At 35.2% G+C, this 133,427-nt stretch overlaps 5 protein-coding genes and 1 pseudogene across 5 annotated transcripts; 5 read left to right on the top strand and 1 right to left on the bottom strand.

Moving 5' to 3' along the window:
* Positions 1-974: 974 nt before the first annotated feature.
* Positions 975-2,238, top strand: LOC120278897 (annotated as a pseudogene).
* A 12,520-nt stretch (positions 2,239-14,758) lies between these two features.
* LOC120279364 (RNA pseudouridine synthase 4, mitochondrial) lies at positions 14,759-27,401 on the top strand. Its single transcript, XM_039286290.1, has 10 exons — positions 14,759-15,201; positions 21,595-21,666; positions 21,802-21,939; positions 22,012-22,059; positions 22,146-22,226; positions 23,396-23,509; positions 23,637-23,738; positions 24,776-24,896; positions 26,657-26,703; positions 26,822-27,401. The coding sequence occupies exons 1-10, from the start codon at positions 14,875-14,877 to the stop codon at positions 27,182-27,184; spliced, it is 1,413 nt and encodes a 470-aa protein (XP_039142224.1). The 5' UTR covers positions 14,759-14,874; the 3' UTR covers positions 27,185-27,401.
* Positions 27,402-39,124: 11,723 nt separating this feature from the next.
* On the top strand, positions 39,125-45,943 carry LOC120278457. The gene is made up of 4 exons (XM_039285250.1): positions 39,125-39,135; positions 40,541-40,780; positions 42,805-42,882; positions 45,232-45,943. Exons 1-4 carry the CDS (start codon positions 39,125-39,127, stop codon positions 45,386-45,388), a joined length of 486 nt encoding a protein of 161 aa, XP_039141184.1. The 3' UTR covers positions 45,389-45,943.
* Positions 45,944-48,488: 2,545 nt separating this feature from the next.
* On the top strand, positions 48,489-49,771 carry LOC120278456 (glycine-rich protein 23-like). The gene is made up of 2 exons (XM_039285249.1): positions 48,489-48,624; positions 49,575-49,771. Exons 1-2 carry the CDS (start codon positions 48,489-48,491, stop codon positions 49,769-49,771), a joined length of 333 nt encoding a protein of 110 aa, XP_039141183.1.
* A 1,640-nt stretch (positions 49,772-51,411) lies between these two features.
* On the top strand, positions 51,412-89,365 carry LOC120279028 (protein MRG1). Its single transcript, XM_039285863.1, has 10 exons — positions 51,412-51,636; positions 53,136-53,189; positions 53,300-53,313; positions 55,384-55,529; positions 57,870-57,910; positions 58,066-58,170; positions 59,269-59,348; positions 61,693-61,862; positions 81,776-81,860; positions 88,944-89,365. Exons 1-10 carry the CDS (start codon positions 51,472-51,474, stop codon positions 89,026-89,028), a joined length of 945 nt encoding a protein of 314 aa, XP_039141797.1. The 5' UTR covers positions 51,412-51,471; the 3' UTR covers positions 89,029-89,365.
* Positions 89,366-132,440: 43,075 nt separating this feature from the next.
* Positions 132,441-133,419, bottom strand: LOC120279348 (transcription factor MYB73-like). The gene has a single exon (XM_039286275.1). The coding sequence runs from the start codon at positions 133,384-133,386 to the stop codon at positions 132,538-132,540; it is 849 nt and encodes a 282-aa protein (XP_039142209.1). The 5' UTR covers positions 133,387-133,419; the 3' UTR covers positions 132,441-132,537.
* Between the last annotated feature and the right edge of the window lie 8 nt (positions 133,420-133,427).

Genomic DNA, 133,427 nt, shown 5'->3' with positions numbered 1-133,427 from the left:
TCTCTTCTTATTCTCAACACTCACAAGACATTGAGTTCTTCCCTTTCTCTTGGTGTAAAATTATATAAAAAGATCATTATAAGGTCTCTTGTTCTTTAGATGGAAAGCAAAAATTCACACAAGATGGTTCGGTTGATCTTCGCGGCCGCCCTGTCATCGCCTCCGGCACCGGAGATGGAGAGCTTGTGCCTTCTTAGTAGGTAATGTACTTAAAAATTCATGAAATAAATTATAAAGTTACTAGTGTTGTTTGAAGCTTCTTTCTATTCAATTCATTCCTATGTATTGCATTTGCATGTGTAATTAATTAGGATATGAAGCATTTGAAAGGATGGCCTTCTATAGGGTAGCCTCAAATCTTGTAGTGTATCTCACAACTCAACTACATGAGACACGGTTTCATCAGTGAGGAGTGTGAACAACTGGTCTGGTTCAGTGTGGATCACTCCAGATCATCGGCGCATACATTGCCGATACATATATTGGTCGCTTCTGGACCTTCACCATCGCATCTCTCATCTATGTCATGGTATATATTTTTCATATATATATATATATATATATGCTCTAATTATTCAAGAAATTGTGATGATAATCGTTGTTAATACTTAATACAACTGAATTTCTCATAGGGTATGGTCTTACTAACAATGGCTGTGTCCCTTGAGTCCTTGAGGCCAACCTGCAACAATGGCATATGTAACAAAGCATCACATTCTCAGATAGCCTTCTTCTATTCATCTCTTTACATAATTGCCATCGGTGCTGGAGGGACGAAGCCGAACATATCGACCTTTGGGGCAGATCAGTTCGATGATTTTGATCCAAAGAGAAGCAGCTCAAGGGATCATTCTTCAATTGGTGGATGTTCAGCTCGTTCTTGGGTGGTCTAATGGCAACACTAGGCCTTGTGTACATACAGGAGAACTTAGGGGTGGGGGGTTAGGGTTATGGAATCCCCACAGCAGGGGTTGATGATCTCATTGGTGATATTCTATATCGGCACACCGAATTATCGACACAAGGTCAAGAAGACGAAAAGCCCGGCGAGGGAGATGATCAGAGTATGGTTAACCGCTTTCGCTAACCGGAAACTCAATTTGCCGCAAAACCCATCTGAGCTCTATGAGCTTGAGCATCAGCATTATGTGGTCACTGGCAAGAGGAGAGTGCATCACACCATGGCCTTCCGGTGAGTGATCTCTTCGTTGACTGACTTTGACCAAAAGTCAAACTTTAGTCAAACCTCTGAAAAACTCTTTTGACTGTAGGTTTCCTAGACAAAGCAGCAGTGAAAGCAGAAGGTGGCACAACTACAACACCACCATGCACAGTAACACAAGTAGAAGAAACCAAGCTTTTGGTAGCCATGGGACTCATTTGGTTGGCAACCCTAATTCCCAGCACCATTTGGGCACAAGTGAACACTCTATTCGTCAAGCAAGGGACAACCTTGGATCGCGACATCGGCAATGGCTTTCGTCTTCCTGCCGCCTCCCTCGGAAGCTTCATCACAATCTCAATGCTTCTCTCCGTCCCTCTCTACGACCGTTACTTCGTCCCCTTCATGCAACGCCGCACCGATAACCCTAGAGGCATCACTCTCCTCCAACGCCTCGGCACCGGCTTCGGCTTCCATATCATCGTCACCATGGTGGCCTACATCGTTGAACTCAAACGAATGCACGAGATAAAATCTCACAATGTTAATGGTCCTAAAGACATTGTTCCAATGAGCATCTTCTGGTTATTACCACAATATGTGCTATTAGGTGTCGGAGATGTGTTCCATGCCATTGGATTACTAGAGTTCTTTTATGACCAATCACCAGAGGACATGCAAAGCCTTGGAACAACCTTCTTCACAAGTGGGATTGGAGTAGGGAACTTCCTCAATAGCTTGCTAGTGACACTGGTTGATAATGTGACAAGAAAAAGGTGGTGGAAAGAGTTGGATAGGGAACAACTTGAATGACTCACACTTGGACTATTATTATGGATTCCTCATGACATTATCAGCAGTCAATCTAGGCTTGTTTTGTTTGGATATCTAGTAAGTATGTTTTACAAGAAGGAGAGCTTGGAGGTGGATGGTGGGAAGTTGGCCATGAGTAATAGTAGTAATAGACAAATGGAAGGAAAGGCTATTATTCCATTGGATACATCCTCTTTAGGGTTGCAAGTGTGAAGATTTACTTCACAGAGATGAGTCTTGTTTATGTACTTCTTGTTGGGTTGTAGATGCTATGTGTGTGAGCATAATAATGCGTAAGCATTGGTTCCTTTGAGAAAAATGGGATATAAATAAATATATGGCCTCTCTTGTAGATAAGCTTGTTTTTAGCTTTCCTATTGGACCACTTAGATATTCTTCAATGTCACTTGTAATATATATAACTTTATAAAAATCAGTATTTGTATAAAAATTTATAATATATATAATGTTTGAAATTATTTTTTTGGCAGAAATATTGAACCAAAAAATGTTCAAATATGAGTGGATTAATGTTAATAAGAATAAATATTTATAATTAAATTTATGGTGTGCATACTTTATATCCATAACAAAATAGTAATGTTCTTTTTATCATTAATAAAAAAAGGAATTTAATTCGATCTTTCCTCTAGCAACCTTAAGCATCACCTTTTGATCTAATGAATAAAATTATAGTTTATGGTTTATTTTTTTAATATATCCCTAAAAATATCCTCCTCCACTCAGTAATACCCTTCGTATAGGTTCCCAATCATTGGTACTTTTTTTTTTTCATTCTCCATTCCTTTCCATCATGCACCTCCCACTCTGTTGGGTGAACCAAGGGTTGTATACAAAAAACCTCTAAGGCCTTATATGCCCCCTAAAACCTATATGTAAAAATTGTCGGTGACTTATTTAAAAAAATATATATACCATCATTATCTTTTATATGCATATTTTTGACTGTATGTGTATTTGTCCTGTTTCAATAAAAACTTATTTATAAAAATTTATGTGCTTATTAAAGATTTGCTAAGCCAATAGTTTAGTCTATTTGGCGTCGGTCCCTTTACATGGGGCTGTCGCTCAAGTGTCGAGCGTGCGCCTCGAGCTCGATCCCGCTCTCATGTGAGCATGGGGCAGACAGTTCGGTGGTGGCTGCTACGCGTGTTCGCTCACGGGTCCCATGACATCACCTCTCAAAGATTTTTGTTAATTTTCGTTGTAATTTTTAAAATTAATATCTTGAACATATTTTTTTAAATTTTAACATGTTTTATTATTTTTTAGGTACTTTATATAAGCTATTATAAACACAAACGTTCATATGCAACACGCACTGATACTATGTTTTAGGTAAATCTCATTATCAGCACTTTACATTAAAGAAATATACACCACTATAGAAGATAACTTAGGAGTGATATTATATTAATTTTTAAATTTCAATAATTTCACAACTTGACTTATCCATGGGCTAGGCCAGGTTGGGGCCAAGCTAAGTCTATAATTACTAAATTTTAAGTTTGTCCAAACTAGGCCAGAAAAAATGGATCTTAATTTTTACCATACAAATTTAATGATTTCTAACAAGGCACTCTCAAGCTCACCCAAATAGGTTTTTCGTCAAATAATATATAAGTTATAAAAAAATAACAATAATATTAATCTATAAACATGACCAAATAGTATTCTACAAAACACTTTAAAATTAAAATACCAACTATACATCTTTATTCAATTACAACAACTAAAATTCAAACCATTATAATCAATGACAATTAATAATAAATATATATTATATATGTATATTTAAAACTAATTAATAAATAATTAATGGCAATTCAAACCATTATATATAAGTATATATAAAACTAATTAATAAATATATTTTATAATTTGGGGTCAGGTATGATTTTTAACAATAAAAACCAAATCCGGTCAATTTTTAAAATAGTCTCTATTTTTGTTCAAGACACGGTCATTGGTATTTGTCAAAGCCTTTTTAATTTTTGAGTGGGTTTTCGGAATTGGATGGGTAACCCGGCACTTGGACAAGTCTAATGACTCTAATCACAACTTGCCCATAGTTATAGCCTTCTAGGGATTAGGGGACCTACAGGAATTCCCCAATCTACAAAAAATCAGTAACTAGATGGGACGTGAAAGGAAGGCCAGTCACCATATGTCTCCATCCCCCATGCTAAATAACACTAAAATTATAAAAAAGCATATCTTTCCTCCAGTTTTTAAAATACGTATGATTTATTAAAATAATCGTTGTTTTACTGATATCGAGTCGAGATCTATCGATTTCTCTATCTTGATTTCACCAAATTATATAAAATGAAGAGTAATATTTATAATTCAAAAAAAAATACATAAATTCAAGAGAAGGATAGTTTAATAATTTGGTTTATTTTTATGTTAATTTTTAGATAATTTAATCTGATCTTTAATTAAGTATGCTGACGTCGCTTAAAGCAACGTGTATTTAGAAATGGAGGGAGGCGGTTAATAATATTTTTGTGAAAATTAACTACGGATCCCTCATATTGCTTCCCAATTCATAACCATAGGGAGCTTTTGTTACTAGTGATATAGTTCCACTATAAAAATACTTTATAAAAATTTTTATTGCTCAAGGTTCAAAATACGTTTAGATATAATTGTTTTTAAAAAAATAAATTGATGGTAGATGTAAGTTTGTAAGCTAATACTTCCACCCGTTGATTGAGTCCATATAAACCGAACAATCAATTTTTCGATAATACGTACAACCCTCATCCATGCTTTGTCTATTTTATTAAAAAAAAAATGAATTACAGAAGTGGGAATTCATTGGCTCGTTTAAGGTGAGTCCGTAACCCTCCTCTAACTAAATTTTGATAAAAATGTGAATATGTAAGTTTTTTTTAATGATTGTTATTTATCTTAATATTATAAAAATTAAAAATATAAAATATATAAAAATCCAAAATTAGGGACTGGAAATTATAAAAAGACTGTTGGATTTATTAGAAAAAAATTGTAAACAATGGTTACATTTACATTAATATCAAGAGAAATAATAATAATTAGTGGAAATTGCCACCCTAAGTTTGCAATATTGCCAAAAACCCACATTGGTTTTGCATACTCGCAAAAAGCTAGGCACTAAAAGCTACATGTTTTTCGAACCACAGCGTATAACGGATGTCAGCGGGTGATTTTCAAATTTTACGGGCGAAAATGCCCTGCATGAGGGAGTCGTGCTGCGACCAGTTTCGTGATTTGAGAGGAAGTGGGGGTGGGGGGTGGGGGAGTTGTCTCTACAAGCCACGTCCTCTGTAATTTCAGCTTTTCCACTCCCACGGTACTCTCGAATGAGAAGTCACTGAAGTAGTTGGCGTTTCAGTGAGTTTGCAATCTAAGGTATTGAGTATGGTTTTATGTTAATTATTTTTGATTTACAAAGAAAGATTCTTGGTTTTTGTTTGTGTACATGTTTTTGTTGGAGGATATTGAAGTCTACGGGAGTTTCTCGGTGAGGGTTTTTGTTGATGACTGCTAGGCGATTTCTCGGCTAGGGTTTGTTTTGTTTTGTATTTTAGATGCACGTATACACTATCAAAATAGTTTTTCGATTGTTATGATTTGTGTAATATTGATAATGTATGTTTCCCCTTTTCATTTGATATGGTTGCGGTTTTCTAGAATGAGGGTTTACGTTTAAGAAATGAGATGTTACTGGTTTGAATTTTTGTTATCTTTGTTTAAGTATTGTTGTCTACATTTAGAAACTAGGTCTTTGTTTAACAAGTGATATCTCTGTTTAAGAATTGAGAGGTTCTTGTTTAAAAACCTTATATTTCAGCTTAAACATTTATGAATCTTTGACTTGTTAAATGTGTTGTTATTGTCGTGAGGATTGTGATTATGGCGGTCGACCTAGTTAATGGGTGATGCTATTTGAGCCGGTGAGTGGAGACCTTAGTGAATTGAAAGATAACATGACCCCTCGACAGCACTGGGAGATCATCAGAAGGACATAGTTTTTGACAGCGTTTGAGATGTGGAAGCTATATTCGAGAGGGCCCTTCTTTATTCTCTATTGCAAAGAGTGCGATGGCCGCTGATAAATTCGGGATCGGGGAAAAGTCTGGCGGGTTTCGGGGCCTCGAGATGTGGCCCTCGTTCTGGAGTACGCGTTGCGATGACGGCCTTGATCGTGTTTCGGAAAGAAGAAAACACTGCTCGGCGTTGAGGTATTTATCAAAACCTACGAGAGGCGGAGACTCCGTCAGAGCGCTCTTGTCGCGACTTGTTCGACGAGAGGGAGAAGAAGAAAATTTTGTCAAACTCACGATGGTGTACCTTGTGGAGTGCAGTCCTCTTTCGATACATCATGCTCGGTTACGAACTAGATGGGTTGATTATGTCGATTATCTACCGCTCGTGGGGGCGATACGACATAGGCGCGAGCGGCGCACAAGTGGCTTATGGAGGACGTTCCACTGACGACACTTTCGAGTGCAAGATAGATCGCTGGAAGAAGACCAGACACGGGTATATTAAGGGTTTGCTCGGTCGCGCTTAACATCGGGGTTTCTGGTGACCCAGAAGCCAGAAAAGAAAGTGCATTTGGCGAGATCCCAGGATCTTTGTGCTACGGTGAAAGTACTTTCAGGAAGCAAGCGGCGATAGAAACCGACTTGTAATCGCTCGAAGGAAAAATAGGTAATAAATCATGACATGATGTTTAGCAAGTCTTTAATGATTAAACATATTATTTAGCGTTTAACTTTATTATTCTCAGTTTAAAATTTATTCAGTAAAAGGTTTAAAATATTTTGTTCTCCGTTTAAATATATTCTATAATATTTAAATATATAAATATTCTATTTAAATATAGTTTTTTTATAGTTTAAAAGCTGAATGATTTATTTGAAAATTTGTTGGTTTACATATGTTAGTTTCTCGAGTGGTTCCAGCGAATCTTTGAAGAAGAAATATTTGTTGGGGAATCGGCCAAGCGGATGGATGCTATTGCTCTGAACCACTTGCTCGAAGGAAGGATGAGAGGCGACCTCTATCGTGCGGCGCTCGGCGCCATTCTCTATTTCCGACCCACCATGCGCATGTCGTTCCTCGGCCGAGGAGCCCTCTCGCCCGCCCTTGATTGCAGCAACCCACCCGGCGGCGACAGCGCCAGGTCCCCGATTGTGGCGGCCCACAGACCATGGCGGCCCACCAGCGGCACTAGGCGAAGATGTGACTATAACTCTTATGCAGGCGTACCAGATATTGATGATCGAGTTTCCCCGGCTTATCGCTCGGGTTGGCCTGGAAGGACGTTACGATCCCGATGCGTCGTCCCTCGAAAATGAAGCACCGGGGACCCGAGCAGGTGTCTGGAATTTGCAGCGAGCGACATCATCGGGGTGGTCGTTCCAAAGGCGACCACATTCGAAGAGACTTGCGAAAAAGAGGAGAGCAATCATGCCTCTGTCTCCACCGTCGGTGACGATGAAACAATACTAACACCATCGTGGTGGTGATCTTGTATTCTTGAGTCATCACGTTGATGACATGGTCGTGGCGATGGAGGAGATCGTAGATGATGTTGCCGCTTGCAGTGATTGAGAAGATCGTTTACTCTCTTGTTAACGAAATCCCGACCGGTGGAGATCGGTGACGGCGTCTGGCGTCGAAAGATGGACACAATCCCTGAAGAACAAGAACAAGCTAAGGGTGTGTCTCCCGTTGATGCTGTTGCCGTGGCCACGGTTGAGAAGATCGTTGAATCACATTGCTGCGTGGCCGGCGATCTGCGCATCGAAGCGAGACAGCGATCCGCAACAAGCAAGAAGCGTGTAAGGATATATGCGGGTTAATCTTTAGTCGTCCCAGCATCGAGCCGGACACGATCCCACAACAACAACAACCATGTAAGGATATGTCTGCGGTTGATCTTTGTCGTCATCCCGCGTCAGAGGAAGATCTGCTGGTGTTGAACACCGTCGAGGCTCAACAGCGATTGCCGCGTAGATGACCCCGACCAAAGCAGCGAGAGATATGATCGAGGCCCGATCAAAAATTAGACAAAGCGGCTCGGGAAAAGTCTTTGTTCAGAAGAATAAAAATGGGTTGGTCGATCGCGTCTTAACAAATATGAGCGAGGGAGTTGATGAGGATCTTCCCTCAACTCACCCCATGGATAGGTAAGTTTAAAGTTTTTATGATAGTGTTTAAATGTTTATATATTATCACTTTAATTTATCTATTTAACGTTTAATTATTTATAATATCATTTGAAAAATTGTCTATATCATTTAAATAGTTACAATATGGTATAATTATATACGTTATCGTTTAACCTCGACGCATCGTGTGGAAGAATAGACATCGTCGCCATCAGCAGGGATAAACTATACACTCGCTTGAGGGAAAGGAGATAGTCAGTAGAGCGATGTGATGGGACGCTTTCATTGTCATAATACAAAAAGTCGTTGAAGCAGAGTCATATCCTTACAAGAAGCGCGCCTCCATCACCATGACCCGTGGCGTTGTTTATGTGTCAAAGCGAGACGACGTGTACATGAAACCACTATGGTTATGATCGGAGATCTTTGTGCCTTGACTTGCATGAAAGTTCAAAGTGTCATCCTCCAGATAATCATGAATGAGCCACTTCCATATATAGTCGTCCCTTGACAATGATAAACAAGAATAATAAGCATTATTCTTCATGCTGCGAGATGCGATAAAGACTCGTTTTGACATGGTAAGTTCTTTAATAAATTATGTCCGATTAATAGTGTTTAGTATTTAATCGGGTATTCTAATCTCAACTTGTATATCTCGATGACGGAATCTATTCGACATTTGTGTCGATATGGAGTTCGGTGAGTCGGCGACCTCAAAGTACCCACTAGTTCACGACATGGAAACCCCGACTGACAAAAACAAGGAGAGTGTTGATTGCGCCATCTATGTCATGCGGTTTATCGAGCAATTACTCGCCGATGAGAAGCTACGACTACCATGAGCAGAGCGTCCCTTACTGAGATTAAAGTATGTTTCCCGCATACTTAAGGGAGGGAGGGCGTCCATGAAAAGGAAGCGGGTTGATAAATCCTAGTTTCTGGGTTTGATATTTCAAATGTAAACCGGGTCAAATGTAATTCATTGTTTTTGTTTTTCGAAGAACATTCATATATATCTCAATGTAAATTTTTTTGTTTGTTTTCAATTGTAAAGTAGGTTAAATTTCAATTCGGGTTTTCATTTCATTGTTTAACTTACGATGTCATTGTTTACCTTTCGGTTTCATTGTTTAAATTTACCAATCATCGTTTTAAATATCGATTGTGAAATGTTTAAAATTATAGTTTCTCTTTTTAAAAATGACACATCTCTGTTTAAATAAATCGTTCATCTGTAAAGAATAAGAGTTTATCTGTTTAAATATGAAAAGTTGCCACTCAATTCGAGTTTGTTTCACTTTAGAAAATCGGCTTATTTACAATGCTTAGTCGGCGATAGTTTCATTGCAAGATCTCACGATTGTGGCAGGATCCGTGGCGTGATGATGTAACTTCGTGGACATCAAACAGCTTGTGACTCGATCCTTCTTTCGTCTAGGGGACGCCTAGGTCGCCTTTCTGACATCGCGGTCGATCTGAAGCGAAAGCTCACGATTTCCGTCGAAGGCTTGTCAGTCGTCGGGTATGGGGAATATAACTTCCTTATATGCCGGGTTTGTAATTGTCGACGGTGAAGTAGCCGCTAATAAATCGATGAACGTTGGTGGTCATGCTGCATTATTTGCGAGTCATAGCGTGTTTGCGATGGATACTATAAACTTGCCACCTTCGACATGAACAAATTACGATGGCAAGATCTCTGAGTTCTCTGCAGCTGGTCGATCACTTCGTAACGATCATCGACATAACGACCAACACGAAGATTTCGGCTATCCTCGACAATTATCTCTACCTTCGAATGTATATGCGGGCGTAAGTAGGGTCTCCCATTTGTTAAGCTTGCTCACGGCGGTTTCACATAACATACGCATCAACTTGAATCATCAAAGCCAAGGTTAAACAAAGGCGAGTGATTGTTAAATAATTGGTAATTGTTTTAAATAGTGGGATAAATATTTAAATGATGACAATAATATTTAAAAGTCAGACGATAATATTTAAACAATTATGAAATGTTTTTAAAGGGATAACACCAAATGTTAAGTGTAAATCAACATTCGAAGACCTTATGGAGTCGACCATTTTTGTCACGATCAAAATGGCGAGCTTCTTTGATCCAAAGCATTGAGCGACTACGCAACATTTGAATACATCTCACCCCAACGATCACCTCCGAGCAGATAATTCGACGATGTGCCATATCCGATTTATTAATGAACGATGATGGGCTTGGGTGATGTGGCTGCGAGTTCATTCACGGTATCATCGAATTCTTTAGCGGTGGATGCCCACCCAATGCGAAAACATATAGACCCGACACTCCTTCCTCGATGCCTTCCCAAGTCGACATTGGCTTTCATAAAATTGGCCTCCAAAATGTCGAAAGATAGTATGCGTGTGGCGAACAAGGGAAGACTCTCGCAGTGCGTTCACAAGGCCCTTGGACTCATCCGACACGAAGGTAATTATCTCATGATAATCTCCTCCATCGTATAAAAGCATCGTCTAACTTGGATATGAACCAAGTCCAATTGGCGTCGGTCTCGTTGTCGACTATACCCGAAGGCGGCGTGGAAAAAACCATTATTTCTATCTTTCCCTGTGGCACCTAGTAGAGTACCCCGATACTTTCCAAGGAGATGGGTACCATCGAGAAAGCATGATGACTTGCAAGCTCTCTTGAATCCCATGATACCTGGTCGAAAAAGAAAAAGAATGCACGTTTAAAAGCGATCAGCGTCTCTTTCCACGATCACAATGTTCTGCGGGGTTTTGTCTCGACCACCTTATCCACATACCAAAGCAACAAATTGTAGTGAAGATGTCGCCGCGTCGAGGACCACCCGGGCATGACTCTTTTCCCAACCAAGCACGCTTGTATGGTATATGGACACCATGTTCCCTGAACACGTCCTTACGAATGTCGATGGCCTTGTCTGAGGGCGGTCCGTTGAGCTTACGAATCACTCGATGCGCTTACCCATTTTTGGGCGCTTTTCGGATGTGACGCCGAACCTATTCCACCACCACAAGTGTGTGACGGGTTGATTGTCTTGATTTTAAAAGTATTTTTATTATATTCTTTTGATGCATGAAGGCGCCAATGACAACCATCGGCAGCGCATTCCACAGTCACCTGATGTTTTTCGTTCTTTATGAATTTGAAGTCAAAATTCCGTTTGATTGCAAAATTTCGAAGTACGTCCCTGAAATATTCAACACTGTCAAAATGTTGTCCGATATCCAACGATAGCACTTCAGAATGATCTGACGAGGAAGGAAGACATCCCACACCGTCAGGGTCACCATGGGGTTGAACGGGAGCACTCGCGGAATTTGAATTCCTACCAACACTTCAGTTAAATGAAAAGATCAAAATTTTAAGCAGAGAATAAACTGTTTAAGTGATAAATTAAAAATTTAAACGTTAAATTACATAGTTAAATAGTGAATAATTAACTTAAACGAATAATATAAGATTTTAACCAGTGACTGACATACTTAAACAATAATGAACATATACAACTGGATCAAATAAAAGAGAAGGAATTTACAACGAGAAAAACTCGTTTTCAGTAGAATTCGACAATGGCACAATGTTTGTCTCGACAACAAGATCAACTACGGCGCATTTGAAGATGGAGTGCACGTGACACATCCGCTGGAAGTCAACATCGTTTTCTATTGGACAAACCGTTTTATATCCATCGGGTGTGATAAACTTCCTCGTTGTATCTAGTAATATCACAAAAACTCTCCATAATATATCGGCCGAAAACCAAATCGTACAAACCAAATGAAGAGAAGAAGAACAAAAAGAAGAAGAAGAAGAAGAAGAAGAAGAGGATGTAAAGAACAAACAACAATCAGAAAAGCAAACAAAAAAGTGCACAGTTGTATGCATAAAGGTTAGACTAGACATGATGTGATTGGGCGGTATTTTTCCCTCTATCGCAAGGGCAAAATAGAAAATAACTAGTGTGGACCCACTTGAACTGACAGACAAGGGGTAATCCCTAGAGACAAATATTATTTGATCCATTATACTTTTCGGCGGGGCATCCTTGTTTGGAAGTTGGCCTCCGCTTTCCACCATTGTCGCGAGGAAGTCATATTGTCATCGCTCGAAGAAAAGTTCTCACCTTATCATGAGTCTCTATTTAAACGTCAAGCTTTTTATGTTTAAACCATTACATATAGTGTTTAAACTAACGGTTAACTGTTTAAATAATTTCTATATCATTTAAAAAAAATATGTAAACCGTTTAAATATAGTGATTTAACTGTTTTAAAATATATGTTATTGTTTAAATTGAATGCTTTCACTGACATCGCGTTAAAGATGGATATTTTTCCAAAACCTACAATATATGTTATTGTTTAAATTGAATGCTTTCACTGACATTCACTGTTTAAACATCTTTATGTATTTGCTTAAACACCGTTGTCACTGTTTAAAGAGTAAATCGATTTTGTTTAACATTTTGTTTTGCTTACAATGCCGTTTTTTGTTTCTCAAATTGTTTTTACTATATCTCTGTTTAAATATCACAAGTTATCACAAGTTGACACTCAAATAAGTTTGTTTGATTTAAAATATTTAAACATTTACAATGGCCTCTGATTAAATATCAGAAGTTCACACTCAAATAAGTTTGTTTCATTTAAAATAAAACATTTACAACATTTACAACAATTACAACGTCTTCTCGGACCTCGGACACTCGCGAGTCGACCCTCGTTCATCTATTAAGATTTCGGTTTGACTCACGAAGTATCTGTACCTTCGAATTCTCACGGCGGTTGCATAACATACGCATCAACTTGAACCTGCACAACGTAGAACACAACACGTTAAAAAAGGTTAAGCAAGCACATTGATAAAAACGTCTATTAATCAATGTGTCATGGTTTGACTTAAGCGAAGATCCTGAGAGTTAAACACAGAAAATAATATTTGTACATTGACGAAAAGTTTTTAAAGGGTGAGAACAATTCTCAAGTGATAAATATCAACTCCGTCTTAAAGGGTGTTTCATGATCTTCCTCCTTTGGAGAATCCTCCGCAATCAAGCAATAAATGAAAACTTTCTTTTCTTGCCCAAGTCGAAATGGCCGCTTAATTGGTTGCCCGTCATCCACCGCTGGAGAATCCTCCGCATTTAAGCAATTATGCGGGAATTTTGACTTGGGCAAGAAAAGATAGTTTAACTTGTTGCGTGATTACGGCTGATTGATTCTCAAGATGAGGAGGATCATGAGACATCCTTTAAGATAGAGATGATCTTCAAATTTTGGTCTGACTCCAACGAATATCATAGGCAAGAAGTAGAGGAGGAGGAGGAGGAGGATGAGGACGACGAGGAGGGGTTGTCCAGGGGAAGGGTTCTTCATTCTCATTTATGGTGTGAAGTCCACAAGCAGGTTGACACTTCAGATCCGAGAAAAAAAGGGAAACGCACGGTGGACCGAGCTTGATTGATCACAACGAACGGGTCTTCCGATATTTATGTTACCGTGCAAAAGAATTAATGCCGTCATTAATTCTTCTGCACGGGATACCATATACTTGCCATCTGCCACATGCCAACACTTCAGTTCAAACGAAAAGATCAATATTTTACGCAGAGACTTTGAGAGTTTACACGTTAGGTCAATATTTATACGTTAATATGAATAGTTAAACAGATAAAGACAAATTTAAACGGAGACGACAATTCTTAAACAAATATGTAATATATTTAAACATAGAATAGCATAGTTAAACAATATTTAACGTATACAACTAGATAACCATAAACGAGAAGAACTTTACAACGAAATGAACTCGTTTTCAGTAGGATTCGACAAATGATACATCGTCTGTCTCGACAACAAGATCGACTACAACTCATTTGAAGATGGAGCGCACTTGACCAATCCGCTCGAAGTCAACTTCATTTTCTGTTGGACAAACCGATTTATATCTCTCGGGTATGATAAACTTCACCCTGACTTGTTTTCTGAAACATATTTACATCTATCATTACCACAAAAACTCTCTATAATAAACATCCGTTGTTTATAAATTCTGTTACTCCCTCCCTCCAGCAGAATGGTCAAAGTGATAGCAACGAAGAGATTCTCACCGTATTATGAAACCGGCAGAACTGAAATCGAACAAACCAAATGAGGAGAAGAACAAGAAGATGTAATGCAACTTCTAAACATTGCCTAACAGAAAGCAAGCAGAAAGCCCCACATAAAGATTGGACATGATGTGATTTGACGCTTTTTTCCCACCATTTTCAAGGGCAAAAATGAGATTTCACAACATGGACCCATTTGAAGTGAACGGTAGGGGTAAAAGGGAAGTTAAGCAATAACGGAAGGGCTATCCGGGTTTGCCAAACTTGGAGGGGCTGTTTGGAAATATTTGAAATTCACGATGGGTAAACAGTGATTTTTCCTAATAATTATTACACACAAATATTCATATTTTAAAACTATTAAAATTGCAAAACCTCCTAAGCAGACGTGAAAATTATTCTAGATCATGGAAAGCAATTGAAAAATAATGCTCACATTGAAATTCACTGCCAACTCAAAAAATTTACACAAGAACACTTTGGCAGCATGAATTTAAATACGAATATTTGCAGGGTTGCATCCGAAACTGGCCGCCATTGAAATCCTCCCACGAAGCTCCGAGCAATCGAAACCCTAATCATGGCCGAGCTCCTCCACCTCCTTCCTAATCGCCATCTCTCTACCAAGCCATGGAATTTCACCGCCTTGTTCTCTATCCTCCTTCGCTCCTCTTACTGTAGCGCGACGGCTCAAAACAAACGAGAAGATTTACAGGGAGAAAGAGCGGCGAAATGGCTCTCTTTGCCTCCGTTTTCTCCTCCCATTGACTCATCTTTGATTGCCAAAGAGATTGCTGGCCATCCTTGTCTTGAGAAGCGCGAACCCTTTACTGCTCTGAAATGGGTCCGCCGGTGCTGCCCCGAGATTCCCATGTCTCTAGTTCAGAAGCTCTTCCGTTTGCGCCAGGTCCTTTGCTTCTCTGAAACTATTCCTATGTTTTTCTTTTGTTCTTTTTTATTGATCACATTGCTTACGTATGACATGGCCTTCTTTTGTAATGATGTGATGGTGTGGGAATGACATTTTGGATCTTGGGACGTTCTTTGAAATCTTGAGTCTGCTTTCATGAAGTATGATTCGTGCCGTGTGCTGATTAATTTCAATGATTTACGGAATGTTGTGCTATTTCCATGTGCCATACGCAGGGGGGAGAAAATCAGGAACTTCATTGTGCAGTAGAAGCTAGCTTGGACTAGAATTGTGCAAGTTATGATCTTTTTGGCTGTGATTCCTATGTTTTTATTTGTTTCATTGATCATATTGCTTAGATTAGATGAGGGCCTGTTTGACAATGATTTGAAGATATAGAATGGAAGTGTTGGATCTTGGCATGCTCTTTTGAATTCTTGAGTTTTCCCTTCATGTAACATAATTCTTGTTGGGTGCATATTTACTTGACATGCAACTTCCAATATAGGGAAGCAAATTAGGAATTTTGTTTTGCGATTTAGGATTTCATTTGGAGCATAATTGTGCCAGTTATGATCTTCAAGATGCATGCAGTATTTCTTAGGTGCTAATTTACAATGTTTAGGAATATATAGAATGGAAATGTTGGAAATTGGGACATTCTTGCAAAATCTGGAGTTTGTTTCAAGAAACATAATTAATTCAATGTGCTTATTAATGTCTAGGTTAATGGCTTTCCAAGATTTATGCATTTACCAGAATTTGATGTATTCTGAAGAATTGCATGCGGACTGTTATGATGTGCACACTCTGGAAAGGATTTTAGGAATTTTTTGCTATGTAAGATTTTACTTGGGCTAGAGTTCTGATCATAGTTAGGATCTTCTTGCCGTAACCAAGTTTTTTCCAGATTATTTAAATGCTTCAATCAACAAATGTTAGAGAGGAGCAGCGTTTGCTTTAAGGCATAATGACTGTCATCTATTGTAGTGTGCAGTATGAACCCAAAGAAGGTTTTTTAGCAGTATTTAAAGTTAGGGTTGATGGCTTGTGCTTTTCTTTTATGTTGTACTTAAATCAAATTGTTTCTCATTTTACCATAATAGGATGTTCCTATTAATGTTTTGGTATGGGCTAATTTTTTACTGTTATAGTTTGGACCAACAGTTTGGTCCTCAAATTTCATTTTTTGAAATCTGCCCCTCTTTCCCTTAAAGTTTCACTTAGGTCATAGTTTTGATGAAATCTTTAAGTCAACGGATATTTGGGTGGTCAAATTTGACTAGACTTCCATTTGAAGCAATCTGGTTGCTAATGTGGCATTATTCAATGCCGCAATGGCCATTTTGTTGACATAGCAATTGCCACTTGGTAGAAGGTGTTGATATGGAAAAGGTCACACCAATAAGTATTATGCGAAAAAAAGAGTCATAAACACAATTGAATAAGGGTGTGATTTGATAACACTTTCACAAAGTTGAGGGACTAAAATGAATACAATATATAAGTTGAGAGTTGTCAAATGATGGTAATACATAAATATTGGAAGGTAAAATGAAAGTATCATTCATTTTAGTCCCTATAGTTATAAAATATTATCATTTTACTCCCCTCTATTCTATAGCGTATTTATTTTTGTTTTTCAATTTTATGATAGGTGCCAAATAACACCTTTGTTCACGTGTTTATTCCCATGATATTTGTTCACGTGGCACTTGCCACATCAGCATCTTTTGCCATGTGGAAGTTGTTGACATGGAAATCCTCACACTAACAAAATGGTCAATGGTGGGTTGTTGACATGGAATAATGCTCAACAATCAAATTGTCTCATGTGGGAACCAAGTCGGCTTTGACCATTCACATTGCATTGACTTGACCTTTTCATTAACAAGGTGATATCATTTAGCCCAAACTATGAATGTCCAAGATGACTTTATTTTAATTTTATCATCTATAGATGATATAGCTGGTATATGTTTTTTGAATGTTCAGCTTTTTGGTTATTTTCTATTATTATTTCATACTTTACTTTTTATTCTTATTTGTGTTTAATAGGTCTTGTATGTCCTCATTAATAACCATCACTACTGCCTGATATACGGTCTGCTTAGTCACTACATCATATAATACCCAACTTACACAAAAATGATAGAGTTCCTTCTTTCCATGTTAATATACTTCTATTGTTTGTTTGAAATAAAACCTACTTACCACAGTAAAATGCTCACAGTTACGTACTTTCCATTAAATATTTCTATCTGTGAAATTCATGGCCCAAGAGATATCATATAAACTTCTATAGAGCCCCATTTTATGTTTGTGACAAATAATGGAATGGATACTGTGGGACCCAAAGATGTGAGTCACAGTGCCTTTCAAAAGGGATCAAGAAATTTGGGGTTTCTCATCTTCAAAAGCCAAATTTATCTCTTTAAAAGCCATCAAACACTTTACAAAGGCGGCCATTCCTTTTCTTCAAGTGTTCAAACCAAGCTTTTGCTCATATTTGCGCCAACATCCACCTCTCATCTTATTTCCCCATGATGACCACCGGAATCCCCATGGAAGTGAGAGCTTGAAGGTACAAACACCTTGCTAAGTATTCTTGAAATTCCTTATTTTTGTAGCACATTTTGGATATCAAGTATTGGATGCATGCTTAGGAAGTAAAAGTTGGAGAAAAATTTAAATTTCGGTGGAGATTTGGTGTTTATACAGGAGAAAGCATTTTGTTGATCTCATTAATGAATAGTGTTTTTGGATAATCCACGAGTAGAAAAAAATTTTGGTGAGATTTTAGAAATATTTGTGATTGAAAAAAAAAAACTTCCCTCGTTCCTTGACATTGTAGAAAAAAAATTTGGACAGAGAAATGTAATGCCTGAGTTATTTAAATTGGTGATGTTGCTGTTGAATATTATTTTACAATGATCAAGAAGGCTTATGGAAGTTAAAAGAGGGTAAATGAAAATTTGAAGACTTATTTATGAGGGTTCTTATGGTTTTAAAGACCTTACAACAGTTTTTGAGGACTAAATTGTGATGAATTGAGAAATGAAGGATTTACAGAGGATTTTATGTGTTTTTTTTTAATTTTTAATTTATGATGGGTGAGGTCCCCAAGTGATGGCTGCCATCTCATAAAAAATCATAAGGTTTTGCTTAAATCCAGAAAGGGATAGCAAATTAGAGAGAATACTAGAGGCTTCATAAGCTAGAGATAGGTTACAATTATTTTACACTCCCAGTCTGCTTATGATGTACCACCAGGTGGATCTTTAACTAGTGTGTATCATCTAACGAGAATACAATATGGTATAGATAAAATGGAAGAGTTATGCTTGAAGAATCCATTTGCTGATGGTACATCAAAATAGTCGGGCCACTGGTATTTCCAACTTGGTTGGGAATCATTGGATCTTTGTTTTGGAAAGGAGAAAAAGAAAATACCTGCCTAATGGTTGCTAGGCGGCGTGGAGTAATAAAGATATGGGGTGGGCGAATGAGGGAGAAGATGAGGGGATATGAGTTGGTGACTAGGTTATAGCCTTATAGGTAAAGGTGTAAAGGATCAAGTGAAAGGTATGCTTGATTTAGAGGTTGATGGTGACAATAGTTAGAGAAAGATGATGTTTATGACAATGGTTAGATGGTTGCTCATGTATATGATGATGAAAGGTTGTGATATGATGACGGAGTATTTGTATTCCTCGGTCAATTTCATGGATTTAAGAGGCTGGGGACTTTGTCAAATGTACTTCTTCAATTTTTCTTAAAGCAGTTGAGGTGACCCTAAAGTTAAAATTTTTGTTTGTGTAATAGCCGAATCTTCCAACTACCCTCTTGGCAATTCTCCATTTTACCTTTTTGAAAATACCTTCTTCAATGTTAGTGATTATAATGCTGCCACTGCATGCCCCCCTAATGTTGAATCATCTAGTAGTGGCACTGCAAATGCAAGTTCAAGGAAACAACCCTCATAAGTTTGGAAAATTTTTGATATCATTGATATTAAATATGAAAGTATTTGTGCCAATTGCAAAAAATGTAAAAAAAATGGGTAAGACCGGTCATTTTAAAAGACATGTTGACATATGATTTCCCAAGCACAAATTGCTTCTAGTTGTTTGGGTTTTGGACATTTTCAATTTTTCAATGTAGATGCAAGAAAAGTTATTGCAAAATTTATTGTTCACAATAAATCATATTTTTATCTTTCCGAAAAATCCCAAGTTTAAAGAAATGTTTCTCGAAGGTTGTAACCTGGTTTATAAAAAAGTTTCAAAGAATACTATGAGAAAATATTGTCTTGCTATTTGTTTTTAATATAAAGAGCAATTAATTTCTAAATTATCTAATATTTCTTCTAAAAATTGTTTTTATGTTTGATATTTGGACTTCAAACCCTGGACAAGTTACGTTTGTGTTACCGGTCATTTTATTAATAATTCTTGTAAAATTGTATTTTAAGTTTTATTGAATTAGAACACTGTGATACTGCAAACAATGTTGCGGCTACGTTATGAATATCATTAATGAATATAAAACCCAAAACTTGGTTTTTTCCATTGCTTTTGATAATGCATGCTGCCATGTGCAAATACTGGTGGGCTTGAAATTTTGAAAATGCAATTAGAATATATTTTTTTTTGGCAATTATTTCATATTTAGTGCGATTTAAATTTTATACTCATTAATGGCTTTAAGCCTTACTTCCTTCTCGGAGATCTTTCTCCCTTCCAATGTTTAAAAAAGCGGACGAGGCATACGCCTCGAGGCGCGCCTCAAGACGAGGCGGTGACCAGTTGCCTCGAGGCATACGCCTCCATGGCCGGTGGTGAGGCTTGCGCCTCAACCGGGTAAGGCGCTCCGTCTCGAGGCTCACTGCCTCGAGGCGGAAGAGGCGTGCGTTCATGAATAAAGATAAAAGAAAACGTGCCGGTTGTTGCGATCCTTGCAAAGGCCGGAGACGGTTGTAGCGATCCTTGTAGAGGCCGGAGATTATACGGAGGCCGGAGATCATGCGGAGAGGATGTCATCATGCTAGTGGTGGATTTGATTGTGGTGGGCCTGGTGGCTTCATACGGGGGGAGGCTAGGGTTTTTAACACTCAAATAACACTCAAATCATTGATTCATTGATCAATGGATGAGATTATTTTAAAATAAAAATGTATTATATATATTTTAATAATATATCAAAGATGGTAATAAAAATATTAAAAATATTTAAATTAATATTTATAATTTAAATATTAACTTAACACTAATAATTAATATAAATTAACTTTTATTCATTAGCTACAAATTATCTATAATAATAATCATCTCAAATCCAATTAAATCAAAGATATGAAATTAAAAACAATGAATCATTTTATTATGAATTTTATGATTATTTAGTCTATTATATCAATTATTATTTACAATTTTTTGTTTTTTTGTTGAGGCTTACGCCTCAGATCGCCTCGGGGCTTACGCCTCTCCTCATAAGAGCAAAACGCCTCAAGTACGCCTTTCGCCTTTTTAAACCTTGCTCCCTTTTTGAATGAATGACTCTTTTCTTGCTTCTTGAACTCTCCTAAGTCATCCTCATTTCTTCAAATTGTCCCCCAAAGCTATTTATACCAGCCACTAGAACAACCTAAAAATTCTGTTCCTGCCTCAGCACTGCTGCCATGTTTTTCCGGCACTGCAGCACTGAGCATTCAGTCAATTTCCAAAAGCATCTCCAGTTCGAGTGCTGTGGCACCCACCCTTGGGCGTGTAGCATCCTATCTTCTGCCATTTTAATTGCTTGCTTCCTGGCGCTGCAGCTCAGTTTCTCTGGGCTCCAGTCTCAAGGCAACTGGCTTGGCTCCTTGAGTAGCTTCTTTTCGTGTCTCCATGGATATTTATAGAGAGAAGTGTGACAACACTACATTAGTGACTCTAATTTATAAAATAAAGAGATAGAAATGTTTTAATTCTAAAACATCACAAAACTACACTGCGAAAATTGAACAATCTATTGTAGACAAGAACTACTTGACTACACACTATGGACCCAATATTAGCATCAAAGCCCTAAACCTCACCACATTTGATGCACAAAACAGGAAAGTTATCACTCCACTTCCCACGGTTATCAGTGAACTTAGTATAACAAGCAACTGAGGTAAATATTGCATTTGGCTTTTCAGGTGGGTTTAATTTCATCTTATGTCTAGAATTGCTTCAGTCACAGCATACAAATCTTAGCCATAGGTTTCTATGATAATTGAGTGAAGAGGGATAGTTTCACGCACGCTTGCATTAGTCCCGACTGAAGTAGAATTCATTTACATTATACCATGAAATTATTATCATGTTCGTGTTTAATCATTAATGGCAATTTACCCTGTGGCAGGTACGAAAGCAATCAACCATTCCAAAAGGCACCATCATCGAGAACAATGCTGGGGAGAAGCAAATTAGAAGGGTAATTTGTCCAACTTATGGATTTCTAGTGACTTGAATTAGAATATATATTATACAAATGTTAAAGTTCGTTTTGATTTTTGTACTGTACAGTTCCTCATGTGAGCTTTTCTTGTGATATGTATGTGGCTGAAAGGTATCTGCAAAAAGTGCCATTAGCTTGGGAGACGTGATTCTTCTACCTGTTAGTTCTGAAAAATCCACCAATCAGAGGGGTGGTTGCTCTTGTAGTGATGATGAAATTAACTTTATTCGTAGTCTTGAATTATACAAGGTTTGGAACTCATGTTTCTTTATTTTTTCTTTTTAATATTGTCACTATATGAATGACTGTACTGGTTTGCAGGATTCAGCTATGATTGTGATTAACAAACCACCTGGTATGTCAGTTCAGGTAAATATGATGTAATATTATGAAATTACCGGCTTTCTTCTTCCTCTAGCTCTGTGAGCATCATTTCATAGGATATATTCCAACAGGGAGGTGTTGGCATCAAATACAGCTTGGATACGTTGGCTACCACATCTTTGAAATACAGCAACCCTGAACCACCTCGACTGGTGAGTGCTAAGCACACTGAATATCTGATATCCAATTTTGTATAATATATTTTCTGTTCTGACTGATTTAGTCAATGTAATATTACCTACTTCTTGGTGAACATCTGATGTTCTTATTCAAATATACGCTTAATGCAATAGTAAAGCTTTGCGCCTTATATCAGTAATAATGGATGCTATTCTGCTCTGCAGTGAAAACAACTCTGATTCCTGCAAATTATCATTGAAAATTTGGGTTTAGTGTAGCCTGTAGGTTCTGAGGAAGCCTTTAAGTCAGTGAATGAATAACATTGGAAAGGCTGAATAAGAAATCTAAAGAACTCAAGTCGTTGGCCTCCTTTAAATCAAATTTATATTTCTTCATGTTTGATTCAATCAAATTGAAACTCATTTGAATTTCTCTCAATTAAATTTATGTACAGGCCAAAATTCAAATTTTGATCTCATTCTCAAATATATGGTCAGTCAAGTCCAAGACAAAGAAAAGGTGGTTTTCCTTTTTGTGTCAGCCAATTATTAGAAATAGGATCTATATTACTAGTAGATTTCAATGCATGACTACCTGAATCCAGCTGCCCTTTCATGTATAATACAATCTACCTATTAATGCAATTTTATTCCAACAGAGTTGAAATTCTAATCTGCAGGTAGCCTAATCAAAGACAGAAAACATGATCTAGTGTGGCCAAATATGCATCACTTTACATGGAAAGCAAACATGAGACAACACATACTGCATTGATTTATATCAAGTACACCAAACCAAAATTTAAGAAATTATTGGCCTTTTATGTGCAATATTTCCTGCCTACTAAATTCTGACCTGACTATTTAATTCCAAGTCAAGTTCTCCACTTGTCGAACATAAGTCATATGAGTCATGATCTTAAATGTGTTATTGATAAAAATTGATAATGACTGAATCAAATTGAACAATGAAGAAATGCATCATCAAATTTCTTATTCAATAACTTAGCGCTAAAAATGGTGATACCCCTACTTAAGGTATCCATATGATAAAAATCAATGAAATAAAAATGTTGTCATGTGTGGTGTTGATTTTTCTATGAATACATTGCCAAATCCAGTGTTACATGACACGTGATGCATGGCCACATTTTCTGGTCAGCTAAATTTACAAAATTTTAAATGTCACCCAATTATATCAGGTACACAGGCTTGACCGAGATAGTAGTGGTGTGCTGGTTCTTGGTAGGACACGACTTAGTACATCTATTTTGCATTCTATCTTCCGTGAAAGAACTTCTGGAGCTGTCTCCCATGTAAGTGAGATATCATGACTGATTTTCAAAGAATTGAAGCTTTATAAGCAAGTATTACAAAATTTTATTTTATTTTATTTTTATTTATTTATTTATTATTTTTTTTGGGCATGCTTAAACTATAAAGAACCTGAAGATCAGGAGTCGGCCATTGCAAAGGAAGTATTGGGCACTTGTCATTGGAACTCCTAGAGATCCAAATGGATTGATATCTGCTCCACTCGCAAAGGTCTGTGCTATGTTCTTTTTCATTTCATGAAGGATATGTTCTCTAGGTTTGAGTTGATTGGATAAACTTTGAGAAAAAAAACTTGCATTCAGCTGATTTCACTAAAGTTAGAGAACTAATTCTGGATTGATTTTGTGTTCTTTATTTGTATCATAGAATCTAAATCACGATATGTTGGTTAATATGCTATTTTAAGTGGCTAGCATAGGTATTGAACTTCATTTAAGGAGGGAAATGTGCTATTCTAATGTGCCCAAGCTTGCATTTAGAAACCATATAAATGAATTAGAAAATGAAATATTGCAGAAGCCACTAATATTGTGTATGCTATATGTTAGAGTGAGAAATAACAATACTGTAGCATTTCCAATTATCTGAAAATAGCAATGTCAATTCTATGTCTAATGCTTTTCAAGACTCTTTTCAAGTGAAGCAAACACAAATTAGAAGTTACAGGATAAATAGCAATATGCCAATTTTTCTTTAGAGAGCAACAACCTAAGGCCCTGGAAATTGTGTGTAGGCATAATATCTCTAATTAAAAAGAAGGAAGAAGATGTTTTTATGAGAAGTTAGTAAAATTACCATGTTCAGTGATAAATCACCATGACCAATGATAATTTTGGCATCATTCTGGAAATTGAGATGTGAAGCAAAAATTATTCTAAAAGCATTGTACTAAAACATCTGGCGATCATACACTGTGTAAGCGCATGTACTGTGTAAGTCAGGGTTAGGATTTCTGACAAAGAAGGAATGTTATAGCAATGTTTGAATATCCATATATTGTGTTGTTTTCAACAATAATGGTGATGGTACAATGATTTTTGTTGAGAAGGAACTTAATTCTTTCCTCTGCATATGATTAGTATAATAGTGATGGAGGGAGTAAGGGATTAAGTAATAACTGATCAATTTCCATTATCCCATTGTTTATAGTTGAAGCAACTTCAAACAGATAATCCTATTGTATTGATTTTGTAATGGGTGAAAATAGTATTTGGTCTAAAGATTCTTTATTTGTGTAACTATTTCAGTTTGTATTGGACAATGGGAAATCTGAGAGGATCACAATTGTCAATGATGCAAACATTGAAAAATCCACATCATCAAATCATGCTTTGACAGAATATAGAGTGATTAGGACGTCTATTCAAGGTCAGCCAGTAGCTTTTATTTGTCAAGTGCATTTCAATAAGATTTACACTGCTATGTTGCAATTGTTTATGGGAAATAGCCATCCATCTCCACATTTCTCTACATTTCTTAATTACCTGAGGAAATAGTTGATGATCAAGAAATACAAGCTGGGGCGTTGTCTGAAATTTAATATCATCATGCAGCACATCTAGCTCACACACATTGATGATGAGCAAATGAGTTCTATTTTTCTGAAGTCTGTTTGCAGTTTATTTCTGAAAATTGTTACAAGACCAAATAAAACTACTTGGCTAAATATGATTATTAATTTCTGATTTTTTTTGTTTATTGTTTTGTTTTGTTTTTGTTTTTGTTTTTTTGTTTTTTTGTTTTTTTCTGTGCTAAGCTCAAAGCCCCCTGTATGATTTGAAAACGCGTATAATATTAATATAAGTTCAGTCCTCATATAATTTTTATGTTTATATCTTCAGCATAAGTAAATACCCTATAAATTTCCTGCTATTTTAAAAGTTTTCTCAAACATTTATACTCATTCCACTCAAAAAAGTTTTATGGATATTTATATGTATGCTTGGCCATAAAACTTTGTCCACCGATATATTCATACAATTCATGAATTAAGGTTTTTATCAAACCAAATGAAAGTGTAATTGTGCAAATGTTTAAAAGTTTTCATTTTTATTCAACCTAAGCATATTTATGACAATACTGTGTAACCTGATATATGCTTGATCAAAGCAGAAAACATCCTACATGGAGTCGACCAGATCATTATGTTCCATGTGTAAGAATAAATATATTGGACAAAGAGATGATCATGTTACAAAAAAGAAGCTATATAAATAATTTTTTTTTTATTGGAATATTGGACAGTCATTGAGGCATATCAGATGAAAAATTCAAAGGCACAATTTTGATTTTTTGATGTGTGCTCAAAGTGTCTGACCACTACCAGCGCAGGGACATTTTTGTCTTAAAACAGGGCACACTTTGGTTTAAGGCCCGAGTATTTTAATAAGCATGGCCAAGATTTCCTCTTAGACAAAAATGATTGGAGTCTTCAGCTTAGAATGGTAATGAAAAGATTTTTAAACTTCAATCCAGTTGAGAATAATAAATTGAATTAATCTTCTATAGGTTTCGTTTTGTTTTTGTCAATTGTTTTATTTTGGGTATAGTTCCTGCAAAAATTTATAATTTGGGAATCACCACATTAGCATCGTGCTTTTTTTTCTTGGGTTTGCAATGGCTATTACATCAAATGCTTGGTAATTATTATCTATTGTGTTTTTTTTTCCTATTTTTGATTGGGTTCTATTTTTAGTGTTAATTGGTTAATAGCTACTTCATTACATTTGTTGGAAATATCAAATAATTTGATCATAGATTCATACTAACTTGATCAGTATTTTAGTTCCCATTTATTGCACCTGTTTATCATTTATCACTGCTGGGTCTTAAGTTCTGTAATATCTCCTTGGTATTTATAACAAATCTATCCTTCATTCACGCTGATACTATGGTAGCAGCAAAAAAAATTTAAAAAATAAAAATAAATAGAAATTATAAAAATTATAACAAAAGGTAATTTTTGTCGAACAGATTCCTGTCTTAGGAAAATTTGTATGTTAGAGATATTGTTTTAAGATTTCAGTTCCACATGAGAGAGATGTCCTCAAATTTTTTAGTTGGTGAACTTATGATACTTCAATACTTGATTCATATGATCATATCATCATTTATGCTTTGTTGAATAGGGTACACATGGCTAGAACTCTTACCACTTACTGGTAGAAAGCATCAGGTATGTCTTATTAAAAGTAAACAAATATTTGCCTGAAGTTCATACCATATTCTCAAGTGAAAGAGTGGTTCATAGTTCTCATTTACTCTTGTTTTTTTCTTTTTTCCCCCAATTGAAGCTCCGTGTTCATTGTGCCGAAATTTTGGGAACACCAATCGTCGGCGACTACAAGTATGGTTGGCAATCACATAAAAAGTGGCAACCCATCACATGTTCAACTCGAAGCACCAAATACGAAAATATTCCAATCAAGAGGCTTCCTTTTGGCCTTGAATCAGAAGGCGGCAGCATCGACGAGAAACAGCCTCGCTTGCATCTTCACTGTAGGCAGATGGTTTTGCCAGATATTTCTGTTGCTTTGAAGCATCTGCAGTCAGAATTTTCAAATTACAACCTCTCAAAATGTGAAAAGATTAATTTGGTTGCTCCACTGCCTTTGCATATGCAGATAAGTTGGGACATTCTGGGGTATGACTCTTGATAGAATTCTGTTGTTATTTAATTCTTGTTTATTACTGTGGGCTTATTTTGCAATTTCTTCTCTTATTATTATTGAAAAATTTATGGCATGTAATTCCAAGATTTCTGATTTTCACTTTTAAAGTGAAAAACATGTATACCATATGTCACACTTGCAGACAGGTTTCTTGGTGTATTTGACTGATTCTTCTGCTTGGAATAAACAAGCCAAAATTGGCTTGTTAAGTTTGTGTTTGCAAAAATGGACTATAGCTTGATTTGTTGCAGACTCGATAAATATTTATATTTGCATTTATGATCTAGAGTATTTTGTATTTTCATGTTTGATGCAGCCAGCGTTAGTAGCTCTTTCTCAATCCAAGTATTGCTCATAGGTGGGTGGAAAAAGTAAGTTTGATTGCTTCAGTATGACGAAATCAGTTTACATGGTCATAATCCATGTTCCATCTACGCAACTCTTTCAGAGTCATCTATTGTTTGCTATGATTTATTTTATGCCACTGTGGCTCTGATTTATTAACTAAGATTGGCAGCTAGTTTGTTATGGGTTTCTCTCCTCTTGGCTGCTGGTTCTTGGTTTTGTTACTTATTTTAAGTATTTTTTAATTTCAGAGTTTGTTTGATTGTTTTGTGTATGTTTTTCCTTGAGCTTTGAGGATATCTTGTTTCATATTTTTAAATTAAATGTGCTTTTTATTTATTTACAATACTATTTTTATTTATTAGTTTTCATGGCTATTTATTGTTGTATTTATGTTTGTGATAAATTATTTCTTAGCTTTTGGATACCTTGCTTTTCATTAAGTAGTCCCTTCTTAAGCGGTAACAATATGCACTACACGAATTCACTAGTATCATCATAATGGCCACAGTAGTTCTTGGTTTCAATGAGTCAATTTGTAGCAACTGGCAACAATCTGTTACCTTTAACTTTTGGCTCTTCTCTTTTTTCTCTCTTTGTCTCTTCTTCGTCCCACTCACATGTTCTTCTCTTCTCTTGTTTCCTCCTACATAATTTCTACTCTTAACAAACATTCCAAAATTCAAAGCAAATACCTTTGGTTCTAGTTATTCATAACGGCATATAGGAAATATTGATATTTCTAACTGAAGAAGGTGTGGTTACTCTGGCTACCAGGCATGTTGCCCGTTGTATTAATCAATGCCTTCATCTTTATGGTATGCTTAATGGTCAGCGTCCCAATTTTTCCAAGTCACAAATTTTCTTCCCTTCCTGGTGTAATAATCACATCTCTTCCCGAATTTGCTCTATTTTGAATCTCACCCAGGCTTCCTTCCCATTTAAATATCTTGGTATTTTAATTTCTCCCAAAAGACTCGCGGTCTCGACTTTTCAACCCATGGTTGATCTCGTCCGTCAGATTTGTAAACGTTGGAGCAATTTCAATTTTTCTTTAGCTGCTAAAACCATCTTGATAAACTCTTCAATTCTTTCCCTCCCTATCTATATCATGTCTGTCTGCCATGTCCCTGAGTCAATTATTTCCGAGATTACCAAAGTTGTAAGGAGGTTTTTTTAGAGTAGAAACGACAATGGAAAGGGCATCCATAATGTGAATTGGAGAACAATTAATGAAGGTAAGCCTGAGGGGGGTATTGGTATTCGGAATTTGTCTCTTGCTAAATACTCTTTAATGGCCAAGCATTTTTTCAAGTTCTTAAATGGCGCGAATGATTTTTGGGTCAATATTATGTATTTAAAGTATGGTGCTTTTAATTTTTGGAAGTACTCGGCCCCTGTTAATTGTTCTGGGATTTTCAGATGTTTAGTTAATACTGCCACTCGCATTAAGCATTTTTGCCGCATTAACTGTATTAATCCCATCAAAACCTCTTTCTTATGGGACCCTTGGTGCTTCGATATTCCGATCGCCCGTAAGCCTACGTTTATCAATATGAGTGAAGACCTTGATAATACCTCTATTTTAGATTTTGTGCACGGGCATAGATGGAATATTGTTAAGCTCCAGCAATTTTTTGGTTCCATTCTTGATCCCCTAGACTTGCCTCCCTGTTCTATTGATGATAATTGCCGTAGCCACTGGATTTGGAGCCCCACTTCTAAGCACTTAACCATTTCCTCATCAGTATACAGTCATCTGAACATTAGCCTTTCTCATTCGGACTCTTGGCTTGGTTGGCACTTAATTTGGAGACTTTGCATTGCCCCTCGTGTGAAGCATTTCCTCTGGACCTTGTTTCATGGTCGCATTACCACTTCCAACTTCCTTTTTCAAATGAATATGGGCCCTAATAGTCCTTGCATTATGTGTGGCAATTCTTGCGAAACTATTCAACATCTTTTTGATGTTTGTCAGATTGCTAGGCAAGTCTGGTCCCACCTCAGTTTGAGAATCAATACTTATGTCTATTTTCCCACCGGTTTTACCTCTGGGCTCTGGCTCACTGATGGCAGCTACTCTAAACGTGCTATTTCTATCATTGCTTCAACGTCATGGTTTCTTTGGAAAAATCGGTGTGATGTTATTTTCCACAATGCCAACATTAATATCCTTGCCTCTGTTTGTAAAGCAATTGCTCATGTGCAGGAACATATCAATTGTAATTCTGGTCTTCTTGGGCAAAAACTCATACTGAATAACTTTTCTTGCCGAGATGAACTATTCTTATTCGCACATGTCAGCACCAACGCGAGCGCCAAGGTATGTTCTGTTGGCTTCTTTCTCTCCAATGCTAACTATTCTGTCATTCTTGCAGGGTGCGTCGCTCTTGCTTTGGATGATCACTCGCAAGATGACCTGTTTGCCTTGGAAATTGCACTTCGTGCAGCTATGCAGTGCCACTCTCCTGTCAAGCATATTTTTGTTGATATCTACTCTACCATTCGCGCGCTTCAAGTTTCTGACGATGTCCTCAACTGGAGATATTCTTCTCAACTCACGTCCATCAGATCTCTCTTAAACACGCACGGCTTACCTTCTGTCCATTACATCCCCGGTACTTGGATGGTCCCTGCCATCTCTTTGGCTACACTTGGTTTCAACTACTCAACACTTAATCTCTTCTTGTTTGGAAGAGATCTCCCTCGCTGGATCATGAAACGCTTCATCGACTCTGGATTTATTTTTTAGTTCTTTAGCTATGTTCTTTAGCTCTTCTTGACTTGTTAACTCAGCTTTTTCTTGTTTGTGTTGTCCAGTTCTTTTTCAATAAATTAGCCCCTTTGGGGTTCTTCTTCAAAAACATTCCCAAATTCCTGATATTCCAGAGAAAAAAGAATTCGAGACTACAATGATCCGTGTTCTACAACACCACATGCTATAGTATTATAGGCAAATCCGGTGCTATAATGCACGAGCATATATCAACTATAGTGGTGTGTCAAAATCTATGTATATTCTGGCTACAAATATATGTCCACATGTGTGCATATATGTATATATGTATGTATGTATACTTAAATATTACTTCTATCATACCAGGGGCCAAAACTTTTAATTTATGCAAATACCTTCCTAATTCAAAGCATGTTTTTCTTATGTATGCACCTCTTTGAATCAAAGCTTTTGCTCCAAGGCAAATGTACTAGTAAATACCATTGCTACAAATACATATGTGTACTCATGCTTCAAATTACAGTTGTCCCAAGATTCTGGACTAATAGCATATAGGAAATATTGATATTTCTAACTGAAGATAATTAAGAAGTAGAGGTAGATCATAAAACCCAACAAAGCTAGTAACAATAATAATTTGAACAATAGTGGCAATAACACCAACATTAGCCTAGCGACTACTTCCCACATACTTCAAAGTTCCCACTAACCTCACCTGGCTACTAAGCGCACTTGGAGATGGTAGCTCCTAAATAGGTGGGCCATTTGTCACCATGGCCGAGTAGTAGCACCATCCCTGTTGATACGAACCTCAAAGGTAAAGCATTAGAACCCACACACTTAATGAAATTAAACCCCCAAGATAACTAAAGAATAGATTTGAGAAGAAACTTGATCCAATTATTATCAAGAATCACGAACCAAAGGTATAGAGGAATCTTGACTTGCCGTTATGAAGAACTAGAACCGAGATTATAAGATGATTTGACACCTTAAAAAAATAACTTGTTTACGTTTGAAAGTTTTTTAAAAAAAACCAAAAGGGAAAAAAAAACTTACAATTCTTCTCTATTTTCCAAAGTCCTTACAAGAAGACCTATTTATAGGCTACATAAAAGACTATGCTGTAATAATATTCCAAGCAATAGAAATACCAAAATAATTCTCTAAGAAAAATAGGAAACAAATATATAAGAAGACAAGAAAATAGGAAACATATATCCTATTTGTAGAAAGAGAACATTATAATGTAATATTCTCAACAAAACAGGTAACTTGTCAAAATTCAAATTAATAGCTTTAATCAAATTGTCGTGTGGGGCCGTTGTATGATGGATTCGCTAAATTAAGTTAACCAATACTCGCACAACTCTGTTAAGCGCCTGAAGCCTTTTCTTCCATACTCGAGTAATCGACCCGCTTGGCAAACTCAATGAATCAAGGCACCTTGGCTCTTATCACCTATAAGCATGCAATTGGCCTCCTTTTTTTCACCTCTTCTCCTTTCTCCCTCTCACTTTGGTTCCCCTCATATAACTCCAAATTCCTCTTCTTAAATGACATAATAGGACTAGAGAATCTACGGCTATAGTGACCGTAAACTATATTCTAGTATAGTACAATACCATATATTATGCCAACGAATAAATGGTCTATTAGTATACAGGTCACCGATAGAGCTCTTCACCGAGTGGTGAGAGTTCGATTCTCGGTTGAGGGTACATTTCTGGGAGATGTGAGCGGTGGTTGTCTGCGGGTGGTCTCAGCGCCCATGTGTACGCGGCCCCCGTCCTCACTTTCTCCACCGAGGCTTGTGCACGCCCCTGACGATTTAGCAGGGCCTTCGGGTTGTCTGTTCTTCTTGTCAAAAAAAAAATACCATATATTATAGTTCCATATAGTATAATACCCTGTATAGTAGTTTACTACATACATGGGCCGAATCAAATCCATAGTTTGATCCACAGCAACTAGCTGTAATGGCAAAGTATTGGGCCAATTCAAAACACAATACAAAATACAATAGTTACTACAGTAGTACAGTGATGGGCCAAACCAAAACAACAATTCTCAATACCATAGTTGCTATAGGCAGTATTAGTTACAATGGTTGATTTACAGAGGTACGGTAATGGACTAGATCAAAATTATAGTATAACACACAATATCTAAATACCATGAAGAAGTACATATCAATTATAATTATGGTGCCAAAGTCTACATATTGTTTACAAATACAATCATGTATATATATAACACATTTTCTAATCATTATTTGTTATACATACTAAACATTTTTAAATACATCCACTCTTCTAAAATACACTTGCTTCTTCCCAAACTCACTAAGCCTCTTCCAAGTCTTCAAGTATAAATAACATTGAATATGTCACAAATATTCAAGCTTCCTACCTCACATAAATTACTTGAATGTTCTTCCTCACAAAGATCATACAACACAACTCATTTATCACATATGGAAGGTTTAAGCACATTGCATACTTCCTCTCTCAATATATGAACATATAAGCTAAAAATTCATGTCCTTTTGACCAACAAAAGCAACTTAATGAGTGAATCTCTCATATCTATACAAGCAAGCATGGATAGAAGCTTAGTAAGCAAGATCATTATCAAATCAAGGGAACAAGAAATGAACCTCACCTTGTATCTCCCAATTCTTCGTCAATGCTCCCTTATACCTGGATCTCTCCCCATTCCTCCTTGTCTCCCTTTTCTCCCCCAAGATCTCTCTCCTTCACTACCTTGTCCACCAAAAAACACCTTTATTTCTAAGCCCTAACTCTCTATCATTGGGAAAATCCCCCTTTACTATAGAAACTAGAGAAGATAAGTAAATCTCTCTTAGGTCTATAGTGGCATCGCTACAGTAGAAGAACATTAGTAGTACAGTGATGGATCAAACTCAACAACGGCAATAAGCTACAACAAGAATAATTACCAGTAATAGGATTTAAACTAATATGAAAATCATCATCTAATGCAAGATAAATATTAAATTTATAAATAAATGTTTTAGAAAAACAAGGTTCATTCCACCATTTGTTCGCTATAATTTAAAAAAAAAAAAGTTATATAAACTTTATACTTCATAATATGAACACAAGTGAAAAAAAAATTCACAAGATATAAAGCTAGTTTTATTTATAATTCCACATATCATTTATGGTTGCTTCTCGTATTATTAACCATTCGCTTCCTTCTTCGTAAACTTGGGATTGTGATTATGTTCCATCTTCAAGATTTGATTTGTACATATCATAACTTTTTGTAAAATATAATTAAATAGAATACAACATGTGATGATTATTTCTACTTGTGTTTTAAATGAAAATGATAATCTAGAGGTCAAAATTTGCAAGGAATTTTCAAAGCTCCAAATGCTTATTCCACCGAAGAACGCAAAGAAAAATTTCTATGAATAAGCAATTCTTTACTTTTTTTTTTTTTTTATGGTGGCCATGTGTTAAATTTTTTGAGATATCATCAACACCACAACAATTAGTGAGATAAAATCCACTCATGTAGAGTATCTGGCATCTACAAGGTAATATTTACTTACTAGATGATAGATAAAAGTTATTACAAAATTATATTAGATTAAATATTTAAATTTTCATAAAATAATATGCTACCTTCGAGCACTAATGTTCCAAAACATTTAGAAGAATGAGTATATCATGTGTTGAACCCTCCCAACTAGTCTATACATATATAAATTGTCATTCACAGTCAACTATCAAATACATGAATAAAGTTTTCTTCCACGAAAACATATTACACTATCACTTGGAATATATGTGTGAATATGTGTACCATCAATTGCCCTAATACAATCCTATGTAATTAACACAATAATTACTAATATCATGTAAGTTTTGGTTGAGAGTTTAAGTATAAGTTAATCCTCAATTACCTACCTTAAAAAATGACATAAATCTTAAATCTTGTGTGATGATTGGACTCTCAGTTGTGTTATTTGGTTGATTTTTCACCATGAAGTTCTCTAATACATATAATATACGATTGAAATATTTGCTAACGATCTTTCTGGCGCATAAAAAATTAACTCTAATAGCCCTATTACTCACATTAAGGGCAACAATGTGAAGAAGAATAACCACTTGCTCTTCAACACTTACATATAAAGTGTTTCATATTTATCCTTTTTTTTTAGTAGATCACATAATCCGATTAATGATGCTCTTTTTATTCTCAACAAAATCAATATATTAGCATCATCATAGCCTTTTATCATTCTTGAAATATAATTTATATGTATTGTTCATCTCTATCTTAGTAAGTCTTCCATGGCAAATTAAGCCATCTTCTTTTTCTATACCTTATTAAAGAAAAAATAGTGATAGCAAAAACAGGGGCAGCCATAGCATATGCATCCATAAAACTTGATCCCATCTATAAGTCATTTTACGATAGTCATTAAATAAGAAAAACAAGAATTCATGAAAAAAAAAAAGTAAACATAAATATCTCCATACTTTGAGATATTAAACAAGATAAGGCTTTAACAAATATATTATTCAGACCATGCAAGTGGAAATAAATAAATATTGTTGGCTTGAACACATACTAAAGGCATGCTTCTAAATAATGCATTAAATCTTTCAACGATTTCATCTTCAAATCCTATTTAAAATTGTAACCAATAAACTTATCAATTAGTTGCAAAACATAAATTATAACCAGTAAACATATATTTATAATTAGTCAATTATCAATTTATAACATTATCCATATTTAGTCTTTGTTGAACAAACAAAAGAGAATCATAGCCATCAACCTAATAGAAACATTAAGAAGAAAATAAAGAATTTAAGCAAATATCAACTTGTAGCAAGACTTTTACAAATAACATATGCACGCTATCCTAACAAAAATATTAAGCAAAAGAGTTTTCTTGGTATAGTAAGATACATATACAATTGTTACGTAAAGAAGTTTGGTTTATAGACATTTATGAAAAAGCATATACAAGTAGTAGTAATAGTTTCTTTTACAATATTGATATAATTCTGATACACTTTTTCATGACTACAACATACATTCACTATTACTTGATCAGGAGCAAGCATGGTTATTAGAGAAAAAAGTTTCTTTTTTCTTTTAGAAAAGAGATATCACCACACACACAAAACACATTTCTTAGCAATTTCACAATCTAATAGGTCAACACGTACTATATGCCCGCTAAGAACCTAATGCCAGCTTCCAAAACAAGAGTAAACCTAAATTCACTAACACATGGTAGAAAGTATAAGTGTCATCTTATTTCAAGATAATATCAAAAAGCATCAACCCATCCAAAAATTTTGAATGAAAAAAACATTCTTGTTGTATGTCTTGCACAAGATGGAGCATTTAGAAGTCAATTAGTAGCAAAATATACTCCATAACACTAACCCAAGTGGATTAATAATCTCTCTTACCTCCCAATTCTTGTATATTCTACATAACAATGAAGAAAAAAAGGATCTCCAAATCACAATCCACACTAGCTTCAAACCTAAATGCACTCAAAATTTCAGCCTTTACTTGTCACACAATTATCATCAACAATCAAAAGCCTTTTTCAAGCAATTATCCTTGAATAAACTCAACATCCCAATATTAATTCATGAGTTTCCAACATGGATTCTGACAAATGAATTAAAGATTAAATCCAAAACAAGGGTAAAACTGCTAAACACACACACATGCTTGAACACATAGTTAAAAATATCCACACATTTTCAATAATAAAACCAAATTTTGAAAAACGAAAAGGGAAATGCAAAAACACAATATCCAAATGTAATTTATGCTTGCAATAAAGCTTGGTAATGGATACCCTTGAGATCATGCAGGAGGTCTAAGAAAATGGAGCTTTTCAGTTTTTTCAAAGGCTTAGGGCTATAAGTGTCACACCCTGACCCGCGGGTCTGACTTACGACAACTGACGTGACAACCTGAGGAGGGATACACACGCCACTCAACCCTCGAGTCGCTGCAAGGCTAACAAAACCCTAGATTTTGACAATTCTGATCACAAATATCAAGAATACATAATATTCAAGGAATAAATCACAGTTACAACATAGGGGAAGCAACATCATAAGACACGAGACAATAGAGTGCAAAGAGGTTTACTAGCACTAATACAACCAAAGGTTTCCACGTAAATTATGTGTTTACACTCAAAGGATAACATACATAATACTAGCAATAAATAAAGATAAAAAGAGAATGCCTAGTACTCCGCCTCACCGCAATGCTACTAATATCCAAAGCCTAGAAGGGAGGGAGAGGGAGAGCAACCAAAGTCACTTAGTGAATGGATTAGTACTAAAAGAATACACAAAATAAACCAATGAATATCTATAAACAAACTCTTGCATTAAAACATCAAGTCTTTGACATTCAACATAAGTATATATAAACATAATATGCTTGTATAAAATCATAATTTCATAAAAGACCCACTTTTGCTCAATTCAACAATTTTAAATCTAAGAATTTACATAAAACAAGTTTTAATAACCTTAACACGTAAAACTCATCATCAAAACAATATTTTAAAAGATATACAAGAGATCATATCTCAAAAGTTCATTTGCATGAAAACATCATGTTTCTCAAAATATAAAATTTAACATTTCTTTCACCAAGTAGTGGTTTAAAAATCGCTCTAAACTCTAACTGTGGCCGCAGCTCAGCTCAGAGCTGTCAAGGTCCTTATGCTCTTGGTATTGACAAAATAGGAATCCATGTGGTGACTCCGGGTTTCCAATGTACATCCAATCAGGGCTCTACACGCCACCTAAAGTGGATAATAAATCCGGGTCTAGATCTTCACGCCACCTTTACAGGGTGCCCGTGAAGACCGCTCATTGCAGCATGGAAGGGATCCACCTGGTCACCATCAAAATCTGTGGAAGCTCAATAATACAAAATATGCATATCACACCTAAAGTCCAGATCCATGACAGTATCCCTATGCCGGAAATGAAAATTGTTTCCATAAGTGTCGATGGCAAAAATACATTACTATATAAACATGATTTCATAAATCATTTCCAATCTCAAAATACAACTATGGTCATTGACATTTTCACTCAAATGCCAAAAATTTCATACATACATAAATAACATGGAAAAATCTTTCCAAATCGATCAAAACCTCGGTTCAATATGATAAAACCATGAATTATTTTCATTCATACGATTAAGATACTCAAACAATGTATTCTACTAGAATTATGCAATCACATAACCCACTCACCTAACCAACCAAACACACACACACACACACACAAGAAACAAAGTAAGCAAAAGAAATACCAAGAAACCTAGAATTTAAACATGCAATGCAACCTCAAACGAGGCCTAGAGTTGTCTTAAAACTGGGTTCTAGGGGTTCCAATGAATTCCTAAGGGTATGGGCTTCATTTAAACCAAAGAAGCCAAAGAAACAACCATAGTTTACCAGTGCTACAGTACTATAACAATACCATGATTTTCCTGCAAAAAAGAATATGGTTCAAGGTTTACATTTATTCTAGGAGAAAAAAAGGATTACAAACTCCAATCAAGCTTCCAATGCAATCTAGTAAGAAGGAGATCAAACTACAAGCTTTCAAGCCAACCAACACAACCCTAATCCATCATTCCCATCCAAATAAACAAGTAGAAGAACAAGGCTTAGAAGCGCTTACCTCTAGTACCCAAGCTAGAAGAATGAATGATGGATCTAGGAGTTTTCAAGCTGGCAAGAGCAAAGCATCATATATAAGATTTTTTCTCTCCAAAGGAACAATAAGGGAGACAAGGAATGTTAGAAAGCTTGCCTCTAAAGCAAGAAGGAGGATGAAGGATCCAAGGCCTTAACTTAGCAACAAGGAGGAAGATCATCCAAAGCTCTTCTTTTTCTTCTTCTTCAAGAGGATACCGAGGATGAGAGGAAGAAGAGAGAATGAAAAAAAAAAACTATGAGAAAAAAGGGCTGAAGTTTGCAAAGAAATCCTTGGTTTGCTACAATATCAAAGCTACGGCACGCATAAAAGCTACAATACTAGTTGAAAGTGTTATAGTAACAAGCTTGGAAAGCTAGGTTATAACAATAAGCCTTTGTTTAATGGCTCTTGAATGGAAAAGAAGAGATAAGAAAGCCTCCAGATGTGGTGAGTATATGCAATTGGTTTACATATAAAATAACATTTTACAACAAACCAAACAAGGGAAAGTCACTTTTATATGTAAACCTTTATGCAGGAATGTTTGATTTCCAGTAAACAGCTAAAATGTAAATGGTTTTATTGTAAAATGTTATTTGGTTTGCTGTAGATAACAATTTACATGTAAAATATTTTACACCAAAAAACTGGTTTTACTATAATTTCACTTAAAGATAATTTGGTTGTAAGTGGAATTGCAATTAAAGTTGGCCTTTTAAATTCGCCACTCCTTCATCCTTTCAACATTGCATTCCCAAAGACACCTACGCCGCTCATGCTTCACAAAGACACATATGAAGCCTCCACTCTAACAACAACTTTAGCAACTTTAACATCTTCCACCACTTCCAGATCTCAACTTTCGCAAAGAAATAACACACATATACCCATTTTGTGAATGCACTTGTAGGAAGGAAAAAGAGATTTTTCTTTAGTTTTTTCTAGTTTGATATTTGTTAGTTAGTTGTAATTGTTGATGGATTTTTTGCAATCGAAAGCTTCTAGGGTTGGGAATTGATTTGAGTGAAGTTATGAACTTAATTTGTGGGAGTCTCTTGTTTTTTGTTCTGTTGATATGATTTTTTAGGAGTAATGAAGAAAAGGTTTATTGTTAAATGAAAGCTTGAAGCATACATCATTGTTTGATTTTGTTGTTTTATTGTTCTAATTATTTTTTGTTAATTCATTGTTAATATGCAAATATGTGCATGTCAATATATTCTAATGAAATGTATAATGAATGTTCACTTGTATTGCCATAAGATTTCAGATAATGCAATTGCATTTTAAGATCTCTTGGCTTTCACTTGAAATATGTTAACTGATAGTTTGTAGAATTGAGAAAAAGCATGCATAGATTCATAAAAGCAACTTAGGAATGGTTTAAGGCACATGAATTAAAGAATGTGAAAGATATATACTCCATCAGTATAGGCATAATTCATATTTGTGCAAATGGAAACAATTTCAAGTCAAACACATATGGAATGTGATCATCACAAATATGACATGATATTGCCTGATATATTAGCTTAATATACTCCCTAAAAACAAAAGGTGATCATCACATCAAGATCTTGGCTTCCCTTAACTTAAATTAGTCAATCTACTCTAATTGTTTGTTGGGGATATATATATATATATATATATATATATATATATATATATATATATATATATATATATATATATGTACAAATCAAACAAAAACAAACTCTTGATCCACAAATAATAGATAACAAAATGACAAACAAGAGGGTGACCTTATGAATCTAAAGAATGATGTAAAACACACACACACACACACACAATATTTCAACTAATGTAATTAAATTTAGTGATTAAATAAACAAGAGAACTCTAGTGGTTGAATAATCATAGAATCCTTAGTCTTATGAAGCATTGTTCTATTTCTTGTACAAGCATTGTTTACTTTTTTTTCTTTTTAAAATTTACCTTTTTTAGCGCTGTGGATTATAAGACAATTTTCAGTGTGACTTGTGTGCTTGATTTAAAATGAAGAGTTTGTGAATAATGAACAAATGTGAGATTTATATGCTTTTGATATTAATGGCTTGAACATACCTATTTTGAAGAAAAAATAGTGCCATTTTGATATGTTTATTTAGCTATTTATATCTATTTAATGGCACATGCAACATGACTTATAGATGGAATAAAATTTGAAAGATGAATATGTCATGGTTGCATCAGTTGTCACCATGACTATTTTTGCTTGAATGTAGTATAGAAGAAGAGGACATAATTTGCCATGGGAGCCTTACTATAATAGAGATGAACACACACAAACTATATATATCATGAATAATATATGGCTCTAATGAGGGTAATATATCCATATTGAAAATTAATTTTTTGGATTGTATGATATACTAAAACCTAAAGGATTATTATACAACAATTTTGTGAGCCCCACACCAATCAAAGTATGGTCAACAATGTTTATTTTCTTCTCCCTACCTTGCCCTGTGTCCATGTGAAGTAAAGTACCCATTTGTCCAGCAAACTTGACTGTATCAGATCCTCCCACTCCGCAAGCCATGCTCCCCTTTCTGGTGGCCACACCTCCGGCTATGCCCTGGCAAGGAGATGTCAGAGGCTTGGGTTTCAAAAAAGTCTCAACCTTCTCCTTCTTGCATTCTTTCTATTATCTTGGAAGAGCTTGGTTGGTTGGAGGCTAGAGAGAAAACTCAAGGGTGGAGTTGTCTTAATCTCTTTAGCTAATTGGTAAGCAAGCTCTTACCTTAATTTGAGCCAAATCTTGGTCTGTCATGCCTTGTTGTGTTGTCTTGTGATGATCCTTGTCTTGGTTGTTGATCTAGTGTGGTTATAGAAGTGGTAGACTTTGGAACCCCTTGCTTGTCCAATATCTTTTCGATCTTTTCCTTATTTGTTATATGGAATGCTTGTATCATTCTTAGCATGTTGTTTGCCAAAGTGATGCAACCACTTAGTCTATGGTCATGCATACAAGGCGCTTGTTGAAATGTCCTTTGAGACTTTGTTGTGAGGCATACCTTAACTCTTGATGTCCATGCTATGTTTTCTCCATTGGCTTGCCAAGTCTAGTTGCTTTAAACTTTTGTAAACCATAAATGCATATGCCTAGATTTATATTCATGCATGGTTAATTACTCCTTGTCCCACGACATTATGCTTTGCCTAGTACTTACTAGTTGCATTGCTTTGAGTAAATGATGTTTGGGATCCTCTCATTAGTTCGTGCTATTGTTGGTGTTTGTCAAATGCTTAGTTGGGTTTAATTTAATAATTGAGCTAGTAGATTTGGATTATGTTATTATAGAGCTTCTTAAGAAAGATTGTCTTAGCTTTTGGGAGTGAGTTGGAGTGGAGCTATTCTAAGTAAATAATTCCACATATAGAGCTTTTTAACTTTATTTTTTGGATATATATCTATATATAAAATTTTCAACATGTGTATTTCTTTTACATTTCACTTGTGTATTATTTGTTAGTTAGGTGAACATAAATTTGTTAATGCTTTGACAAGTAGGACCATTGAAACCTTGGGATTTTATCTCTCACTTCCCAAATGAGAGCTTAGAAATCTATATGTTTGGATTATTTTATTTCATTAAAGTTAGAATGAAAATCCTGCATGGTTGGTTCAATTTTGGCTTGTAGTAAGTAATAGATCCACTAATATTATGATGTAAAATGTTGATTTCTCTTCTTTTGTTTTTTTATTATTACTTAATCATTCATGTTACTATATGTATACATGTGTTCCTCCCATTACCAACACTTTACCCCTCCGCTTTTCTCCAAGCTTTTGTTTTTAGCTTGAGTTAATGGTTTGTCTTATTAAACTAATTATGTTAGTTTCCTCTAAATCTTAAAGATATCAAGGGAATTATTTTATTGAGGGCTCTGATTGAATCTTTCATTAGTGTGGATTCAACATGTTTCATCTCAAGGCACTATTCTAATTGATTGTTTTAATTTAATTCTGCTCATTAGTTAAGTTATTTTTTTATCAAACTATTTATGTTAGTGCTCTTAACTTACAAGTATCAGCTAATACTTTATAAAAGCATATCATGTGGGTTTGTAAGCATCAGTTGAAAACTGTATTAAAGCATTAGTGGGTTGATGTTTTATTATAGCATACTCTTAATTATTTACACATCAAAAGCATTGTTTTAGTTAATTGTTTTTTTGTTAAACTATTTAAGTGTGTATATGATTAAGTGTTTACACAACTGTACACGTATTACGATCTACTATACAATTTTCTATGTTTTATTTATTTCAGAATTTATGTTTTAATTCTTTTGAAAAGTGGGATGTTGTAAAACTCTTGTTATGACTAGACTAGTCTCCAATTAAACTACGTTCTAACCCAGTCAATAAGGGTCAATGTTGACCATGTCGACATAAATTTTGTAATTGAGACTATAGTTTCACATTGCACAGTCGACAAAATAATTGAGGCTTTGAATTTCTGATTCGGGCCACTAATGTAAAATAAATTGATTCTGCTATTTCTGACTCGAGTGCCTCCGAGGTAAAATAAATAGCCGTAGTAAATTGGAGACACATAAATATTGGAAAACCACTTTTCTTTGTTTTTGTATTTTGTTAAATGTTTATGGATGCCAGAATTGGATTTTCTTGATGTTTTGAACTTGATATTCAGTTTTCTACACATATATGTACCTTGTATTGGCTTTTGCAAAGTGATGTTATCTTAAATTTTTGAACTTTGTTAACTCGTGTTTTATTTTTAGTGGATTACTTACTAGGCCTTTTAAAGCTCATCAAGTTGTTGATTATCTCTTTCAAATCAGGAGTAAGGTCTTGCAAAGGTAAGCTTAGCTGGGTCGTTAACCAGCGTGTATTCATTTTGGGTAGTGAGTGCTTTAGCACTTGTTGTTATTGTTGGTGTTTGTTTGTTTGTTTATGTACTAAACCCTGGCTTGTATCAAATTTAAAATTCTTAGTTGTCAAGACTTTGTGGTTTTGCTATCTGCATGTTCTATATGTTGTGTTTTCTACTATGTTTAGGTTGTGAGTCCTTGTATGTCCACTGGGGTCTTGACTGGGTGAGTGTACGGCCATTTGTTGGCAATCCTGTCTCATCGTGCCAGGTTCAGGGCGTAACAATTTTACATGTAAGTGTTGAAAAGCAAGTGGCTACGTTTCTTCACATTGTTGACCATAATGTCAGAAATAGAGTAATTGGTGTTAATTTTTCATGATTTTGAGAAATTGTTAGATGATATTTCAATCATGGTTTACATGCTATCGGAGAACTCCAAGGTGAATTGATTCTACCACCTAACGTAACTACTTGTCCATTCATCACACAAGATGATATTTCAACCATGGTTTACATGCTACGTTAGTAGTTACGTTAGGTGTTAATTTTTCATGATTTTGAGAAATTGTTAGATGATATTTCAACCATGGTTTACATGCTATCGGAGAACTCCAAGGTGAATTAATTCTACCACCTAACGTAACTACTTGTCCATTCATCACACAAGATCCAATATTTGTGTCATATTTTAAGGTAAGTGATCGAGAATTAATTATAGCCATAATTAATAAAACTTGACATTAATCATTATTTTGCTAATTATGCAGGATTGCATTAGAGCGTTTGATGGTACACATATCCGTGAATTTATTCCAAAGGATATTATTGAATGTTTTCATGGAAGAAAACCTTATCTTACTCAAAATGTGTTGGCCATGATTGATTTTGAATTAGTATTTACATATGTATTAGGTGGTTGCAAAGGTTCAACACATGATACACTTGTCCTTTGGGTTGCTTGAGAAAGAGAAGATAGACTTGTAGTGCCTGATGGTGTTATGTCATTCTATAAAAATTAAAATACTTAATCTAATACAATTATGTAATACCTTGTAATTATTTTCTCATAGACATTACCTGGTAGATACTGGACACTACACATGACCTTGTTTTATATCACTATTTCATTGTGTTCGATATCATCTCAAAGAATTTAGTGTGTGTACACCATCAAATAGCAAAGAATTATTTAATTATAGGCATTCATTTTTGCATATCTCAATGGAACAAACATTTAGAGCTTTGAAAATTTGTTTGAAAATTATGACATCTAGATCATTTTATTTCTTTTGAAACATAGGAAGATATTGTCATTGTGTGTTGTATTCTTCATAATCACATTTTATAAAGAGGAAATGATATCTTACTTACGAAACCTTAATGATTGGGAACCAAATGTGCTCAAGGTGTTAATACAATCCCAAGTCCAGGAAAGCGAGGAAGGGAATGGTTAATAATATGAAATGCAATCATGAATGACATGTGGAATAATATATAAAAGTAGTTTTGAATGGTATGCTCTTTATTTTTTGTACCATTTGTGCTTGTACCATTAACTAGTAGGTTTGTAAATTTTGTTGTTTGATTATACTTTCACAAATAGCGGAATGAAACTTGTTTTTGTAACATATTTATTTATAAATTTATTCTCTAGCTTGTATTTGAAGATAAGGTTGTTGTATTTTGTAATTTATAGAATATTACCAAGTATGAAATACTTACTTCTATGCTAATTACATAATGAAATACATGAAGTATGGAGAAAGCAAAGATTTTATTAGAAAAAAGACGTCAACAAATTTCTGATGGACAATTATCATGACATCATTCATGCTAAGTTGTTTAGTTGAGCAAGCAAACCTTTGGTTTATATCCGATAAATGATTTAAGAGTGTTACTATTACTGCCATGGCTAGAGCTATTAGTGCAAGTTTTAATATAGCCGTGAATGGCATACATGTCAACAATCATCTTCTACACATAAGGAAGATATGGTTGATAATAAAACAATTTAAGAGTTTCAACGGTGCGTTGTGGGATGATTTGACATTTGTACATTGGGCCTAATTATAGAATGTATGTCTTATGTTTGAAGGCAAATCTGGGGGAGAAGGCCTATATCAATAAACTAATTCAAGACTATGGAAAGAAGGCTATTGTATGTGGAAATAATCAAACCACTAGATCTTTTGCAAGAATAGCTTTGAAAATCTAAGAAATTAAGTTTTCTTTCTAAAAGTAGCTAATTTTATGATGGCTCACTTGTTGAGGATTAAAAAAATATAATTTTACATGATCTTCTTTCTTTTTTATCTAATAATACTTGTCTTCGCAGTTGTCCCAGCAGGAGAGTCAGTTCCAACCACCACAGCTACTCCACCCCTCACAGCGGCAGAGCAGCGGATTGTAGATTCGCTATGCCACTTGGTGGCACATGTAGGGGTGGAGCTCTCACCTCTATTTCCTGTGTTCACTTTAGCTTCCACATCTAGAGAGAAGGTAGAGAAGGAGGAGGACGCACCAACACCAGCTCTAGCCACCATAGCTATTCTACCCTTCACCGCGATCGAGCGGTCGCTTGTAGATTCGCTATGCCACTTGGCGGCGCATGTTAGGGTGGAGCTCCCACCTCTATCTCCCGTGTTCTCTTCAGCTTCTACATTGATAGCCGAGGTAGAGAAGGAGAAGGATAACTCTGGCAGCTCTAAGAGCCAGATTGTGACCGAGCCAAAGGACGACACTGACTTATCTTTATTGTCTTTCATTTCATGATATTTGTACACTTATTTTTGTTTGATTAGCAAGGGTTTAGTCCCTGCTACTTTTGTATTTTTATTTTTTATTTGTATTTTTCATATTTCAGTTTTTGTATTTTGTTTTTAGTATTTCGTATTTTATTTTTCTCTTCCTCCACTAAACCCTCTCTCATACACAAGATGATGTAAGCCACATCCTTCGATTTGGTCCAATCTTTTTCTCAACCGCAATTATTGTGCAAAAAGAATAACACACTCGATGACATTGTCAAGACTTACCAAATTTTATTGGGGAAGTATCATTTCTTTTTACACTCTCTCGCCCACTTAGTACTCCTATTGTGTTCCTCTTGTTAGCTAGATTTTTGTTACATTGAGGCCAATGTATATCTTTGTGTGCGGAAAGGGGGGTTGTTAATTTTGGGCTTTAATTGTTAAGTGCATGTTCTATGATAGTTTAAGTAGTACTTCTTAAAGTGTCTTTCTATAGGAGTTTGACAACTTGTATAATGCTACATTTTTCATGCTTAACCGGTAACGTGCCATATTTAGGAGTTAGTAAGATTTTTAATTGCACATGATTCTCTTTGCTCATCATTTTGAACACTTAGAGAGGTTAGTTTATTTTGTTAGTCCTAAAAAAAAAATAAAAAATAAAAAATAAAAACAAAAAAAAGAGCTACCACTTCTAAAGCATGAAGCTACTGTCGAAAAGTCGGATATTAATATGCCATAATGAGAGAAAGAGTTACCTTCTAAGAATGTGTGAAAGCTACCATTTCTGTATAGTTTAGTGTTGACCTAAGTGGTAAAACCACATTTGTAAAACTTATTGTTTGTAAATAACCAATTCTTTGTTAGTAGGTGAGTAATGTGAGTCAAATCTCACACACACACATATATATAACACTTTGAATATGGCATATTTATACTTGTTGCAAACAATTATGAATGCACTATACTTTTTGTGCACTAGAGACTTTAAGTGCAAGCTTAAGAATGAGCACTTTGGTACTTAGTTTGTTCCATTAATACTTACAGGTCATGATAAGCACAACTGGAGTCAAATGAATGAAATCAGGAGCAAAACGGGATTGAGAACATCAAATAGAAAACTATACGGGCAAGGTATATGCCTGTATATCTGCTGTGTATCTTATAGAGTATCGGCAAGTTAAGCATCCAGAGAAATACACAGACAATGTATACAATCGTGCACTCCCCAACCTAAAGTTCTTTGGGGGTTCTTCTTCCATGGATAGTGTTTTAGGGCTTTATTTTGATTGCTTTGTTTTGAAAATTGACCCCATTGAGAACTAACTTCCTTGGGTGTATGGATTGATGTAGCTTGGGATATTAACTCTTTATTCTTGCTTTTAATATAGATTTTCTTTGGTTTGTTGGGTTCATCTGTGTCTCTATATTGTTAATTTAGCGTAAAGAGAGGCTATTTCATTTTGATTGCGCAATTGAGATCGAGAGATTCATCGCGTGAGATCACCTATTGATGAAGAGAATCAAGGGTGTGCGTTAGAGTTAGGCCACTTGTAATTCTTTCTACTAGGGTCATGTAGCGAAAGCTCTGGTTTCTAATTAGGGATTTCTTAGATCTTTATGCAATCGTGGAAAAGTAGGATTAGAAAAAATTGAATCATATCGTAGCATGGGATTAGATTTTGGTGAGTCTTGAAAGAGCACCCGATATAAATTTGAAACCTCTTAGTCTAATCTACTAGGGTTCAATCTGTATTAAGTGCAACTAGTTTAATCTTTAATTCTCAAGTGAAATTATATTAGGGCACCATATTCTCCCATTGTCTATTAGTTCTTGCTTTCCTTGATTTTAGTTTTTTTCATCATTGATTGCTATTTTACTGTTCACTTTTTATCAATTGATTGTTTTAAGGTAGATAAAAAAGATTGAGTTAGTACTTCTACTATGTTGTCTATGTGGATTCAACCTTATTTCTTAGCACTTTATTACACGATTAGCATATACACTTGCTTGTGTTCCTATCACATCAAGATTATTTTTCTCTTTTAAAACACAAGTAGATATTGCCATTGTGTGTTGTATTCTTCATAATAACATTTTATAAAGAGATAATGACATCTTACTAATGAAACATTAATGATTAGGTAGCAAATGTGCTTGAGGTGTTAATACAACCAAGTCCGGGAAAGCGAGGACGGGAATGGTTGATAATATGAAATGCAATCATGAATGACATGTGGAATAATAGATAAAAGTAGTTTTGAATGTTATGCTCTTTAGTTTTTTGTATGACTTGTGTTGGTGTCATGAATTACTAACTTTATAAATTTTGTTGTTTGATCATAATTTCACAAATAGTGGAATAAAACTTGTTTTTGTAACATATTTTTTTATAAATTTATTTTCTAGCTTGTATTTGAAGATAAGGTTATTGGCTTTTGTAATTTATGGAATATTAAAAAGCTTGAAAGACTGACTTCTATGCTAACTACATAATGAAATCCATGAAGTATGGAGAAATGCATCAGAAAACGAAGATTTTATTAGAAAAAAGACGTCAACAAATTTCTGATGAACAATTATCATGGCATCATTCATACTAAGTGGGTTATAATAAAACCACTTAAGAGTTTAAGTGGTGTGTTGTGGGATGATTCAATATTTGTGCATTGGGCCTAATTATAAATGTATGTCTTATGTTTGAAGGCACATCTAGGGGAGAAGGCCTACAATAAATTGATTTAAGACTATGGAAAGAAGGCTATTGTATGTGGGAATAACCAAACGACTAGATCTTTTGCAAGAACAACTTCACCAAGCTCTAGAAGCCTAGGTGTATGCATGGAACAACCACCAACATTGCCAATAGTTGAATTGGACAACCTGATCCAAGGATTTAATGATTTTGATGATGCCGCAATAAGCCAATCTTCTACTAATGACACATTGACAAGCTCTACTTCCAAGGCTAACGAAGGTAAACAACAAGCAAAAACATGCTGAGGTGGATGATGAAATCATGCGAAATTTTGAGCTTCAATTGGAAGAATTGCAAATGCGTTAAAGGTAGACAAGCGTTAATTTATTTGTAAGCAATTGTTTAATGATATCATGACTTTAAGTAATCACTATATTGATTATGATTTTGGATGAGCATATGATTATTTGTTTCAAAATCTTTCTCTAGCAATTGGGTTTCTGAACAAAACCATTCCTTATGATGCTTTTGGATAGATGATTTTCTTCATCAATTGAGAAGTGGTCGACGAGCATAAGTTGTTAGAACATTGATGGGTGTTGCTATTGTGCTATATTATCACTTTGAATTTAGTGTGATGTTATATTTAAAAATATCATTATTTTTGTGGTATTGAATGTTAAATATTTTTAATTTGTACAACGGTATATTTTGGATAAATATTGATGTCATCTTTTAGATGAATATTAAATGAAATTTATTTTGTAATATATTTATTTAGGGGTTGTTTGGTTATCAACAAGTAGATATAAGTAGGTGTGATGTAAAAAGTTTTACATGTGAAATTTACTTTTTGGTGTTTGGTTTGAGGTAAAAGTAACTTTTACATGTGAAAAGTTTTATCTTAAACCTTTATTTTACAGTATTTTAACTCACAACAAAAGTTGTTGTGAGTTAAAATACTGTAAAACAATGTTTTACAGTAACCTCCTTCAGACTTCCACCAAACCATCAGGCGATGACCACCTCTTTCAGGCCTCTCCCTACTCCAGAAGCAAACAACCATCTTCTTCAGACCTCACCATCAGGCGACGACCTTCACCACTAACGTCACCCTCTAACACCGGCGAGTTCCTCCACCACAGGCGATGAGAAGATGGGCCACCTTTCTCTCACTCTCTCTTGATCGATTGATTTCATTTATGGTAAGCATTGTGTTGGTTGTGGAGCTGATGGTGGTGGAGGTCTAGGTGGTGGTCATGGTGGAGGTTTAGGTGGTGGCATTGGAGGAGGTGGTGGAGGTTTGGGCGGAGGAGGAGGTGTAGGATTGGGAGGAGGTGGAGCTGGTGGTGGTTTGGTTGGTGGATCTGGCGGCGGCGGTGGTTTTGGGGCTGGAGGTGGCGATGGACATGGAGGAGGCCTATGAGGTGGTGGCTGTCTTGGAGTGGGCGTTGGTGTTGGAGGTATGCTGGGTTTGCTGGTGGCGCCAGCGGTAGTGGTGGTGGATGTTAATAACTTATGATTTAATTCTATTTGTGTGCGTATGTGTTTTAATTGTGGTTAAGTTAGTCTATAATTATTATCTTTTAAATAATCTTTCTAATGATGAATTCTTAGTATTGTCACTCGTCATGCCGGTTATTAATGGATTATATTATATTGATTTTACAGATTTTTCTGTTCTAATTGAATTATTTAATCTTTGCAATCAATGTCCCTTCTTATTCTAAATGCTTTCTTATATTTTAATTCAAATATTTTGTAATGTAATTTTATGTTCAAAAAATATTATTTATTAATTAAATTTAATGCTAATTTTTTAAAAATAAATATTAAATATTTTTACATTAAATAAATAATGTATTTAAGTTAATTAATAATTTTAGCTTAAATTAATTTATTTGATAAGTATTAAATAATTAGTAATAAAAATTAATGGTGGTAATCTCACCATACCACTTAGATGGTAACCTTACATCTCACATTACATCAAAACAAACACATAAAAAATAAATACAACATTTTCACTCACATCAAACCAAACAACAATGATTTAAGTTGAAATACAACATTTTCACTTATACTGTAAATCCACTTACATGTAATTTGACTTATTGTCAACTAAACAACCCCTTAGTATGTTGTAATTTTTTAGAATTGAAATGTTCTATTCTATGTAATAATATGATCAAACATATTGTAATTTATGTTTGGAGAATATAATTTATTATTTAGATTTAATTATAGAAATACTCTCTAATATTTTCAAATGATAATATATTATTAAATATATAATTTGAAAAAAATATTTAATTAGTGGTGATAGTGACTGAGAGTTGGGTAATATCAAAATCCCACTTATGATAAGTAAACCCTTTAATTTAAATCAAATCAAACATTAAAAAAGCAAATACAATATTTTGAATTACATCAATCAAATAATGCAGATATCATTTGTAATTTTGGATAATGTTAAAGGTAGTTAGATAATGTTAAGGGTAATTGGGTAATTTCATACTAAAAAATAACAAATAATTTCATACTAAAAATTATGACCTTAGATGATGTTAAGGGTAATTAGGTAATTTTGTTAAGTTGGGTTAAGTGGGAAGTATGATTAATTCCATAAACCCTAACGGTGACTTACGGTAACTAACAGTAGGGATATATAAGTTAAAAAATTAGTTTAATGAGGGTATGCAAGCAAATAATATTTTTATAGGGGAATTTAAGCAATTTTATGGTTTTATAGGTGTATGCAAGCAATTTTTCCTCAAAATTATTATGCAATAAAAAAAATTAATTATTTTAAAAGCATATTATTATACTCCTAATAATAAAAATTATACTCACTGAAAAGCTTTTTTTTTTTTATGAAATTATACATTAAAAAAAGTACGACAATATTTTTTAATAGAATTTTTCTTAGATAAATCAATTAGTTTAACAAATAAAAACATAAGGTAAATGATCCAAAATAAAATAATAATAAAAAAAATGGTAAAGAATGGGAATAAATGTTATATATACATGTATGTATGTATGCATTCCTATGGTTCTATTTTTAAGCCCTGGTGTTCTCAGGGGAAGTCGAATTTTAGGAGATCGGTGAGAGAAATCGGAGAGATGGGGAGCTCCAACACCGGAGGAGCCAAGGACGAGAGCCCTGCTGACGGGGGTAAGGCTCGCGCTGTTCGCTCCGGTTCTGAGTCGCCTGACGGCGCTGCAGCTACGTATTTTGAAGGGGAGAAGGTTCTGGCGTACCATGGCCCTGCAATCTATGAAGCTAAGGTCTGTGTTAGGGTTAGGGTTTTGTTTTCTGTCTCTTTATTTTGTTCTTGGATCGCTTCTTGATAATGTATTGGTGTTTTCATGCCAAACCCTTCTTGTTCTTGTTCTTGTTCTTAGTTTTATTTGTTGCTTTTGAATGTGTGCTTTAACCGTGAATCATTTGGATGTTGCTGAAACCTAATCTTTTTGATTATTTAGAATATATAACACTGCCAAGTTGAATTTTGCTGTAGAAATTAGTGTTGAACTCTGAGGGCCCTGCAATCTATGAAGCCAAGGTCTGGATGAGGTTTAGGGTTTTATTCCTTTCGTCTCTTTATTTTGCTCTTATGTCACTTCTTTCTACTGCGATTTGGTTATTTTTCATGGCAAAGCTTAGGTTTTTTTTTTCTTTCTTGGTGCGCCTTAATCGGTAAAGATTCGGATCTTGTAGAAACCTACTCTTGTGATGATTTAGGGTATGCATCACTGCGAATTATCACTGCTCCAACGTTCTATTTATTTTGCTCTTAGATCACTCCTTTCTTCTGTGAATTGGTGTTATTCATGACAAGGTTTTGTTCTTTTCTTTCTGATGGTGGGTTTTAATTAGTAAGGATTGGGAATCTGGGATGTTGTAAAAACCAAATATTGTGATGATTTAGGATATTGAACACTGAATAATTGAGGATCTAATTCTAAATTCGGGGTATAGTTGAAGATTTCTGTAGAAATCAGCATGTGATTGTAAATGATCATTTCATGTCTGAATTTCACTGAATTGTCAAATTTTTAATTTTTTACCATTACAGTAATCACTTAAATTATCATTTTCATAATTGCAACCAATAATCCCACAACTCCTTACTGTTTATTGGAATAATGGTAGTATCAAACTTGTTGTGTAATGTCTTCCAGTGTCACTTTTGGACTTTGTAACACATTGCTCCCGTGGAAGAGCATATTCCTCTAGCCATATCCTATTAGGAATAGTTTGAAAATTGAGTTTGACTTGTCAAAATTTTAAGTATAAGCAACCTATTGTGTGGTTCAGTCATCTTTCTGCCATGTAGATTAGCTGGAATTGACTGGAATGGTTTCTTTGGTCCATGTCATGGACATTGATCCCTGGAAATATAAATATTAGGAAACTCACTCAATCTTATGGGATTGTAAGTTATAACTCAGAATTTAAAAATTTCCCAATTTTGGCTATTTTAATGAACTAGTTACTAAACAATGCAATAAAATGTATATAATCATTCTTGCAAACCAGCAGGCTTTTAATTGTTTGAGTAAAAGCCACTTCAACTCCTGCTAAAAGACAATATCAAGGCCTTCCATTTGTATACATTTTTTTTTCTTCTGAAGGTTATGAAATGGATTTTTTTGCTGCTATCTTCATATTAGTCATCCATATTTATGTATTATTTATTTATAATTATTGTTGTTCTTAACCACCCACATGACTAAGATTTCTTGTTTCATTAACGGCTGAATGGCCAAATATTTTTTTCAAGGTGCAAAAATCAGAGTTGCGAAAGGATGAATGGAAATATTTCGTCCATTACCTTGTGAGTGACTATTTTTATCTTAAATTCTATTTTTGGTTACTACATGTGTTTGATGCCATTAGATGTCAGAGTAATGATCTTTTTTGACCCCTATCTTTACATTTTTGCAGGGTTGGAGTAAGAAGTATGTTCCAGTTGCAATTGCTTTGTTTGCTCTCTCATTTTTGAAGCATTTATCATGGAATTTCTCTTTAGTAGCTTCCTCTAGTCCCTTATTCTGAAATGAAACCTGTTATCTTTTTGTTGCTTGACTTGTTGTTGAAAATTCAATAAGTTACAAGTCCTAGTTTCTTTAACATCTAGTGCAGCCTTCTTTTTGTCTTCTGAATTGCTAGCTCCATAATGTGATTCCGCCTGCGACTTTTTTAAACCCCACATATTTAGGGACATGACAATTGTTTTTGTTTAACAAATTTTGAACTTAATGTATACACATAATGCTAAGATTCCTTGCTATTGATATTTTGGAGTGCCAAATTTCTTTCTTTTTTAATTTTTTTTTTGGCTACTAAGTTAAATATTATTTATTCAAGTGTAATTAAAACCGTTAAGCACCCCTAAGGCGCTAAGATTTTTTATTGTTGGAGGCGAGAGGCACCACGAAAAGCTCACTCCCAGGCGAAGTAAAGTTCTATTTAATAAATAACTTATATATATATATATAATTTTTTGGAATAATTAAGGTCAAGCAAAGTAAAGCTTAACGTCAAACAAAGCATAACATAAAGTCAAGAAAAACACTTCTTGAAAGTCTAGAACTACTCAAGTTTTTAGAGTGCACACGCTATCTTTATAAGTCATCTAATTCTACAATATTATCATCCAAATTATCTATGCTAGCTTCAACTCCATCACTAGATTTAAAGTGCAACTTTTGCTGCCCCTTCAATTTTCTCTAATTAATTAGTCAATCTTTTAATTTAGTCATTATTTTAAAAAAAAATAGCAGTTGTACACTTAAAATCACCTAGTTTTTTTCTCCTAAATTTATTTTGTTTCATTCCTTATTAGTAAATATGCCTTTTTAAAATCACCTTGTTTTTTTTCCCTTAAATTTATTTCCTTCCTTATTAGCAAGTGTGCCTTTTTTAAAATCACTTAGTTTTTCTCCCCTAAATTTATTTCCTTCTTTATTAGTAAGTGTACCTTTTTAAAATCCCAATTAACACTACTTGAAAGCATTAAATATAAAGCTGATAAAAAAAATGCTCCTTTTTTATGCCTAGCGCCTGGCAAAAAGTGCTCTTCTGGGCTCGCCTCGTTGAAGCCGTCTCGCACTGGTGTTGTTGAGGTGCTAGGACCTCGCCTCTTCTTACCTGAGTGCCTAGGAGAGCGCCTTTCTTGCTTTTAATAACACTAATTTATTCAACTTGATAATTTATTATTATGTTAGTTATGTTACCATTGCAAAGATATTACATCAATTCAATATTTTTTTTATATTATGGCAAAAGAAACATTGACCAAGCAGATGCAATTTCAATTTCAGTAAATCAACGTCTTACTCCTTATATACAGCGGTGTTGTGATAAGATTGTTGTCAATTAAGTCTTTTATCTGCATTAAATTTATTTTTTGTAGTACCTATATATATATATATATATATGTGTGTGTGTGTGTGTGTGTTAATGGACTCCACTTCCAATTGGCTATCAATTTGTGCTATGGTTCCCTAGGCTGAAGTCAATTTGCTAAAATTACTAGCTGTTCACTTTGTTGACACTGATTTAAAGACTGGGAGATTTCTTCTTAACTCCTTTTTTTCATATGATGAATCTTTATCTTTTGATTAACCATTTGCTAAATTAAGTTTGTCAAGTATGCAAAATTTCGTTGGGGCTTTTGACTAGTCACCTAATTTTGGACAAAGTGGAATAGATAAAAAAGACTTGAGAACTTAAAGATTGTGAAATGGTATCTACCTTCAATCATAGTTTTATTAACGGAGTCTCTTATCACTTGGATTTTATGGGTTTCAAAACCCTAGTCCCATGAAAGTCATACTGGCCTTTTTGATCAATTATCTGTCAGTCATCTAGCTCAGCTGCTATTCAAAAGATCGATGCTATGTTTCACAACCATGAAATATTTTGGAAAATCTATGATAGAAGCGGTTAAATGTTCTTGCCATTCATAATCTTGTTACAAGTTATAAGACGTACATTCTCAGGCATTATTTTGATTCTCTATACAGCTGGGATGAATGGGTTGGGGCTGATCGCTTGCTGAAGTATAATGAGGGTAATATTCGCAAGCAGCAGGCGCTCAAGAAGCACTCAAGTGCAGATAAGAATGCCAAGTCAGGACGGACAACACAAAATAAGCCAAAAGGCTCCACTGGTCGGTTCACTTATCCTTAATCTGATTTAGCCAGCATTAACCAGTTGACTGTTGATTTCATTTTCCTTATCCACAAACTAATGCTCTTAGTTGACTTTACTGACAAAATGGTCTTTAACTGTAATCAAGTTAAGAAAAATTGAGATCGAGTAAAATTAAGAATGCGTGTGTTTTTTTTTCTATATATAGCAATAATTAAGTGGCACTAGTTATGAGAATTAGTCTTCTTAGTTTTCATCTTCAATATGTTAGCTTTATCTATTTCACTGCCATTGAATATTTTGTATTGTTGAAAAGCATGTAAAATCTATTTGTATTAATAGTTAGATATTTGCTGATATTAGACATTATTGAGAACATTAGTCTTAAAAAAGGATTTCTATCATATATACAAATATAGCAATGGTGTTATTGCAACCGATATCTAATTATTATATTAAGGGAAAATGCATCAGAAATTTTTTTTTTTAGATTTTTTAAAATTCAAAAACTAGGAGAGCAGAATACTTTTGTTTTCATGCCAAGTTTTTGGAAGTTTTTAGATTTATTAATTTTAAAATTGTAATAGCCAGAGAAATAGATTGGATTTGTGTGTGTGCGTGTGTGTGTGAGATAGATAGATCTACAACGAATTATGAAAAAAATTCTTTGCTTGGGGCAAGTGGGCTGTTTTACCTTGCATATATTGTCTAGTTGATTACCACCAACTCTACTGATGTGAAATTTGAGGTTCATTATATCTTTGAAGAATTTGTTAGTTTCCATCATTTATTTCTTTAAGAAAATGATCAGCTTTCGGACATACACTACAAACAAGCTTTGTGCAAACCAAACGTATACAAGAATATTGCACACCTACTATGCATCTTCAACACATTGATATTTCATGCTTGTATAAACTTATGCCTACGTCTTCTTAATTTGACTATGATCATCTAACATTCCTAGCGATATGTTTCCCAAGATTATGTGTGTCACAATCTGATTCTCGTAGGTCATCTTATAATTATGAACCAAATGGGATTTCAGCATGACATTGGTAAGTTTTTGTTGCTGTAACTATTGAGGTGATTAGGGGTATGACAGTTAAATCAAAATGGGTAATAATAGCAGAAACTTGTTGGAGAGTTGGGCTGAAGGGTGTTATTGAGGTTGGAAATGGTGAGATTTCATGTTCTGCGGGTATGAGAGAGAGATTTCTCTGTTCAGAGATGTGTTTATTGTATCCAACCCACCTGTTGTGTGAAGTGTGAAACTTAAGTTCATACCTTATCTGTGTTATAAGTAGGCACAGGCAATTTTATTTCTCTGTTAGTCTATCCATTTGTATCTGTATGTAACAACATTATATGAAAGTATCTTAGCACCATCTTTTTTTAAATGACTGAAGTTCACAAGATTTGTGAAATCTAAATGAAGAAAATGGTTGGCAATCTCCTGGATTTCTGAATAACTTAATAACATGTGATGCTGGTAGTAGTACAGATTCATAAGCCTGTTAGCTGTATGTACTAATTATCTTTTAAAATATTCAAACTTCTGAATTTCTAACTGAAAAGCCTCCTTTAAAGTGACTCAACATCTGAAAGTTTGTTTTATTGAAACTTTGCTTTATATCAATGCATTTTCATCGCATTAGGGTCTCCTATTCTACTTGTATTTTCCTTCTTTGCTGTTTAAATTGAATGAATGCCATCTCTTGTACATAATTAGTTATATATATTATGCTATTGTACTGAATAATGCAAGAATAGGTCAAATTTAATCAAATGTGCTGCTTTTAGCCTTGTTTGATTGCTTATTGGCTTATAAGTAGTTTTGATTTCAGAAATTCTTCGTTCATATACTTAATCCTAATTGATTTATTTTGGGATTACCTATGCTGGAAGAATAGCAGTTAAGGGTAATTTAGAAAAATTATTGAGGTTTATCTGTAGAAACACCTGGTCCATATATTTTTAAACCTAGCTCTAATCTTTGGGGAGCATCTTTTATTAATTGCGCTGTTAATAATGGTCAAAATGATAAATATGCCCTTGGACATATTGCATTTGCCTCTAATTGGAGCTTTCGCTCAACCAATGGAAAGTGCTTTTTGGATAATTTGTGAATAGGTATATGGAAAAATGTAGTTTGTTCACAATATCATGCATTAACTTCAAAGGACTAATATCCAGCAGATGGAGGGTTTACTTGGATGTTGCATCTTAATGATGGCTCACTTGTTCAAGATTTAAAATTATAGTTTTATGTGGTTCATCTTTCTTTGTTTTTTTTTTTTTTTTAATAATACTATACTTTCCTTTTTATTAATCACATTACATCACCATTTTATTGCAGTGACTAGAGGTAAAAAGCGGAAGGGTCAGTCAAGCATTGAGGTTTGGTGTTTGCTTGAGAAGTTAATCATGATGTTACATAATATTGTCAACAGTAAATGTTATGTGAACTTATAGATGAAGTTTACTACTTATTAGAATTGTGATGTCGTTATGCATTTAGAACATCTACTTTAACTATTTGGGTAAAATTGTAGGAGAAGGAAACTAGGTCACCTGAGAAGGCTTTCACAATCCAGTTCCCTTTGACTCTAAAGCAACAACTGGTTGATGACTGGGAGTTTGTAACTCAGCTTGGTAAGGTATTCAAATGCTTGCAGTGCCTTACTCTTTGTTTCTACTCAGATTGTTATGGAGATGTTTTCTCCAGCATTTTCTTAGCAAAATCATCTATTGTAGGCTTGTTTTCATACTTGTGATAGTATTGGTTTTAAAATATTATGTCATTTATCAACTGTCTCATCTGAGGAATGAACAATGTATGCATCTTCGTTTCAAACTCATGGTGCCTTAAACCGATAGGACCATAATATCCTTAGGAAGGATTCCCAATATTTTTTGAATTTTCAAGAGAAGTTTGTTGGGGTATGAACTGTATGCGGAATGTCTTGGGCATGGTGAGCTGTAGTTTTGTCTATCAAAATCTTTGTATACTGTGATATTTAAATGTTGTTATTTTGATATATTCTAATTTTTTGATTGATAAATTAACTCATAATACATGGTATTGTTCAAGAAGCTGGCACACCCTTCTTGTACTAACTGTTCACTGTAGCAATTAGTATGAAATGGAGAGCAATAATAATCTTTTTCAGTAGATGGGCAGCATGGGCTAATGAAATTGATAATTGGGTCAGTAGAATGTTAATTCATTTAATTATGTTGAGTAGTATTTGAAATGTGATGGAAGTCATTTTATATCCTGGAATTTCATAAAGATGAGCAGTAACTTTTTGTTATTCATGGGAATGTACTTAGAGTTTATGGCCGTGGACATCTCAGAAGTAAACCTTGAAATTCCTTTTGTGTTCTAAAGTTGATTGTATTTGGACCACCTACCAATGAGAGTAGTTGAGCTCATTATAATCCTGAGACCAGTGATTTTAGTCTGTCATTGTCATTGGTTTCTTCAGGTTTGGATTTATCCTAATTTCTTGTTCATTCATTCCTTTGTAAAGTTACAATCATATTAAATTCCACCGTTAGATTTTTTTTCTTGATTTGCTTGAGTTTTATTATTGAATGATTCCATTCATGTGTAATTTATTTAATAATTTTTTTGGTGTAATTATTTAAAATTTTAATTTTGATCTAGAACTTTAATTTTTTCCTTACAAATTCAGTTATCACTTTTTTACATTTGTTGAATTTTCACTAGTGTTAGAGCAATGTGCTTGCAGCTTGTCAAACTTCCTCGAACCCCAAATGTTGATGAAATATTGAAGAAATATCTTGAATATCGGTCAAAGAAAGATGGCATGTAAGTGCTCAGATAACTATGAACTGTGAAAATATCACTTTCCACATTTTAATCTCTCATTTCATGCATCATTATGTAGTTTTTCCCTCTTTTAGCGTATAATTTGTATTCTATCAACGTTCAAAATGCCACTTGATTTATTTTCCGATTTTTTTAAGTATATTTCTTTTTATCACCAAATTATTGGGGGCAACAACTCTTGTTTTCATCAATTCCTATCATAGAAAATCTCCTTCTATCATCACGCTTTCTTTAAAATTGTTATTCAACTCACTGGAGAAATTTTATCCTTGGTATCAATCTTCAACTCTTTCTATTCCAGTTATATTTTTTTCATTTCTTTCTGGTCTGGCAGCTGTTCATTTTATTTTCAAATTCAGGTTCTGGTAGAAGACTAAAATTCACTCTACTTTCTTTTACTTTTGACTTGCCCAATTCTAAATGGTTCTGCTTTTATGGTATAGGTTTTGTTCCTTGCCTAAAAGTGTCAGTATATTAAAATTCGGTTTGCCATTGTCCGTGACGTCATATGCATTTTTTTTTCACTTCTTTTTTTTTTCTTTTTTATATTCAAATCCTTAACCTTTGGATGCCTTTTTGTGTTTTTGGTTCAAATTTTTCTATTAGTTTCTTAGCCTTGAACCCAGTCTTCATTTTCCATATCTTCTATTAATTTTTCAATTCTCTTTTCCTTCAGATTTCCGTGAGGCTTGTATGGGTTCTTGCTCATGTTCTCCTTTTTGTGTGTGTGCCACAGATTGCCTGTTTAATGTATTTAAACTTGAAGATGATAGGAACTCAATAATCATTCATACTCCATCACTATGAGATTACAGAATATAGACTAACTACAGCCTTTACAATCAGTTATAAAAGGAAACAAATTAGAGAATAATATCTCCTAGAAACCTGCCCAATCACACATGATACACAGCCAAGGTTTTTAAAAACCCAAGGCGGGTTTTGAGGCGCTTCTCAACCGTGAGGCGAGGCGTTTTGAGGCGTAAGCCTCAAAAAATTTTTTTTTTTTTTTGGAAAAAACAACAACAATATTGTCTACCAAATACAAAGTAACAAATATATTATTTTTATTTATAAAATAAATATTTTTTTGAAACTTATTAAAATATATTATTTTTATTTATAAAATATTTTTTTTTCAAAAAATAATAAAATTATAACTTATCTTCTTTGTAACGCATCTTATCTTATATGTAATTTTATCTTATTTGTAACTCATCTTATCTTATTTGCAGTTTATCTTGATAAATTTTGTCATTTTTACATAATCTTTAGATTAAAAAATTAAATTGGTACGTACTACTTGCAAAACCATAGGTGTTGATGAGTTTTGTTATTGAATTTTACATATATAAGTTTTTATTAATAAAAGTATATAAATATAAATATTTTTATTTGTTTTAAAAATTAAAATGATATAAAAAAAGTCAGGATTTTTTTGAGGCTTAAGCCTCACACGCACTGAGGCGGTGCGCCTCAGTGCGTGCGCCTCTTGACAATGAGGCTTAAGCCTCACTTTCCACCCTCAAGACGTGCGCCTTGAGGCTGCTTCCTTGCGCCTCGCCTTGAGGCGCGCCTCAAGGCGCACGCCTCATTCGCTTTTAAATACCATGTACACAGCTATTTACAGCTAACAAAATTGTCAGCAAATCTCTAAATATAACTCCTAATCCCCTAAAATTAGCCACACGATCCTTAATCTCAGTCTGAGATTTCCAACAAAACTATTGGTTTGAACTTATTTTATTTGTTTTCTATTCCATCTCAGTAAAAGGCATAGTCCTAATTGTGGTGAGATTTGCATATTCTCTTAGCTTAATCAATTCTGAGTCTTTCAATGTCATGTGATTTAACTATAATGAAACTTCTTCAGTTGGATACTGCCTAATTTCTTCAAAGCAGCTGGTGGATTGTTAAATCTAAACTCTCATCATCTCCAAGATATTATTTCTCTCTTATGGAAAATGTTTACTTAAATAGGTATATTCCAGTTTTCCTCCTGACCTTTGTCTTGGGGTTCCTCTCTTGCCTGTTTGAGTGTATGGCCTTCTTATTATTTTATGCAACTATTCTATATTTTTATGACTTGGGGTTGTAAGCTTTAATGTTGTCTGAAAAAATGGGCATTCTGTTAATTTCCTTAATAATTATTGTCCTGCGAGGTGATGACTCTCTTACAATTCAAAGGAGCTACTTGCTTTTTTTTTTCTTCCTTTGCTGAGTGCTTAACTTTCCAATCATACAATAGATATTATTGGTTCTCATCAGTGAGTTCTACCTTGTTTCTTTCTTTGAAAGATTGGCTTCTTCACCATGGCTGTAGGGTTGCTGATCCAATTGCAGAAGTCCTGAAGGGCATACGGTGTTACTTTGATAAAGCATTGCTGCCTATGCTTTTGTACAAAAAGGAACGCCAACAGTATCATGAAGTAGTCACTGATAATATTTCTCCCTCAACCATATATGGTGCTGAGCACTTATTGCGCCTCTTCGGTATTCTCTCTTATTGCATATGACTATGTTCTTCATAAAAATTTTTAGGTATTGGGATTATATGTCTTTGTAAAATTTACCCATAATCTGTTTGCTGGCAATGGTGTACTGCTTTACTATGTTCAAACGTTCTTTGTAGCTCAATTAGAGGCTAGGTCAGATTCGCTTTCTTATGTGATTTTTTTTCCCTTGCTCAGTGATCCATGCTAAAGTTGTCACTTTTCCTGCCTTTTATTTTATCATCCTTTAAATTAGTAATACACAATTTATGCATTTATTTTTATCAAATCTGTATTCTTTTGAAAATGCAATATTTTAGAAAATAGTTTACATTAAAATGAGGTGGGTTTAGCTAGGTTTAAGGTGGGAATATGTCTAGCTAGCATATGTTACTAATAAAAGCAACTTGTCATACAATACATATTGTTCGCTAATTACTCAATTGCCAAATCAAATTAGAGGTTAGTCTCTTTCTTGTCTGCTTATTTTCCGTTGTCTAGTCATGCATAATAATATTGCAGCTTTGCTCACTTTTTTAGCTTCCTTTATACTATTGAAGCACATATTCATGTGAAGATGCCTTTACTCAACCCTTTTCTTCTTGCTACTTTATTGATCATTAGTCTCTTGAACTTGCAAGTTTTTAGAAAACATTTTCTTCTAACTGTGGAAGATTTGATTTGGTTTATCTTGGAATTTTTCTACCTATCATTGATTACTAATGAAAGCAATATCTCAGAGACTTCTCATGTTCAGGATTGAGGTAGAAATTTATATTATCGGAAAAGGTTATTGCATGGTAGCCTAGACTATAAGGACATTTATGTTCAATGGTGAATTAACTTGGCAGTTGATTGTACTTAAACAAAGCTCTACTTGGTAGGCTATAAGTGGGTTGGGCTAAACCGCTAAACCAACATTTAAGCTCACATTGGAGCTCAGAATATGCATGGCGAATAAAGATTTCATCAACATGTCCAAATATATGGTTTAAACTATATATCTTGTTGGAAATATAGTACCATATCGGTTGTGTGATAGAAGTGTAATGAGTTTATATATAGGTATAGGGGTTGAGCCATTAAGTCTTGAGACTTTTTGGTGTAAGACCCCTAAGCCCATATAGAGCCCATATATGGCTCACTAGTACCAAAATATAAAATCTAACATGGCATCAGAGCAATATAGTGGAGCCACCGATGTGGTACAAGTCCATGTGTGTATGACCTCCATGTGTGTAGGACCTCTGAGACACAAGTAGTGTACAAGTCCATATAAACAGACCTCTGGTGTACAAGTTTGTGCAAGTTCGGCCGAGTTGAACTTGAGGGAGGGTGTTGGAAATATAGTACCACATCGGTTGTGTGATAGAAGTGTAATGGATTTATATATAGGTATAGGGGTTGAGCCATTAAGTCTTGAGACTTTTTGGTGTAAGATCCCTAAACCCATATAGAGCCCATATAGGGCCCACTAGTACCAAAATATAAAATCTAACATATCTAAACAAGATCCGCCTTATTTGGACCTAGTAATGCAGTGGTTTTAAATTTAGTTTTATTTTGAATTCAAATAATAGTGCATGATCTGAAGTAGAATATGGATTAATTGGTCAGTCATTCATATCCACAGGACTATAGTAATCTAGCGTAAAAAGAAATATTATTTTGTTTTTTCGGGGAAAGGATTTTGAGGCCCCTTATATAGTTGCGAGTAATCTTGATGACCTTGCAATTTCGCAAGTGACTTCAGGATCCCTTTTGTTGAAACATTTTCTTGGAGGACGGGGTGCACTAAATGTCTATGTCAATTACATTTATGCCCATTTCCTTTTGTAATTTTATAATTTGTAAAATGTTAATGTATAATGCATTTAATGCTTAATTGAGTGAATGTGTCCGTCTTTTTTCAATCGTGAAAGAAGTGGAGGGAAGGCCTAATTCCAAGGATGGTCAGCAAACATGGATAGGTAGTTACATGGAGCAACATGATGAGTAGACTTCTTCAACATTCATTACTGTCTTCTTCGCGTACGAAGCAACTAAATTGACAAGATGACTAGGGCTCATCAAAACGATTTTCTCCCCTAATAATGTGCATGTGCAGGTTCACTATTCGTGGTTATCTTCCACTTGTAGAATTTGGATGGACCCTTGAAGAAAGGCAATAAGTAACTCTTCCATCATAGGGTGCAATCTCTTTCTGAATGATGAAGAGGCTGGCAAAGCAGCATATCATTGCACGTGGAGGGACAAAGATATACACCATTATGGTAGATAACCTCTCTTGCATCCTTATCGTGTGGTGAAAAACCTCTCGTGAAGAACGTGCTTCAATTGGTTGGAGATCACTCGAGACGATAGCGGACCTTATCACTTGGATGCAAATTCTTATCAAGGAACCCACTCGAAGCAGAGTAACTTAGCACAGGTTGTGAAATGAGCTATACATGTCATAAATGTAGGAGAATCCATGTGAGGATTTACCTGAATACGAGGGATCTTCTGGGATACGAAGCAAGTGGTCTTAAGTACAGGAGTCTTGAGGAGCATACTTAGTTGAATTGTTTGGTCAAGCATTGATCACATGGTCATTTGATCCGAGGAGCTAGAGTGCGGCAACTCTGAACTATTAGGTAGAACACAACACCTTAGTAAATGTGTGGTCTTTTCCGAACTTCTAATCTCCAAGAAAACAAACTTCATCGAACTATAGGTCCTTGCACCGGAAGCTGTCAAGGTGGATGAAAATAGACTTCGCTGAATTGTTAGGCATATCACTGCATGCTATGATCGTGGACAAAAACAGACTTTGCTGAACTATTAGGCAGAGCACTGCAAGTTGTTAGCGTAGACATGAAAAGGTTTTTCGGCTCTGTTAGGTAGAGCACTACAAGCTATTGTTAAGGTTAGCGTGGATAAAAAAAAGGACTTCGTTGAACTGTTAGGCAGAGCACTACAAGCTAATGTTAAGGTTAGCATGGATAAAAAAGGACTTAGTTGAACTGTTAGGCAGAGCACTGCAAGCTATTACTGTGGACAAAAATAGACTTCGTTGAATTGTTAGGCTGAGTGTTTGTGTTTTAAACAATCGGGAATTCATATGTAGTGTAAAAGAAAGTTGATTAAAATTGTTTTTATACATTAGCATGTGCCAAAAGTAAATGTTTTTGCAAGGATTGTGAATATAATGTTTCTTTTTCATTCCCTTAACCAAAACAAATTGTTATAGAATAGAGTTGTTTGGTTACATGAGTTACATTTTATATATATAATGTAGACAGTATGGAGTAGTGCTCTTTGTTATAAATATTTCCATTGTTATTGTACATGCTTGTGAAGTAGAGGTTCTTGCTTGCATAGTTCATAGCTTACAAGGAAAATCATCAGGGAAAACGGAAGATGACTAGGTAACGGAAAAATAAACCCTCTGAATATCCTGATAAAGAGCCTTAGAATGATGTTCATCATAAAATGTTTATCTTTGTTTATGATGATGTGTGTTACGGTTAGAGCTTCTCTTGGGAAATATTTGTCCATTGATTGTATGACGGACTAAGGTGAAGCCAAAAAGCTGTGTGCAGGTATAACACAAGCGCTCATCCATTCCTCTATAAGAACTTGGATGGTTCTTGCAAGATGGCATTGAAATACATTGCCATTATGGGTTGCAAGCTCTAACTGAAAGAGGAGGATGAAAATTTTTAGGACTCTATTCCCTGCCTGATGAGATAAGGGAGAGTGGTAGAGTAACACAAGGACAAAGGGAAAGAGAATACCTTGTTATGATGGATTATCTTTCTCGCCTCATGTGGTTATGATGGAAAACCTCTCTCGAAGTGGGTATTTGGAATTGTCGGAGATTTGGTAGTGGTGATAGTGAGGCCCATCAACCACACTATTGAGTGCTCACCAAGTAACTCATCGAAGAAGGTAAATTCAGCACTTATTATGAGATGAACGACCCAATCTTCTATGATGTATTTGTAGCCTGCAAGGGAGAATATGAAAAGCTTGGGAGAGGGAAACCGAATACCGATGGTTATAAATGTTGAAATGACTGCAAGTTATGCATTGCTGAAAATGAGGGATAAATTTTGACGTTGGCATAGATTCAAGGTAGCAGACTTTGCTAAACTATTGGACAAAGCTTTGTAAGCTATAAAACTTGAGAAAACTGGCGAAGCCGATTTGTTAGCCAGAGTTTTCTAAGCTACAACATCTTCGAGAAAGCACTCGAAGATGTAAGTCTCCAGAGAACAAACTTGACCAATATGTCACCCAGTGTATTGCAAATTGTAAGTCTTGAGAGAACACATTTTACTTTACGGTTAGACAGAGCACGGGACAATATTGGAACTATTGAAGACTGGATTGCAATATAAGCAGGTATTGCAAGAACAGACTTAGCTGAATTGTTAGTGAGCTTACTGCAATCTGTGACAGTATCAACAGATTATATTTTGTCGAATTGTTAGACAACGCACTGCAATCTGATGCGACAAGTGTAGCGCAACCTTCACGTGTGCCTGTTATGTTCATTAGTTACTGCTGTTTTAACTAGGAAAAACCATTCCATGGTTCACTTATAAAGGACTGGCATAGAGCAAAAATCCCTATGCATGTATGGTGATATCTCTCACTTCATGTGATTATGATAGTAAACTCTCTCATAGCTAGTAGTTGGAATTGTCAAAGATTTGTTAGTAGTGATAGCGAGGCCGATTAACCACCATCAAATTTTTATCAAGTAACTTATAAAAAAAAAGGAAAAAATCACCACTTATCATAAAATGAGCAATACAATATCCTATGGCGTATTTGTAGCATTACAGTGATAATGCAAAAAGCCTGTGGAACAAGAAGCGGAATGCCAATGTTCATAACATTGAAGGGATTGCATGTTATGCCTTGCTGAGTGCGTGGATTGAACTTTGATGTTATATGATTTCGAGGGAATAGACTTCACCGAACTGTTAGGTAGAACTTTGCAAGCTGGGAGACTTGAGAGAACAGTCTTATGCTATCTATTAGGTAGAGTACTGTAAAGTGTAGCATTCTCGATAGCATTCTCGATAGAGCACTTGAAGTTGTAAACTTCAACTGAGCATACCGTGTTGAGTTATTACACAGTGCATTGTAAGTTGTAACAACCTTGAGAACAGACCGTAAGTGTAAAGCAAACAGACTTTGCTAAATTGTTAAACAGCGCACTGCAATCAGTAATAGTATTGAGATATTCGTCTTAGCCGAAGGGATAGACAGTGCACTAACTTGTGATAGCAGAGTGGAGATTTGGTAGCCAAAGCGCTTAGTAGTTGTAGATGTGGTGCAACCTGGTAAACTTACAGTGTTTGAAACTAAAAGTAGGAGGGAAAATAAGGGAAAGGAAAAGAGGGGAAAGTAAGAAAAAGAAAGGAAGGGTTGAACAATTTTTTTTTAAATCAAATTTTTGTAAGGGAAAGGAAAGTGCCGGTTATTTGACGAAGCTTGCTTTGTTAAAGAAAGGAAAATAAACTTGATAGGGGCATAATAATATGATTTACTAATTATACTTTATTTTAATGTAAAATTACGTAATTAATTAGAAAATTTTAAAATTTTCGAGGTCCTTTCCATTTATGGCACCTAAAATCGAAGGCCAAGAAAGTGAGGTTTTGGAGGTTTCAGAGTGTTAGAGTTGACCATTTTTTTTATTAAAGTAAAAAATTTATCCAAATAAAGGAAAAGTTTATTGACTATTTTTAACTCTCGTTTTGCTTTTTCTTTTGAAACCTTAATCCAAATACACTATTAGGGATGCGGCACTGTGGGGTCATTTTTTTTTAGGGTTTTCTTAAGAATTTAATAGGAAAATATTCACACTATCTTACAGTTTTTCACAATTCCTTTGTATGTAATGTGTCCGTGTAATCGTGTTTTTTAAAGTAGTGCATGCAGTAAGAGAATGTGTTCATAAATATAGAAAGTCCATTGCATCCGCACGTCTTTTTTTTACATTGTGATTTATTCATTCACTTGTACTTTTTTTCGTGCCAGACCACCGTTGGTGATGTGGCACATGTAGCGCAACTGCCATGTTTTGACGTAGTCAATGTACATTACTAAACCCATGAGAACCTGCTCCATGAACCATATGACAAATATTGTCCAGTCATTTGTCCTGGGGTGTTGTTGCGGGTATTCAAGCATTGGTCATATTAGGTACGTGGGCATCTTCGTGTTGGCGAGCACGTCCTTTAAATACCGGTCGAATGTCTTTTGCTGCACATTAGTTTACGCGTCATCATATTATCATTTGTTAGCTGTACAATGGTTAAAAACGAATTTAAGACGGACCTTTTTTCCTACTGCGGCGTGGTATTGTGTTCGCCCTATATGGAAGAAGTGGATGTACACCTATCTCCTCTTATCGAGTACAAGCATATGCTAGTTCCTACAATCGATGATTGGGATCAAGACAATGTCGATAGTGATGAATGATGTGCCGCTTTTATAGTCTTCAAGAAAATTACCTTGAAAAGGTCGCTTACGAAGTTCGATTAGCGGACGATAAGCCTAACAATCGTCGCATGGCGTTGAAAATAGGAAGGATTAATGGGCAGTTCATCCAAAAGGATGATGAACCATGTGTCGAGTATGTTGTTATTGACTTTTCACCTTTTGATCAGATTAAGCAGTTGCTGTCGAATGTAGAAGTTAAGTTTATTGTGCTAACCATATTCATCGTGGTGCCCAATGCAAAAGTTATGCAGAACTACCTGCTTTTCATACGTAAGTGCGTTCATGGTAGAGTCATGTATAACAAGTTCACTGTAACTGAGACCCGGACTTTACTAGGTGTAGGGCAAATGGCTGATGAATTGCCGCTTGATTTCCACATCTATCTTGTTATTGTCGTTCGGAAATTAGTGTGTAGAAAACTGATGGCATCCTCCATTATATATAACGCCAAGAAAAGTTTCCATTAGAAGGGGTGTAACGGCTTTTGAATCTCTTGTTTGCCCAACCTAATCATTGTGCTGCTACCTATACTACAGAAAGTAGTGCAACAACTGCATCAATAACCCCAATATTTTGCCGACAGTCGCCGCATGGGAAACTAATGACATTCATTTGCAAAATGTAATGTATGTGCATGTGCCCATTGTGAACCATTATGGCCATGCGGATAACAACTGCACTGTTTGTGCTTCAAATTTTGCCGACAGTCGCCGCATGTGAAACTAATGACATTCATTTGCAAAATGTAATGTATGTGACCGTGCCCATTGTGAACCATTATGCCCATGCGGATAACAACTGCATTGTTTGTGCTTCAAATTTTGATCATATGGGTACTATAGTAAATGTTTTTACAGTCACATAACTGGCTAGAGTATCTCATATCTGATTGGCGTAGCTGGAAATGCATTGAACACATCATTACAAAGTGTGGGATTGTGACCAGATATTTAAATGTTAACCTTATGCGAATAGAGACCCTTCCTGAATGTTAGCGCCAATCTTATACATTGTGATTAGATCACTTAAAACGATGCATGTCTAAATTAAGATTTCCACCCCAAAATATTTGAAAAGCGTATTTTGCTATTCTCAAGCAGCAACAATCTCATTTTTCGAATTTCTATGAGGCACAATCAAAGAAATGACGCCAAAGAGAAATGACAATTCCCTCGTCAACACTCACTGGTACGTATCTTCTGTTATCAAAACCCTACCAGAGTTCCAATTGGATATGACCATCCATCATTAGGATTTTCTCCAACGAACGCTATTCTCCTATTGCCTAGACTTCGTTGGCGTCGTGCAAGAATAAGCCATCTTGGATAAGCTAATGAAGGCTTGTAATTCCATTAACCGGATGTTCTCTTAATTGGAATGTCCAACTTACAATTTAGGCATGAGAATCTCAGCCTCATTCTTAGGCCTGTGCTTTAGGAGGGGACTGCGCAAGCACAATACCTTGGTTTGCGGAGCGATATGTGACACAGGCCTACGGACGAAATCGTTAAGCTGTGATTTGAAACCTCCAACAAATAATTGGACAAAGGGCTAAGAATGTTCATTGGTGAGACACATAAGAATTGATGCTTTCATCGGCAGTGTGGTACGTAGACAACCTTGACAACATTAATGGGCATCTCTAGGCGCAAATTGTTCACAAGTTGATAATGGATAACATTTTCCTGGGGTTGTTCGGGTTGGCCATTATTGGAGGATATGACCAGGAATGTGTGACACCCAAATGACATGATTTTATGAGATGAGCTGGATCCGCCAAATGTACAGGGATGGTAACATCCGAAGGATACTTAACTAAATCGGGCATCTATATATTAGACCAACTCTATCACTACACTAATGGAGTGCTTTGCCAATAGAAGGGTAGTGTCCTGCAATGTTTACTTTCTAATTTTCTACGCTAGACTAACCCTACTGACTAGGGGTATCTTTCGAACACAATTCCAACTGGTTAAGCCGCACAACAATAAACAAGAGGTTGCTTGTTGCTGAAGCATGTTTTTGTCACACATCGCTGAACACCAAGCATGAAGCAACTCCACCAGATGAGTCGGTTACAGTTGAGAATGATAATAATAGCGAGAGCCTTTCATGACGTCAAAGGGGCCCATAATTGCTGTTTCCTATCAAGTAGTGATTCAGAGCATAGATGGATTGATCTAACCTTTTCAACTATCTTGATATCATCCTTTAGATGGTATGAAGGCATATCGCCTGCATCGAGAGGGTGAAGGACGATGTGGGCAAAGTTCGGGAGGTACTTAGTAACCGTTTAAGCTTGTTGCTGCAAAGGCTTGATGGGCCCTTCGCCATCTGCTAACAACTTCCTATTGCCGGAAACAACTCGTAAAAGGGTGCATAGAAGGCATCATGGTTCACTAGTGTAACAACCACTAGAAGCATGGGCCCATAAAGATTCCTAGAATAAGGTGCCGGTTGGCAAGCGACGCAATGCATCATTAGTTGTAATCTAATCACATCTTAGTAGATAGTGGGTGGAGGTTGGCATGACTATGCTAGTTGATGATTACGTAGTACTCTGGCTACAAGGACGGATCTGGGATTTTTGTTTAGAGGGGCAAATTAATATTTAAATATAAAAAAAATATAATGAAACATAAGTGCATCAAAATTTTTTGTCATATGAAAGTACCATATTTCAATTGTTCTTTGCATGTTTTCATAGTTTGAAAACAATTCAGGATTTTTTCATTCTCAATACTACAAAATATTTCATTTTCTATATAATTAATCAACAGTCATTTTATCCAAGAATGTCCTATTTGGTCGCGCAAGCGATTGTTTACAATCTTCATGGCAGAAAAAACCTTTTTCAACTGATGTACTGGAAACATGCAATTTTGAAAGCTAATTTTTGGAGTAAGTACACCGAGTATATAATGTGCTTTTTTATTTCAACAAGTTTTATAAAAAGGTCATTGATACCTTTTAAGCTTTTAAACTCATCTTGAGATTTTAAATCAATAATGTAAGTCTCAAGTTAATTATCAAGAATAAGAAGTTCAGTCTCAGAAAACTCTAATGGATAAAAATGAGCAAGGTGAATTAGTTTTCCCTTGTCGAAAGCCGCAAAAGAATTACAAGGACTTTAAGAAGCCACACCAAGAACTAACTCCATATTCACCTCATTGAATTGATTATTGAGTTCATGAAGTTGCATATCAAATAACAATGTTATAAAATTGAGTATTGAGACATGGGAAAGTGAATTAATATTTTATAATAGATCTTTTCATATAAGTCCTGCCCCCACTCTAATGGATTTCTTAAAGTTGAGTTGGGGTAGCTGCCCCCCATTCTAGATCTGTCCTTGTCCTGTTATTAAGCGAAAAAATTTACTTGTTTAGACGATTTTATGCAAGCGGGATGGTCATGAGATCCCAACTAGAAGAAATAATAGAAGACATCGCCGATTGGGTATGCACATAAGGTGAATAGTTTACAAACGACTTGTTGCGTTGTCCCTTGACTATCGAGTGAAAATTTTACATATTGTAGACGACATCGCTAGTTAGCTAAGTGATGTTGTACACAAAATGGCTTGTTTAATTGAAGACATCTTTGGTCAGTTTATCTAGGGGACTAGATCACAGGTTCACTTGAAATCATCACTGACTAGATAATGCCTGTAAGTTTACTTTATGACCAAGACCAATCGACGGCTTAAGTTGAGGATGCCTCCTCAGCTCAGGTAACTATCCCAGTAGTCGACAATCCAGAATAATTAGTCACCATGCTTGGTGACATCGACGACTATTTAAGGATTGAAGCTTAATGGTGCCAACTTTGGTTAAGTAGGTCATTGCTTAGGTTGCCAGCAAATATGATCAATTGACATGTGTAGTTAAGATTGGATAGAGCTTTATTGATATCGAGTAGGTGGCTGATGTCTAGGAACCTACTGCATTGCAATAGGCGCTCACCATTACCGACGATACCACTCATAGAATGCAATCTCAATCTAACCATGTGACGCCTGTGGATGGTGAGTTTTTCTTTGAACTCTATGCTAGATATTCTAGCAAATGGTGTTATTGAAGATTTTGCTGGCCATGTACATTCTTAACCTAAGCAAGTGGCATTTATACCCGAGGATATCATTGATCCCCTTGGCACTGAGTAGGTATATATGCGGGACCATTGTCAAAATTAGGTGCAAACATTGAAAAGCCAGCATTTGCACCTCAAACGACTCAGGGTGTTGACTAAATAACCTTTGAATGCTTGTAGGCGACATACTTGTTTGAGCCAGTTCCTAGTGCTAGCTGTTAATTTGGGCTATCTCACGAATGAGGAGACACATTTCTTAAAAAAATTATAGCCACATTATCAAGCACTAAGAAACATGATAGGAGGACCACAAATCGATGCATAGTTGCACAATGCCTTCCAAGGTATAGGGTGCGTTGATTGCCCCAGGTTCTTTGATATTGCCGTGGCAAGTGCATCCGAACTGGTGATAATAGTATTGCATGAATGTTTGATGTCTTGTGTCAATACAATGGCTATAGTGTATTGTTCTCACACCAAAAACCTACAACTCGATTCTTCTATGTTGTGGTAAGGTAGGCCTTTTCTTCTTTGACTTTGGTCGTATCCGATTGTTGTTTATGTTGGGCGTTAACCTGTCGATATAATGGCTGCTTAACAAGCACGTTATGAGTCAACTAAGAAGTAGCACTCTACATAACGGTGGACATTATATCAATTAGCAAAATCACGGCTCAGGTGTGTCAGTAGGGGAAACCATGGATCTACCACCGTTTATGCGAGCATGTATGCTCTTTGAGATTGATGATGTTATTTCGGTGGTTGACTTCCTTAAAGTGTACCTCATCCGATCACCCAATGCTAAGAAATCTTGCTTCATTGATGATGTCCTTTAATTTCTTGCGTTTAGTTAGACACAAATAAGTCTCTTATTGGCCGTATTCGTCCTGACAGTTGCTTTTCATTATCATTTTGAGCCTATCACATATAACAAGGGTTAGATAAATACATGTCAATGAAAACCACCAACCTCATTATGGTGTAGAGTAAAAAGGTAGCAATTGCATATCAATAGTTTTGGAATAAGGGCAATGCGGTGTACTATTAGGTTCGTTGTGTTTGCTTAATACCCTGCCAAAACTACACTTTATCATATTTACCATATTTGTTATGGGGAGCATTCTCATTTCTTTAACCCAAGCATTGAATGATTCCGCAACGTTAGAGTACATCTCACCGCATCTGTTGCATTGTAACAGATAGTTGCACTAATGTTGCTAGTTAGACTTTTGTATGAGCCACTTGTAAGCATACTTGGAAGCATTGCCTAGTTCGGCCACATCGGTGCCGTACTCTAACTACGTATGTGCAAGCATTATTTTATTAAGTAATTGCACAATCTTCCCTTGTGATTTTGGACGTAGTTATCAATGCTTTGTGGAAGTTGGTCTCCAAGTGTAGGAGGCCGTAAGCATGGGGGAACCAGGGAAGATAGTCGCAATAGTGTTTTTGAGGCTTTTTAATCTGTTGAAGATGAACATGATGGTTTTCTCGCACTTGACATAGCCTCCATGTTGGATTGAATTCAACATCTCCATAAACTATATCTAATTGTTGTATATCTCATTTTTGACTATGGATAACACAACATGGAACAATATATCGTTTAAACATTTTTACACAACTGTGGCAAGCAGTCTCTTCCATACCTGCCAAGCAGGTATATGCCAACCACAAATAATAGAGGTCGGGTAATTGTGCATGAAACTATGTAATGATTTGCTAAACGAAAAGAATCTGCTTGATGCAAATTGTATTATTCACTCTCAATCTGTACAACGGTGCCATTATTAGTCTATAACATTTCTATACGTAATTCAGCAACCAATTGTAGCTTGTTTTAGTTGAACCATTGATCATGTCGTTTGTGGCCTCCTTTCTTTTCCATGCTTGTATGGTTACGTAACACCAACAAACCTGAAGATGTTGGCTTATGTCCACTCTTCTGCATGGCAGATCCTTTAGCTTCTATATAATATGCTTACTCACCCATTTTTCGAGGCTTTCGGATGTGAGGAACGAGTGATACCACCGCCATAGGTATGCTTTATTGTCCTTAATCTGATCGAATGATCTATCCCTTAAGCCATGTGTAAGAATAGGAAAAATAATTTGTATATCAATTAGGAAAATAGCACGAAGGTATATATGGAGAAATATTAGGGTTTTGTGGTATGGGCCCAATATGGCCTATTAACTAATCTAAACTCTAACAGTCACTCTCTAGTTGGAGCATATATATTGTACACGCCCAGCTTGTTACATAGATTACTAAAGATTTTAACATTTAAACCCTTGGTGAAGATATTCGTCAGTTGCTCAAACGACTGGGTGTATGACGTAGAGATGACTCCCTTCAATATCATATCACATAGTGACAATCAACCTCCACATGCTTGGTACACTCATGAAATGGATTGTTTGCAATGAAGATAACGGCCTGATAATCACACATCTGCATAGGCATTGTGATAGGGAATCCTAACTCAGAAGAGACTGCACCTAAACCATCTCACAAGCTATTTGTGTTATTGATCTGTACCCTGCTTCGGTACTCGATCTTAAAATTACATTCTGCTTCTTGCTTCACTAAGTAACCAAGTTTTCATCGACATATGTACAAAAACCCGATGTAGACTTTTTGTCTCTTTTATCGCCAGGGTAACCCGAGTTAGAATAGGCTGCAATGTCCAGGTGACCATGATTCTTCTAAGAAAAACCTTTACCTGGAGCTCTTTTAACATATGGAAGAACCCTCATGGCACCTTGCTAGTGAACTTCTCGTGACTTATACAAACAAGATGTCATTGACATATACAAGTACAACACATCTAGATGAAGTGTTCATATAAAACACAGAGTGATCCACATTGTAATTGCGAAAACCATCTGCAGCTGCAATTACACTAAACTTTTCAAACCATGCACAAGGATTCTGTTTAAGACCATAGATCGTTTTTTTGAGCTGGCAAACTAGATTTTTCTCCTGAGCAACATATCCCGTAGGTTGCTCCATAAACACTGTCTTAACTAAGTCTCTATAGAGAAATGCATTCTTCACATTGAGTTGGCAGAGTGCCCATGATCGATTCATATCTACCGACAGTAGGAAACGAATGGAATTGAGACGATCAATCGGTGAAAGAGCCTCAACATAATCGACACCATAAGTCTGAGTATAACCACGGGCCTCCAACCGGGTTTTGTAGCAATCAATTGTACCATCAGCTTTGTGTTTGACAGAGAAGACCCATTGGCAAGTGACGACGCTGGCCTTAGCAGGGTGAGGCACGAGCTCCCATGTACCATGAGATCTCAAAGTTTACATTTCTTCATTCGTTGTCATATACCATTGTGGAAGGAGACGTGCATCCTAGTAGTTCTTGGGGATTGACTTAGTAGACATGGAAAGAGCAAGGGTGCTAAAGGGCAGGTGAAGATTATCGTAAGAAACAAAGAAGTGAGATGAAATGTTTGGTACAAGAATGAATACCTTTTGGAAAGGCAATGGGAAAATCACGAGATGAGTCTCATGGTCCGGGGAGACAACCGGAGGGGGCAAATCTGGCGGTGGTACACGTTGGCAGCCATGATAAACCTGTCCAAAACGGCCATCATTTGGATCCACTGGAAGAGGCGTCACACTTGGCATAGACACAGGTGGAGTGACTAAAAAAGGGATGGGGAGAACAATATCAGATGACGTATTCAACATATTATGAGAACCTGAGTAAAAAAAGTGATTGAGACTCAAAATTGTGACGTCCATAGATGGTATCCACGTTGGGTGCAAGAATATCTAATGAAAACACATTTAAGTGCGCATGGGCACATCTTATCGAAACCAGGAGTTAAGGGCATGTTTGAGTACAAAATAAAATAATAGGGCATAATTTTATTATGTAGGAAGTGTGAGTGATTATTACAGAAATTATGGTATATTCTATTCTTATAGAATGAGTGTTTGGTTTAACAAAATAAAAAAAAATTGTAACCGGTTATCGAAGACGGATCGGTTGGCGGTCAGACCACTGATGGACTGGTAGTCAGTGGCTGCTGGTCACCGGAGGCCGGACAGACGGTGGCCGCACCGCCGGTGGATTGATGGCCGATCGCCAGAGGCCGGCCGAACCACCAGTGGACATTGGTGGACAGCTTGCAAGTCGCCGAGGCTGGCTGGATGATGTTCGGACTGCCACACTTGCAATAAAAATTATTTCACTCTGAATGAAATATTTTTTTATGCCATAAAACGCATATTATGCCCTAATTTTATATTCTAAACTAACTGCGTAAACAGTCAATATGGCATAATTCTCATAATTTTAATAATTCTCTAAATTATGGTACATTGTACGGATTATGCCATAGTTTTTCACTATCCAAACAGGCCCTAAATCTTGAACAAAATCAACATAAACGAAAATAAGCGACATATCTCAGTATCTAGTAGCTAACGACTATATACTGCAGTTAAGATAGCATCTGACCACAAATACCTAGGGACATTATGCTTCACCAAGAGAGTGCGCGCAACATCTAAGATGTGACGATGCTTTCTTTTAGTAACTCCATTCTGCTAAGAGGTGTGTGGACTAGTGATTTGATGAATAACCCTAAAGGATATAGCGAATTTACAGCATAAAATACAAATTCTTAGCATTATCGGTGCGAAGGCATTTGAGAACAACGGAAAATTGATTTTATACTTACAAAATAAATGTTTTAAGGACATCAACAATAGGCCGACGACCTTTTAACAAATATACCAATGACACTCGGGAAAAATCATCAACAAACACAACATAGTAACAATGAGTGGAAATAGACACGACTTTAGAAGGCCCCCAACCATCACAATGAACTAGATCAAATGATGACTGACTAGACATTGGAGTAGAACGTTTAAAGGTAGCACGATGATGCTTATTCAACTGACACGACACATTGAAACAACTAGTCATGAATCCAAGGTAAAGCTTGCTGAAGACGACTAAGACAAAGATGGCCCAATCTATAATGTCATATGAGTGATGACTAGATTTCAGAAATAAAAGCTGCCAAACCACGAGGAATATCTTCACGCACCAATGTATACACGCCATCACCACGATTACGCACGAAACCAATCTTCTTCCTCGTCCGCAGATCCTGAAAAGTGCAGTGAAAAGGGAAAAAAGTCACTACAATGCAACTGTTTAGTGATCACCGAAACGGATAGTTAGTTGACAGAAAATTTAGGTATGAAAAGACATCACTTAGTCTAAGCTGAGAAGAAGCCTACACAGCTCCCTCTCCGGACACTAAGCATGATCGTCCATTGGTAATTGCCACAAAATGAAAAATAGACAGAGAGATTTTGGAAAAAAGATTTTGCATCTGTCGTGTGAGAAGAGACCCTGGAGTCAATAATCCAGGAACTGTCCGTGGAAGCAACAAAGGCATTACCGGAGGAAATATGAGGAAAGACTATGGCGTGAGAAATTATGACCTGTAGTTGCTGGAACATCGCAAAATCAGCCTGAGAGATAGTGACTAACTGTTCAGCACCAAAAGTGGGTGACAGATTGGCCACTGCCGGGCGACCATGCTTATCCCAACAACAATCCTCAGTGTGACCCGTCCGTTGAGAAAAGGTACACATAAACCTACCCGAGAATCGCCACGGCCGGCTCCTTGACCACAAGAGGGGCCTTTACTATGTCCACAAGACGAAGACATGACGAAGAGACAAATCCTTACGCAACTGGTAAGGTTGAGAAACATTACTAGGTGCCCGTAGAACAATACGGGAATCGTGAGAGATGAACGGCGACTAGTGGTAGAGGTGGTGGCGGCGGGTTGAAGGCTAGGGTTTGGAATGGTGACGATGGCGGCAGCTTGGGTTTTTGGGTGGCGGCTAGGGTTTAACCAAGTACTCTAGTACCATTTGAGAATAGGAAAAATAGTTTGTATATCAATTAGGAAAAGAGTACAAGGGTATATATAAAAAAATATTAGCGTTTTGTGGTATGGGCCCAATATGGCCCATTAACCAATCTAAACTCTAACAGCATGCATGCGGTACTGGCAGCCTTCCTTAGCACAACGGACGGTCACCTTTTATTGTTCTTGATGTTTATTAAATCAAAATTTCGTGACATGGCGAAATCCACAAGCTTCTGTGTGAAATGCTCGAATAACCTAAGAAGTCATGCTAACAAGAATAATCATAGATGAACAGTTAGGCGGGCAGTGTGCAGAGATTGGCTAAGCGGGCCCGGTGCATCTACACTGGCTTGGGTATCAGATTGCATGGCTTCATCTCCACGAGCCGAGGCCTATGGCTTGAACACATGAAATCTAAACGACTATTAGAGTAGTAATGACCGTTTGCATGACCTTTGCTAAACTCCTGGATAAGGACAATGATGTCCATATAGCAATGATAACCTCTTGGGGTCAACTAAACCCAAGACGAAGCCAACAACGATGATAGCATTGTATGTCCATTGTGTTCAATCATGAAGCCTGACTGATTGTTAGCCACGCTGACCTCTTGCGCGGACCTAACTAAACCCTTAGACAAAGTCTTCAATGATGACAATGTCTAATTAGCAGCGGTGCATGTTCGTTGTGGCAATCATGAAGTATAAATAGCTACAAGATATGTTGACCTCCTATGCCGACCTTGCTAAACCCTTGTATGAAGTCAATAATGATGACAATGTTCAGGGGGCGACAGTGCATGTCCATTTTGGATGAAATCTGAACAGCTGTTGGCTGCACTGACCTCTTGCTCGAACTTCGCCAAACCCTTTGGATGAAATTAGCAATGATGATAGCATCCAAGTAGCGATGTATGTCTGTTGTGGGTAATCATAAACTCTGAATGGCTGTTGGTTGCCCTGATCTCCCGGATGAAGTCAACAACGATGGCGGCATCCAAGGAGCCGAGATGCATGTCTGTTTCGGACACTCATGATTTCTGAGCGGCTGTTGCCTGTGCTGGCCTCCTGCTCGAACCTCACTAAACCCTTCAATGAAGTCAACAATGATGACATCATTTAAATAGCAGCAATGCTTGTCTTTTGTGGGCAATCATGAACTCTGAACGGCTGCTGGCTATGCTGACCTTTTGCATGGACCTCACCAAACTATTGGACGAAGCCAATAACGATGACAACTTTTAAGGAGCGGTGGTGTATGTCCACTGTGGATAATCATTAACTCTGAACAGCTGTGGATAATCATTAACTCTGAACAGCTGCTGGCTATGCTGACCTCTTACGCGGACCTCGCCAAATCCCTGACAAAGTCAACAATGATGGTAGTATCTAGGGAGTGGTGGTGCATTTCCATTGTCGCCATTTATGAAATCTGAATGGTTGCTGGTTGTGATGACCTCCCTCGCAAACCTTTTAAAATCCCTGGATGAAATCAATATTGATGACAGTATCCAGAGAGCGGCAGTGCATGTTTGTCTAGGCAAGTGTAAAAGAGTGTCATGTGTGGACATTGCCCGTTCGTCTGGTCAAAATCAACAAAATTACGTGATTCTTTAAAGTTAAAATGTTAGGAAAGTAGGATTATAATATTTGGTATGTAAAGGTAAGTGTTGATTAAAATGTATGGAAAGTCACATTTCAGTGTTTGGCAAGATAGCGCTTCCTAGGAATGTTTTATTAATTTTCCAATTTATCATTCAACTAGTTAACTAGCTAATTTTAAGAAAGCTAGTATTTAATCATGCTAAATGAAATGGTATTTAACTCTCTCTTGATTCCCAAACATGAAATATCTATTTAATCATATTTGGTGTTTTTAATTAACATTTAATCATATTTTGGTATTTTTTATTAACTTTTGATTGTAAAGACTTGATATTGTGTTGGAAAAGAGGGAAAAAAAAGAAATTGAAGAAGGAAGAGGAGGAGGATGAAAACATTGAGGAAAAAAGAGAAAAAAAAATAGAGAAGACAATAAGGCAGGCAATAAAGTAGTTGGAAAGGAGAAAATCAGCAGTGGCTAAGTTTTAGTTGTTGAAGATGAGGGCATTTTAGATAATTTATGTTTTTAACGTTCCCTCTTACTTTGAAAAGTATACTTCTTGCCCAACTCAATGGAAAATGATTTCATCAAGGAAGGTAATTCCATTGCACCCACAAAATTCCCTTGCAAAAAAATGACAGAAAAAAACAAATGGTAGAAGTGATTCTACACAATTAAATTCCATGGAAAATTCTCAATTTCCATCATACCAAACATACTCTTCGCTTCTTAGTACCAACCATTATGGGAAAAGCCTCTGGTTGAGAATTCATTAGGAAAGATCTCCTGAACCATTTTCTCGAGTGAAATTCACAATTTCACTTGTGTGAACCAAATTGGTGATTGTGGGATCACCAACCTAAATTTCCACCTTTATATCTCTATGAATTATTTGCATCCAACATACGATCAATGCATTGTCCTTTTTGTTCCATGTTCTGGGGATTCATTTGAAGAGAATATGGTGGTAGCAGAATATCTAAATTCATGTCTAAATATAGAGCATTTTTCATATTTTCTTGCTTTATTCTCATGAAAACTGATTAGTATTTTAGTTCTCTTTCTACTTTCATAATGATTTATTGGGGAATTTGCTTATTTTGTAGTATAAAAATATCTGGCAATAAAATTGAAAAAAATAGTTTTTCTTCGTTCGATGAGCAACCTAAAAGACAGTGGCATTATGTTATATAGGCAGCACATGTAGTGATTATCTATTGAGTGCAGCTTCACCTTCATATCATTAAAAGCACATGGAAATAGTGTTTCTTTTTAGTTAAATGCCAGTAACTTGTGCTACTTGCATTCTTGATATTTATTATGCTTGATGGCGCTCCTTGGATTCCTTTTTGTGTCTGTTCTCTCACACATCTTTGATTAACCTTGTCTAAAAGCTGGAATATATAGAGAAAAGCATTGATGATTTTTTTTTTTTTTAAATTCTAGTTTGTGTATCTCATGCATTCAATTGATGCATTAGAAAAAGTTTATTTTACCAAGTTGGGAAGAGATACATAGAGCACAAAATCATAGGAAGATATAATTATATGAAAATATTCTTTGAGCGTATGTCTGCTATTACCTTTTATTACTAAGAAGAAACACTGTAAACTGTATCGTTGAAAGTGTTTTATGCATCGGTTTGCTTTAGCATGATTGCCTGTTCACATTACATTTCATCTGTATGCATAATATCAAATTTACATGGGTGACAAAGTGGCTAGTATTTTTAATTCTGAGATTAGGGTAACTATTAACTTCATATACTATTCCATTCATTATATGCAGTTAAGTTGCCAGAATTGCTGACATATGTCAACATGGAAGAGGAGACACTCACAAAGTTACAGCAGAAGCTTTTGGACTTTCTCAAGTAAATTTCACCACCACTTGATCTTCTAATTGTTTCATGAGGATTTTTCTTATATTGATTACAAATATCTGTTTCATAGTATTGAATTTTCTTGATTGCTTCATCTGTTTTTTCCTTTTTTTGCATTTTGCTTTCAAAACTTGGCGTAGGCCTACTTTACAGCAATAGGTTAACTGTCTTTCTATGATCACATGAAGCATATTGGCGTTTAGTTTGTCTGAGAAAGATTGTTGACTTGGCTAACTGCAATACCATTTATTTGCTTGGCTATCATGCTGCCTAGTATGAGCACTAAATTAATATTCTAATTATGATGTGATTGATGATTTTATCCAAACATAGCCTGATCACCTATTTTCTAGATGAGGTTTGATGGGATGCTCTTTTACAGCATATTCTACACGTATTTTTCTGACTTGTGAATTTCACCAGGATCATATGGTCTGTTACTGTGTTTGGACAGTTGGTTAGTTTCAATTTGCCGTATATGTGGTTAAAGTTTCATTATTCTTTCATTTACCTATGACTGATCAGATGTTTCAGTGGTTGGTTAGTCATTTAAATCAAGTTGCTTGCTGTAGATTTTTATTTGGGGCATCATCAACTTTTTTGGGCCTGCAGGATCTAAGCATTAGTCTTTTCCTTAGCAAGCCTCTCCCTAAAATTGATCTTGATTTTCTTAGTCTTTTCCTTAGCAAGTCTCTCCCTAACAAAGGAATGGATAGTTTTTTTTTTTTTTAAGGAAGAGCTCGAGGAACTAATTTTATTAGAAAAATAAAATGTTTATACAGACGACCAAAAAAAACCAAACGAGAACAAACTGGAAGACAGAGAAACAAAAAAGACAACCAATACAAAGACTAAAAGCAACAACAAAGACCTAGAAACTAAAACCATTAGCAGAGAAACTTCTCATAATCCTCTTTGGGAGATCCCTGCCAACAAGGAAGAGGGTGATGGTATGAAGATTGGCAGCATGAGCAGCAAGTTTGAGAACAGGACCTATCCAAATACGAGGGATTTTGAATACATGAGGAGATCCGGCAGCAGCAAGAAGAGTCAGTGATGAAGTAATAAGATGCTGAAGGTGCCAGGAGCAAGTATGATCGCTGGAATGCAGTACATTTTGAAAATCTGAATTGGAGCTGAAAATGTGATGAACGGAGAGTGAATTGGACAGCACAAACTGGAGAGCGTGAGACAAAGCAAGGAGCTCGGCTTCCAAGCAAGTGGAAGAAGTAACCGGACAAGGTCCTGCAAAGATAATATTATAAGTAGCAGAAGTGCAGAAAAATCCCGCATGGTATACCTGAGTAAAGGAGCAATAAGAAGTTGTAATGAAGAGAAATAGCCCATTAGTCGCAGTGAAGTTGTTCAGAAGAAATCTCTGACCAGAATACATAGTATGAGGGCGTGAATGACACTTGGCAAAGCAGTAGGCTTTAAGAGTGACCACCTCAAAATTAGGCTGAATGTTACGAAAAATCAAATCACACCGGGCCTTCCATAGGTGCCAAGCTACAGCAGCGATCATAGATTTAACAAAGGTATTGCCACCAAAGTTTGCAAGCCAATTACCCGCAATAAAACCACCAGAAAAGTTGAACCGCTTGCCAAACAGAGATTCAGCATGGGACCAAACACCCTGAGTCTTGTAACAAGTTAAGAACAGGTGTTCAATACTATCAAAATGAAGACCAAAAAATGGACAGAAATTTCTAGGACCAAGATTGATGGAGTAAAGGTATTCAAAGGTCGAGAGGCGATCCTTGAACAACAACCATAGGAAATGTTTAACTCTAGGAGCAGTTCTGAGAGACCAAAGTCTCTTCCATCCAGACCAATGATTAGGGGACAGCAAATTCCTGTTTAAAGTCGAGTAAACATTCGTAGCAAGATTGGAATTTGAGGCCCAGGGGGACAAAACCCAGTGATTGGGAGCAGTCGTGTCAATGGAGCTGAGATTAGCCAAAACATTAGAAGCATAATCACCAAAAAGTAAACGCAGTTTATTAAAATCCCAATTAGAGCCATGGATAAGATCAGATAAGTTAAGAGAATTAACAATGAAGTCATTGTTAAAAATACCTGGTTTAAAAGCAAGAGGCACATCAAAACACCAGGGGTCAAAAAGCACAGAAGTATGACTGGGATTAACAGATTTGATCCAGCAATAGGGTTTAATAGTATGAGCTGAAGAACAAAGACCTTGAAAAATAGTAGAGCATTTTGCAGGTATAGAATCAGTCCAAAAATTAAAATTACCCTATTTATAATGAAGCAGGTCAACCCAAATAGCATCATCATGATTAAGATATTTAAAAATTTGCTTAGCCATTAGAGAGTGTCTAATAATAGAGAGATTGCGAATCGAGAGACCCCCCCTCAGATTTAGCGTTCGTAATACAATTCCAAGCCACAGCGTGGATGCCCTTTCCATTGCCACCCGAGTGCCAAAAGAAAGACCTAGCCACTTTATTAATCTCAGAAAGAACAGTGTCAGGAAGAGGGTAAACCGAAAGGTAAAAACAGGGAATAGAAAGCAGAGAGGAATTAATTAAAATAGATTTAGCTTCTTTAGAGAGTTTAGAATGATTCCATCTAGCACAGGTACGACGGGCTTTATCAACCATGGGATTAATGTCAGAAACAACCAGTCTCTTGGTAGAAAGAAGCACCCCAAGATACTTGCAAGGGAATAAAGCAGGCCGAATGCTAAGAATTGAGCAAATACTAGACCGGACCCGCTTATTAAACCAGGAAGGGAAGTAAATCGCTGATTTGGCCACATTCAATCGTTGTCCAGAAAATTGCGCAAACCACTCAAGACACAGGTTAACATTACAAGCAGCAAATCTAGAAGCACGAGTGATAAGGACAAGATCGTCAGCATAAAGAAAATGATTAAAATTAGAACCAATATTAATATCGAAACCAGGGATGAGATTAGCAAATAGAGCATAATTAAGCACTAACGTCAGATTTTGGGAGACTAGAATAAATAAATAAGAAGATATGGGATCTCCTTGGCGAACTCCTCTAGAGGAAGAAATCCAAGGAGAAGGTTGACCATTAACCAACAGAGAAAAGGAACAAGAAGAAAGACAGGTTCTAATCCAAGAAATCCAAAGGCTAGGAAAATTCATTTTAACAAGGGTGGCAAGAATTGCACTCCAACTAATGGTATCATAGGCTTTTTCAAAGTCAATTTTAATGATCATCCTAGAGGGGTCATTAATCGAATGCTCAATCGAATGCACAACCTCTTGCAAGGTAATGACGTTATAAAAAATACAGCGACCTGCAACAAAGCCCGATTGCTCTCGACCATTCAAGATTGGGAGAACTGTCGATTGCCGATTAGCAAGAAGCTTAGAGATGATTTTATAACAAACATTACACAAGGAAATTGGACGAAAATAAAAAACCAAAGTAGGATTATCCTTCCTAGGAATGAGAGCAATGTAGGTCTTCCCCCCAAGAGTTAGGCAGAAAGGAGTTGGTGAAAAATAATTATTGGCAGAGACCAGATGATCCCCGATATCATCCCAGGAAAATTTATAGAATTCAACATTAAAGCCATCAGGGCCAGGGCTTTTACTAGAAGGGAGATCAAGTCTCTTCGCGAGTAACCTCCTGAGTAAGAAAGTGGCCGTCCGAATCAGAAATTGTTGGGAGGTCACCCAAAGAAACGGAAAGGAAGTTAAGAAAATTATTATCACAAGGGGCGGTCCAAAGATTAGAATAATACTGAATAAACGCATTTTCAATATCAGAATTATCACAAACGGTAGAACCATCAAGATTAGTAATTTGAGAAATAAAATTAAAATGAGAACGAAAGCGAATCGAATTATGAAAGAAAGCAGTATTTCTATTGCCATCTGCAACCCAGAGGAGATGAGCGCGCTAGGCCCATTTCAAAGAGTTGAGATGCTGGAGGGAGGCGAACTTGGTATAGAGACCTGAAAGATCATGGAAAACCTCGGAACCGAAAATATCAGCAGTCTCCAAGTATGCAATGGCAACTTCTGTATGTTTAATGTCAGAATCAAGAGGGCAAAGGCCAAACCGCTTCCAAGAAATAATGTTAGACCGAGTACGGGAAATAAAATGAGAGAAAGCATGCATAGGATTACCATTAGGAGAGCAGGACCAAGCAGCCCTGACTGCCTCATGACATCCAGCATAATCAAGCCAGAAGTTATCAAACCTGAAAACCTTATAAGCGTTGCCAATATGAGAAGAAACATCAAGTAAAAGGGAAGCATGATCAGAGAATAACCGCGGTAAATGCTTAAGAGAATAAGAAGAGAACTTATCCAGCCAACTAGAATTCACCAAACCACAATCAAGCCTAGCCCACCTGCGGGCTAAACCAAGCTGATTATTACACCAAGTGAACGCAGGGCCGGAAAAGTTAAGATCCAACAGGTTATTATAATCAATGAAGTTAAGGAAAAATCTAGCTTTAAGAAATAATAAGCATACGAACCACCTTTATGTTAAAATCTCCAATGGCAAGCCAAGGAAAATTGGTGGAGGAGATACAAGAAAGTTCCTGCCATAGAGAACATTCAGCACGAAGGAGATGTGAATTATAAATAATGGAAACAACAATGTGATTAACATTATCAAAAGAAATAATGAGATGTAAAGCACGACGAGAAGCAACAATAGGGGTAACTCTGCCAATACACCGATTCCAGAGAGCGATAATACCACCCTAGAAACCATCAGCAATAATAACTGCCCAGTTCCAAGACCTAGGAATAGAGGCACAGAAACAATCAAGGCGAGCATTATCAGCCCTGGTTTCAACAAGACAAACAAGAGAAGATTTATGACGTTTAATAATATGAAGAACACGAGAAGAGGTCTCTCGCGCCGAGATACCTCTGCAATTCCAACAAAGAATATTTAGAGCAATCATAATAAACTGGATAAAAGAGAGTAAGAAAATCTCCCTGAAAAAAGGGAACAAGAAGCAGAAATCAGGCATAGGAACCATCCTGTTCCAGCCTTCTTTCTTTAGGGTAGAAGCCCCAACGTGTGTGCCTTTGCGGATGAGAGACTCTCTTCGCACATCAGCTTGAAATTGATCCAGGGTCATCAAATCATCCACTTCATCGTCTTCAGACATTTCATCATCATCCCCATTAGAGAACTCATCACTCCCACTGCTATCCACCATAGCATCACCAGATAGGGCTGCAGAAACACTATCTACAACCTGCTGATGATGGGGACCGGAGGAACGCAAAGAAGGGGAAGGAGACGACAGAGAGGTTCGTAGTAGAGGAGGTGGGGAGCTGGAAGTGGGAGGATTTAAAATGGGACCCAAGAGAGAAGAAGAAGGGTTGCCATCAATAACTAATGGGGGGCAGGGATAGGATTAGACGTCTCAGTCACAGCAACAGTCAGAGGCACGTGATGGCTTTGGGAACCAACACGTGATGGAATGGATAGTTAGGATCACTTTAATCCAAGGGTTTACATTTGTTGCATTCTAACTCTCAACCAATTCCCTACTAGCCCCCAACTATCTTAACCCCTTAACTAATTTTCCAACAAGCCCTAACTCTCCTAACCACCATTGTGCAAATGGTCGGTATCGCCCTCTTCGGTCGATGAAGAGCAGTCGGAGCGTGACAGTATGCATGGAAGTGATGCTGAATGGTATTATTATAATGAATGTAAACAAGTAGTTGTCAAGGACAAAATGATATGAAAGGATACATGTAACTGGTCTAATTAAATACCATGTAGTCTGCACCACATATGTTTGATTAAGAATTTGATGGTTTTGGTTATCATCACCATGTCATGGATACTGGAACTACTTATCCGGTGTGGTTTTGGAAGCCTTTGTCACCATTATTGTGTCATGAATGTTAGAATTTACTAAATCACGTATGTGCTCATGGGATAGAATGTTTTGTCCAAATTGTTGACATTTTCAATATTATAGAATAAAATGGTATGAAAAGGATACATGTGATTGACGTAATTAGATAACAGGTGGACACCATCACGTATGCCTGATTAAGAATTTGTTATATTTTCACTTAGAGAGAATTTGTAATATTTCAACAATCTAAGTCATCATTGTTGTTTCATAGATACTTATGCAGTCACTTAAAGTGATAGACTGTTTTATCCAAATTGCCAACATTTATAATATCATGAGGTTATACTAAATGTTGTTATTACAATGAATGTAAAAAGCTGGACGTTAAGGATCAAATGGGATTGCCTAATTCAAGACCATATAGCCAGTGCCACATATGTCAGATTAAGAACATGTTTTTTAAAACGACCTGGGTGTTGGTATCATAATGAATGTAAAATGCTGGATGTTAAGGATCATATGGTTTGCCTAATTAATAACCATATAGCCAGCGAGCTGTATGTCAGATTAAGAATTTTTTTTTTTCTAACGGTCTGGGTCATCTCATGTTGTGGATATTGGAATTTGCTTAATCACTCGGTGGGTGCTCGTGGATTAGAATGTTTTATCCAACATTTTTAATATCATAGGATAAAATGATATCACAAGGATACTTGTGATTTATCTAATTAAATACCATGTAGCTAACATCAAATGTCATATTGAGAATTTATTTTTTCCCCATTTTCCAGTGGTCTTGGCCATCCTTATCATGTCATGGATATTGGAATTACTTATCCAATCAATCAAATTGCTAATATTTTTAAGATTATAGGATAAAATGAAACAAAAAGGATACATGTGATTGGTCTAGTTAAAAACCTGGTAGCCATTGTTACATATGTTGTATTAAGAAATTGTTTTTTTTTCCCAATTGTCTTTGTCATATTTGTCATGTCATGGATCCTTGAATTTACTTATCCAATCACTTAAATGCTCATATGATAAATGCTTTATCCAAATTGCTAACATTTATGTCATGAATTTGTGAAATTCTCTTCTCAAATGAACTTCTACAATTTTTAGTTCCCATTTCAGAAGGGTATGGTTCTGTCATTATTATTATGATAACTTTTTTTTTCTTTTACCTGCCGGAGATCAAAATTGAAACATATACATCTGAATGCTTTCAGGTTTCTCCAGAAGAACCAAAGCTCATTTTTCCTTTCTGCTTATGAGGGTGCCAAAGATGTTGATGAAGCAGATGAGGAAGAGTAGTCATCAAGCACCATTTCATAGCCTTTCTTTGGCAGATGTTACATATCAGAAAGCGATCAACTTATCTTGTATGTTAGTTCTTTCTTTCAAGATTCAAGGAAGTTCATGCAGGTTACAATTTCCCTGTCTGGTTAAATCAGTGTATCATATGGGCTCCTTGTTTACCTAAAGTTACCTAAATTTGTCTTAGGTTATAGATTTCCCTCTTGAGGGGGCCATGACTGTTCTTCCAGTGCCTTCACAAATTGTTACCATCTTCAGCAAGTTCTGTCACAACCGTAACTGTAAACAAATAATTGTTCTTGGGAGAAATTCAATCCATGTTGATTTCATCGCCTTTTCTTCCTAATTTCTGATTGATATGTTGTTTCTCATGCATTAAGTGGTTAAGGAGCGCAACTGATCTTGAGATCTAGCAATAATATTTCTATTTCTGGTCTTTGCTATGCTTGTGTTTGTTGCTTTTCAGGACCCAAAAAACTTGTTAAGATCCATTAAGTGATAGATCTCAGTCCAGGTTTTCCGTTTTTTTGAAAAATAATTTCATCAAATTGGGCAAATTCTTTTCATTTAGGTTTGTCAGTTTGCCAAATTTCCTCATTCAACTTCTTGGATTTTTCTGATTAGGGTTGTGCCCTACTTGAGCAAAGCTTAAATGATGGCTTGAATTGGTTAGTTCTTTCCATTATGTTTGATCTTATTTGTTTAATTTTTTGTGTTGGTTTAATCACGCATTATTGGTATTTCTTTTATTTCTTATACTTTGGTTAATAAAGGCAATTTGATGCCAGGTAGTTAGCATTGTACCGGTAGAGGTACTGTTTTTCTTTTGAAATTGAATACGTACCAGTATTAATGTGTGGTAGATTTGTTTGATACACAAAGTTTTGAGGTACAATACAAGTTTTGTTGTTCCTTGTTTGATTGGTAAATAGGTTGAGAGTACAGCATAAAAGGATGTCATAGTATGCACAAGTGGATAAAATTTTTGTACCACAAAAATTTTGATACAAAAATTTTATTGTGGTACAACACAACTAAAAAACTAAGTTACTCTTAATAAAAAATAAAAATTATAATCATAGCATACCACATCCTATGACACTCAAGTCCTCGATCTTGCATCTATTTCTCCGCTGACACCGTTCCTCATGTGCATGGTCCTCTTCTGTCTCCCCCTCTCTCTCTCTCTCTCTCTCCTCCTCTTTTCCTTATTTTTCCTCTGATCTCTCTAAAATTTAGCCTTTCTAAATTTTGAGTTTTCAGGGACTTTATGATACTTGAAAGGTATGTGTTGTTGATATTATGGGTTTTTGCAATCTATTTTATTTAATTACTTAATATTTAAAGGATTTAATTAGATTTATAAGTGATTTAGAACTATATTGTCATATTTTATAGTTTTCTTGATGCTCTCTGTGCTTTCTTTTCAATTTGAATAATATATAATTTCTTTTAATGCAAAAATATATATTTTATCTGAATTAATGTTTGATTTCTATACAATGAAATCTTTGCAACCAAATAATGAAAGGATGAGGTTTCTTTTAATTTATCTTTTGTGTCCGTCTTTTTTCTCATATATTTTATTTATTTAATTATTTACTTGGACACACACCTAGATGTCTCTCATTCTGATGCTATAAGTTTTATCCTCTCTTTGATAATTCATATTTGCCTGATATTTTCAAATGGATGTTTGATATTTAGACATCTATATCTTTTTGAATAAATAGAAGTAAGAAATATCTACATTGATCGATATTTAAAAATTGAAAATTTAAATCATATAAAAAATACACAAATCTTTTTATATTTCCATCCAAAAATTGAAAATTAAAATTATATAAAAAACAAATATAAATATTTTTATATCTATATCCATGAATCATGGGATATGATTTTCATAGACATATCAAATATATTAGTGAACTCATATAAAATAATATTAAAAAAATTACCATACATGCGTACACAAATTATCAATTTATATAAATTCAAAGTTAATAATTAAATTGAAATTATATATTTGCTTTAGTGTTTTTCTATTAAAGAAATGTCTATTTAACTTTTCTCAATGATTGAAAAAATAGCCCATAAATAAATATGTAAATAAAAAGTTGGAGAATAAAAATAGATAATGTACTCTTCTTACTACTAATGGCATGCCTACTTCGTTTAACATCTTATCAAATATATAAAAAAGATGTCTTGCTAGTAATAGTTTATACTAATTATTCTCATATCAACTTATCAAATCACCTACAGTATAAGATTGATATTATTATCCACTAGTTGTTTATAGTATATATAGTATATGTATATATGTATGTCATATTATGCTTATGAAGGTATGCAATTACTCAAGATATGTTTTATGCTTTTTCATGTTCAACCAATCTTAACACAACACAATTAAAATTACCAATGGGTAACCAATTTAGTTATTTGTCACAATATGTATTTCTTTTATTCTTCATTTTGACCTCTTAGTTACACAATTTTTTTTTTCTTTTCCTTTTAGCAGGTAGTCGGTGATGGACCATCAACACATTCTATATGTTCTTCTTGCTTGGAGAATTTAAGTGAGCAGGATTGACAATATATGTGGCTGTTTTTGGAGGAAGGATAGTGAGAGAAGGGTTGGGTAGATATGAGTCAGTAAGAGATTAAATAGATTCCCTTATTAAGTAAAGTGATAATAATTGTATATGGGAATTAAGAATGTGCACAAACACATTTGAACATCTTTGTGAGCTCCTAAGGGTACGGGGAGGTTTGGTGCAACTTGGTAGAGTTACAATTGAGGAGCAAGTTATTGTTTTTTAAATGTACTTGTACATCACAGAAAAAATAGGAGTATCCAAGCAAGATTCTCTAGATGAGATCAAACTATTAGTAGATACTATTATAGGGTCTTTGCTGTTGTTTCAATGTTACAAGATGAATTATTTGTCAAGCCACAATCGATTCCAAAAAATATCAGTGAAGCAAATGGAAAAAGTTCAAGGTATACTTTATTTGAGCAATGTAAAACATAAATTACATGTTTTTTCATTAGCGTAAGTCAGTAAAATTTATAATTTTCTAATGAGCTTGTAGGGATGTTTAGGTGCCTTAGATGGTACCTATGTAGCAGTAGTACCAAATGTAGTAGATAGACCTAGATACCGAACAAGGAAAGGTTAACTTGGACAAATGTCTTAGAAGTTTGTGCTAAGGATATGCTCTTTATCTACGTACTAGTTGGATTGGAAAGATCGGCTTCATATTCTAGGGTATTGCATGATACAATAATTTGGCAAAACGTTTTGAAAGTCCCAATTGGTATGTAGATAATTAATCTTTGTTGTGCATAGTTTACTATTAAAGTTTTTTAGAAATCCTAATATTAAATCAATTTTAACACTTTTAGGTTCATATTTTCTTGTTGATGGTGGTTATACAAATGGGGAAGGTTTTTTTGCTCCGTATAGAGGTAGGTGGTACTATATTCAAGATTGGGCCCCCGCAGATATCCGCAGTTTGCCTCAAAATCATGATGAGTTATTCAAATATAAGCATGCTTAAGCAAGAAATGTCATAGAGAGATGCTTCAAGCTTTTGAAGAAACGATGGGTTTTATACCTAGGAGTCCTTCATTTTACCACATAAGAACACAAAGTCGAATAATTTTAATATTGTTTGTTGCACAATTTTATTCATATTAACATGGCGATAGATCCTGAGGAATTTACTCCACTAGCAGATAATGAGATGCGAATAGGAGAGGAACCATTAGTTGGGACTATTGAGCCAAGTAATGAGTGGAATGAAAAGAGATATAATATTGTGCAAGAAATGTGGAATGAGTTTAGGCCTAGGCATAAACACTAGTGTTTGATGAGTCAGCTAATGATTGTAACTTTTGTTATGTGACAACCTTGTAGCAAATGTTGCTTAATTATTGTAATATTTTTTTTATGTGTTTGAGCTGTAGTTGTTTGGCAGTATCCATAATTGTACTTAATTTTGTACCTTTTTTTCATTGTATAATATGGAGTTGTAAGTTGATTATATGAATGCCACGTATACTGTTAAATTTGAAAGCCATGTTTACTAAGCCATGTTTACTACTATTGATTATTGTTTACTCTAAAATTTTTCCATGCAAAAGTTGTAGGAAAACACTTGTTTTTGGGCTATTCAAAGGGCATTTCTTTTTTTATTTTATTTTTTGCAACCATTCATCACTTTACTCTCTACGTTTGTCCTACTCTCATGCTTCTCTTTTTTGAATATTTGTTGTAATGGCTGCATACTTTTGCAATGTTATTGATGTCAATTCTTATAAAGTTCTTAATATTAAGTTTAGTTTAATAGTTCTATTTTTTTATGTTATCATAAAGTGTTTATTACTTTAAATTCATTAAAAAGGTTATTAATTTTTTATGACAGTTACAAAATGGAGAATGAAGGAACTAGTAACATTAAGATGAATAGTGCATAAAAAAAAAGACTAAATTGGGCAGAGAATAAGGAGAATACCTTAGTACCTTACTATCAATTTTAGAAGAATTAGTGATGGTCAGACACAAGGGAAAAAAAAATGGGACATTCAAGACCAGCATACATGAGGAGGCTACAAAAAGAATGATGACTAGCATCCTTAGCATTATTATTACTGTCAAGCAAGTGGTTAACAAAATGAAAAGGTGGTCTTTAAAATTGAATTAAATAGTGGACATAATGAACAAAAGTAGGTTTGGTTGTGATGATATAAGAAAGTGCGTCATAATTGACAATGGGCAAGTTTTGACAAAATATCTATATGCATATATGTTATTGTTAATATTATTCTTAAATTTAATGTGCATTTATTATGTGATAGCTAATATATATATATGTATATGTATGTATATATGTTTCTTTTTCAATTAGTTATCTAATTCACAAATTTTTTTAAACATGTAGAAACATCCAAAAATGAAAAATCATGCAAATAAGGAGTTTAAAGAATTCGAAAGATTGCAAGGTATTTTTGGTAAAGACCGTGCTAATGGGCGAGGAGCTAAGACAGCTGTAGACGTTGTGGAGGGGCTGAATGATGACGCAAATAATGTTGTTGAGACCGATTTTAGAGCTTGATGAGGAGCATATTTTGACGGTACCTACAGAGAATTATGTCTAATCGACCTAATGTTTCTAGGCCTCCACTAAAGCGTAAAAAAATGTTGGATATTGCAAACAAATTTATTGAGAGTATGAAAAGTTATATGTTTGCGGCAAGATTTGACATGTCACTTATTGTGAAAAAAATGCCATGCCCTCCTATGGTAAGAAAATTACGTGAAGAGGTAAAGAAGCTTGGTTTGAGCGAGGATGAGGAGGTTTATTTAATGATCAAGTTCTCTCATAAACCTGAGCATGAGAAATACTTTTGGGAGATGAATTCTATCCAAAAGATACATTTTGTGGAAAAACATTATGGGACTAACATAATCTTTGCATAGTATGAGAGGTGTATAGTTCTTATGAAGTTGATGTTTTTGTATCTATAGATGTATGACTTTTCAAGCTTTTTTTGGTGTAGTTGTTGACAAACTTTTAGGTTTCATTGGAGCCTATTTTGTTGTAGTTGTTGATAATTGATAAACTATATATGTTGTGATTGTATTTTATTAATATCAGTTTGTTATATGCATGTTCGAGTTGTTGAATTTGGCTTATTCTTGATTTAACCACTATTTGTGAAAGCTACAAAAATTCCTATAATAAAGTTTACACACCCATATATATATGCATGTATGAAAATGTTTTAATATGGAACTTGTTTTCTAGGATTAGGACAAAGCTGGGGGTCAAGTTCCATAGGATTAGGGACAAAGCTGCAAGGGCGCCCGAGGGAGAGAGGCGCATCGCCTCCCCAACTTTTTTTTTAAATAAAAAATATTATATTTTTTTTTACAAGGCAAAAAATATTTGTGAAAATTTATTGTTTGGTTTCTTGTTATTTTTCAAAATGACTTATGTAGTTTTTATTTTTATTTTTAGCTAAAAGTCTAGTTGGGCTAATTGAATTTTTTACAAATTAGTATATATAGTCTAAAAAATTTATAGTTTTAGAAAATCATATTTATAAATTTTATTATTTATCCACTTCACATTTTATAAATTATGTTCTATAGTAACAAAAAAATTACAAAAAATAATTGTTCTGAAACTTAATTTTCTATAAATTACTATGCATAATATAAAAAAATATAATTCTAGTTTAATAAGATTATTAATTATAAATTAGCTTATATAGATTATAAATTATAATATATTTAATAAGATTATATAGTAACAAATTTTATTGTTTAGCCTCTTGACATGTTAATAGAATTTATGGTGTATTTTTAGTACAAAATTATTTTGGCATATATTTTGAAAATTTTAAAAATATAATTATGATTTAATAATTCTATTAATTATAAAAAATTTAATCAACTTAATTTTGAAAATGAGAAAAACTTCAAATTTACTTGGGAAGTTCTTTATTGTAAAACAAACATAGGACAATACAAAGGGTACTATAGTAATTTTATAATATTTTGTCCAGTAGTTGTACAAATAAAACGGGGAATGACAAAAAAAATTGTGTTGTTCATAAAAGATTAAACATGGTATAGTACAAGTGGTTGTGTTGTACTACAAATCCTTATACTTTGTTGTACTGCTTGTGTTGTACTTAGTTGTGTATCAAATGAACTCTTAGGGTGTGTTTGATATGCAACTAATTATAACACAAGAAGTACAATACAGTACAAGTACTTGTGCTACAACACAACTACTTGTACAGTACCATGTTTGATAATTTATGGATAGCACAAAATTTTTTATGTTGTTTCCCATTTGATTTCTATGAGTACTACACAAAGTATTGTAAGATTACTTATAATACCTTTTTACTGTCCTATGTTTGTTTTACAATAAAGAATTTCACAAGTAAATTTTGAAGTTTTTCTCATTTTTAATATTAACCTAATTAATTTTTTTTATAATTAATCAACTTGTTAAATCATAATTATATATTTTTTTAATTTTAAAAATATATGCAAAAATAATTTCTTACTAAAAATAAAATTATTTTATATTATGTGCATGGCCCTCCCCTAGCTTTGCCCCTGATCTTAGAAAACAAAACAAGTTCCATTTTAATATATATATATAGATATATATATGTATCAACTCTATTATAGGAATTTTTATAGCTTTCACAAAAAAAGTGGTTAAATCAAGAATGAACCAAATTCAACAAAATAAAGCATGCATGTTAGAAACTAATATTAATTTAATATAATCACAACATATATAGCTTGTCAATACCTACAACAAAATAGGCTCCAATAAAATCTATAAAAGTTTGTCAACAACTACACCCCAAAACCGTGAAAAGTCGTCATGAAATAGAAGTTTTGAGTAGCCACATCAACTTAAGACATTCATCCATAGATTTAAAAAACTAAAAAAAATCAACTTCACAAAAATTGTACACCTCTTATACTACATCTAATACTATGCAAAAGATTATGACAGTCCCATAATTTCTTTCACAAAACTTATCATTTGGACACCACTTAGCTCCCAAAAATATTTCTCAAACTCCCTATTTGCATGATTTCCAACCTTTGGATGTTTCTACATGTTTAAAAACTAAAAATTGTGAATTAGATTACTAGTTGAAAACACACACACACACACACACACACACAAATATATTAGCTATTGTCACAGAGGAAGCTACACAGTCAACAACAAGGTCAAAGGAATTTAAGAGTTAAACAAGACATTATACAACCAAGATATCCAAGAAAGTAGAACAAGAAGCAACAGTACTAGTTTTCAAAACCCAAAAATGCCAGTGGATCCATGTACTTTATACAATGCAAACATGACCAAAGATACACATATACAAGACTATGAATGAAAAAAGATGAACAATAGAAGACATGGCCAACACTCCACCTCGCCGCAATGCCTCTAGAATCTAAAACCTGGAAGGGAGGAGAGAGGGTGAGTAACATGAGCTACTCAGTGGATGGGTTAGCACAAGTCTAAGCGAATATAAAAAAAACACAATAAATTTCCAAAATTACACTTTTACAATAATACAAATGATCTGGAAACATTTTCATTTATAACAACACCATGTAAATTCAAGATATGAAACTCCGGTATTGAAAAAGCAAAACATAGGTTTTTCACGAGTAAAATCAAAGCCTCAAAGATTTCATCACCTCTATAGGCTGGCCAGTGGGGATCCCCTATTGCAATAGGCGAGTTATAACCCCATCACCAATAACTAGGTGTAGGTGTAACAATAATATAAATCACAACAATGTAACAATTGGTCCATAACCAGGATGATGTTCACATGCCAGGAATGAGCATCATTCCACGAAAATGTACAACTCAAGTATTATATGTATATAAGAGTCATACTTCACTTCAAACTTGGTGAATAAATAAATATATCCAAAGGCATAATTATCTTATATCAAGACTTTAGCTCATAATTTGACATGAGGTCCAAATCCAGGACAAATATCCATTTTTCAGAAAGGAAAACTCTTTTAAATTAAAAAATGCCAACCATTCTATTTTTACAAATACAGGTTTCACAAACCATTTTTCCAATGTAAATACGAATAGTATCAACAGAAAACATTGAACATACTTTTGGGATATCTTTAAAAAAGAAAGTAATGAAACTGATAAAACAAATCCTGGCATTTGGATCAACTAAAAATTCACACAATACTCATGATTGTTTTAGCTTTACTTCTCAAATAATTCATTAAATACACCAAGATATAACAGTAAGCCCAGGAACCATTCAAGCATAATACCAAAATCTTCCATGAATAGCATGATCATAATGCCTTTCTTACATTCCTCTCAAACTCGATATCTCCTTTGCAACATTCCTCAATTTGATAAAAATACATTCATTAGAGATTGTCAATAATGTTCAAGTTATAATCAACCTCAATTTCTAAAATATGAATTTGCTTACCCACCAGCAAGTAATTATCAGTCAAACCAATTCACATATACAAAAGTGATATTGCACATACATATATTTAATTCAGTACAAATAATTATACGTGCCAAGAAATCAATAAAATCTTCCACTCAAGATTTCAATATGCCTACAAGGCTTATACATCATCAAATAATAACTTATACAAGTCTATAATCATACAAATTTGTCATGCACATAAGTCAAGCCCAAATTTCTCAACAAGGTGTCATTACTTCCAAATCACCAACATTAACTTTACTAATATTAAATTCATTATCAAAATTCTTCAAAGTTGCCTTCCATTCCTTGAGAACATTATGCTAAATAATTCATTGACATTCACAAGAACGCTCAATTTAACATTCGAAATTCAATTCAACTCTTAGCATATACAGCATATGTAGTTCAACATTATTCTTCCAAGTGATTTCCAATTTTTCCAAAGAAATCGAGTATATATTCTGATTCAACTCTCAAATCAATTCTAACTCTAGGATAAAATAAATATTAAATATTTTATATGCTTGAAGCTTCCATTGACAATAATATTTCTTCATTTTTTTTTGTTGCACAACTCTTTCTATCATAGCCACAAAATATCCAAGATCCTAAAGATCAGACTAAACAATTAATCTTTAATTCTACAAATATTGGAATAACTTAACATCATCAAGACATAAGCATAGAACGATGACAAAGCACGCATCATAATCATAGGAGATGAACAACACCATGTGTCACAATGATATTAGGGGAATTCAAGTTTCAAACAATTTAATTCGATTCCAATAAATCAACATATCATAACATTTTCATTCAAACATCAAGAGTTTTCCAATATAAATCACTAACAAGGAAATTCCTTCCAAATCGATCAACATATCAATTTAAATACGATAAAACCAAGAGCCAATTTCAAATCAAATAATAAAGGCATTTGAATCATATTCTACTAGAAATGTGCATCAACTTTACCCACTCACGAAACCATTTGTATCGCCTCAAGACAAGCTCACTGATCAGCGATTTCCTTCCCCTTGGAAAATACTTCGCCACCTAGACACAAGCAGGGAATCCAAAAAGCAATGAAAAACAAGAATGAAAAACTAAAATGCATGTGAATGCCATGTTACATGTTGAACATGCAACACAAGTTTTCCCTTCTACAAAAAGAATAAATAAGAAAGGATCCAAATGACCGAATTGCTCCCGGTTTTGGTTGGATTTCACACAAAAGCCACTATGAAATCATGCAAGGATACTACTACTGCTAAATGACTATTTTACCCCTAATCCATGCACAAAAATCTATAGAGGCCCGAGGTCCAAAATTTTGGACCGGGTACAACAGCTATCACATAATAACTGCACACTAAATTTAAGAATAATATTAACAATAACATATATACCTGTAGTTATTCTGTTAAAACTTGCTCACTGTCAACTATGACGCACTTTCTTACATCATCCCAACCAAACCCGTTTGTGTTCATCATATCCATTACTTTATTCAATTTTATAGACCACATTTTCATTTTGTTAATTACTTGCTTGACAGTAATAATAATACCAAGGATGCTAATCGTCATTCTTCTTGTAGCCTCCTTTTGTGTGTATATCTTGAATGTCCCATTATCTCCCTTGTATTCTCCTCATTCTCTGTCCAATTTCTTCTGCATTTTTTCGACATGCTATTCATCTCAATTTTACTAGTTCCTTCATTCTCCATTTTTAAATATCTTGAGAAATTGATATCCTTTTTAATGGGTTTAAAGTAATAAACACTTCTGCATGAGAAAATTTTAGAGTGAACAATAATCACTAGTAGTAAACATGGTATTCATATAATCAACTTAGAACTCCACATTATACAATAAAAAAAAGTACAAAATTAAGTACAAATATGGATACTGAAAAACAAGTACAGCTAAAACACATAAAAAAGGGTTATAGTAATTAAGCAACATTCATTACAAGGTTATCACATAACAAAAGTTACAATCATTAATTGACTCATCCGACACTTGTGTTCATGCCTAGGCCTAGAATCATTCCACATTTTCTATGCAAGGTTATCTCTCTTTTCAGTCCACTCATTACTTGGCTCAACAATTTCGACTAATGGTTCTTCCCCTACTGCATCTCATTATCTACAAATGGAGCAAATTCCTCGGGATCTACCACCATGTTAATATGAATAAAATTGTGTAGTAAACAACATGCTAAATTCATTTGACTTTGTGTTCTTATGTGGTAAAATGAAGGGCTCCTAAGTATACCATCATTTCTTTAAAAGCCCGAAGCATCTCTCTATGACATTTCTTGCTTGAACATGCTTATAATTGAATAACTCTTCACAATTTTGAGGCGTACGTCTACAGGTGGCCTAATCTTGAATATGGTACCGCCTACCTCTATACAGGGAAGGAAACCACCATCAACAAGATAATATGAACCTAAAAAGGTTAAAATCTATTTAGGATTAGGATTTCCAAAATGTTTAATAACAAACTATACACAATAAAGATTGATTATTTTCATACTAATTGGTACTTCCAAACCATTTTGGTTGATTATTGCATCATGCAATACCCTAGAATCTGAAGCCGATCCTTCCCATCCAACTAGTACGTAGATAAAGAGCATATCTTTGATATAGACTCCTAAGATATTTGTTGCAAGTCCACTTTTCCTTGTTTGATACCTAGGTCTATTTGTTGCATTTGGTGTAACTACTATATAGGTATCATCTAAGGTACCTAAACATCCCTACAAGCTCATTAGAAAATTATAATTTTATTGACTTACGTTTAATGAAAAAATGTAATTCATAATTTACATTGCTCAAATAAAGCATACCTTGAACCACTTCCATTTGCTTTCACTGCTATTTTCTGGAATTGGTTATGGCTTGACAAATAATTCATCTTGTAACCTTAAAACAATATCTAAGACCCTATAACAGTATCTACTCATAGTTTGACCCGATCTGGAGAATCTTACTTGGATACTCATGTTCTTTGTGTGATATGCTAGTATATTTAAAAAATTATAATTTGCTCCTCAATTGTAACTCTACCAAGTTGCACCAAGCCTCTTGGTGGCCTTAGGACCTTACATAGATGTGCAAATACGTTTCTGCACATTCATAATTCCCATATACAATTATTATCACTTGACTTAATAAAGAAATATATTGCATCTCTTCGTGACTCATATCTAGCCAAAGCTCTCTCATTTATAACCTTTCTCTCATTATCCATTCTCAAAATATAAGTTAAAAAAAAAACTAGCCGTATAAATTTGCATCATATTCACATAAATTCTTCAGGCAAGAAGAAAATATAGAATGTGTTGATGGTCATTCACCAACTACCCACTAAAAAATAAAAGAAAAAATTTATGTTAGAGGCCAAAATGAAGAATAAAATAAATACACATTGTGGTAAATAACTAAATTGGCTACTTATAGGTAATCTGAATTGAGTTGTGTTAAGATTGATAGAACCTAGGAAACATAAAACTTATCATGAGTAATTGCATACCTTCATGGGCATAATAGGGCATATATATATATACACACACACTATACATAGTATTAACAACTAGTGCATAATCATAACAACCTTATACTACAGGGGTTTGATAAGTTGACATAAGTACAATTAGCATAAACTATTAGTAGCAAGACATTTTTTTTTATACATGGGTAAACAACTAAAATGGTCCCTTAACTTTGGGTGGGTTTCTATTTCGGTCCCCCAGTTTTAAAAAGTTATGATTTAGTTACTTATCTTTATTTTTGTTATGATTTGGTCACCCGAGTGAACGTCGTTAATGGTGAACAGACGTGGGCTATGACGTGTCACATTTATTCCAATTCAGTAACATTATATTCCATCTTGGACGCCCACGTGGATACCAAGTCAATCATCTTCAAGCTCTAAAATCCTTCAACTGCCTCCATGGCTATCCTTCCAAGCTCCTCCATCTTCTCCCTTGCTCTCTTCCTCTTCTCTCCCACCATTAACTCTCTCACTCCCTCTTTTATCTCCTCCCCATTCACCACCCATCTGCAACCACTTTCCTCAATCTCAAACTAGCTTCAAGTTCATCAATGATCATCTTCTCATTGAGTGCATGTTCAATGATTATCGGCCATGTCAGCATCGGCACGGCAACGACCATGCTATCTAGTAGTGAGTTCCACCTACAGTGACTCACAAGCCCTCCCATTACTTCATGTTAAAGCATGCCACATTGTGGTGCCCTGTCAGACTATCTTTCCTCTCTTTCCAATTATTCTCTCAGGTGGTCTCCATGAAGCGTCTCTCACCACCCAAAGGTACGCACACTCATCCACCTCTTCTAATTGCTCTGTGCGTTAAGTGTTTTTAAGTCCCGAACACCACGTAAACCTCGGAGTTCATTTCCTTGTCATTTAACCATCGGAGACAAGGGTATCCATAGAAAATAGAGATAAATGAGCTATGCAAGAGCTCTGTTCTAGAAGAATGATTCAAAGAGTTTATATACTCACATTAAATGAAGAAGAAGTTGTTGACGATGATACCAGGCTATTGATGCCGCTTGAGTTGTGTTCGGTGAGGAAGAAAGCTGTAAGGTCATTAAGGTTACTGGATTACTAGAGTTGAGAAAGATGGTTGGGACTTGGTGGCGAGATGAGAAGAGAAAGAGGAGCACCAGGGATGCGGATGAGCTCGTCGGAGGAGGTGAAGGACTTGGTTGCCAGAAAGATGGTAAAGCTTGAAGATAACTGACCAGGCATCCACGTGGGTGTCCAAGATGAGTTATAAAGTTGTTGACTTGGAATAAATGTGACACGTCATAGGCCACATCTACTCGCCATTAATAGCGTTCTCTCAGATGACTAAATCTTAACAAAAAATAAAGATAAGGGGCGAAATTGTAAGTTTTTAAAACTGGGGAACCAACATAGAAACTCATCGAAAGTTAAGGGACCATTTTAGTTGTTTACCCATACATTTAACAAGATGCTAAACTATGTAGATATGTCATTAGTAATAAGTAGAGCACATCATTTACTTTTATTCTCTATCTTTATATAATTTTTTATGGGCAAAAAAGCATTCCTATTTTTTTTCAGAAGAGTTAAATAAATATTTTTTAATAGAAAAACACTAAAACTGATATATAATTTAAATTTAATTATTAACTCTGTGTATGCATGTGTAGTTATATATATATATATATATATATTATATGAGTTCACTAACATATTTGATATGTCCATGAAAATTATTATATCCCATGATTCATGGATATAGATATAAAGAGATTTATATTTATTTTTATACAATTTAAATTTTCAATTTTTATATAGAAATATAAAAGATTTATGTTAATTTTTATGATTTAAATTTTCAATTTTATAGATATCGATCAATATATTTCTCATTTTTATTTATCTAATAAAGATGTTTATGAATCAAACATCCATCTGAAAATATCAAACAAATACGAATTAGCAGAGAGGATGTAGCTTGTGGCATTAGAGACATCTAGGTATGTGTCCAAGTCAATAATTAAATAAATAAAATATATGAGAAAAAAAAAGGCAAACACAGAACCTAAATTAAAAGAACCTCATCCTTCCACTATTTGGTTGAACGATTCTATTGTATAGAAATCAAATATTAATTTAGATGAAATATATATATATATATATATATATATCATTTGCATTAAAAGAAATTGTATATTATTCAAATTGAAATGAAATTACAAATAGCATTAGGAAAATTATAAATATATCAATATACTGTGCGTTTGGATTAGGGTAATAATTACTCAGAAATGGGAATAGACACAAGTTTTAAAAAAAACACCCGTTTGGATATGTTTAGGAATGGGAATTAAATCTGGACCTCTGGAATTAAAGGCTAATTCCCATTACCCCCAAATTTGAGGGTAGTGGGGAGGAATTGATGCGATTTGACATAATTGCCCCCCTTCCATAATTTCTCATCAATCAAGAGGGTGTCAAGAAAGCACAAGAGGCAGTTTGGAGAAGGCGCCACCACCATCGGATATTCTCCCCACGGCACCGTGAGACCCTTCGACGGTGGTCACTGTTAAAGATTCGGAGAAACAAGTAGAGTTCATTCTCATCTTCTTCATCTTTGATGTAATAAATTCAACTTCTTTTATCTCTTTCTCATCCTCCTCTTATCTTTCTGTTTGTTTATTTGCCATTCCTTATTGTTGAATTTTTTTTACCTATTTTTGTTGTTTTTTATATTTGAGAAAATTTTGAATCAATGATTTTGTCTCTTTTGGTCATCATTCTATAATAATGTTTGTAAATTTGCATGATTATGAAAACAATTGATTATCTTTTCTTTGTATAAATAAACCCAAGAATTCCTTGATTATGTTGTACACTTCAGTGAGAAAAAGATTGGCTATTCACACACTGTTGTCAATCATATATTCATATTAAGCATGTGCCATTGTTGTTAATGATTTATTCTCCTGAATATCCTGAATATGTGCTTATGAAAACCAACAATGGCTTGCATGCCCTGTAAAACTGCGTAAGTGCTAAAATAACCATATGAGTCTCATGATTTATAGTACAACAACAGGAAAATTGTTTTATTTGTTTATATACACCTTTTTGTTACTGGTCAATTTAAAGTTTTTATGAATATATATATATATATATATATATATTTGATATTTATTTATTTGTTATTTACCCTAACAACATAGATGGGTAGAAGAAAAATTACAGAGTAAATAAAAATTGTTTATAAACATATATAAGCAAAAATAGTTTTCACAGGGGCATATTAACATAACCCTTTTTTTTGTGTGGATATACATGCAAATAAAAAGGAGGAAAAAAATGTCATGTATGTGTATGTCTTTCAAAGATATGCTTAATTATTAGAAATAAAGATTGGTACCCAAACCGTATCCGTAAGAAGTAGAGTAAAGTAAAGTGATTACAAAATTTTCAATGGTCAATATGAAAAAGGATAACAACACCCGAAATTTCCACAAAGGAAGGGGACTTTTGTGAAAAATCCAACTAGTAATATGAAAATGTTTTTTTAGTGTTAACAACACTAATATAGGAAGTTGGTGGCAAAAAGTAATACACTTGAAAATATTATTTTGTACTAAAATAGTATATATATATATATATATATAAATATATATAAAGACAGGGATTGATAAATGTGGGTACCAATTGAGTTGTTGTAATGGATATATCTCCCAGTGCTCCTATTATATCTAGGTTATGTAAACATGAGTTCCTTCTCATCATTAGTTCATGTCACTGAAATATATCTAAATGTTTATTACATTCTTTAAATTACATTATTTATTTATTTATTTATTCCATCTCATGCCATTGGTATAGTAAATTATTAGTTTAACAAATTATTTTAGTTTTTAATTCAATCAAACATGATATCATGTGATAAGAATCAATAATTTGAACTTCATTTTATTCCCTCAAGCCTTGAGTCTCACAGCAAATGAAAACCAACCAAAACTCATACAAAATTGGTTTTCTTTTCATTATTAAATGTTGAATGTCCAATTCCCTTTTTTAATTTAAATAATCAACTTCCTTTTGTTTTTCATGCTGCAGTTCTTACATCATTTTGGGTATTATTTTTCCTATCATACATTTGCCAATATTAACGTGCCATTAAAATTTTTACATATGACCGACAACAATATGGACAAGATTGAAGAACTTCAACTAAATTGTGTAGTGTACGTGTGGTACTTTTTTATATTAAAAGTTATGATCGTCCTATGTTTGGCGAGACAACGTAATAATAGAATTGGCACAATTCAAAGAGAGATGGAGTCCACGTCAGTTAGACGCGGCAAGCAATATAACTATTTGCACCGTTTGATTTATGAAAATGACACCAAATACATTGATAAATTGCGCATGGACAGACAATGTTTTCATAGTTTATACCGATTACTAAGCACTGCTGGGGGGCTACGAGGCACACGAAATGTCATGGTAGAAGAGATGGTTGCAATATTTCTAAACATTGTGGCACACCATATAAAAAATAGGGTTATTAAGTTTGATTTTTTTCGGTCAGCCAAGACAATGAGTCGACATTTCCATGCCGTCTTAAAGTCAATTACCCTTTGCCATGGTGTCTTATTAAAGAATCCAGAACCTGTTCTTGAAAATTCAAGTGATACCAAGTGGAAGTGGTTTAAGGTAATAACTAATTAGATTGTATATTTTTTTTTCAATTAGCCACTAAATTTGTTATGATTGCTCATGCTTTTATTCAACGTAGAATTGCCTCGGAGCATTGGATAGAACACATATTCGAGTAAATGTACCGAAAGTCGATAGACCAAGATATAGATCACGAAAATCTAAAATCACTACTAATGTACTTGGTGTCTGTGACCAAGATATGCAATTTATTTATGTCTTGTCTGGGTGGGAGGGTTCAGCACATGATGGTCGAGTTCTTAGAGATACTTTAACAAAACCCAATGGATTATGAGTCCCACACGGTAACTAAAATCTTCTCTAAACCATGCTTTGAGTATTTTGATACCATTAGAATGGATTGTACAACTAGTTGGTAATAAAAAAAATATTTGTTCATCCATTAGGTTTCTATTACTTGGTTGATGCGGGATATGCAAATTCTCCTAGGTTTCTCGCACCTTTTCGAGGACAAAAATATCATTTAAGTTCCTGGGTGGATGGCCATCAACCGCTTACACCTCAAGAGCTTTTTAACATGAAGCATGCAAGTGCAAGAAATGTGATCGAGAGGGAATTTAGCTTTTTAAAAATTCGTTGGAAAATTTTGTCTAGCCCAAGTTTTTATAACATAATCACTCAAAGACGTATTATAAATGCATGTTGCTTGCTGGATAATTTTATTAGAAGGGAGATGGCAGAAGATCCTGCAGAGGATGAAGTTGATAATCTACCTTAAGAAGAAAATATAGAAGACAATGCTGCTAATATTACAACTATTGAACCAATAGATGAGTGGAACTAATTTAGGCTTAATATGGCTATAGACATGTTTAACAATTGACATTGAATTGATCCTATTGATTTATGTCCTTGAATTGAGAATGAGAGCTGCCATGTTATGTATTCATCTTATCTAGTGTTTGCCTTTATATTGTCCATGTAGTAGTGTTATGTATTTTTTTTATGCTTGTTTATTTGGTAAATTTTATGTTTATAATCATATCTTTTATATTTCATGCTGGAAATTTGCTTAGTACTTGGTAATTAACTAGGTTTCAAGTTCATTAACTTGTGTATGAATTATAACAAATTATGTCTTTATTTGTCAGTTATTTGATTTATGTCTACCATGATAACATCCACTTACTTCGTATGTCTATTATACATTTGTATTTTGTCCTCCTAAGTATGAAGCCAAATTCACAACAAAGGGGTAGGGGACAAAACAAGCGTTTCTGGACTTCCGAAGAAGATAAAGCCTTGATTGAGGCATTGGTCGAGTTATCAGTTAATCTAGCGTGGCGAGCTGAAAATGGGTTTCAAAATGGGTACCTTCTTCAGTTGGAGAGGATGATAAAGGAAAATATCCCTCAAACCATGCTTAAAGCCATGCCGAACATCGAGTCATGAGTTAAACTTCTTAGAAGCAAGACTACTGCCATTGCAGATTTACTACGCATCAGCGGTTTTGTTTGGAACCATGAAAGTAGTACTATTGAGTGTGAGAAAAGCACATACGATGAATATGTCAAGGTAGAGATAATAATATTTCATAATTATGCAAAAATATAAACATGTCTTAATTTATTATTAACTATGTTTTTCATGCCATACAGAGTCACAAAGAAGTAGCTGGACTTTATGGCATATCTTTTCCTTTTTTTAATGAGCTAGCTCAGGTTTTTACAAAAGATAGAGCACATGGCAGTTCAAGTGGTGACATTGGCAATGATGCTAACTAATATATGCTTGATAGTATCAAATTGGAGGTTGATGAAGGCTTCTCTCAAATGGAAAATGATGAGTTTTTCATACCCATGCAGGAACATACTGGCATTCCACTACCTATGCCATCAGATAGTAGTGCCTCAAAAACATCTGCATGTAAAAAAAGAAAGACTGATGATATGGATCCGATAATGGAGAAAATTTCTAAACATATTCAACATTTTGTTGAAATGATTGGTCTAGGATTTCAAACAATGGCTGAATCTGCAACCCACAATGTTGAAGTTGCTGCCCGTAATGCTGAAACTGCGGCTCATAATGCTATATTTGCTGTTTGTCAAGAAGCATCTCGCCAAGAAACTGGAGAGAGAAAAAAATTACCAAGTCAAGTTATTTTCACAATTAATGGTCTTTCGGATGATGAAGGACTTCTTATCCTTGAAGCTTTGGTAAAAGATGAGAATCAACTCAACATGTTTTGTGACTTGCCTCACAATAAGAAGTTGAGTTTTTGTCGGCTATTTTTGGGAATGCTTAGATTTTGAGCTTTGCTATTTTGTGTTACTGCTTTATAATGATATGGTGGATCTATATTGTTGCTGAGATCTTCATTTTCCTATAAGGTTGTATTTTCCATTCATTTAATGACAATAATTCATGGTTCCATTTGATCTCCTAAAATTACATAAAGGCTTATCATTTATGTGTTCTCATATTGTCTTTATTGTACAGGTACTCCATTTTCCTTGACATTGCTTGGATTTTAAGCTTTACCATTTTGTGTTACTACTTTATTTTCAAGAAGTGCTATCTCATGTCAAAGGATAAAGTATTGTCTTTATTATCAAAATAATTTGTGATATTTTTATAAACATGTTTTATGTTTTTTGATAACATGGGAATGTGTGTGGACAATGTTTGGTTGCTTCAAAAGAAGTGTATTTGCTTTTTGTTTTGGTTACAGGAAGGAAGTGTATTTTCTTATATTTTGCTACATGAAGTAAAATGTATTTGTTTTTTGTTAGATGTTTGCAATATAAATCTTTTTGGTATACAAATATGGCTTATAAATTTTACATGCCTTACAACCAATTGATTCAATAAACAGAAAAAATAAATAGACACCAACAATTTTTTGGATTTTGTAAAAAATATAATAATATGAACTATTTAATATAAATATTTAATTATAATCATTAAAATGGATAATAATATCTAAATTAATTAAAATGAAGTAGTTTCATCTTTTTTTAAAAAAATAATACACCAAATATTAATTTATAATACCTAATTATACTAATTAAAATTAATAATAATTGAAGTGAATTATTTAATTAATAATTTATAATAATTTAAGTAAATAAGATATACGAAATATTTCACAAGTTAAAAAATTGTCATAAATAATATGAATATATTATTTATCAGCACTAAGGGTAAAATAGTAAATTTATTACATTGTTCATTTCCCCTTGTCCCATTCCCAATGAATTTTATTGTAACCAAACACTGTTTTCATTACCGTTACCATTCATTCCCATTCCCATTACCATTACCATTCATTTCATTCACATTCCTATTCCGCAATCCAAACACACCCATAATTCTAAATCAATCATAAATATAAAAAAATCTTTTATTTATTAAGTAATTGAATGAAATAGATTGAAAAAAAGCCTATAATCTCAACAACACATACCTTTATAGCCTGAATCCTTAACCAATATCTATCTCCGGAGGAAACCCAAAAAGTTCAAAGAGATCCTAAATTTTTGAGAGACAAGAGAGCAAAAAATAGAAGAGAGGAAAAGAGGAGAGAAAGAGAGAGTGGGAGAAGAGGACTGTGTAGATGAGGAAGGGTGTCGATGGAGGAAAAGAATAAAGTGCAAGGTCGGGGACTTGACTGCCTTGGAATGTGGTATACATGATTGTGATTTTTATTTTTTATTAAGGGTAATTTAGTCTTCTAGTTGTGATGTACTAAGATAAAATTTTTGAACCGAAGTTTTGGTGGTACAAAAATTTTATCCACTTGTGTTGTAATCTGGCATCCTCTTGTGATGTGCTCTCAACCTTTTTACAAATCAAACAAGAAACAAGAGAACTTGTGATGTATTGTTCCTCAAAAGTTTGCTTATCAAATGGACCATTAGTGTACCGTTTTGGTTTTTCCAACCTTTTAGTATATATATATGACACACCCCTTGTATGTACCACAAGTGCACAGATCGCTCAAGTAGTATAATACACGCGAAGGATTGGGTGGTCTAATCCATAGAGAATGAGAGTACTAGTATTTACCAATTCTTTGTTATCTGACTTCAATCAAGTATGAAAAGGAATACCACAAGTAATTGAATCTGGAAGCAAATGAGCAATAAGAAAAATAATAGAAAGGATCCAATCTATTTGAAATAGGCACCCAGGCAATGATTCCCCTAGGATTTCCGTGAAGTGAAAGATCTAACTAATGCTTCCTAGTCAAGATAAGTTAAGTCATGGGTATCCTAAAACACATCAGTCCCTTTCTCAAGGCAACTAATGACTAGTCCCATATGAGAGGTTATAGCGGTGATCTCTCTCTTTCTCTCTTTACCTAAACCACATATGACTGCATAGAGCTTTAAGGGTTCCAAATAGATTAACCCAATTTCTAAAATTAGATAAATCCTTTCTCAAGGCAATTGATCCCTAATCTCATACAAACCCTGGCGGTGATCTCTCTTTTCACTAGGGTTCAGACGGTTGCATGGCACTCAATATAATACAGAGGTAGGGATAATCAACTTGGAAGTGAAAGGGGACACTCTTCTATCTTAGAGCTCACCTTCTTGACCTTCTTTAACCTTGGTAAATCTAACCCTAGTGGGCCTCTTGACACATCACTAGTGTGATTAAAACATACAATCTACCTCTCTGTAATATAGATTGCATGACATTAAAACACAAGATTAAAACTTAACATAAATTTCAAATTAAAGAAAGCAAAAGTTAAATCATACAAAGAATAAATCATAGCGTTCACATGTCAGAGTCTCGAAAGGGTTTAGCTCTCCATGGAGTAATACAATGTCAAACACAATAATTAATGAATACAATAAAAATCCACTAAAGAACCCCCCTCAAAATCTATAAGTGATTGGCTCGATGTATAGTTCTTCAAGCTCTAATGAATCGCTTTATCGGTAAAAGGTATAGCGCCTTGAATCTCATCCAGATGACTCCCTTGATAACATTGACGATGATGGAATCAATAAAGATTGATGTAGGAACCTCTCTCCAAACCATAGCCGTCTTCCTAACTCTAACTTGCTCAAAAAGATACTAAAACAATGAAAACTTGCCCTATTTATAACTTGTTGACATGGGGGTGTGACTACCTATGTGGATGCCTGTGTGGAGGCATACGACCATGTGCCAGGCTGTGTGCCTACCCGTGAGGGGCCACACGACCTGGCACATAGTTGTATGGTGGGTTGTGTAGTGTTGCCTTGCTGAAATCTTGGACTTCTCTTGTCAAAAATGTACACGGGTTGGTACACAGCAGTGTAACTGCCCCTGTGCCCTTCTGGAGATTGAAAATTGATTTGAAACTCCCAAAAGTTTGCATACACACCCATGTGCATCTCCTGAGCCCGTGTGATTGCCCTGTGGCTTGCAACAAAACTCCAAAAGTGCTCCACACCTCCATCTTTGCTTTCTTTCTTTTAAAATAGTCTTCACACACCCTAGCTGCACAAAAGAATGAAATATACACAATATGAGCGCACATATCTGATAAAAATCATGCTTGATCTACACAAAATATTAGAGTAAAATATGTATAAATAAGCACTTATCAATACGCATATAATCTTTAAAAACATATTTCCTAGTGACAAATAAATGGGTATATTGTTCACTAAAAATTCCAATATAAAATTCTAATCACCATTAAGAATAAATATTATATTGTTCCAAAGGAAATTAAATTTTACATAAAGAATTGTACAACAAATCACATATAAGAAATAACAAATAAGCCCTAAAGTTAAAAATAGGGTTAATGTTATACCAAATTATTACAAACAAGATTATTCATTTTATTGATCACTAATGAGTGTCTAAATGTGCATGTTTTCGTTGTATTATCTTATACACTTCATACATATTTTTGATAGACCGGTTCCTATTTTAGGCTTAATTCATTGTAATTTTATTTGCAAGGCATGAAAGAGGCTATAAGGGCTAAAGAGCACGTTGTATAGTGTTTTTGAGCCAAAACGGGCATGGTTCGAAAAGGGATACTATAGCAATATGTTACCAATACTGTAGCTATAGTACTGTAGTAGTTTACTATAGTAATCACGCATAATTTTATGTTGCCCGCATATGACAAGCTGAAAGATGTGTGGGAATTTGTGCTTGATAAGAGTTTATTTATACATATTATAGCACATCTCTTTATGTATATTGAGCATAACTCTTATCAAATATTTTCACTAATATCATGTATTTTGTTTTCTTTTATGCAATCAAGGTGTGTAAAGGAGATTTGAGAAGAAAGGAAGCAAAGACGGGGATGTGGAGTATTTCTGAAGTTCTACATTGCGCCATAGGAGCAAACACATTGGCTGGAACATGTACACAGGTGTGTGTGCTGACTTTTGAGAGTGCTAAAGCCATTTTAATATGTGGTGTGAGGTGTTGAGAGAACTCTCTGTCAGGACCTCGTATGGGATTAGAGATCTTTCACCTAGAGATAAGCTTTGATCTATTCTTAGGAATCATGTTTATCAATTAGGAGCCATAGAACTCCAAGCAATCATATGTGGTGTGGGGCATTAACTAAAGAATTCTCCACCGGGACCTTGTAGGGGACTAATCATCGATTGCCTACTTATAGGGACCAATGTCTTTAGATTTTCCATGACTCCACCATACTCATTTAGGAAGTATAATATCAGTCTAGAACTTATCATAAGTTTCTAGGGGAACATTTTCCAGGTACCCCATTTATCTTGATTGATTGCTCTTTATTTCTCTATATGCTTGCTTGCCTTTTCTTGTTTACTTACTTGCATAATTGATCATTTCACTTCATTGTTTAAGTTAGATAACGAGGTTTATAGTTACTACCAATACTCAAGTTCCCTATGGATTCGATTACCCTACCTGATGGGTACACTTTATTAATAGACGACCCGTGCACTTACAATAACGCAAGGAGTGTGTTAAGTTTTTGGTGTCATTGTTGTGGAACAGGATATTAGGAACACTAGTGCTTTGTTACTTTAGCCATTTTTATTTTTTCTTATTTCTATTTGTTTCACTCTATCTTATCGTTCTTCTTTGTTTTCTTTTGTTTGATTTCAGTTCCAGGTTATAACCCGTGGAAACCCTTGTACATTGGTTGAGGGAGATCCTAAAATTGAGAGCATATTACATAGAAAACGCAAGGAACATGAGCAAGAACAAAACTAATCTGTTGAGATAGAGGTTGAAGAATCTAAAAATATAATAAAACATAATGAGCAACAAAGAACACTTTTAGATTTTGCAAGACCTAAAGCTCGTGGTACCCAATCAAGCATCATTGGACCGCCCATTGCAGCTAACGATTTTGAGCTTAAGCTAACATTCATCCAGATGGTTCAGCAGTCCACATAATTCAATAGGTTGGCTGATAAAGACCTAAATAACCATATTGAGAATTTTCTAGAGATATGTGACATGCTAAAAATCAATGGAGTTACTAATGATGCTATACGGTTGAGAGCCTTCCCATATTCACTGAAGGTGAGAACCAAGCAATGGCTCTAATCATTGCGAAGAGCATCTATTACTACAAGGGAGAAAATTGTAGAGGCCTTACTTGCTAGGTATTTTCTGAGTTAGAGTCTGTTTTTTGAGGCGTGGGAAAGGTTTGAAGACCTTTTGCGGAGTGCCCTCAACATGGATTTCTTGAGTGGATGATCATACACACTTTCTACGATGTGCTGAATCTGAATATGAGACAACTGTTAGATGCCGACGCAAGAGGAACTTTGGGGAGCAAGGCTCCGGAAGCTACCTGGAATCTTATTGAAGAGATGGTCATGAATAGTTATCAGTGGTGGAATACCTGAGATAAGAAGAAAGTTTCTGGCCTTTATAAGATTGATGTGAATGTTGTGAATGTTGTGGAGTGGGTTGAGTAAAAATCTTGATACATTAACCTCCAAAAGGATGGTTGCAGTAAAGAATTGTGAATGTTGTGGAGTGGGCATTGCCTAGAAGATTGCCCTATTTCAGTTGATATTTCAGCATTTGTTGAGCAGGTGGATTTTGTGAAAAATTCGATGAGAAGTCAAGGCAACCCCTATAGTAGCACATTTAATCAAGGATGGAGGAACCATCCTAACTTTTCATGGAGAAATCAAGGGCATCAAAAGCGAGCTGCTCCACCAAGGTTTTCAACAACCACAACAGCCAGACCGAGTTTTAGAAATGAAGAAAGTGTTGGCCAAGTTTATTCGCCCTCCGACAAAAGATTTCAGAATGTAGAAGCGACACTTATCAACCATATAACTTCCCTACATAATTTGGAGAACCAAGTTGGTTAAATAGTGAAGATGTTGGTGGAGATACCACAAGAAAGCTTGCCCAGTAACACTAAAACAAATCCGAGGAAGCATGTGAAGGTGATCAGTTTGAGAAGTGGTTGAGAGGTTGAAGGAAGACTCCTAGCTGAGAAGGTTGCAGAAGAAGTGCCCATTGAGTGGGAGGATAAGGAGCAAAACAAAGGGAAAGAGATAGCTGCAACACCTCCACTCAAACCAAGAATCCTTTATCCTGCCAGGCTAAAGAACAACCAAACTAATGAACAATACAAGAAGTTCCTGGATTTGTTCAAGCGGTTGTACATTAACATTCCATTCATCGAGGCGATGTCACAAATACCTTATTATGCAAAATTTTTAAAGCACCTCTTGATCAACAAGAGAAAATTGGAGTAGAGTGCAACTGTTGTGCTTAATGCATCTTGTTCATCCATTCTTTAGAAAAATCTGCCAAGCAAGATGAAGGATCCGGGGAGCTTTAGCATTCCTTGTGCCATAGGAGATTTTGGTGAAGAAAAGGCATTGGATGACTCGGGAGCTAGCATAAATGTGATGTTATACTAGTTCTTCGGAAAATTGGGCCTAGGAAAACCAAGGCTCACTTAGATGACACTTCAGCTTGCTGATTAATCAATTAGAAATTATAGAGGGATTTTTGAAGATATGTCGATAAATGTCAAAAAATACATTTTTCTACAGATTTTGTTGTACTTGATGTGGATGAGGATGTTGATGTACCACTAATCCTTGGAAGACCATTTCTATGCACTTCTAAGGCACTCATTGATATGGATGACATTGAGATTACATTAAGAATTAGAGATGAAAAATTGACTTATTGCCTTACCAAAATCATGCGACATTCTCTCAACTTTGATGATACTTTGTATTTCCTTTATTTAATTAATGATCTGATCGATGATTATTTGCATGAATTTCTCCATCCTAACCCATTCAAAGGGTGGTTAGATTAAGAGGTAGAGGATGAGGATCCACTAGTTAATAAAGGACCTAAGGAGAAGTCTTCTCCTAGAATTCTAAAGAAAATATTCCATAGGATGACTAGATCAAGACTCCGACACAAGAAGTCCCCAACTAACAATGAGTACAAGTTCATTAGTGACGAGAGCGTCTTTCCCTCTTTTGGTAACATATTATGTCACTCCTTTCTTAAACTAAAGAATATGTTTCCGATAACCTTGCATGATGTAGGTAATAAGATCTTCCACCTTAGGGAGCTTCCATGAGTGATCAGGTACGTCAAGCTCATGATGTACAACAAGCGCTTCTTGAGAGGTAACACAAGTTTTTCATTTAGTTTAGACTAGTTTTTCATTTCTGTATAAATAATTTGCATGAGTGGTTGCCAATTTGCTATTTTTGTCAGTGTTGAGATTTTCATTTCAATTTTGAATTTTTGGTGTCAATGCATGATTTTGGCAATGTTTAGAGTGTATTCCATGTTTTCATAGAGATTTTAACTTTGGAATTGAGTAACTGGATGTACACACTGCCTAGCACAAGGTGGTGTGAGTGTCCCTCTGCCTCACAAGAATTACAGGAAAAGGGATCCATATATGCATAAGGGCATACACAAAATCGTGTGGTAGCCCCTGTGCCTCCTTGCACATGGCCATGTGGGAGCCCCTGTGAGCCTCCGGCTTGTGGAGTTGGTTATAAAAGGGGGTGTGTTCTTTTGAACTTCCTCTTCACTCTTCTTCATTCCTAAACCCCTCCACTCCAAGAGAAACATCCTTAGGCCTTCCAAAACCATTTCTCTATCTTTATAAAGGATTGGGGAGCTTTCTACAGCATTTGCACATAAGTTTAATCACTATCTCTTGTTGGTAAGCTCTCATCCTTCTCAAGCATTTCCTTGATCTATCATTTTTAGATTTGTTCATGATTTGGTGTTTTTAGCATGAGATTTTCATTGATTTTACATTTGCATGCCTTTATTGTGAGTTATTGATGATTTATACGAGTTATTAGGACTAACCATACCAAACTTGGCATAGTCGGGCTTCCACATGGCCGTGTCACAAGGCCACATGGCCGTGTCACAAGGCCACATGGCCGTGTCACCTAAGGATGAAGGAGACAAGGCCACATGGTTGTGTGGTCTAGGGCACCCACCCGTGTATCCCTGGACAACATTTTTTTTATCATTTTGTCTTCTTTGACTACAAGAGTGGCACCGCATACCAAGCAAGTGGCTCACAAGGGTTCAAGACAAGCATGAGAGCCATCCTCGCCCAGGGAACTCGAGTTTGTGGTGCTAGAACATAAAGAAAGGCTTGAGCATCTCCAACAACTCAAGTTTTGATAAAACAACACCTTAGATTAGAAAGTGCTCAAAGCCATTGGGCTCAATGATGAGGTCCAAAAGTTAGTCAACATCAGAGGATGGGATTGCTTACTATCAATTCATGAGCATACATACCACGATCTAACTTTGGAGTTCCTAGCTTCATTTGAGTTTGACCGAGCGACCACTGACTTCGGCAAGGACAAACTCATTCGCTTTCGTTGCCTTGGGCAATATTATGGTATGAGCCTCACCCAGTTTTCTATACTGATGGAATTATACAGCAGAGGCTTCATTCATACTAGAGAGTATGAGCCACTGTTGGCAGGCTACCCATAGAGGCTCACCCATGCACACTTACCGGTCTCCTGTCTTGCCCTACAGTATGAGTAGAGTGCGCCTAAGTCTATTGTGCTCTATCATCCCATATAAGGTACATTCATGATATTCTCAGTAGGACTGTGAAAGGCCGCAGCAACAACGCTAGTGCTTAGCTGCCTTAACCTACTTCATCTCTATAGCATGACCTAGAATGAGCCTGTGCACTTTGTGTACGCTGTAGCCGATTATGTTCACCTCCAAAGCTAGTACAGATATGTGGGAACGCTATTCTTTGGACCATATGTCACTCATCTCATCCATGGGATGGTACTCATTGAGGCTATCCGGGGCATGGAGAGAGTCAGTACTTCAACACTACTGGGACTAGCCACACTTTTGGGGATGGGTATGGTACAGAGGTAGGAGTCCAGTAGTTATGCTCTGATTGAGGACTCTGAGGAGAAGTCAGAGGAGGAGGATGAAAGCCTGATGACGCTCCCGATGCACCCCATCAGTCACCACCATTAACTGTCGTTCCTATGGAGATCGAGCAACCACCAACAGATCAGGAGGCCTCGCAAGAGCCTGAATAGCCCCTACTCGAGCCCATAGCCACCTTTGTGAGGCTTGATGTTACTATATCCAGCCTTCAGGGGATGTTACCACTGTGCTCGCTAACTAGACCACTATCTTGGCAGAAATTTTGATCATCCAACACCTCCTAGAGAGCGACACCGCATCAAAGGTCTCCCCAGTAGCCTTACCACAAGCATTAGCACTAGCAGAGTACTCCGCCGCTTGAGGCGAACTTTCTCATGCTTTAGTTATCTTATCATTGTTTTTCTTTATTTTGTGTTTACACATGTGCAATCAGAAAGTTTACATTTTCCAAGTTTTATCTTTATGTTTTCTCTTGTTGAGTTTGTGCTTCATGTTTATCATTATATGAACTATTTTATTTTCTTTCTTTATTTAGTCTCTGAGCTTAACTGAATCCCCCTTAAATCCTTGCAAATAATCTTATTGAGCATTTGTGTATGTTGATCGAGTAGTGTACACAACTGTGTGATTTATTCACACAATCATGTCACCTTCACATCCCCATAAGAGTCAAACACGCCCATATGGTAGACTCCATCAAGTGATTCATGAGGAATTCAAGGGAGTATTATTTTGATTGCACACCCTTGCATTTGTTTGTTGTATTGTTTACATTATTATAGTGCTTGCATGCGTATATTGGGGACAATGTACATCTTGAGTGTGGGGAGAGGCTTCACTAATAAATGTATTTTTCTTGTGCTTTCTTATACATGCTTATTAGCCCATGATGGTTCACTTTAGGGTTTAGAGTGAAATTCTTTGTCTTAGGAGAACTTTGAACACTAGGAGCCATCTTTACTCTAGTTTTAATCGATTTTTGAAATTTTTTGCCCAATTACTATTTGTGCACTTTACTCACTCATTAGACCCCCTGGATTAGTTTAGTAAAAATGATACTTAGTTATCAAAAAAATAATCTATGTTTAGGGGGGAAGAGCTAGACCTTGTGAAGTATGTAGCTATTCTCATAATACTAGTTATAACCTAATGAAAGAAAGAGCTATCTCACAATATCTATGAAAGCTACTGCCTTAGAATTTTTGGTAGAAAGAGGTACCGCCTCTGAAGCATGAAATCACCCTTAAGGGGCCGCTAAGAAAATGGCTACCTTAAAGGACGTGTGCAGCTACTATCCATTCTTTTATGATTCTTTGTAGTTAGTTTAGAAATTAGTCTCTTGCAATAAAAACTTCAAGTAGTGGAAGAGGGATTAACATGAGTAGAGTTTTTTCACACACACACACACACACACACATGCTCTTCGATTTCATTTTTTCTAAATTGGTTATTTTTTAAGATTTACTAGTGTTACTTGGTGTTAAATAGACCTCTACTAGATTTTAGAATTTCACTTTTTTATTCTCTTGTGAACCAGAGGCCAAGCACTTTTTCTTTACCTTTGTATGCATTGACTAGTTTGCTTGAGGAAAACCAAATACTTAAGATGGGAGACTTTGATAAGTGCTTCGTTATACATATTGTAGCACATCTCTCTATGTATATTAAGCATAATTCTTATCATACATTTTCACTAATATCATGTATTTTGTATCCTTTTATGCAATCAAGGTGTGTGAAAGAGATTTGAGAAGAAAATGACCAAAGATAGGGGTATCGAGTATTTTCTGAAATTTTTATACGAGCCATAAGAGCAAACACATGTGCGTGTGAACAGACTTCTAAGAGTTCTAGAGCTATTTTGACATGCAAGGAGGATACAAGGGCAGTCATATGCACGTGTACCAGCTTGTGCATGATTTTTAGGAGCAATTTCAACAGTATGAATCTCTAGGAAGCCACACACCCAACCACAACCATGTGGCCTCATGATAAATTATTGGAGTGTATATCTTATATATCATTTACACTACATTTAGCATGAGATTTTACATGTTTAGTACCATACTAGTACAGAATTTCATTCCTTTGTGCACCATGGGCTTTTATTTTATCTTAGGGCTAAAGAAGAAAAAATGAAGGCGTTCCAAAGCAAAACAGATCAACATGCTGGACTGGAGCACTAACTCGACTCACCACGGTTGTGGTGACATCTTACCACTCCTATCACACCCATAATCAAGCCCTGTTGGTGTAGAATCACAGAGAACAGCACAGAAGTTATAACGACCTCCATAATAGTCATTATAAATCATAACGGCCATGACCTATCCACACAATGCCAAGCCAGGACGCGACTTGTGGCGCAAGCAACAAAACTTACTCACCACAGCCTTCACAACAGGAGTGGTGAGACCGCCGCTTACTCAAGTTATATAAATACTACTGGGTTTTACAAACAAAGGGGGATTCTTTTCCAGAATTGAGTAAAGGAGATCGGATTTCTGGAGACCTTTGCTGCTGGAGATGAGTTTTATCAATATTTCAGCAGATTCTGGTGAGTTTCTCAAGGAAAGTTAATTTGCATCGATAGTGGAGGGCCCGCAAAGAGATTTAGTTTAGGAATTCTTTATTCTTTGTCTATTGGATCTTGCATTGTTTAAATCTTTATTCTTGATCCATATGAACCCAATTCAAGGGAAATTGTATGTCTAGGTACCTTGGATATTCCTTGTGAATCTTTATTGACAATTTAATTAATTTTTCTAGTTAATTATGATTCAATGCATGATTGTTTAATGTTATTTTGTTGATGTTGCTAGGAAGACATTTCCACACATTAGAACACACATGCTTTGTTAGATCTACACATGCGCTGAGAAATTAGGTATTGCTAGATTTCTGGATTAGGGTTTGATTTAGCCCTTTTAGAGGAGTTCTTGATCTTAAGGCGAACATAGGAGTCTAGGGTAGAAGAAATTCCATCTTAAGTTTATAGTGCTTTAGACCTGGTTACCAAGGGATTGGGACCAGTAGGCCTCTGAATTCCCCCTATCTAACACTAGAGCATAATTGTCATACCTCAACTCATATCATAAGTAATTGATAAGCAAATTTTCATACACTCACCCACTCCTTCCAATTACACTTAACGATCCTCAATTGTATTTTATTAATTAATTTATAGAAATAGAACTAAGAAACACCATAGACGTTCAGGCTATTGATTAAGCGAAAAAGAAGTAATAGGAGCCTCTCGCTGTATCCTGAGGAATGCGACCTTTGTGCTTACCCACGAGGTATTACTTGATAACTCGTGCACTTGCGGTATATACAAACTTAATCCATGTGTCTGTCACCTCACACGAACAGTCACACGTGTATAATGTAGCAGATTAATGTTTTTGATTACTGCAGCTGAGTTATTGTAGCATCGACTATAGTAGATTACCGTAGTATCACCAAAACAGTACACGGACATCCACACAGCCATGTAGGAGGCCGTGTGGAGCCCAATTATTAGTTATAAAAGGCCACTCATGGGATTTTTAGGTATTTTTTACGCAAGTTAGAGAGGAGAAAGCAGCTTAGGTTTGGAGGGGAGGTCTTTGCACTCAAGGGAGCATTCTTTCACCAATATTCATGGATCCCACCTTTGTCATATCTCTTAGGGGAGTCAGTGATGACTTGATTCAGAGACGAAATACCTAGCTTCATCGGAGGGATTTTTGAAGACATTAGAGCGGCTCATCTAGACCATCATCACAAATTCAAAGGGGGTTTTCTTTATGGATTTTACTTTTTTTTTTTTCATTCATTGATTGATTGGATTTTGTATTACTCCATGGGGAACTAAACCACTAGTGAGTACTTGGGCATGTGAATCATAGAATCAAATCTTGTATTGACTTTTATTGGGTTTCCTTTAATTGAGTTTTACATTGAGTTTTAATCTCATGTTTTCATTGTCATGCAATCCTTATTAGCTATCTAGCTTGATTATATTTTCTAATCACTCTAATGACGAGATAAATCACCGCTAGTGTTAAATTTACCAAGACTGAAGAGGGTTGAGAGGGTAAACCATGAGGTAGTGGAGCGTCACCTTTACCTTTCAATGTAATTTACCCTACCTTCATATTCCGAAAACTCTTTGCAATCTTATGTGGTGTGAGGTGTCAAACGAACTCTCCACCGGGACCTCGTATGGGATTAGGGATCTTTTGCCTAGAGATAGGCTTTGATCTATTTTTGTTTATCACTTAGGGTCCTTAGAACAAGTAGTCATATATGGTGTAAGGCATCGAGAGAATGCTCCTCTAGGACCTTATAGGGGAAAAGTTGTCAATTTCCTAGGTATAGGGACAGATGTGTCTTTGGATTTTCCATGACTTAGCCATACTCATTTAGAAAGCATAATATTAGTCTAGCTCTTATCATAAGATTCTAAGGGAACATTGTCCGGGTACCCCATCTATCTTAATTGATCCCTCTTTAATTTTCTATTTGCTTGCTTTCCTTTTCTTATTTACTTTCTTGAATAATTGATAATTTCACTTCATTAGGCTAGATAACAAGATTTAGGGTTACTACTAGTACTCCTGTTCATTATAGATTTGACTATCCTACCCATTGGTGCACTTTATTACTAGATGATCCATGCACTTACAGTCACGCAAAGGATGTGTCAGTGCTCCCATACAAGAGTCTCCATAAGTAGCACACAATGAGCTGAAAGGTGTACGGGCACTTGTGCACTCACAAGGGAGGACAAACACATCATTAGGCTAGCTAGATTCGAGTTTAAATACTATATGCGGGCTCTTATGCGGCCACACATGACATCGCATGTGTTGGACTATAAATTGACCTTTTTAGGGCTTTTTGAGGAGATCCTTGGAAGCCATAGCCCCTGACACCTCTTGGAGAAAGTTTCTTATTGTAGAGAGGAGATTTAGGCATGATTACGATAAGGAGAAGTTGGATCTTGAAGATCTAACACTGGAGAGCAAGCATCTTTGAAGGGAGCCACATTTTGGGTGGATTAAGGGTGGCATCCTTGGGTGCCTCCGGCATTCTTCTCTCCTCACCATCATCTTTATCAAAGGGGAGTTTCGACATGATTCTCTTATTCTTTGTCATGATGTATCTTTGTGATTATTGGATATTTTGGTTTGGTTAATGCATTTTTATTTGTTTGAAATTTAATCTATAACACTTGTATGCCTTGGATTACATTATGGAGAACTCCATAATTCATGTTTGAATTGTGTATTTGAGGAAGGTGTTCCCTTTGCAATAGGTCATGCAAAGATTGATAGGGTTTTGAGGTGTCAACATAACCGAGAACTCGAGTGCTGGCAAGCCCTCCGCTTTAGGGAAATCCCTATGACAGAGACTTCTAGAACGTAATGCAATTATAGGAGAGTCAGTTATGAATTTATTTAAATGACTCTCATATGGGGTTAGGAGCTAATCACGAAAGTGTTCAGGTTAGTTCATCTTAGAAATCTCACGGTCCAAACATAACTTTGCAATACCAAACCATATACCTAGATCACACTAGTAGCTTTAAGGGAATTCAAAGTAGGGGCCATCATCTCCCATTGATTTCTCCTCTAAAGACCGTGCCTTTGTTTCAAACTCCTAACTTTTTGTTGTCTTAGTTAGTGTAGGTTCAAAAAAACTTTTAAGTCATTGAGGCTGGATAATATGTAAAGAGTGAGTAATAGCACTTCCTTGGCCTCGAGAAATACGATCCTCGTGCTTTGGCAAGAGGTATTACTTGACCACCGTTTACTTGCAGTGGGCAACTATCAATCATCCTCATAATTCAAAAATAAAAAGATCCACTTGAGAATTTCCAAATTCCATAAAGTAGTATTAACAACAATATGATCCCATTGATTTTGATTTGGTGGAATACGATTTCACAATCTTCATCAAAGACAACTTCATCATCAATAATTTTGGAAGTACTTAAGGGTTCTTCAATGGTTTCCCAATCAATATCAAAGTCATCCTTACCAAGAAAGGATGGTCCCTCTCATACCTAATTTTTCATAATATCATGTTATATTATGAAAGTTAGTGAACAATTTAATAGAGTTTTTTATCTTATTGACAGTGAAGAAAAACTAAGCATGAGTTATCTATACGAAGCTATGGGTAAGTCAAAAGAGACTATACAGACTGGATTTAAAAATAAGGTTCCTTAATATGTCTTATTTGAGAGTGGTAGATACAAAATGGGATATAAGCAACTAAGCTCTCAGTTGCATATGGTAAGTTACTTGCATAACCCAAACATTTTTTTTAGACCAACATTTAACAAGAAAAGTGAAGTGACTAGAGGTTTATTCATGCACTTATAAGATTAGTGTTTGATGATGAGCTACAACAAAAAATTAGTATGCAACTTGAAGAGTATAGAAAATCCTTAAGTGAATTTGGGTCATCTCTAGCCATACGCCTTAGGACAAACTAAATCCAAATATAACTTTTTTTTGGCTTAGTTTTTCACATAATTATATGATCTAATTTATAGTTTAATTAATTTAATTTTAGTTTATCTGTATTATCATGGTCATAGCAATTTAGGAATAACACTCAAGAAATACAAAAATTTGCAATCCGAGTGCTTAGAATGTACAAATGCAGCTGGATGTGAAAGGAATTGCAGCATATTTGAGTTCATCCATTCCAAAAGGTTAAAATAAGCTGGAGCGTACAAAATTGAATGATCTTGTCTTTACTCCTTCCAATCTAAAACTTCGAGAAAGGTAATATCGGTTCAACACTTTTAGCTAAGTTTCGATCTAAAGCAAATTATTTATCTTAAAGCATAAAATATTTTTATTTTTTTATTATTTTGAGCATAAGTATTGTCAATTTTGTTTAAATTTTTAGTATAAAAAAGTGAAGGGAAAAGAATTCTTGGATTTTCTTGACAAAATTGATCTGATAATGGTACCAAATTCTGTCATCAAGGATATTGGAAGCTATTTCTTTCCCAACACTACTTTTTGCATGACCAGACTCCAACAATTTATCTCTAGTAAACATTTGTCTTAGTTCTCTCTTAACTTTCATCAAGCACTTAATACTCAAACATTGTGAGGTAAATCTTGAAACAGTAGGTTAACACAAATCTCTATCATGAGTATATCCTTTTCTCATAAGAGCAAGTGTCCAAGCATGATTATAAATTAATTTTGTAAATTTTCTAGCCTTATTAATAGTCTAATCAATGATAGGAAAGTATTTAGGTTTTGGAAATTTCTTTGACTTCAAAATAGGCAACTGCATATAAAGGTCAATACAATTGGTAGTTCTACTTCTCATATATGATATCCTAAAATTCCTTATAATCTATTTCTTATCCTCCCAAGTTTGCGGCTATTTATTCTTTTGTCTTATCTAATTGCCCTATAAATAAATCCCATAACAATCATAATCAACCAATCCTAAAACTCCAATAGGAAGTCTTGTGATCTTGATGGCATAGATTACACCAAGCCAAGATACTTTTTTTTTCTGAATATTATATTTTTCATTGTTTTACCTTTTGTTTTGTTTGCCCAAGCACTTGTTAACCACTCCTCATGAGCAAACATTTGCTCCAATGCTTGTTTTGATTGAAGAAGGCTTTGTAGAGTCAAATATATGGTAACAAATCTTATAGCTACTAGTTGAATCAATTCTCCTTGTGTGAATTTCCTCATCAATGCTAACTCTCTTTGTGTATGAAGTAGATCACTTTCTTAGTCTTTGACAATGTATGTTTGTGTTGGAGCAACTCTCCAAGTTTCTCCAACATCAAATCTAACATTGTGTAGCACATGATGTCTAATACAATTTTTTTTTTCTCCATCAATAGACTTCATGCATACTTATAAGCTGATGCATTATCTCTAATGGCTGAACAACATTCACTTCCCCAACTTTCTCAACCCCATCGTCAAGAAGTTTAAATGATAATTTCCATCCTTCACCAAAAAAGTTGATTAAGTTTCTACTACCTCTTGCATCTTCTATCCATTGGACATTAAGTAACTCCCATATGAGGTCTTGTTTTTTAATATCTTCCACAATCTTATCTATTGTCGTAATCTCTTCATGCAAAATCTAATTACTTATTTCATATATTGTTGGTGTCAAAGACCCTGACCATAATTGACTATTGATATTAGATTTTTATTGCATAATTCATGTTTACAAAAGAAAGATTATTATCACATTGAAAGGAATTTAATTCTCAAAAATAACCTACCAATATTTAAGAAAACAAAATTGCAAGCTTCTTCTGAATTTGTAGCTATAATAGTAAATATTGGTTGGACTTCTATATCGGCCTCATTACCATCAACATTAGCAACAAATTGGTCCATTGGCCCTCGAACTCCCCTTATGGGTGCTCTCTTGGACCAAAATCCCTTCTTTCGAATATGTCCACCAAGCTTCTGAGAAGTTCTTAGGATCACAAGCAATGTAACCTTCAATGTGGTTGCCTATATGTTCTGCAACCCTTTCAAATCTAAGTCTGAGTGGCACCCTGTGCACCTATACCCATAGCTCAACATCAAATCACTCTATTTGTGAGAGTTGCTATAGATTAGTGATTGGCTTGAACACCAACAGGTTGGTATCAAAGGTCTATGACACTCCTTCCACAATTCTCCGGTAGTCTATCAAGTGGAAAAACTAAAATAGAAAGAAATTTTGGATGAGTTCCTTGATATGAACTCCCCTAAGAGGACGCCAGATACTAGCCATTGTTGCTTCATGGCAGTGTAGTTAATGTTTTTGTCGGTTGGGATATGACCAACAAAACACAATTGCGTATCTATTTGTGGAGAATCCGAGATATCATTTGGAATGATTAGCCCTCCATCATCTTTATCCTCCAGTGATAAATGTCTATATTGGGCCTCCATGGTTGAGAGGCCAGCTACTAAATCAAGGTTCAAAAAAGAAAAAACACTTGTGAAGGGAAGTGTGGAAGGAAAACAAAAAGAAGACAAAAATTGCGAAAGAAGCAAGAAGTGGACACTTTCAAAAGAAACAAGAAATAATGTCTACTTAGCATATTTCATTATGTTAACTTCACTTATATGTTATTTTATTTATTTTTTAATTAAAATTTTCCTATATAGTCCTTTTTTAAATTTTTTTATTTGGTGTTATTTTAGTTTACCCATTAATTATTTTTTTCTGTTTATTTTTATTAGACTTTAAAAAAGGCATCATATGGTGGAAGCTCAAAGGGGAAGAGTATTGTCAGTTCGACCTCCTTGCCTACTACTGAAGAGAGCAGTTAATGATACAAGTTCTAAAGTCCAATTGAGAAGTTGACACCAGTTGATATACCCTTAGAAATCGGAGCACCAAACACCATGATAGAATCCACCCATAAATTAACAATTTTCAAGACTCATTTTACAAAGTTTATAACAATAATGGCAGTGTAACTCATGCTAGGTGTAATTATTGTGGTATAAAGTTTAAGCACAAGAAGAGAGGAAGGTATGGTGCCTTCCATAAACGAATAGAAAGAAAGCATTTGGATAATATTAGACATCCTTGAACATAATCTCAAATCTAATTCATAATAGATGAAGGTGTCGGTTCTCGCCCTTCCTTATTTATATTTTCTCAGACAAGAACATGACATTCAACTTCGCGGAGCTATGTCAAGTTTATAAGTGCATCAATGAGACATTGTAACCATTATGTAAGAATGGTTCAAAGAACAATCTTTAAACAATACACGTATCGTAAAGAGCAACTTTGTGAGTAGTTTCACATGTTTACTTCATCTATTTCTTTATGTGTAGATAAATAGACAAATGTATTCTAAAAAAAATAATTTACCCTTGATCCTAACCCATATAGTCGCAGAGGAAATGGAGTTGGGGGAACGGGGAGGGGAGAAATTAATTAGGTTATCAAATTCTATGCTTGCAAGCAACCTATGATTTTCTTCGTCACCAACCATTTCCACTTACTTAAGCATAGCATCTTTTCCCCAAGCCCTTGTCATTTCCAAAATCGGTGTTCCATCCCTTACATCCAATTCTACTTCATTTCCCATTATTACCTCGATAGGCCTAGGAGAGTAATCGATTAGTCCAATCATCATAGAGGGAACAAATGTAGCTAGCCTGGATTACTCCTATCTCTCCCTGTAAAGATAGCGCATGAATTAACTATTAAACAATCAAATCAAGACCTTCTTGAATGGGTGGAAGCTGGCAGTAGGGCTTGCTTAACCAAATACACAGATTACAGTGCATTGGATTGATGACTCATGGAATATCCAAAAGTGAGTCATTATTTTTAGGGTATTCAGTAAGCCTCATACCATCAATAACACTTAGGAGCCATTTGGATTCTGGATTGGGAGGGGAATGGGAGGAGAATGATGCCTTAATTGTGGTATACCATGTTTTGGTATACGATTATGATTATGGGAATGTGTTTAGAAGAGCATGAAGCGGGAATCCCCATGCCTTCCAATTTTGAAGGGAATGGGAGGGGATGAGTGGGAATGAATGATAAATTACTTATTTACCCTTTAATTATAAACTTATAAATTTAAATAATTAACTATAATAATTAATATGAATCAATTAATTTAAATATTAAATTATAATAGTAAAGTTAGTAGCAATTAAAGTAAACTATTTAATTTAAATATTTAATTATAGTATGCACCGGAATTCGAAATCTTATACTAGGACACAACTTCTTGAATTATATGAGAGTTATTATTCCTTTAATAGCCATATTTTTCTACAAGTTTCAACTGAGGTATACGAGAATCCAACAATAGCGGAGGATAATCAATCCAACAAAGGCAAGCCACGAAGAAATCGAGAAGGTTATTTTGTACGCAGAGATTGACCTATACCTAAACAATTCCTTTGGTTTTCTAAGGACATCAATGTAAATAAAAATAACTTTCAACATCCTTGAATGGTGGCAAGGTTATGGAAACCTATATCTCATTCTTTCATTAATTGTAAAGGACATTTTTGGGTGTCTTATGTCTATGGTAATTTGCGAGCAGACTTTCAGTGTAAGTAGAAACATTCTAGATGCAATTTTTGGGTGTCTTATGTCTATGGCTCTAGTCTTATGTCTATGGCAATTTATATCCAGTTGTCGCCCAAAATATTGAAGTTCAAGTTTGCAAAAATGACTAGAGCCATGTTTAAGTTCAACAACAAGAAGCAAAGATGAGAAATCAAGAAGCTCATGACTTCTTCATTAGTAATTAACATGATGGGTCCATTTGATACACAAGATTTCTAGGGATAGCATAGGATAATTTTTATTGTTTTGTGTTTGATTTACAAATGAAGTGGGAGTACAACACAAACTACCAAATGAGTACATCACAACTTCCTTTTTTTTTTGTTCAGCCAAAATCACAGTACAAAAATTCTATTGAAGTACAGGCCAATTTAAAGATAAAATTGTCCCTATTTAAAATAAAAAAAAATTACATTACTATATCACAAAGGGATTAGGGAGTTGTGATAGCATGATTTATTTTATTTATTTATTTATTTATTTATTTTTATTTATTTATTTGCCTATTTTATTAATTTATTTAATTGTGGATTGAAAATATTTAAAATTATGTTGTGTTTGGATCTAAACCTACTTAGTTAATTTTCTAACTTATTGCTATGGTTGTTGGCCCTCATTTTCGTGTGGAATTTGATTAGATTTTCATAAAATATTGTTGTGATTTTTTTTATTGCAAAAAAAATGTAGAATAGTTAAAAGGTATTCTCGTAATTTTACTATTTTTGTTCTGTGCTTATGCAAATCAAACACTAAACAACATAAAAAAAATTTGTGCTCTCCACTGAACATCAAACATAGAATAATGCAAACACTTGTGTTGTAGTTTAACAGTTTGTACAATACTGTAGTGCTTGTGTTGTTCTCATAAATGAATTAAACGAACTAGATGAGTAGAACAATGGCTTTAAGGCTTTTGAGTCCGAACAAATAACTAAAACATAATGCTCACAAATAAATAAGCGGTTAACAACTCTAATGTAAGATAAAAGAATTACGTGTGTCTTAATTGTTCTAACACCAAAAAGGATATGTAGACAATTTAATTCAATAAGGGAACGAACTAAGTGTAAACCCTTCATTTTTGTTAAGTTATTTTGAATAATTTTTAGTTGTCTTAAATTTTTCTGATTTATTAAGGATTATTTTCATTTTTCATTTTTAAAAAATAAATTTGTGGTTTTCTTTTATTAATTATTTTTTAATAACACCACAACAAACAAATGATAATTAAAAAGATATTTTAAAAAAATAACTCACTAATTGGAGCGCAAAGTGTAATGCTTTGTTTGGATTGAGGGCCGCTGAGGGAAAATAAAGGCAAGGGAGGGTTTCGGATGGTCATAGTGAGCCCTTCCCTCTTTTAAATAGATTGTTTTAATTTCACAAAGGGAAAGGAAATGTTAACTCTGACCCCCGAAACCTAACTTTTGCTGGCCCATTGATTTTCGGTGTCGGGGGAGAGAGGACCTCCTAAAAAAATTAAAAAATTTTAAAAGACCTTAATACCCTCAATTTTCTAATTAATTACATCGCTTCATAAGTTTTTTCTTTCACTTATTTCAATCTAATTTTATTGTAATCAAGTACCAATCACTTTTTATACTCTTGATTTGATTTTTGTTGTTAATTTCATATATCTTGCATTAATTTGATCTTGTATTTTTTATTTTGCTCTCTCCATTTATCGATATAGATCACATATCTATATTACCTTGAACATTGCTATATCATTAGATTTCCCATTTTGTGTTTAAATAGAAATAAATAATTTTTATTAAATAATAAGGGTATAATTGGTAAATCATATTATTATATATCTTTGCTCTTACCTTTTTTTTCTTTAAACAAGATTTATCAGAATACCCTCATTTTTTCCCCCTCCATAATATATGACTATCCAAATAGTGATTCCATCTTTTCTTTTCTTTCCCTTACTTACTCCTCCTGCTCCTCTAGTTCCTTTCTTTCTCTTCTACTTTTAGATTCAAACACTATGTAAAAAAATAAAATAAAAAATTTATTTAATTAAGATAACCAAACTAATGATTTAAAAAAAAATAATTTTTAAATAGAGAGATAAGAATGAAGTACCATCAACCTTTAGTGATAAAATTATTTATAATAATTCAAATTAAACTCTTCCAACTAAGCAAACATCAGCTTCCCTCGGTTTGTATCCCTTTAAAATTAATCAGAAAATAAGATTATGCAACAAAACAATTAGTTTGAGTCTTGGAGAGAAAAACTAACAAAATGTTGGCCACAAAACAAACATGTAACGGATATGATGTAGCAGGACAAGGTGACAACATCCTAATATCTTCCACACACACACACATATATATCAAGTCAATCATAGTTCATTTAATAAATGGCATCCTTTTTCAACCGTTCCTGCTACACTAAAACCTAATTTTCTTATTCTACATGTGGTTTAAAAACTTAATATATATATATGATGGGAGAAAAATTATTAACAAGACAATGGATGATTTTAAATGTGAGCTCAATGTTTGCGGCAAATATATTCTATATTGTTGCAAAACTTTGGATGGGTATTGGATTAATTATAAATTTTATTTATTTAAAAATAATTAATAAAAAAAAAGGTGCAGCATGGGTTATCTGTCACTTTCGAAGTCTTTCCAAACAAGTGAATTTTAACTTGGCTGATGCATAAGATTATGTTTTCCATTAGTCACCATGCAAGAACTGCCCTTTCTGGCCCTTTCTGGTTTTTTTTTTTTTAGAAAGGCGATAAGCGCCGGAACCCAGGGACAAACACGTGAGGGAGCAGCACTCATCACCGAACCGTGCCCTCACTTTACGCAAAATAGAAATCGAACTCGGGAACCACGCTCGACACTCGAGGCAAACACCTACGCAAGGGACCCGATGCCAATAGACCAAATGGTCGTTGGCAGAACTGCCATTTCATTTCATTTAATATATATCTCAATTTACTCCTATCAACTCAAATAATATTTTCATTTTTTATTAAAACCAAATAATTTTTTTTTTCTAGTGTAGTGTGCATTCACACGCCCTTAACAAGAGATGAGAGATTTAAACTGTAAACTAGCACTTATAACTAGTGTTTCATTACCGTTAGTTGGTATTAAAACGATTTAATCATTTTTGTTTAAAAATAAATAAAAATTTCTTAAATTGTTGAAATAATTAAAGTGTTCCAATTTTATCACTACTATTTTCAAATTACTAATTTTTTTTATCAATTTCATATTCATAGATTAACTACCACTATAATTTTTTTTTTTTAATAATTTTCTTTAAACTTCTTTGAGGGGACCAGCAAAAGAAAATCACCAAACTGTTTCACTGTCTTTCAGTTAATAATCAGTTTTCTCAATAACTCTTGACCCCTCTTTCAAGGAAACAGTTAACCTATATTAATATTTTATATAAAAAAACAATTTTTAAATATTAAAATAACAAACTAATAAATTAATTATTAATAATTCTTCTGAAAATTAAAATAAAACTAACATTTTTTCTCTAATTTCATTAATTTAATCCCTTTTTCCTTCTCCTGTACAAAACCTCCTCCCACTTCGGCACTTCCTCTTCACAACCAACTAAAACCCCAAACTTAATTAACAGAAGAAAAAAAACTATATAAATATTTTTTAATTAAAAAAAAGAAGGAAACTTTTTGAAGATCCAGAGAAACTAACTCTAGTCATACTTTTTCCAAGCTCATCATTCTCACCTACATCTTCGTGACCCCAACGCGCTTCACGGCGGCGTTCTTCACGCTCTCCGGCGACGTCTGCTCCAGCGGCGGCGGAGACATGCGCATCATCATCTCACCGGCGCCGCGTTGCTTCGCCTCCTGCATATATTCATTCACTTCCTTACGAATGATCTCTTGCATCATCGCGAAAAACTCACGCGTAAACGCTGCATCATCGACGATCTCAGCCGTCTGATGCTTATCGGACGGAAAAGATCGATTCGTGCCGGGCAAGGAAAGAGTGAGAGAAGTCTCTGGATCATCAACCGGCGGCGAGGAAACGATGGGTTCCGGCAGCAGCACCGGGCGATGGATCTCGGATCCACTCGTCTTGTTGCTCGAATCGCTGAGCTCCGACCCGGACGGACTGCCGGGGATTTCACCGCTTTTCATCCGCTTAGCAGGCCGCCCAGCCTCCTCCTCATACCGATCCAGCACGGAATCAGCGCCGGCGCCGGCGAAGGCAGAGTTGGATAAGATCCGCTTCAGCGTGGAGTTCCAGTGATTCTTAATCGCGTTGTCGGTGCGGCCAGAGAGCAGTCGCGCGATCGTCGCCCATCGGTTGCCGAACCGAGCATGAGCGCGGACGATGATGGCGTCCTCATCGGGGGTAAACGGCCGGTGCTCCACGTCCGGTGAGAGCTGGTTGCACCATCGGAGCCGGCACGACTTGCCGGAACGTCCAGCGATCGAGCTGCTTATCAACGACCAGTTCCTGGCACCGTGCCGAGCCACCTGCCTCTTCAACTCCTCGTCCTCCTCCGGGCTCCATGGTCCCTTTATCCTTTCCATCTCCTTCCCCCTCCCCGCCGCCGCCTCCTCCATCGCCGGAATCCTAACCCTAGAGCTTCTAATTTTTCTCTTTC

This window comes from Dioscorea cayenensis, chromosome 16 (assembly GCF_009730915.1).
Source record: "Dioscorea cayenensis subsp. rotundata cultivar TDr96_F1 chromosome 16, TDr96_F1_v2_PseudoChromosome.rev07_lg8_w22 25.fasta, whole genome shotgun sequence".
NCBI classification, from domain to species: Eukaryota; Viridiplantae; Streptophyta; class Magnoliopsida; order Dioscoreales; family Dioscoreaceae; genus Dioscorea; species Dioscorea cayenensis.
This window is presented reverse-complemented; position numbering and strand designations above follow the sequence as displayed.

What these genes read in the sequence shown, in the direction of transcription:
- LOC120278456 (XM_039285249.1), top strand. Translation starts at nt 48,489, where the DNA reads ATGGAACAACCACCAACATTGCCAATAGTTGAATTGGACAACCTGATC. An exon ending in TACTTCCAAGGCTAACGAAG is followed by an intron (nt 48,625 to 49,574) that starts GTAAACAACAAG and finishes TTGGTTGTGGAG; the next exon opens with CTGATGGTGGTGGAGGTCTA.
- LOC120279028 (XM_039285863.1), top strand. Translation starts at nt 51,472, where the DNA reads ATGGGGAGCTCCAACACCGGAGGAGCCAAGGACGAGAGCCCTGCTGAC. An exon ending in CGGTCAAAGAAAGATGGCAT is followed by an intron (nt 59,349 to 61,692) that starts GTAAGTGCTCAG and finishes CCATGGCTGTAG; the next exon opens with GGTTGCTGATCCAATTGCAG. An exon ending in AAGCTTTTGGACTTTCTCAA is followed by an intron (nt 81,861 to 88,943) that starts GTAAATTTCACC and finishes GAATGCTTTCAG; the next exon opens with GTTTCTCCAGAAGAACCAAA.
- LOC120279364 (XM_039286290.1), top strand. Translation starts at nt 14,875, where the DNA reads ATGGCCGAGCTCCTCCACCTCCTTCCTAATCGCCATCTCTCTACCAAG. An exon ending in CACCTGGTATGTCAGTTCAG is followed by an intron (nt 22,060 to 22,145) that starts GTAAATATGATG and finishes ATATTCCAACAG; the next exon opens with GGAGGTGTTGGCATCAAATA. An exon ending in ACCCTGAACCACCTCGACTG is followed by an intron (nt 22,227 to 23,395) that starts GTGAGTGCTAAG and finishes CAATTATATCAG; the next exon opens with GTACACAGGCTTGACCGAGA.
- LOC120279348 (XM_039286275.1), bottom strand. Translation starts at nt 133,386, where the DNA reads ATGGAGGAGGCGGCGGCGGGGAGGGGGAAGGAGATGGAAAGGATAAAG.
- LOC120278457 (XM_039285250.1), top strand. An exon ending in TTAATCTCTTTAGCTAATTG is followed by an intron (nt 40,781 to 42,804) that starts GTAAGCAAGCTC and finishes TTTTATTTTTAG; the next exon opens with TGGATTACTTACTAGGCCTT. An exon ending in AGGAGTAAGGTCTTGCAAAG is followed by an intron (nt 42,883 to 45,231) that starts GTAAGCTTAGCT and finishes TTGTCTTCGCAG; the next exon opens with TTGTCCCAGCAGGAGAGTCA.